This window comes from Myripristis murdjan, chromosome 3 (assembly GCF_902150065.1).
Source record: "Myripristis murdjan chromosome 3, fMyrMur1.1, whole genome shotgun sequence".
Lineage (NCBI taxonomy): Eukaryota > Metazoa > Chordata > Actinopteri > Holocentriformes > Holocentridae > Myripristis > Myripristis murdjan.
The window spans coordinates 19075729-19203190 of NC_043982.1; the positions used below are offsets into that span (position 1 = coordinate 19075729).

The 127462-nt window shown below is 40.7% G+C and overlaps 7 protein-coding genes across 11 annotated transcripts; 5 read left to right on the plus strand and 2 right to left on the minus strand.

Annotated features, from left to right (window-relative positions):
• The first annotated feature begins 298 nt into the window (after window positions 1-298).
• On the plus strand, window positions 299-7013 carry cplx3b (complexin 3b). The gene is given in 6 exon segments (XM_030080656.1): window positions 299-828; window positions 830-869; window positions 4097-4098; window positions 4993-5039; window positions 5042-5079; window positions 5297-7013. Coding segments are annotated over 6 exon segments (462 nt in total). The 5' UTR covers window positions 299-718; the 3' UTR covers window positions 5522-7013.
• Window positions 7014-10156: 3143 nt separating this feature from the next.
• On the plus strand, window positions 10157-14110 carry LOC115379763 (growth arrest-specific protein 1). Its single transcript, XM_030080641.1, has one exon. It carries the CDS (start codon window positions 10887-10889, stop codon window positions 11634-11636), a length of 750 nt encoding a protein of 249 aa, XP_029936501.1. The 5' UTR covers window positions 10157-10886; the 3' UTR covers window positions 11637-14110.
• A 4176-nt stretch (window positions 14111-18286) lies between these two features.
• On the minus strand, window positions 18287-37993 carry ulk3 (unc-51 like kinase 3). Of its 2 annotated transcripts, none has more exons than XM_030048328.1 (17): window positions 37857-37993; window positions 37309-37447; window positions 36827-36967; window positions 35192-35312; window positions 33816-33911; window positions 33255-33398; window positions 32779-32861; window positions 30568-30723; window positions 29175-29280; window positions 28994-29034; window positions 28706-28808; window positions 27239-27303; window positions 26765-26843; window positions 24169-24209; window positions 21989-22036; window positions 21409-21472; window positions 18287-19493 (listed from the first exon to the last, which is right to left on the minus strand). In XM_030048328.1, the coding sequence occupies exons 2-17, from the start codon at window positions 37405-37407 to the stop codon at window positions 19477-19479; spliced, it is 1404 nt and encodes a 467-aa protein (XP_029904188.1). In that variant the 5' UTR covers window positions 37408-37447; window positions 37857-37993; the 3' UTR covers window positions 18287-19476. The 2 variants fall into 2 exon arrangements, with proteins under 2 accessions (XP_029904188.1, XP_029904189.1); XM_030048329.1 differs by lacking the exon at window positions 37857-37993 and adding an exon at window positions 37774-37834.
• A 673-nt stretch (window positions 37994-38666) lies between these two features.
• Window positions 38667-55963, plus strand: tars3 (threonyl-tRNA synthetase 3). 2 transcript variants are annotated; one of them, XM_030048324.1, is made up of 19 exons: window positions 38667-39051; window positions 39364-39450; window positions 39717-39904; window positions 40960-41083; window positions 41402-41526; window positions 43068-43185; window positions 44008-44072; window positions 44263-44341; window positions 46135-46281; window positions 47865-47963; window positions 50172-50338; window positions 50804-50966; window positions 51311-51448; window positions 51946-52023; window positions 52111-52211; window positions 52647-52751; window positions 53779-53851; window positions 54189-54303; window positions 55330-55963. In XM_030048324.1, the coding sequence occupies exons 1-19, from the start codon at window positions 38710-38712 to the stop codon at window positions 55476-55478; spliced, it is 2463 nt and encodes an 820-aa protein (XP_029904184.1). In that variant the 5' UTR covers window positions 38667-38709; the 3' UTR covers window positions 55479-55963. The 2 variants fall into 2 exon arrangements, with proteins under 2 accessions (XP_029904184.1, XP_029904186.1); XM_030048326.1 differs by having other exon boundaries at window positions 38668-39030.
• A 945-nt stretch (window positions 55964-56908) lies between these two features.
• Window positions 56909-63326, plus strand: tm2d3 (TM2 domain containing 3). Of its 3 annotated transcripts, XR_003928064.1 has the most exons (7): window positions 56909-57396; window positions 59537-59650; window positions 60191-60351; window positions 60487-60661; window positions 61533-61608; window positions 61950-62437; window positions 62495-63326. XR_003928064.1 is itself a non-coding variant. In XM_030048331.1 (6 exons), exons 1-6 carry the CDS (start codon window positions 57291-57293, stop codon window positions 62113-62115), a joined length of 798 nt encoding a protein of 265 aa, XP_029904191.1. In that variant the 5' UTR covers window positions 56909-57290; the 3' UTR covers window positions 62116-63326. The 3 variants fall into 3 exon arrangements, 2 of the variants coding, with proteins under 2 accessions (XP_029904191.1, XP_029904192.1); XM_030048331.1 differs by having other exon boundaries at window positions 61950-63326; XM_030048332.1 differs by having other exon boundaries at window positions 56911-57396; window positions 59537-59638; window positions 61950-63326.
• A 2081-nt stretch (window positions 63327-65407) lies between these two features.
• Window positions 65408-71607, minus strand: larp6a (La ribonucleoprotein 6, translational regulator a). The gene is made up of 3 exons (XM_030048327.1): window positions 70697-71607; window positions 68348-68546; window positions 65408-67451 (listed from the first exon to the last, which is right to left on the minus strand). Exons 1-3 carry the CDS (start codon window positions 71476-71478, stop codon window positions 66345-66347), a joined length of 2088 nt encoding a protein of 695 aa, XP_029904187.1. The 5' UTR covers window positions 71479-71607; the 3' UTR covers window positions 65408-66344.
• A 6599-nt stretch (window positions 71608-78206) lies between these two features.
• On the plus strand, window positions 78207-124499 carry lrrc49 (leucine rich repeat containing 49). Its single transcript, XM_030048725.1, has 18 exons — window positions 78207-78476; window positions 78639-78704; window positions 78818-78896; window positions 79657-79899; window positions 80085-80175; window positions 80733-80936; window positions 81871-81937; window positions 87954-88097; window positions 94671-94732; window positions 97563-97710; window positions 103645-103728; window positions 106379-106554; window positions 108927-109022; window positions 115219-115453; window positions 116652-116837; window positions 117833-117942; window positions 121878-122031; window positions 123666-124499. The coding sequence occupies exons 1-18, from the start codon at window positions 78420-78422 to the stop codon at window positions 123879-123881; spliced, it is 2418 nt and encodes an 805-aa protein (XP_029904585.1). The 5' UTR covers window positions 78207-78419; the 3' UTR covers window positions 123882-124499.
• Window positions 124500-127462: the final 2963 nt, after the last annotated feature.

A 127462-nucleotide genomic window follows, 5' to 3' on the forward strand; every position in this document is an offset into this window, starting at 1 on the left:
ACAACGCCTAAAGGGCGAGAACAGCGACTGTGCTGTACACGGGCGCATAAAATAATTACCTATCATCGTTAAGTAATTTAGCCAATAAATCGAGTTTAGGGCTGTAGGCACTGATTGGGGCGTCATTTATGTGTTGACAAATTGTGTAGTTTGGCGCACAAATGACCTGAGATAGTCGGGGGCACCAAAACAGCCAGGGGACACAAAGGCTCGTCACGTGTGTTTTGTCCTCGCCGGAGCGCTGTCTGACTCAATAGTGAGTTATAATGAGACGGCGAATCACTGGATCCCATGGAGTACACGATGCAAGGCGCGCACCGTACAAGCGCGCCACTCCGTCCGCGGTGCCTGCATGGGATTGGGTGGAGGGGTGGTGGCAGCTGTGGACGGAACACAGGATTGGTAGAGTTCAGCCCAAACTTGTTGACTCATAATAACCGAGCAGCTCCTTTCCATCCACTACGGCGCGGAGCTGTCCAACGCCAGTGGTGCTGAAACTCCCAACCTCTGACTCCTCGTTGGACTAACACTTCATCTTTTTCTGCTTTTAATTCATTCACTGAACATTTGAAAGTTAGATGCGTTCGTGTAACACACCCAGACGTAGAGTTTGAACACCCTTTGGCGGACACGTATCCATCGCCAAAGCTCTATCCAAGAGCGCATCGAGCCTTCAACTTCTCATCTGGTCGACTAGAGAATTCGCCAAGGCTCAAACATGGCTTTCATGGTAAAACACATGGTGGGAGGACAGCTGAAGAACCTGACAGGCGGACTGACAGAGGAAAAATCCGAAGGAGAGAAATCAGAAGCCGCTGCGCAAGGGACCCAAGGAATTTGAACAGTACCAGCAACAGTTAGAGGAAAAAGTAGGAATGAATGACTCTTGTTAATCCGTAATGAATACGTGTGTGCAGTGGAACTGTGTTTAAACAGTGTCGTTGCGTGTAAATGTGTACTTGAGAGCTCCCAGTGCGCCGAGCGCTGTTTTACGCATCAGTGCCACGACACTGAGCGATCCAGACACAGCTGCTCCACTCGCCCAGGGAGCTCTCTGTCTCTTAGGTTTGCCAAATAATGTAGGGCAGTTTTTAATTTGGGGTTCCTGGAATAATTCTTCCGCCAAACTGTGTACAGAGTTCATGTCTGAGGCAAAAATGTTCTGCGCGCCTTCTGTAGTGAGCCTGAACCATGGTAGTTCTCAAATAAAAAACTCGGTAAACTACAGCTTCCAGATCTATGGTCCTAAACGACGATAGATTCTCTTTCAGAAAAGGATGATTTTTATTCGTTTCCTATGAGCGACCCGTCCAATCTTGAGTCACGTCGTTTCATTCCACTTGCCACGATGTACTGTATAACTATTTTACATCCTAAAGATTTAACCTGGCACGATGCGTGTAGATGGCATCCCTCCACTATTATCCTTGTAGTTCCCTTTTTGTATGGTACATATTTGCAGTTGTGACTCCAGCCTTGTTAAAACTGCTTAAATGAATCTGTTAATGTTAAGACAGCTCTTTACCTGCATGTGTGAAATTCCCTAAAGAACATCCCATATTGTCCACATCCTTGTGGTGATAGTCATTTGAACACAGTGGACAACAATTAAAGTGACAGGTTACACCATCAAGGTCATTTAGCCAACAGAGTTCACACACCAGACCAGTGCCTCACCATTGATTAGTGTGATGCCTCCCTCCAAGCGTAACTCCATAATCCATATCAGATGCTCACTCTCCTGGCCACAGACAAGTGGCCGTGTAATCTCAGCCCTGGTTGGTCATGTATGGATCAGATTCACTTGTATTCAGATTATGGCATTCTGATAAAATGTATGACTTATCAGTAACTGGAAAAATCTTCAGCCACATTAAATGGTCCATGCGTCCGTTGGGATGGTGTTCCTTAAACGGCAACAAAATGTTCCCATGGTTTCTGGCCTGAGCCTAACATTAAAATTTGCCATTTGATGAATGCTTTTAGTCAGAGCACCTCACAGTACCATGCATGTGCATTTTTAAAGCCTGGGTCACCTCAGGGGTGCCGCTAGGAAATTGGGCCCCATGAAAAAAAAAAAAAAGGCTATATATAGGCTATATATATTTACTCGATGATGGTTTAATAATTTTATATTAGTTTTACCTATTTTTTGGGGCCCCTGTCAGGCAAGGGCCCTTGGAATTGTCCTAACTTTTCCCCATACACGGCACCCCTGGGTCACCTTAGTGGAAAACTGAACTCCTGACTCTGCTCTAAAGGATCCATGGCAAGATGCTCTCATCACTGCTGTGACTATAATTCTGCATCTGTATTATTGTGTGACCTTCAGTGGAAGTGAGTTATTAGACGATGTAGTAAACCAGAGCATATAGATCAACAGAGAAGACCATACTGTTCAGATTAAAGGAGAGTAGGGTTGTGGGGGAGGGTTGTTCACACTGGCATGTCACTGAAGTCATTTTAATCACCCTCAACACCCGGGCCACAGTGACACTCTGGTCATCTGATGCCCTTGAGAGGAGAAGACACAAGGCTTGCCCTCTCCAGTGGCAAAGTCTGGCGCTCTGCCATTGTTGCAAGTGAGCGCCGCATGGGCTCATGTGCTGTTTGGTGTTTGACACAGTCATGCTAATGCGTACTGAACTCTGGCTTGCACAGACAGCACCATAAATATGGTATCTCCACATAAAATGACCTTCCTCTGACACATCGGGTACAAACACTTTCCAAACCAGGCTCGTGGTCCTCAGGAGTCCCTAAGCCTCTAGATTATGCTGCTGACTTGATCGTTCTAGTCGTACAATTGTCACCTCTGCCACTGTTGCTGTGTTTTGGAGAACGTTATCTGTCTTTGATATTTATTTAATTATAGACACTGATGGCTTCTGCTCTTTTCATGACATTCATTGGCTGTATAGTCACATATCATCTTTTATTAGAAGGATTGTGTTTGGTCACAGGCCATTCAAGCAAAGTCTTTAAGCATAATGGCATCTCGTTGACTCATAACTCACAGGCATTACAGGAAATTTCAAGAGACCTTTTTTTAGGTCAAGTGTGAACTACACTCCAGTCACAAACATTTCAGTGATGTTGACAAGGGAAAATAGTCAATTGCCTGCCCTCTGCTGGAGACATCACACATCACATTTTGCACTGTTTACAAGAATGAATTTGAAAAGTTTGGTGTCAAAAAGATATTCACCACTTCAAAAGAAAAAAATGACATGGACACTTAAAAATGACTCATATGCAAAATTTGAACTAATTAGGGTTATGATTTTTAAAACGATACTAGATAATAGATAGCAGATAGATAATGTAAGTCCCAAGTTGATGACATGTTAACATTTTCGCTCACTGATTCTCAACATTTTTTTTTTTTTTTTTACCTGGGCCTGAATGATGAACTTCATTTAATATTTTGTTTCCTGATGATAGATATGTTGAAAATATGTAGCTTTCATTTTCCATACATGCCTTACTTGCAGAATCATAGATTGGCAGAACATCCTTGCTAGGGAGAATTGGCCAAGTTGGACCCTGGTAAAATATGAATGATGTTTTTCTATGTGTATGTGTATGGTATAATACCTTCTTTTGATGTACACATCAAAGTGATGATGTACTTTAGAGAACCTTTTCTTTTTAGCACAGTGGCCTTAGACAGATTGTATGCATCTCCTCTTTTGCAAGTTTTTGTTGTCCATCTTTACAGAAGCTGATAAGATTTGAACTTTTGAAAGATTTGAAAGCCTGTAGTCACTACCGGCACTTAAGCTTTTATATGGCTCTTGTGTCTCATCCTTGTTTACACCAAACTATTTTCATTGGAAAATTTCATCTATGACACAGAAAGAGTACAACCAGAGTCACAGTGTAACTGCCAGTGCCATTTTTTAAGTGGATATCCAGTTGAAGCATGAGAGTGGCAGAGCTGCTGTCATTGGTCCTTACATCAATAATATCTGAGAGGGCATTGTCTAGTGTGATGATGTGTACAACACAGCAGTCACAATACAAACATGTGCTGTGTGAAAACTTGTCACATATATTCAGTGCAAAGGAACAGAGAACAGAAGAAAACAAAGAGAAGTCCCAAGGAGTTTCATATTTATTTTGAGAGCTGGCACAGGAAATAAAATTTATGATGATTATTTTATGAGAACAAAGCCTCTCCAACCAGCAAAACTGCTTACTCTAACCTTCCCCATTACTTCCCAACTACCCATGAAGTTTTTTTTTTTTTTTTTTTTTTTTTTTTTTGGTTTGTTGTGTTTTGTTTTTTGCCTTTTGTGTTTTGAGGACCAAAAAAGATGAATATGACCTTTCAAGGCAGGCAGATCAAGAGACTGTAGAGCCAAGTGGGGTGAAGCAAGGCTGCATACGGAATGGGTGTGGAAGTGCGAAAGCTGTACAAGTGGGTGTGCGCTAGTCTGTACAAGTGGGGTGTGCGCTAGTCAGCCTGCAGTTAGTAGGCAACTGCTAGTCAGTCCACGTCCCTTGAGGACTATATGCCCTCAAAGGAGCATTGGACTTGCAACATGCTGCATCTGGCGCTTCTAAACATGAGCGATAGCTTCCCTCCCCACAGCGGTCATTGTAGTCATCCATCTTCGCTGGCCCTAGACACTGGAAATGCTAATGCAAGACTCCCCATCCTCTTTAACAGCCTGATATCGCTCATCCTGATTAGCCCAATCCTCAGGGACCTGATATGACATGAATGTCCCTGAAGTTCAGATGTTTTATTTTCACATTCAATGTGATGCAGTTTTAACATACGGTTTTCATAAATGTTTGGAATTTGAAGGAAGATGAAGACAGTGCCTTTTCAACTTCTTTTTACAAGAGGAAATTGATTTTAGCAGGTTGAAGAGACATTTACGTAACCAGCTTTAAGTTGCAAGCTAAGATTATTCTAATTTGTTTGTCCAAAGGCATCTTGAATATTCCCAAAAATGTGATGTTTCTCCTTCTTTCCCCCAGGCAAGAGCGAGAAGCTAATTTTGCCCAGAAGAAAGCTGAGAGAGCTACAGTCGGAGCCACTTCCGGGAAAAATACAGACTACCAAAGGTGAAATGACAACTGATTCTGGTTTGTCTTTGAAAAGCCAAGGCATCCCCTTTTGGTCTTAACTGGTTCTGCCTCTTTTTTCCTGACCTTTTGTGTGTGTCTGCTGTCTCTAATTGTATCTTTGTCTGTTGTGTTTCGGTATGGGCATGCGTGTATGTATGTGCATGCTTTTATGTGTCTTTATCGGTGTGATAACCTTTATGTGTGTCCATCTCAGAACGAGCTGGATGAGACCCAGATCCAGCAGGCGGGTGACGATGTGCAGTTGCCAACAGAGCTGGCCAAGATGATTGCTGAGGACAACCAGGAGGAGGAACACAAGCAGTCTGTCCTGGGCCAGCTGACCAACATCCAGAACGTGGATATTGACCAGCTGAAAGACAAAGCCCAGGCCACCCTGGAAGACCTTAAAAAGCAGACGGAGAACTGCAGACTTATGTGATGTGATTAACTTTCAACCCCTAAAGATTGGAGTTTTAGTTGTGCAAATACTTTTGGAGCAAGAGCTTCTCTATCATTGGTTGAGTTAAACCTTAATGGGAGTAGCCACAGCATCACAGTTTTTCTGTTAAACTGAGAATGAGGCACTGTGTTCTTGCTGCTAACTGGAAAATGCAGTCTAGCCATACCATGTTATCTGAGTTATCCTCGCTGGCTTTCTAAGTCAAACCCTCCATCCTAGCATATAAGTCTGTAGATAAGCCAATAAGATTGACTGCTGACTTTCCAAGATCATGAATGCCATGGTCATGAATGACTGCAAAGAAGAAAAAAAGACATTGCCATATATATTTTTACCTGCATTTCCACCAGAATTCCGTGTGGTTCCTTGGTTGTAGAGGTTTAACTCAACACAAGAAAGACTTACCAAACCCAAATTTCTGTGAAGTCTAACTTCTAACTGGTGAAAGTAGGGTGGCTGGTCTTTGGTCGTAGATGATGTCCCCACATGTACTCATCACATCACATCATCACCTGGCACCAAAGACTCAGTACACTACTTTTCACCAACAGATGTTAGGCTGCACAGATACTTGGATTTGGTACAGCTCTGCATCTAAGAAATGTTTGTACAAATGCAACTGCAATCTCCCTCTCCTTCCCTAACCTCTTTCAGTCTGTGTACCTCACATGACTAATTATACTACAATGTGTGATCTACAGCATTTTACATCGCTGCCAAACACTACAGCAGCTGCTCTCACTGAAGAGCTCACCTTCAGACAGCGAGGATGAACTCAACAGTGGAACAAGCAGTTGTAGTATTTGACTGGGATGGAAACGTGCTCATGGCTCTTAGTGGCTGATGGTTGGAGACCACTGTTCTGCAGTGTGAAAATGTGGAACATGTATGTTATGGTAAATATGGGAAAATTGTGAATTTCTTTGGAGTAAAAGTAAATGAAGGAACGCTTCTTGGGGTTGTTTACAAAAGCGCATAATCTTAAGAATGGGAAATAGCCATGCAGAGCCACAAATAAGGAGTAGGTCTTTGAAATAAGTAGCTTATCTTGGTACCCTGGTGCCCTGATGAAAGCTCCATGTGAGCTGAAATGCAGTGGTAGCTTTTATCTTCACCTAGACATATCACGATGAAGGCTTTTTAGCTTTTTCCCTACTTCAGTGTGCCTCGGACGTCTTAATAAGGTTGTCTTCTCTACATTTCCAAGATCTGTATGGTACTTTCTACAAAGACAGTCCTCCTTGTTTGCTTGTTGCTCTGGTAATTTTTTTGTTTGTTTGTTTGTTTTTTGTTTGTTTGAGCTAGCTACTCTAATCTAAAGTGATGCAATTTGTAATTTGTGTCATCCTTAAGGACACGTCCGCAAGACACTTGCTGACATTTTGGCTATTGCAAGGATCAAAATTGTGACCTTTGCATTAAAAAAAAAAATACAGTCACTCTCCAACCACTGTGTGCAAAGGCTAATATGTATGGTAAGGGCACAATTTTCCAAGTTCCCAAATTTATCATAATGTGTACACACACACACTATATATATATATATATATATATATATATATGTGTGTGTGTGTGTCTGTATGTATATGTGTGTGTGTGTATATATATTTATATATATATATATACACACACGCATACATACATATACATACAGACACACACACATATACATATATATACATATACATATGTATGTTTAGCCATATGTATCACTTATATAATGAGTAAACCTGTGTGCACCCTGCATTCAGCAGCATTAAAGCTGCAGAGTACAGAAAATTGTGAATGCTTCAATTGTATGCCAAAGCCTCTGCTGAAAATATCCCAACCAATATAAAGGAAATGGCACAAGTATGTCAAACTGTGTAATCGCAGTATGTATAGTACAAACTCTGAGCCCACATACAAGTATTTATGTTGTATATGATGTAAATGTATCTGCTGTTTGCCTGTATCGTCAACAGCAGGCCTTTACTCAGTCTGTGTTCATTTACTCACTGGTTTTGGTTTGAAGTTGTGGTGCCAATCGTCACATGACCTTTGACCTTTGACCTGTGCTCTATCTCATTGACCCCTTTGTCTCAGTGGTGCAGTTTTGTGAGGTGGTTTTGTGTCGTGTAGCTGATGTGATATGTCAAGTGGTGTCCTTGAAAACGTCATCCTTGGCTGAGAGTGCTGGTCGTAGTGTTAGACAGCACACAGCCGTTATGAGCACACGGTGTACGTGGTAATCTGTCCAACTTGTTGTCCTCTAGCCAACTAAAGTGAAGCTGTAGAGGAATGAAGAAGAGGAGGTGTCATTGTGTTTGTATTAACATTCATATGCACTATGTTTTTCCAGTGTTTCCTCTGTTTTTATGTTGCAGTGGTACATGCAGTAATTTGAGGTTTGGTTCGTTATCAGTCCCTATTTTGCCCCCTTTTTATCGTGTTAGTGCTAAAAATGTTTTCTTTGGTGACTCTATCATGATAAAAAAAAAAAAAAAAGATTTTAAACATTATGACCACACTTATTTTGATTTACAGGAAAAGTCAGCTAAATGACATTTATTTAAATGAAACATTTTTTTCTCTAGAAGTAGTGGTAATTTACTTGTGGTGAAATGCTGCACCGCTGCTAAATGAAAACAGAGGCAACATGCTATTTCAGTACAGTTCTTGTCCTGTGTTAGATGCACAGTCCCTATGTACATTTCAGTGATACAAAAGGCAGGAAACATTGCAATAAGTATTACTTTTTTGTTAAAACCATAATTTGTCATAGGTATTCAAAGATACAATATTAATGGATGGAATTGCAGCCATAAGCAAACTATTTGCTGTGTATGAAAGCACAACTTTCAGTAATATCATTCCTGACAATGTAATTTTGTTGTCGTATTAGTAGAGTTATGTTTCAGGAAATGGCTGCCATGACATGTAGTTTCTTCTCAGCAGTTGTTTCTTTTCATATGATCCCTGTTGATTTTGAGTTGAAAATTCAATAAACTGATTTTTAGGATAATGCCTTTCCTCCTCTTTCTTCTTCTTCTTCTTCTTCTTCTTCTTCTTCTTCCTCCTCCTCCTCTTTCTTCTTCTTCTTCTTCTTCTTCTTCTTTCTTCTTTCTCTCTTCTTCTTCTTCTTCTCTCTTCTCCCCTCCCCCCTCCTCCCCTCCTCCTCCTCCTCCTCCTCTCTTCTCTTCTTCTTCTTCTTCTTCTCTCTCTCCTTCTTTCTTCCTCTTCTTCTTCTTCTTCTTCTTCTTCTTCTTCTTCTTTCTTTGCAGGACAGCTAGTTGGTCAGTAGTGTTAGTCTGCAGCCACCTGAACACCAGGTGGAGACAAACATACAGTACAGCGGCAGATTGGAGGAGGCATTCTTGAAAGACAGGTAGGTCAGCCAGATTAGAGCTGACTCATTATAGCAGATCTGTCATGTCATGGTGTGGATTATTGGTGGTTTAAAATGTAAATGACAAGGGAAACACCTTGATTCTAAGTGGCAGCAACGTATTCAAATGTTGAATCTGTCATTCTATCTATCTGTCTATATGGAGTGAAATATGCATTTGTGCATGAATGGACAGACAGACAGACAGACAGAGACAGACAGATAGATAGATAGATAGATAGATAGATAGATAGATAGATAGATAGATAGATAGATAGATAGACAGATAGATAGATAGATAGATAGATAGATAGATAGATAGATAGATAGATAGATAGGAATCCAAACATTAAATCATTAAATTTAAAGATTTGCCAGCAGCTATCTTACTTAAGGTTTTGAATAGATACCAGGTCAGGCATCCATCTGGTTCTGTGGAGCTGCTTGTGCAAAAACTGGCACAGTCTCATTGGGGCAGGCCTCAAACTGCTTTTCGAAAAAAAAAAAAAAAAAAAAAAAACAAGACAGCCTGGGTGCTTTTTTCCCCCCCAAATCAAGTTAGTTACCATTTCAATGCCAGGAAAGCCTGAGCTATTGGTAGTTTTCAAGTGTGGTGTGAAAGGGGAGAGCTGTAAAATATATTGATGCTGAAACCTCTCTCTATTGATAGGCCCCAGTGCGTGAACAATCTTCAGCCTGGAAAGACACTGGGCCACTGCATGGCCAATCTGACACAATTGGGGTGAAACGGGCCAGAAAATACTATTCTCTCCCATTCTCCTCTATCAATCAGAGCTTAACACTCGGCAGAATGAAGAGCAGGAGACGGAGAGGGGGAAAGAGCGACAATTAGGGAGAACTTTTAAGTGAAAACCCTTTACGCCAGTGCAGTTATCATAGAGGTTTCCCCTCCTCTGTTTATGGCTAAAAAGGAACAGATTTGTTTTTCTGCGCTGAAAATTGAAGCAGTGGGTTGCAGATGTGCGCTTCTTGCAAAGGAATGCGTCTTGCAAGCCCCTGCCTCCCCCCTTTTACTTGTGTTTTGCAACAGCAGAGGACCACACAGATCATGGGTTTCGTGCAGGAAAAAAATTATACACATTTTCATCAGTCTCATCATATACTGTGTGGGTTTGTGCGCAAAAACTATGTCGCTATAGGCCTAGAAATGGGTCCCACGGCTGACTCTTCAATGACGACCAATCGGTGGCCAGGATTGTGAATGAGAGAGAGGGGGGAAGGAAAACTTTCCTTTCTTTTTTCTGCAGAAGGAGGGGTGTTGTGGGGAAATGCTCGGCCGACCGTGAAGCGTAACAGCAAGAAGAGGGACAAAGACGCGCATAGCGGGACAAAATGCGACAGATAGAAACCTGTTTCAACTTCAAAAATATGGACTAGGCTACATGGATGGATGTTGATCTAGACAAACTAACAGCATGGAAAACAAGAGTCGAAACAGACACTGGCAAGAAAGATGACTTCGAGCGTATGAACCGAGTCGTGGACAATAACTTTGGGAAGAATGCGCGTCAACTTGGATACAGTACATTTCAATGTGGTGCTGTGCGCCCGGATCGCCACTGACGCAAATGGCGTGGAACGTTCACAACTGTTTTGGAGTGTAAATCCCCACTTTTGAACGGACATTATCCTCGGAATGAGTATTGCTGCGCTGTTTGTCTCCTTCGCAGCCACGCGTGGTCTTTCTCCAGAGTCGGAGTTTCACTGCTGCACAAAGAGGAGGCACCGACAAACTTCACTAATATACAAATTTGTAGATTATTACCCAAGATTATCTGAGTTTGTTGTCCCTCCATTCGTTGCTGACAGGCTCTGGGCTGTTGTTGCAAGCGCACATTAGATCTTAGACGATTGTCTTAGATTAAACGTGTCATTTGTTTCCAAATTAATTGTCCTAATGTGCCGACTTTTCTGGTGGAGAAGGTGCGCGTCACCGAACTAGAACTTCATTCAAGCATGAAATGTTGGTGCAGCGCCCTGGCCCTTCTCCCGTGGGTGCTGGTGGCCTTAGATGCCCAACTAATCTGCTGGCAGGCGCTGCTTCGGTGCCACGACGAGCCTGAATGCGAGCTTGCATACAGTCAGTATTTAGCAGCATGTGAAGGCAACATTAGGGGGACTAGGAGGCAATGCCCGAGCCACTGTATCAACGCACTGATAAGACTGAATCACACCCGCAGCGGGCCAGACCTGGAGACCTGCGACTGTGCCCAAGACCTGGAGTGCATTAACGCCAAGCGCGCCATAGAGCCGTGCCTCCCTCGCAGACACCCAAATGATGCCGGGGGGATCGGCTGCACCGAGGCCCGGCAACGCTGCGAGGAAGACAGCAGCTGCCACACCTCCCTGACGGCCTATTTGTCCTACTGCGGCCAGCTGTTCAACGGCAGGAAGTGCTCCTCCAAGTGTAAAGCCACCATTCAGCAGATGCTGTTCATCCCAAATGGCATGCTCCTGAACCGCTGTGTTTGTGATGGGGTGGAGAGGCCTTTCTGTGAAGTGGTCAAGGAGAACATGAGTAAACTTTGCTCCATTGGAGACCACAGTGTCATCTCAGACCAGCCAGATGTGGATGATATCTATGAGGATGAGGACTATGATCCCAAAAATGACAGAGAGGAGATATATCCCGACTATTCTGGCTCCCAGCAGCTGTCCAGCTACATGCCGCTCCTGTATCTTTCCCTAGCACGGATATTATATTGAGATGGGCACATGGTGCAGCAGCTGCTGGATTTAGGAGTAGTAATAATGATGTGATACTGTAATGCTATTCTCTTTTCACTTGGCCCCCTCTCCTGGGTGCTCAGAGGGCAGGATCTCCCCTGGAGGTGGTAGTGATTCATTCAAGTCAATGACTTGCCCAAGGACACCTCAGTGGGACTGGAACCCAGGTCTGCTGTTTTAAGGAAGGTCCCTTTAAGCACTCAGCCTCCCTACTGCCCTGATTTAGTTGCAGGATGATAGGGAGCACAGTAGTGTTTTGTGTAGGTCTTACATAACCATTTCATAACAATTCTTGAGCACACACACACACACACACACACGCACAGGAAAACTACTGTTTGATCTGTGATCTAAACCTTTGCATAGATGGCCTTACACTGAGTGAACAGCTCACTTTTTGCTAAGTTGAAAGAAAGTCTGTGGTCAAAGGTGGCAAAAACCCTCCAGGTGATCGTTTGAGTGGAAATGAACCAAACTTGACATCTTTTGGTGGCATTATTTGTTGCTGGGCATTACCATTTAGTGTGCCTTTTATCGGCTTCTGTTTGTTTTGTTTGGTTTCAATGGTCCTTGAAGTGTGGCTTTATTAAGACTTAAGACAAACATTGGACCCGTCCAGTCTCTGTTTGCTCTCCTCTCCATTTCAGGGGCCTCTGCATTGTTGCAGCAACCACACTTCAAATATTTGTGGGAACGGTCAGGGGACAGACAAGGGTTTGGGATCAAGTAGTTAAATTAACTGAAGCGCCTCTCCAGCAGTCTGTCTGGGACCCCTCCCCCATCAGAGATTGTTTTATTGAACTTTTCCCTGAGACCCCCCTTCTTCCTCTCTTCTGCCTCCCCTTTCACGCCTCTTAAAGACCCCCTGTCTTTTAGAGAGCCGCCTCCCCTTCCCTAGATAACGAAACCATAGGCTACTTGTCAATTCAAGCCAAGTTTATTTGTAGAGTGCTTTTAACAGACGATTGTCGCAAAGTGCTTTCTACAAAATAGATGGTATGAATGCAGACAAAGAAGATGGGATTAATTAAAATGAAGGCTAGGACAACTTCATCACTAACTCCTCTGAGTGATTCCACACAGTGAATGTACTTTTGAAGGGTTTTGTTCCAAAATGTTTTAAGAATCTCTAAGTTGAAATATGGCTCACTATCTAAAAAAATACAGTTAATACCACTCTGAAATATTTTTATGTCATAGGTCAAGGTCTTCAGGTAGCTAATAACCTTAATAGTCTTATAAATAATGATCCAGAAATCACTTTACCAGAGAAGGTGTCGTATTTTTCAAAGGGTTGATCTCTCAGTTTGGAACAAAACCATCATTTGTAATAGGTGTTAAGTCTCTGCAGGTATACATTATAATGCACAAGCAGGCCTACACCGCAGAAGGATTTTTTTTTATACTTGAGCTGAAAAGGAATTGATTACTCACCTATGAAATATTCACACACCAAAAAACTTGAGTAAGCTGCACATGCCGGATGAGATAATGTATGCCACAACTTGTGTTAAGTACCCAACTGGCTCAGATAGTATTTTCTCTCCCTCGGTTTGGTTTCTCCTCCTTGGAGTACCAGATGAAACATAAGTGTCAAGCGTGTTTTCATTCACAGGAAAGTGAACTAACCCAGCTTACACACCTTCCTGTGATTGTCTAAACATCTGTCACTCTTTGCACCGCGCTGTGTGGCAGTCCCCAACCTACGTGAGTCAAACACACCAGTACAACGTATCTGCAAATGCTATTTGGCCCAATTCTGGCTACAAATGCTGAGTTTCTACAAAGAATTGGTTTAATTGTTATTTATCCTGGGAAAGTTAACAATGCATGTAAGCTGTTTCCCGGCGCTGCCTTTGCTTCACATTCGTATAGTTAGACACATTTAGATCAAGGAGCTGCCCAGCTGAGGGCTAAAGGCTTTGCTCAAGGGCACCACAGTGGTAAACCAAGTTGTTGAGAGAGGGGGGTGTTTGTTATTTTCTAGCCTACCGCTGTCCCAGGTTAAGCTGTTTAGTGAAAAGGGAAAGTAATTTTTTTTTTTTTCTTCAGTTTCATCTCTCAAAAAGAAGCTGCGTGTTCGTCCATGTCTATGCCACTTGAAAATGTCTCTAAACTAATCTTTGTTTTGTTATGAATGTTCAGAATGTTTTTTTTTTCCTCTGACCTGATCATGTAGCTGTTGGCCTTAAGGAAAATGTTGATAAATGTTAAATTATGAAACTAGAATATGAAGAATGTATATATTTTACAGTTATATGCAGTAAGATGAGCCAGTGCCAGGCCACTGTTTCTTAAATGCAGTTAATACAGTGTAAACACACAGAAGTAACTCGTACTTTGTCCTGACATAACATTTAGAGTTTTCATCTCATTATGCTGGAATAACATTTTAAAGCAGTGAATTTCCATATAGGAGTGCAGTTTTTGTAATAAAATGTTAATGAATTGAACTGAGTGAAGTCACTGACATGCCTTTAAACCATTTAGTGGACTTTATTATAGTATTTTATGTGTTTGTCATTAGGCACAGATGCATGAATGATGGATGTTGCTACTGTACAACAGCTTTGGTTACTGTAATATTTTCATGGTCTGACAGGCAAGGCAAGTTTCATAACCCTTGCATCCATGAAACCTCAAAACTAAAAAAAATCATGGTAATGAATCTGAAAATAAGGTTGTTTTTCATGCTTCCTGACAAGGGTTTCATTTGTGAGCAGTGACATTTTCTTTATATTCGACTGCCGTAACACAATCTTAAAAAGTATGTTTCTTAAAAAGAATGCAGTGATGTATATATTATGTGACATGTGAACAACAAAAGGGCAGTTTATTGCTAGAAAATGTCATCCTCAAGTCAGCCAAGTGACTCCACAATAAGCACTGTGGCTATACAGCCCTCTAACTGGAGTGTGCCTTTCATAATGCTAGCATTGTATAATACTTAAGGGATTAGGCCAGTGTAACTGAAACCCAGGAAGGAATTTTAAGTGTCTAGTCACTGCACAATACAGCCTCAATGGAGCACACAGGCAGGTCGGGATTCTGGTTACATTTCAGGCTCAAGTTGTTTTGAAACCAGTGTCCTGTCGAGCAAGAAGCCAGGTAGCCAGTCAGTGAAAATGTTAAGTAAATGTCAATTAATTCAATTCATGAGCTGGAATCAAAAGGAGTTCTTCACCAGTGTTTGCCTTGAGTATTTTTTTTATAATCCCTGCTAATGACCTTGAATCTAATGGACTTAAGGCCTGAAAGCAAATAGCCAGTCGGGGTTTACTCCTTATTTACCAAAGTATTTACAAGTCATTAGCAAATTGTAAAAGAAGGTGCCTCTGGTCACGGAGTCATTTAACATTAACACCAGGTGCAAGGTTGACACCTGTTTTGAAAATGTAACACTGCGAACATGCAATGGTAAAAACAGTGGTAGTGCCAAAAAGCAGTGGAGTAGAAAAAAAATCAAATTCTGTGTTTCAATGGAAAATATGTATCTCGTCTCTATTTTTAAAACATTTAAATTTAACATTACTTTAAATGAGACACAGGGGATAGACTTCACTTAGGACAGTGATTGCAATATTTTCATACCCTCAGTTCAGTTTATTATTATGTTTTGTTTCAACATATTTCTGCTCCCTGTGTCTGAATAAAACCAGAGCTGTCTCTTTTTATTACATAAACCATTTAACAGTCAAATACTAATCAGGCCAGAGCTGCTGATCTCTATAAGAAGACCAATTTCTATGACCCGTATTTGTTCGGATGCCCCAGCCCATGTATGACAGGATAAATCCAGGACTTGTGACTGGAGCTGGATTCTGAAATGTGTTACTTGGACTATTACAGCTGACACCAGCAGCCAACCCTGTTAACTATCTTTGTGTTTATGAATTCACTGTCAAAACTTTTTGGACAGGTACCCTTTTCTCATAACTTCTCCAAGCGCAGAGAACACAATTTGCAATTCCCATGGCGTCTCCAGATTTTCCATAACCGCAGGAATCCTGTAAGGTTTCCAACTGTATTTTAACTCTATTGTGTCAGATAGAGACAGAAAAAGAAATAAAGTGGCCTACAGCTACAGCTTGACTCCCTCTAGTTTCCCCCTTAGAATGTCTTTGGTCCAATCTGCCTTAACCATTGCCATGCATCTTAAAGTCCTCCAAGTCCCCCCCCCACCCCCACCCCCCCCCACCCCCCCTTTGAATCCCACCCCCCCACCCAGCTTCTGGGAACAAAATCAAAACAAACATAAGTAGAGCAGCCTTGGGTAAGTGGGGGAGGGGGAGGGGGGTGTACAGAGGCGGCACTGTGCTGGAGCCCATTTTCTAAATTATCTTTATTCAACATTTCTCCGAAACAAACCCCCTGCCCCCTGCTCTGACTTTCCCCCTCGCAAGTGGGAGTGATACGGGGATTTAGGAGACGAGTGTTGTCTCTCGTCGGTACAATGTTTCATTCATGATAGCTGCCTAACCACAGTGAATGGTTGATCTGCATCTGTTTTCAGCACCGAGAGGCAAGGGCACTCAGTCCCTTAAGGTCTAGAGCATAGAGCCCCCTCTTTGTGAGTAGCGTTGGTGTCAACAGGACGCCACTGCTGCCCAATTAACATTACCAGCAGAGGCTGAGAAAGAGTGAGCCTGCAGGGGGAAAGGGCAACAAGTGGCCGCGATGAAGCAGCAGCAAAATGGAGGCCAATTAAAGCCACACTGTCGTAGGCTGTGGTTAGGGAGAGGGGATTGTGGGTGGGTGGTGGGTGGTTTTCTCTTTAAGAGTCTCCCTCCACCTCCTCTGGAGCTCTTGACAAGCCCTGTCCAACCAAGTGAGTGAAAGGGTTAAAAAAAAAAGGCATCCAATCTTTTCCTGGCAGCAAGATGCTCATGTGTGATTAAAGCAATGAAGCTGAGCCAACTCCGTGAGCACTGTTAGCCAATTAGCTCCCTCCCTCCGTCCCAACACATACATTTTAAAATCTTTATTTATCCAGGAAAAGTTGACTGTGGAGGCATGTTGTTTTTCAGAATCGCCCTGCTTCATATTCATGCAGTTTCACACATTCACACCTGGGAGCTGCCCGGTACAACCACAGTCTTTGTGGTGACTGTTGGCCACTGAGCCACATCACTGCAGCTGAGCTCGCTTTGCTCAAGACGAACTCCAGCAGGAGTTGCTGAGGGAAATGGATAGACCCAGCCATTTTGGGGATTACAACTTGTAGAAGAAAGGTTGTGTGTGTGCATCCAGGAACACACTTCTCAGGTGCAAGAGCAAAAAATAGAAGCATAAATTAGAAAACTAGAGTCTGTATACTGCTACCAATAAACACATATGTTTTAATCACTTTATATAGTTTTAACACAACTTAAAAACTCAGAAGAAAACACCCAGCAAATAATGAAATAAATCAAGTGCAAGCATTACACAATTAACATTTACAGTGTGTTACCTGTTACTGTTTGCCTGAAGAGGAAGATCTCCATGATCCAAATGTTGCCTATATTTAAAAAAAAAAAAAAAAAAAAATCATACTTTTTAGGCATCCTGCAGAATTCAGGTTTTCAGGTCAGTCTTCTGGTTTCTCCAACATGGTGGTTCTCAGTTCTGGTCCTGAGGGCTAGAGTTTTGCTGGTTTTCATTCTAACCATCCATGCAGGGAATGATTTTCTGCTGAAAAACCAGCAGAACACCACCAGCTCCTGAGCGCCAGGATTTAGAGTCACGGCTCCCACAGCAACTGCTACCCCCCGCTGGCTTAATGAGTTGACAAATCAGTTATTTTTGTGGGATTTCATTGTCTTAGGTCACAGTTTTAAGTCCAATTTATTTGCATTCAGATTCATTTCTATTCATTTTTTCCCCAGCTTTTTCCTGCTGTTTTGTCTTGCGACAGGGTCTCCACAAATTCTATACATCACAACTCAGACTTATGTCTGGATTCGAATATGTTGGTCAATAATCAATTTCCCGTATGCTGATAATATCAGTGCAAAATGAATTCACACTCTACCTTGCCAATAATAAAATACCCCAATGAAAAAAAAAGTGAAATAAAACTGGGGCTAAGATCTACAAAAGAAATGTGTAGTGGACCTGGAACATTTTATTTTTGCTCTCATATAGAGCAATATACAGTAAGAGCAACATAAGAATTATAAGGAACATAAGAATTATAAGGAATCATTAGGAAGGAGTAAAACAGCCAGAGCCATTGGTTCCCTTATAAGAGATGGAATTATTATATGAAAGAGTAAAATAGAATAAATGAGGGAAATAAGAGCTAAGTAAAAAGTCCATAAATTCAAACTTATATTCTTTGCGCAGTTCACATTTTTAGACCTGAGAATTTTCAAATTCACTTTCCACACTTTTCCAGACTTGAATAGAAGTTCATGAGCATAAAACATCCTTGGTTGCCCCTGCCTGTCTCACTTTCTCTTTTCCTTGTGGAGATGAGCCAGCTGTTTCTGCAGAGCAGCCTTCCAGATGATGATGATGGCAAGCGACCAGCAGCGGAGCTCCCACGACGACACATAAATCTTTCCATAAGTTCTGGAGTTGAGCGTTTGCTTTTCGTTGTTGACTAAGCGTCTACTGAAACTCAACAGATTACAGACTACAGCGACTTTGGAGATTTGCCTTTTATTTTCCATTGCATTTCTCATTTAATAAATAGATTATAAAACCACAGCTGTATAAAACATTCAACTGAAAATTAAAGAAACATGACAGCATTGTGATAACCTTATGCCAATACACATATCTATATTTTTCTCCTATGGTTCCCTTTTCAGGTAGATTCTACAGTTTATATTCCCAAAGTAATGCTTACTACTCCCCTGTAGTACATTTCTGCATTCTCTGTCTCAAATCGAACAAGTCCATGACGACCTACAACAGAGAGGGTTGTGGGCCTGCCACCAACTACTGCACTTTTACGTCTCATAGAGGCCTACTTATGAAGGCCTTGCTTGACCGCCACTACTGACTGTGTGCCTCAAATCCCGTCCAGTGCCAAACCTAAGAAAATGCAAGGCTAGTGTAAATAAGGCAGAAGCCGCACCTCTCCAGTTTTTCCCTCGTAGCGGTGGAGAGGGCTCCATCAGTGGAGAGAGCATGGTGAGCCTGTGGTTTGCCCACAGCAAAGGCAATGGGGAAGAGAGAGAAAGTGTGTGGGTGTGTGGGTGTGTGTGTGCATGTGTGGAGATGCTTCAAGATAATACCGTGCATAATACTACAGTACAAAATTGTCATGAGAACTCTAAAAATCTCTGTTCCCATTTAATTTCAAGTATACTTGCAACTTTCCACTCGCAGATAGTTTTTATCTATGTGTGAGGTGATTAAAACATCCGCCACTAGAACAAAACACATAGTCCCACTTTAACCAGTTTACCATGACAGTGCAATGTCACAGAAACTGTCCAGCATGTCCGTATCAGTGTTTTGTCAGGAGGAGGGTGACCGATTCAGTGTAAAGGGCAAGCAACTAAGCACAATAGAGAGCACAAGGGCTACTTTCATTATTTTACCGGCGAAACTGGTTTTGAGGACAGAATCAAGACAAGCTGTCTACTAGCCAAAGCCTCTGGTAGGGGAGACAAACCGTCCAGCCACAACCAAACTTTACCAGCATTTATGTGGCAACTGGCATTAATTTCCCACCCTGACAGTGCACTGTGTTGGTTAGGGCGAGGTGGGATGAAGGTCTGATAAGCAGACGAGCAGTTGATCCAGGCAGCAGCTGTCCTGCACCCCGACTTGAAGAGTCCCAGGCAGTCAGAAGCTCCATGGACGTCCACGGTGGCCGGCTGGCTCACTGCAAACAGCAGGCTGAGGAGACAGTAGTGGTTGCTGTGTGTTAGCATGTGTGTTTCATTTTCCATTTAGAAAATTCCCTGTTTTTAAAGCCAAGCAGAGCTGAGGCAACACTATGGGTACTATTACCTAATCAGTCATCCAAAAAGCTGACCTGTGTGTCACTGCCCTTATAATTACAAGGCATATGATTTTTTTTTTTTTTAAGAATTTGAGGGTGTTTTTGGACATAATATATTTCCCGTTCAAAGATTAAAGGAAAAATCCATCTTCATAAATTCGTACATTGTGAGATATCAAGACGTTACGATGGTTTGTATTTTAGAATTAGGCAGAATAATTTAGTTTTTTGTTGCACCTACTTTCCTTCCCTTCCTTCCCAGAGTGCCTTTCGACAAACCCCAGAGAAGAGGCGTGAACTTGCTGCTTTCAATCAAATGTGGGCTCATGGGCATATATAGCTAGCTAGCCAAACAGTTTGTGAACATTATGGTGAGTTCATAATTGTGGCGGTGCCCCTTGCTTATCACAAAATATCTTGTCGCTGCATTGCATTCTGGTGTCTGAGGGATTTCTTCCTGTATGACTGTCATTGCAAAATGGTGATTCTCCCAAGAAGCTATTGCTCTTTGATTTTGACTGACTGTCGCTTATCATTGATGTTTGGGAGAGCTGAACATGTCTCTGATGTCAAACACCACTGCTGAAAAAATATCACATCATCTATGTTTGGTGACATCTATAGGAATAAGAAAAATACACCACCAAACAATAAAATGGACCCAGGAATTCATTATGGGATCGTCCCTCTTGTCCATAGCCCATCCCCATATTTTAACCTGACTTCGTTCCCCACAACAGCCAATAGTTACATTTCCACCCAGCTGTCAAGGGAATTCTCTTATTTAATGAATCAAATCTTGCAAAATGACTTATCAGCACTGTGCCGTGTTAGTGTTTTCAAGCAGGAGACTTAATCTATCCCTGCTCACTCATTTGAACTGAACTGGATAAAAGCAGCTAACAGTCTAAAATGTGAAAAGGCTAAAGGCTAGTGCATAATGCCTCTCAGCTGGTCTGTGCAGCTCTGGTGTAGTTTAAGGTCAGCAGACAGGCTGGGGCGTCGCTGAGACCCTCCTGTGAAGCTCCTGTTGGATCAGAGCCAGCGTGGCATGGCTGAGTGTGGTGTGGCTGTGTAAAAAAAACAGCAGCCATGGTCTTCATGAAACTTGAGCGTCTTCCAGAGTCACTGAACACCCCCCACCCTTTCTTTTTTTTTATCCTTAATTCCCCAGGAATTTTTTTCTCAAAACAGGATATTGTCTAGGCTTTAGGTATTCACTACCCATCTGAAAGCTGAGTTTGGCAAATACTGGGAATTAGTATAATGTGGGTTGGAGACTGTGTTTGAAAATGTAACTTCATATATAGTTATATTATTATTCTACATATTAAGCGGTTAATATATGTTTTATATACAGATAAAAAAAATGTTTAAAATGTTTTAAATTGTGAGTCTGCATGTGAATATGTTAGTATGAATGTGTGTGTTTGTACTATTGTGGTTTTTGGTGTCTGCATGTTAGGAAGGTTACTCTTGGCTAGAACCAAGTCTCACTTTCACAAGGTAGATTTTACAAGAGGGCAGAGGACAGGGTGGCCCAGGGCTGCACTGAAATGAAATCAAAGAGCCAGACAGTCCCACGGGGTAACCAGCACAGTAAGAGATAGGCTCATATTTTACTAGTGGAAAAACCTTCACTGAAGGGAAATTTCATTATGACTTTAGGTGGCAATTTCTTTCTTACCCACCGCCCCTACAAACAGTCATTGATCAGTATGGCTACAAGGCTCTGAAAAAAACGAGTACTCTCAAGGACACAGGAACAGTTTATGATCACCACTAATGGAACACAGCAGGGAAACTCACAGCTCCTGACAGACTCTGACAGAGGCTCTCGATCCAGAGACACGTCCTTCTGAGTCTCCTGCATCTAAAAAAAAGAAAAAAAGAAAAAAAAAAGAAAACATATCAGAAATGAGCTAAAACAAAAAGGCAAACACAATTCATCTTGAGAAATAAACATCAGGTGCTAGTGTAGGACTTCATTTCCCAAATACTGTTCATCCATTTTTATAACTATGCTATTCTGAAGCTCATAGTCTCTACCATACAAAAGGCCTGGTCGGTAAAAGTGGTATTTTGTCAAACACTGACTTAAGATAACTAAAATCCAATTAAAAAGTACAAAGATTTGTTTTAATTTGCCACTATCCATCCCTCACTATGTAAGAACATAGGCCAGTTTCCCTGAGATAGTGCATATTTCATACTCAGAAAGAAAAAGAGGCATCTGACTGCTTCTTGGGTATGAAGAATCAAAGTTTCTGGATACTTCATTTTGGTAATCGACAAAATCTCCCATGTTTTACATAGCAGATCTAGTCAGGTGTTCTCCATGACTTTACCTAATCCCAAAGCTGAATAAGTGGAGGGAATGTATGCTTACCTTGATATTTTCTTTGAGGTATTCAGCTCTGGTCATGAGGCTTTTAATCTGGTAAGAGCAATAAGAATAATTTCTACAAATTAGCACAGTCTCTATTTACCTTCTCAGCATGTAACTATTTTTTTTTATTCTTCTGCATGTAAAGCAGCTTGGAGAAAAGATTTCAGAGATTATATGTTAGCAGTCCTTGATGGTGTTCTTGAATACATTGGTGCAATCAGTACACTGGTCAGGCTGACAGTACTCAGCTGCACTTCATACCTAGATGCATCGCTGCTTTGTGTCAAAGCAAAGAACTCCAGCTGAGGCATTACTGTTATAACGCCGGAGACGCAACCAAACCTGATGACTTCCCATAATGCCCCTTTAAAACATCAATCTGTTGTGGTAAAGTCTAACCACTTTTTTTTTTTTTTTAAAGCAACCAGTCCTGACTCCAACCTTACACAGCCTAAGGACTTCAGAATCCATTTAATCACCAAGTACAATAAATGTGCACAAGTCTGCATAGGAGAGGTTGGTACAGGACCATACTGACAACTTGCAGAGTTTAATGGTCCATACTGATACACATGCCACAAGGACAACAGAATTTCACATGCAAGTCCTGTAATACCATTAAATCAGTCTGCATACATTTAGCCATGATGAAACTGTATTAACCTACCGGCTAGATCAAAGCTAAGGCTGGTATATGATGTGCCAGGCTATTGAATGAGAATTACAGCTTTGTGTGGAGGAAGGCTAAAGTGTGCTATACAGTAGATATGAACGCACATGGAGGCCAGTCATGGCAGCATGTGTTGGCTCTTTTGGGCTCTTACACACACATGCTTTCGATCTGTAATCCCAGCCCCACCTCACCCCCATCCCCGAATGCAGCGTTAGATTATTACAGCCGCATCTGAATTTACTTAAGACAAGCACCCATAAAACTTCAAATAGGGAGGTCCATGAGGCCCACGCAGTCACCCCGACCCCCCTCCTCTTTTGAGGTTAGCTGGTGAAGTACTGTTGTCTGTTGTTGGCTCAGTGGCTGGCTAAACAATGCACAAAGCAAAAGGTCCTGAAGCACTGAGGGCAGACATGCATGAGGCTTTTGCATGTCTGTTTATGCAGTTTCATTTCTAGTATTTAGTGTCCAGATTCCTTAAAGTAATAGCAAGCAAATGTGTTTTACCATTAATCTGGGGCTTATTTTGTCAAAGAGATAAACTTCTGGATGGAAAATTTGTTGAGGAGTTGTTTTTTTTAAACTCAACTTTCAAAGTATACATGTATTTAGTAAGACCAATGTAAATGAGCAACTTTAAAATACATGCATGACTCATGTTTAGCTTTCATGTAATGTGAGTCTTTCTACCATGTAGAACAGCCAGGGATGTGGTTGCTGGCCCTTTGCCTACCACTTTTTAGATAGCACCACTAGGAGGCTCCTATAGGTGACCTGAAAAAAGTCACGTAGTCTAGCAACTGAGGACAATAAACTGAGAGTGAATGTTTGGATTCTAACACATACAGTCATATTTGCTGGTCTATGTGAGTGTACTACATCCACCAAGTTTGGTCCATTTAATTCTTCCCTGTTGTAAGTGTATTGCTCAAACATGAATGAAAACATGATTTTGAGCAGCAACTCAAACCTGGAAAATAGCTCCCATTCCCATGACAGGAAAAGGACTTAATGGACCAAACTTGTCGTATGTATTACACTCACACAGACCAGCAACGACTATATGGGTAAGAAGAACTATCACTTGAAGTGAAAAAATAAAAAATAAATAAAAATACTCTTACATACAAATGTAATTAAATACACAAGATATTTCAGAATAATAGTGTTTCAAGAAGAGGTGCCACATTAAAACCACAGAATTTAAAATCTCCTATGCAGGTTGTGTCTATTATGTCTGAGCATGCCTAATGGGAAGGGGATGATGGATCCCATTATAAAGTGGATGGTGATCTATGTGTATGAAATAGCACTCTAGATGACTGATGATGTTGTTAGGTCTTGCTCTGGAAAACATTCACGTGACTGTAGCAAAGGGGCTGCTGGATGTTACAAGGGAGCGACCACTCTGCTCTCAGAGCGAGGTGAGCGCCCAAGGGCTCAGCGAAGGTAAAACAAACGCTCCTCCGGTGAGCACTCAACCAGAAGCCTTGCCTTTCCCACTCACCTCGTTATGGAGCAGCTCTCTCCTGCGGCCCTGTGGCTCAGCTGGCTCACCAACACAGAGAAAAGACACAGAGAATAGTGAGAGGTTGAGAGAGAGAGAGAGAGACAGAGAGAGGGAGGGAGGGAGAGAGAGAGAGAGAGAGAGAGAGAGAGAGAGAAAAGGGGACAGATGGATCAGTCCACTACCTAATCGATCTAATCATCGTGTTTGCACAAGAGCACAAGAGGAGGTCATCTAGACAACTGGTTTGCCTTTCACTGGCTTACACGCTGCAGGCTCAAGGGTGGAAAAATGCTCAAATGTAGGCCAGTATTTTCTCAATTAGTCAGTCATGCCGGAGCGGAGAGCGAAGGGGGAGGGATGGGGGAGGTTCTCTATCAGCAAGGCATGTTGGGAAGCTGTGCAACAAAAGACCCCTGGCCAAACAAAAGACCAATGTTTTCTCCTACAGTCCCTCCGATGTTGTCCGCTGTGCCACAGAACCGGGCACTGTGACACCACTGATGAGAGGCGGGCATAGCCTGGGATGAGTTTTAGAGCAGTATATCAGTCTGCTGATGTGTCATGCCAATACTGATGGGCCTTTTACCCTAAACTGAATATTGACAAGTCAAAGTCATCCACCATCTTTGACATACATGCATAAAAAATCTTAGCCAAACATTATTTTCCTTAGTCATTTTAGATGTTCATGTAAAGCTGCAATTGAAATAGCAAAAATGAAATGTTTAGACTCAAACAACAAAACAACACAAAACAAAACAAAAAAACAAGACAAAAAAGTAATCTGGATGAGAACCATGTAGACTCAAAAACATGCTCATTCCACTTTTTTTGTCTAAATGGTCTTCACTTAAATTGACCCCCAGCAATTTTGCTTATTGCATCTTTAATTGTTCAATTATGTGTTTCTGTAATGAATTAACGTTCCCTTTAAAGCCTTACTAGGCAAGTTTTTATGTCAAAATGTCACGGTCTATCAGCCTAAATCATGAGGTTTGGCTCCAGTCATCCCACAATATTGATATCAGTGTATTCGGACAAAGATATTGTGACATTTGATTTCATGACTTCGGATTTTGTCCATGCCATCCAGCCATACTTTAAGAGCTGCTAAACCAGCTGAAAGAATTTTATTAGTCTAGGTTTCAATGGAGAATTTTATGTTCCATTGTGGTCTAAATGCTGTTTCAGGCTAAATGTTGTTTTTGAGGCTTTTCTTCCATGCCAAGATTAAGAGGAACTCTGGGTATTTGTAATTTTTTTGGTGAAAATGATCAAATTTCAAAATACTGAATGTGGGCATGAGTTCAGACTAAAAATATAGCTATCAGCAGTATTGGTCAAACACTGCATGGAATGGGCTGCGTTGATTGGAGCTTGGAAATGGGAGATAATAGTTTTTATTTGTTTCCAGTGTATAATAACACAGAGAAATGAAGTGTGTGGACTCAATGGGAACCAGATGGACGGGCTTCATACCACACACAGGGCGCTGGCACCGGGTCTCATCCCGGCTCAAAGCCACATCTGGATCACTCTATCCCACCTCTTCCATTAGGACGATCTCCCAGATGAGCTCACGACACAGCCCGGCCTAACGGACGCCAGGCCACAGACGGAGTTACAGGAGTCTCTCTCTCTCTCTCTCTCTCTCTATGTCTAAGTCTATTGCTCTCTCTCTTTCTCACTGTCTCTCTCTATCTCTGCCAGCTTTTTTCTCTCTGCAAAACGACCTCTGTTTAAATCTGTCTCCATGGTGCTTTCTATCTCTCACAGACTTTTCCTACATTTGTCTCTCTCTGCTCATCACCAAAATCTATGTTCATCTCTCATCTCTCTCCAAGTCTCTTTGTGTCCCTTCCAAAGTCTCTCTGTCGGCTTTTCTTACTCAGTGTTTTCCTTTTCCCCCTGTATCTGTTGCTCAGTGTCTCTCATTCGCAACATCCCTGTCTGTATTAGAGTGCGGATGGGGCCACGTATTTTTGTCTGAACCCAACCCCAGCCTGAGGGCACAGTAACTGAGCCCCACCCGAACCCGACAGGCATTCTTGTCTTTGTGTCCGAACCTGACCCGAGCCCAAGATTTTGCTTGTCCACTGATTTAACCTTGGTTAAATTTTCCGCCTGAAATAGCCTACATGTTGCCTTCAGTGTCATCACGTAAACTCCAGCAATATACAGGAAGTTGCCCAGAACAGACAGTAGGTCCATCATTTTTCACTGAAATAACACCAACGTGACCAAAGCTAATCCAAACCCGAACATAATTTCTAAATATTTGTCCGAACCCGGCCCGACCCATCGGGACCTAAGAAGCAACAAAGCGTTGATTATATGGTGGCAGTAGCCCAAAGGTTAGAGCTGCAGGCGTCCACTGGTTTAAATCTCCTGCTCCCTAAATAAACACTGCTGAGTTGCCCTTTAGCAAGGTAGAAGACCGTTTAGCAAGGTAGAAGACGGTGGCTGTACTGGGTAGCTTTGAATGAAAGGAAATAATTGAATATGAAGTGTGGTCTTTGCTGCAAAATAAAACCAGATGAAGAAAAAAAATGAAAGAAAGGCTATATTGTATAAAATAAAAGAAGTTGTCTACCTGCCAGCGCCAGCAGAAGTTCTCCCAAGCACTTCTGATACAAATCCAGTGCATCATTATCATCTAATCCACTCTCCTCCTGGAATGGAAAGAGGACAACATTATTTCACACCTTACCATACATGCTACTAATAGATCCAGTCATGCTGTCCAAGCACTTTCAGGATTCATCTAACTCTTCAGCAAGGCTACAAGACTGCTAACAGCATGAATTTGATCAACACTTACCAATATAAACTCAGTAAACAGCCGACCGAGCTAAATATGTAACAGTCTACACGACAAACGCCATGGCAGACGAGCAAAAATGCAAAATAGATGTTTTAGATTTGGTTCACCAGTGATCTGAAAATATGTGGTCTGGCCGGGAGTCTAGGAGTGGGGGACGAGTGTGTGCCCTGCTGCTGTGCTTTTTTTCTGTTTTTCCAGCTTCGCCCTGCCTTTCTCTGTGCATCAGCACTAACCCCGTCTAACCTTAGCTATGGCAGTAGAGGCCAGCTCCAGGGCAGCCAGCAGCCGTGGCTGGTCTCGAGACATTTCTGCAAGTAGGAGGAAAACAACAAGGGTTACTTTTGGAAACCTTTACCAGACTAAACTAATCTCTACCAGACATGTGTATGAAACAGCACTAGTCTAGATGACTGATTACATTGTTAGGTCTTTCTCTACTATGCATGTTTACTTTGCTGCTGGAAAATATGTAATAATTGTGAAATCAGTATTGAGGTTGATTGTTAAATAATTCATAATATTTATTTGAGGGTGGCACAGTGGTCTGGCAGCTCAAGAGAACACCCTTTAACCAGGTTCAAGAACCCACCCTACTCAAATGTCCTTGGACATTGGGGATCAACAAATAATCATATTATTTCTTCTTCTTCACATGCAAGAATTTAGAAAGACTAACATTTTTTCATGACTAATTCATACTGACTACTGGATATCTCCTTCTTTCACCAGTACTAAGGAAGGCGTGCACAGCTTTGCATGCCTTGTGTGCACACTTTGTGCTTCGGTTTTTGATGTATTATTATGTATTTACAGCATCATTTTTACTAGCGATCTATTGACTTCTAGTTACCATCATTTTACAGACAGATCTCTAGATTAGTGCAGTGAAAAGTGACGCCCACTGACAATATTTGGTCACTATTTGGTATCATGTAAACAAAAAAGACTTTGATTATGAGGAACTTAAACGATGATTACTATCCAGCGGGATTATTTTTGGTCTGTAGCCCACTTTGAATTTAGGCTCTTAGCCCTCTATGGATGTCACTAGATACTAACTACTGGGGCCTGATCTGGGTGATGCATTTGATCTGACATGCACTGTGGACATAACATCTCCCTTGTTCTTTTCAGAAAGATTTATTACAAGACCTAGGCTGAGATAGAGCAAGAAACTTTTTAAGTAACCAACCAGTCAACAGGAATTGAAGTGTGACACAGGGCATAATATATAATACAAATGATCAGAGTCAGTTGCCTTGTGTATTTCTGCTCTGTCCGTCTCTACCTAGACCAGATCTTTACAGGATGATGCACATAATACAATTTTCATCACACAATTTAAAAAAGCCCTTGTGACATAAAAACTCATATGTCCCCACAGGAGGAAGAGTAACAAAGAAAAAAAAAATCTATTGTTTACCAACCAACTGCTACTTCTCTGTCAATTTTAAATTTGGCTAAAACAGACTTACAGCCCGTGTTTGATGCAAATTCTCAATATTTTTTTCATAATTAGAAACAATACACCTCCACAGTAATTTAAGGAAGTAATTCTGTAATAATATCATCCAATGCAGATCATTCATCATATCGTTAACATGCAATAGAAAGAATTACACTACGCGGGCTGTCCTGTAATACTACTCCCATCCAAACAGAGCTAATGCCTACATATGGTGGCTTTTTGCACTGAGTTGTGTTTGTTACCTCGCAGGACGTCCCTGGCGGTCCGAGCCTCCTCAAAGCTCAGTCTGTTGTCTGAGGCCACCAGGGCTTTTAGCTCCTCGGCTCTGGACACATACTGACTGACCTGCGGGAAGTTCTTTCACATTGACTCAACTTAATCACATCAACCATGCCATATGCTCTCCATCCACACCATATGGTTTTCATAGAGGAGAATTCATTCCAAGTGAAAGCCACTGGAGTGTAAAAAAGACCAATTGAAAAAAAAAGTAATCCAAATGTGAATGGCGGGAGTGTTTTTAGGCCTACCTTTTGCCTGAGGGCGTCTTTGCGTAGACGGTCTGTCTCGTCTGGGAGGGGCACAGAGAGGAGATATTTTGGTTTTATGTTCAGTGAGTTTACTTTGTCAGTTTATTGTGGTGGAACAAAGGAAGTGCATTGTTAAAGGGCTTAGCCAATGAGAGAAAATGAGCGTGGTTGTTGCTCTTACAGTGAATGGCGGGGACAAAGTGCTCCAGGGCACTGCAGTAAAGGGACAGTGCGGCGTGCCTCTGCCCCTCCTGGTCCTTCTGAACAGCCTGAAGGACCAGCTCCTTCTGCAGAGAGGAAACAGGAACTGGCATCACTGAATACCAACTACTGTGACTCCCTATCACTTATGCATGCATGCAGTGCACTCATGCGTGAATGCACTTGTGGGCGAGGCATGAACACAAACCTGCAAGCACGTCGTGCAAATGCTCCATCACACACACACAGACATATACACAGAGTAGGCACAAACATTTTTAAAGTAACACTCCCACCTTTTTGGCAAAACACCCCTTTTCTGACTTACCCAGACTGAGACAAAATGTTCGATATCATTTTCATTAACTTCATTAACTTCTCCTAAAAGAACACGTTTTTAAAAAAAATCCAGGAAATGTATTTCAAATACACATGATACAATGTGTATATAAAACAGCGTGGGAGTTGCTCTAAGGTCATTTCTTTCTCTTTGACAGAACAAGGCTTACGACTCCCATAGACTTCAGGTCTTTATGCTAAGCTAACGTAAAATGCTACTCATAGGAAATGAACCACTGGATGTACAGAGGTGAAAATGGTATCGAACATCTTGTCTCAGTCAGGGTAAGCTGGAAAAAGGGTGTTTAGCCCAAAACATTGAGAGTATTCCTTTGAAGCTGTTTTGTCATTTAATTAAAAATAAAACAAAAAATAATAATAATATAATTTCATTTATGATTTCATGAGCTTTAATGAAGGCTACTGCACCAGACTGCAGCTTTCATGTGGCAAGAAAAAAACCTCCAGATTCATGTTGCCTTATGCAGAATTCCCTCTGAAAAAAATAAATGCTTTGACCACTGAAATCTTTTGCTTTCTGTGATGTCACATTTTAAAATACAGTCACTGGAAAGGGCCAGCAAAATCTCATCCATTCATCCAGGTGGGCTTTCTTAAAGTATTTTCTAGAGCGGCATGTTGGTAGGTAGCTGTAATTTATTAGTCTTGTCTCGTCACTTTACGGCTCCTTTGAACATATTAGTTAGTTTGCTGCATCGCGCCTTCCTTTCTTAATCAATTTCTGCTCCCCAATTCCTTTTCTTTTTTTTTTTTTTTTTTGTTTACATGTGACTCTAAAATGTGCCTTTAAGTCATTAGTTGACTGTGTGTGGCTGTTGGCAGCAGTGTGTGCAGACTGTGAGTCAATCTGCCTGACACTCAGGGAGCAGACAGTGGGGTCGGTCGAATCTTTTGTTTAGGTTGGTACCTAATTGGACCACTAAAACATGAAAATTTGATGCTGGGCTCGGTGTGTGTAGTTTTCATACAGAAATCCTTGCCACACTGCTGTGAAACAGCTTTTCATCACTTACCGCTTTCCCCAGGCTCTCTGCACTCGGCATGTGCTCCAGATCAACAAAGGGGTGGGAAAAGAACTGTGTGAAGGTGAGCCGGGCATCTGGATTTCTCTCCAGCAGCCGCATCAGAAGGTCCCTGCAGTCCCTGGATACCCTGGCCCCTGGAGGGAGCTGATACACAAAACATGACCTTATAATACTGCGCTAAATCCATTGGGAAGTGGATGACAGGCTGTTTCCAAGGACCTTGGACTTTGACATTAGTACTTTTTGTCAAAACATGACCTCATAACTCGCACGCAAATCCCTAGGTAATGGACAGTCTGTCGCTAAGTTTCAAGTGCAACATGCAAATGCCAACAACAGCTCTCCCTCCGTCAAAAGCAAAAAGGACATCAAAGCCGGTAATGAAGTGATTCCTTTGCATTGTGTGATGAGGCAGGACAGCTAAATGACAATACAAGAAGCTCATTTCTTTACCATAAATGGCTCCTCACCACCCCATTCAAAATTTCAAGTTTTTCTCTAAATGTTCCATTTTTTAAAGTGATGTACAATTATCTTCACCATACATGAACCACCAGAATGCACACGCTCATGTCCCTTATGAAAAAGTCACATGTGAAAAGCTGCATGTGATGTCAAAATGCACGTGCTTTTTATAAACAGCATATAGAATTTCATGCTGCATTCCAAAATAACATTTTATTTCAGAGTTTTTACTTCAGAGGGGAAAATTTCATGTTTTTAGATGTTTTTTCCACATATGAATATTTTCAACACAAACTTTTTACCGCCATAACCTATGGCAATGTGTGTTTCACAGGTGGGAATGTAACTTCACCTACAAATAGACAGTTCACAGGAGTGAAAATTTTACATGCTAATATATGAGTCCAAAACACCCATGTGCTTTGATCATATGACTATTTTGGAAGAGGTATGCAGCAAGGTAATCAGAGTGCAGATGCACAGCTATGTGTGTGCATTATGCTTTTCTCCCTGACATCGCATTCGTTTACATGTTTGAATAATCCCTCTCTACATTTTGTCCCACTCCAACATCCTGTTATAGCAGGGGACAGATAAAGCCAAAGGTGTAAGATGCCACTTCATGGGGTCTTTTAACAATCTTTTCATGGTGGGGAGGTCACTGGACGGGGGTTTGTTTTCAGCTGAGCACTTCAGTTGCACATTCCCTCATATAAGTAGAAATTAGTCGACTACAGTTATACTGTGAAAGTTTGCCACCTAGTGGTTTTATGATAACACATCTAATCACAGTGAGAAAATGCTGTAATTGGTCTGAAAGATTTTTCTCTTGGTTTTATTGGTGCTCAACTCATGTAGCAGATCTGATGTATTTTGTTCTATTTTATTTGACGTGTTTTGGTCTACTTTTGTTCAGTTTGAGGATAAAGACAACTTGCTTGTTATAAGGCAAAAAAAAAAAAATGTTTATGTCTATTTCTGAACAAATACAAAAGGGTGAGGAGGAGGGCATGCATGTTTGGAGCGAATGAAACCACACAAACTTCCAAACTATCTGTTAACACCAAAGTGTTGGCACTGTCACAGTGTTGTTTAAACTGACACAGTCACTGAAAAAAATACTTAAATCGTGCATTGACCTAGTCACTACAGTTTGCAAATCTCAAAGCTACTTCCTGGAATATCAATATCCTGCAAACTAACATTGAGCAGGCTAGTTCTTCACTGAATTTTAATGTACTGCTTGGCATACAACTGCACGGGTCTGTGAGGAATCTGTGAAGCTTGAATTGTGCGAACTGTAATTCCCCTAAACACAGTGCAGGGTTACTGTGAAAAACTGACATCTAGCACTTCCCAAAAAGAATATTTGTCATTTGGTGGATGTTTCCAACTAAAGTACCTGACAATGGCATGAGTTCAGACATTTTTAGCAAAGGTTCCCACACTGACAGTGTTAAAATTTTGCTCTACAGGACCTAAACAATAAAATAAAGCATTGTTTTAGAGCAGAGATGTCAGCGATATGGCCCCCGGGCCAAATCTGACCTGTGAGTACATCTCATCTAGCCCCCAAGATATTTTGGAGGAAAAGGGGAAAAAACAAACATTTTTTAAAATCAAAATACTATTTTTAGAGCATCAATGAGTCATTCACATGTTTCAGCGGGACAGCCGACTGTCTCAGTCCAGCATGTCCGCTGAGAAAGGAAACAGCTATTTGGCAAATCTCACCTCAATGGGTTTGTTGCTGCGGATCTTCTCCTCCAGTTCAGCGTACGATCTTGAGGCAAATGGTGCTCGCCCAAACAGAGCTTCTACAACGCATACAAACAGTGTTGGGTAGTTTACTCTTACAGGATAATCTGCACTGTTTAGAGATTACCCGTCAATCAGTTACAAGACCTTTACAAGACTTTCTATTTAAGGGCTGTATATAGTTCATGCCAAATGCGTATGTTTTAAAATGTTTTTAGTGGTTAAAGAGTCAAGGAAGCTAAAAGAAACAAGTACATTAGTACAGACTTTATGAGAGAAAATGTTTTTGTAGTCTGAAAATATAATTCAAGTTTAATACATAAATAATTTTACCCAGTTGAGTGCCAACTTGATGAGTTTTCACTGTAAGGAATCATAAACTGTGGTAAAATACTCATTTTAATTGTCAACAGAAAGGACAAAAAAGCATCCCCCACAAAAAAAGGACTCACCATAGAGAATGACTCCCACAGACCAAAGGTCTACCCTGGAATCATACTGCCGTCGACAGACCATCTCAGGGGCCATGTAGAGAGGAGAGCCTCTCAGGACGCTCTGCTCGTCCCATGGCGACATATACTGGGCAAAGCCAAAGTCTGAGAACAAATCAGAGTGTAAATATCACTTATAATACTGTGAAAGGTCACAGCAGGAATAGAATTATAGGAATGAACTGACTCTACCAACTGAGCTGTACAAGACCTGTTTATACTGAATAAAGCAGAGCACACATGAGCAAAACATTAAACAGAATTTCACGTGCTCTGATTGAAAAGTGCAAAATGAAGAGTTGTTTGAAGCCAGATGTATCAGAGCAGTTTGAAAACCCTTTTTATACTGTGAATACAGGACATTAACCCAAAACGGCAGACAAAACAGTTTTGTCCTGCACATGTACGAGCACATTAGTGTGGCAGTGATTCAATTGTTCTGGTATCTGGCACATTGCTTAGATGATCTCAACTATATGCTAATGTGCGTGTGTGTTTGTGTGTTAGTCGGCATGAGTTCACCTGCTAGTTTGAGGACAGAGCCACTGAGCAGAATATTCTGCGGTTTCAGGTCCAGGTGTGAAATGTTTCGCTCATGAAGGAACTGGAGGGCACAGGCTGTTTGCACACGCACAAATACACAAACACAATGACACAAACAGAAAAATGGCAATCAGCAATCACCTCAGCTGAGGTAACAATAATGGTGACAAGAAATAACAAGAGTCAGCCAGCCACATGCAGTCTTACAGTATGGACAGAGCACAAACCTGTGTTGAATCACCAAAAATGATCTAATGTATTTTCCACACATTTCCCAGAGCTGTGGTGGACTCTGACAATAATCTCCTCTCAAGGGGAGTGAATTCTCTTTCAGGTTTCAAACCGTGAGTCCTGTGAGCAGCCTGATGATAGACAGCCCAGCTACCAACCACAAGTAAAGCAAATGGGACAGAGGATAATAATTCTAATGAGCTCAACTGCTTTCTCCAGCTGATTTACAGGTGCACATGAAAGAAATGAGCGCAAAACCCCCTTAGCACATAAGAAAAACCTCACACACAGTAAGCAAAGAAGTCATTGACCTATAGCCCACGCTGATGTAGTGTTTTCTGTGAATCAGCTGCAGGTGTTGGAAGTGCACATCCTGTGTGCATTGGCTATTTTTTAATACCAGCTGCATGCGAGCACCAGTCTCTCTGTTAGTCGTGACCCCCTCCGTTGACTTATAGTTTTTTTGTGGTCACTTTTCCACCAGAAGGCACTTTGGCACTCAGCACATGCCCTAAGCCTGCGGTCAACTATAATCCCTCAGTGCATTGCTGCAATGTGACTGCAAAAGTTAGGTTTTGTTTTAACTGATCCATCATGTGAAAAAAATACTACTCAAGTGGCAAATGTCTGGGGTGTACATTATAATAATGTGGTGTGTTGCAGCAATAATTCTCAATAGGGTATTCTTAATGTAAATGTGATTGCACCCTGTACCTAATGCATCACTGAAGTCATAAATGCAGTTATAAAGGAACATGCTCTTGGATGTTATGACTGTACAAAACAGTGACCAATGCATGACCTAAATGTGTTCTACAAAGTACTATCAAAATGTATTAAGAAAAATCCAAACAAACAGGAGTAAACAGGATCAACTGCCCTCCTGGTCAGCAGCTACTAATGCACAGTTTCTCTTTATGGGAATTATCAGCGCTCTGCTTGGCTGAAACTCTGTGTTGTTGTACACGCAGCTTCAGCCATGCTGAATTATGATCAGACCTGGCTAAAACAATATTTGCAAATAATTTTACGTATTTATTTACACTTGGGATAACAGATGGGTCAAAACAAACTAGAACATTTATTTGCAAATAGGCTTTAATCAAGGTCTGGGTTTGCCTCACCGATCTGCTGCAGAAAGCGTCTGGCCACCCTCTCAGGTAAGATCCTGCGACTGCGGATGAAACGGGAGAGATCACCACCAGAGCACCACTCCAGGATCAGATAGATGTTCTCAGCATCCCACTGGTTAAAGAGAGAAAAGGAGAAGACTTCAGAGAATCACAGAAAGATTTGATATGAAGGATAAAAAGCATACTTCAGTGGTTTCATTTTTGTTTGGGCACACCACTCCTGTTCATCTCTCATGGGGTTTTATTGTTTTACTGAGGCTTCCAGACATGTGGCCCTGCGGCACACCTACTCTGATCCACCCTCTGCCAATAATAGCCAAGCTAATTTTCAAAGTAGGAAATGACCCCAGTGTGTACGAGAAGGCATTGTTATATCACTGATTCTTGGGAATTTGGATAAAACAGGTTTTAATTTTGAAAAAAAAAAGTGCGTTAAATTACAAAATCTGAAGGTATATCATTATAGGCCAAGGTCTTGGCTGTTCAGCAATGTACCGGTGCAACCTCCTCATTTTGCATTTTTTTTCATAAAATAGGTTTTTCCAGTTATTAGGCTACTTTGTTTTTGTCAATACTGTCACCGTAATGTTTTTTTTTTTTATTTGAAAAACATATTTTTGTATTAAAGAGACTATTACTTTAATAACTCAACAGCACCAAAGAAACATATTGTAAGCATATTCATTTAAAACAAATATAACTGCCTCTGACTGTGGTGACACTAATCTGACGGTGGTGACAGTGGCCTCATTACAACATACATTTCCAAAATTTATACCACTCAAGTCAATGGCTTCTTGCTTAACAACTTTATTTAACTATTTGGTACAAAAAATAAGGATCCTGAACCCTAACCCTAACCCTAACCTCTTCTTAAAAAGTATACATTTATTCCATAATCTAATTTAATATTTTTTATACAGAAGTGACGGTGTTGACAATTTATGGTTGTGACAGTAGCAGTGTCCAAAAATATGAAGAGATTTAAGAGAAAATAGCAAACTTCCAGGAGCCTGAGCAGTCTTGAAGCATGCAGTAGAGCTGAAGGTTTGAAAAGGGGTCCTCAGGAATGTAATTGACCTTGTAGGTTTTTTATTATTATTTTTTAAATAAATATCTGACGGTGGTGACGAATATCTGGAACACATTTTGAGCAACCACAAAATAATAGTAAATATTGTTTGAAACCCATCGTTTGTAGTTTTTAATATATATTATGATGTACTCTTTCATGTGGTAAAGATATTATTCAATGAAATTATTACTTTTTGTTGTTTTAATCAAGTTGAAATGATTATCTCCTATCCGAGGACAACTGGTTTTGTAGGGCATGGGCAAACATATAATCATTAAATTAATACAAATTAAAAATAAACCTATAAAAGAACCTTACAAATGTGCAAAGGACCCCCTGATTATGCCCTTGATTCTTTTTATTGATTAAAATGTTGTAAATTTCCAGCAAAAATAGCATTTTTCTTAGTGGGACGTGATTTATCCAAATTCTCAAGAATCAGTGATATCAGAGCCTGTGCACTGGAGAAATGTATTTGTGTGTGAGTGTGAGTTTTTAATCACATCCATGATATAAGACACGTCAAGTCAAAAAGCAACATATGTGCTTACCTGGAAGTCCTTTAGCTGGACGATGTGAGGGTGACGCACAGCCTTGAGGATTTCGATCTCTGTGAGCAAGTTCTCCATAGACGCCTTGTTCAGACTCTTCTTCCCAACCACCTTCACTGCCACCACCTCTCGGCTGTCCCCCTGCAGGGACACAGGCACGGGCCACACTTCAACTTTTGCTTTCACTTCTTGCAACAAAAACCTGGATGTGTTCATAAAATTAGTGGCTGCTGTTTATACATGTGCACTGCCCACAGAGATAGCCAGTTCAGAATGGTTTATTATGATAGATAATAAACAAGGCTCCTATATTTACAAAAAAAAAAAAAAAAAAAAAGCACTATGGGGTTACCTCTACTCAGTAAGATTAAGGCCACTACAAACTCACCACAGAAAACCCTCACAACAGGAATGTTATGCCTTATGGGCATATCAAAGTAACTTTACATGAGGGTCGTGATGTTAAGACAGACAACACTTGCCTTGCTGTAGGCTTTGTAGACTGTAGCATAAGTGCCACTGCCCAGGCGCTCTGTGAGGATGTAGTCAGCCAGTTTCGGGGGGGCGAAGCTGGAAGCCATGCTGACACCATCAAATCTCCCTTTAGCAGGACGGCCCGGGCTGTAAGGTGTGCATGAGTCACAGTTTATAAGCCGTAAATAAATGCAATGTGTTATTAAACAAATATAAAGCAAGGAGTGGCTCCTAAACCGTCTTCTAACGTTACAATATCTACGCCTCTGTGGACAAGCAAAACAACCATTTCACTGAACGGACTTTGGCGTTAAGTCTCCTCCACACAGTAAATGACGCCCTTATCGGAGGGTTACGGAGGCTAACTTCGATTTATGTGTTGGTAAAGGAGTGCTTAAAGTTGTTGGCACTGTTAGCAATATGTGTGGGCAGGACTCAGTGTTTAAGTTAAGGTTTCTGTAGATGAGACCGACCGTCAGCGATAAAGCGGATTGTAGATTGATCCGCACGTCCTAAAGGTGATTCGGTATTAATGTGCAAGCGGCTCAACACTCACCTGTTGTTTATTATCACCAGAACACAGCAATAAAGTGATTGTTTACATCGCTACCACACACCGAGGAAGCTCCATGCTGCCATCGATCAACTGACGTTAAAGCTGCGGCAAAATATTATACTGCCTCCCAGCGTTGCTCACCGGTATTGCAAATTTGGGGGTCGTCATTTGGGTGCACCAGAGAGAGACACAAGAATATCGATTCCATGTCCACCAGATGAATGTCTGTATGTTCACGGTGTCCAAAAAAGCAAGGTATCTATATCTTGTGTTTCACTATCATGCTGGAGAGTGAAACATCACCAAAATCCACTTGGAAATACACACAAAGAAGCAAGTATCGGAGCAAGTATTTTCTTCCTAATATGATTGCTTGATGACCTTGCTGGTCTGATGCTTCTTACCATATTGACCAAATGATAATAATAATACCTTTTCAGGAATACATGACAGTCTTCATTTCTACTTTGTGCTTTGGTAGTACTCACATTTGCGACTCGTGTTCTTTACTTGGGCTGTTATTTTGAAAACAGGAAGTGTTATTTCTATATGCTATGAATTTGTCAGCAGCGGTCGATACCCCACAGTGACAGTGCCTATAATTGAGTTAATGCTTATGGACTTATGTTTAAATTTCTTAGCACATATTTTACTTTCAATTGGTTGAACTTTATAAAGAGTTTAATTTTAAAAAATCGATGCGAAATGCAATTTTTATTGCGGATTTGTCAATAAAGTGTTTTATAAGAAAAAAAAATAAAAAATCACTGACCGGAAGTGCTATTAGTAAATGCCGGTTAGCTCCTTTATTATAGATATCTATGGTTAGCTTAACACTCGTGGTCATTTAAAGATGGCGGAGTGCTTGGCTGCACGTTTGGCGGCCCAGGAGGAACAGATTCAGCACCTGACCAGGGAAATCTCCAGCCTCCGTGACGGACTTAACGGGGGTCCGATCCCCAGCTGCGCGCTGTCCATCTCCCCGGAGCTGGAGAGTCTGCGCACCGAGAATGAGAAGCTCAGGTACCGGCTGCTGCACCTCCGCCGGGGTCTGCAGGCGGAGCTGGAGCTGGAGAGGGCTCGGGGCAAGTCACAGCCAGCGGCTAAGCCTGACAAAGCCCCGGCCAACAACACCAGCGACCAGCGTCGACCAAACAACCGAGCAGACAACAAGGTGGGAGTGAGAACTGGAGAGGTAAAGGTTGCCCTAGTTCTGGCTAGTGTTGGTGTCATGATGGAAAGTAGTAGCAGTAATAGTGCACCGTCAGTAGTACTGGGCCTTTGCCCACTTGTGCCAAATGACAGACAATACTCCCATTTCCAGAAATAGCTGACCACTCAGTGTCATTGCATGTGCATGGTTTGAATACCGGTCTGTAGCATTGACTGTAAGGAGAATATTAATAGATTGTTGATAAGGTGAGCACAGTGGGAATTATGATAATGCTAATTACTGAGATGACATCAGATATCAGACTGTATGGTTGGTCCTCTGTGATCACTACAGGAGGCAGCCTCCGATGCCAAGCCAGTTGACAAGAACAGGAAGGAGAAGAAGCAGGATAAGGCACCAGGAGATGGAGCTGTCAAACAGGTGACTGAATGAGAAGCATTTCAAAGTCCCTCTCCTTCCCTGTTCACCACTGTTTATTTTCAGGATATCAATTTATTACATTTAAATTCCATTCATTTTTAATTCCAAATTAATGTTTTCCAGCTCTTTTTCAAATCTGCTACTGTCAACTAGTGACAGTAGTAGATTTATTTTCAGTTTTTTGAGTATTAAAATTTCCAAAAGATTTTCCCAAATGCCATTAGTGTTGTGTAGCTGATTTCTTCACTGCCTTTTTTTCTCCTCAGTTGAAGACCTCGCCTGCATACATCGCAGGGCGCCTTAGCCTCTATGAGCAGCTAAAGAAGGAGAGTGATGCCCTGCAGGCCAGGAGAGCTGCAGAGAACAAACCCATCACTGTGGAGCTTCCAGATGGGTGTAAGGTGGAGGGGACAGCCTGGGTCACCACCCCATACCAGCTGGCCTGTGGCATCAGGTGAGTCGCCTGCACAGGAAACACACGTTAATTGGTTATATTGTGGGAGCTTTGCAGAGCAAGTAATCACCATTTAAGGAAAAATTCACCCTAAAACTCAAGAATACTGTTACACAAGAAGCAGTTGCTGATGTAACTTGCATTCCTGGGACTATTTTATTATTTGGTGGTTCACTTAGTCACATAGATAAATGGCCAAACGTAGATGTCACTCCACATTGAGATATTGCCAGCAGTCACAATGGGGTGCGATAGCTTTAAAGTTTTCAGCTATCTAAAACAAAGGTGGGTTTGACCCTAGTCTCTCAGAAACAAAGAGCAAGACTTTCTTCCTAAATTTTCTAAACTTGCATTGACATTCAATAATCATACAGCAAGAAATCCTTCATAGAAAAGGCAGAGAAATTAATTTCGCCGCTGACTGTAGCCTCAAAAGATGCGAATGCAATGCAGCCACAAGATGAGCTGTTGCACACTGTTCTCTTGAGGTTGTCAGAAAGCATTCTGGGAAACATAGGAAACTAGGCGAGATAGGCTGAGGGAAAATGGGTACATTAGAAAATCAGAAAATAACATGAAATGGCATGACAGGAATATCACAAATTGGCATCTCCAGTACAGTAGAGTCAACTAAAGTTCTTTATTAGATCATTTCTTTTCATTTATCTTTTACTCAGCTGGTCACAATTTCAAATCAGTTCAGATGATATTGCTTTAAAGGGGTGGCATGGTGCACAATTTGGGCATTAAAAACACTTCAGCAACAGGAAACCAAGTTAGAAAAATAAAGATCAACAAGCGTGTTATTTCTAATGTAGATGACATGTGGTGCTAGAGGGAAAGTCATAGGTTTATCAGAATTGGCAGATTTCATGCTCCAGGAAACATGAATATTGTCACCAAATTTCATGGTGATCCAGCAAATCAATTTTGAGATATTCCACTGCAATATTTATATTTTGGACCTCTGGTGGCAATAGAGATAATGTCACCAAGTCACCAAAATAGAGAATTATTGTTTTGGTTCATGAAGTGGTGTGTACTTGATACTCCAGCCAGGGTCTGGCGGACAATGCTGTGATTTCTCGGGTGAGTGGGGAGCTCTGGGACCTGGACAGACCCCTGGAGCAGGACTGCTCTCTGGAAATCCTACGCTTTGACAATGACGATGCTCAGGCTGTGAGTATGAGGAAGCTTCGATCAATAGTCCAAAAAAAAAAAAAAAAAAACAGACTTTATTAAATACTGCATTATCCAAATCGATAGTGGCTATTTACCAGAGGGAAATGCATGTCAGACAGCCTCATTAGCAATGCTTTGGGTTACCATCTAAAATCTGTGGACTGACCTTCAGTGCACACTATTATCCAAGGAACAATATTAAAGAATATGAGGGTTCAATCCACATTATCCAAACAGTAGATATAACGCACTATTTGTATCATTTGACCAAACTACTCCTCTATGATATCTTAAAATATTTTCATCTTGTTTCAGGTATACTGGCATTCAAGTGCCCACATCCTGGGGGAGGCGATGGAGAGCTATTATGGAGGCTGTCTGTGTTACGGACCACCCATAGAGAACGGTTTCTACTACGACATGTACCTGGATGGACAGAAGTGAGCAAGTGCAATCACTACAGTTGTCTTTTCTGCTTAGCTCTGTACATGGAGTCCTAGGAATATAGTATAAATCACTGATTCTTGGGAATTTGGATAAAACAGGTTTTAATTTTGGGGAAAAAAAGTGTGTTAAATTACAAAATCTGAAGGTATATCATTATAGGCCAAGGTCTTGGCTGTTCAGAAATGTACCGGTGCAACCTCCTCATTTTGCATTTTTTTCATAAAATAGGTTTTTCCAGTCCACCATAATGTTTTTTTTTATTTGAAAAACATATTTTTGTATTAAAGAGACTATTACTTTAATAACTCAACAGCACCAAAGAAACATATTGTAAGCATATTCATTTAAAACAAATATAACTGCCTCTGACGGTGGTGACACTAATCTGACGGTGGTGACAGTGGCCTCATTAAAACATACATTTCCAAAATTTATGCCACTCAAGTCAATGGCTTCTTGCTTAACAACTTTATTTAACTATTTGGTACAAAAAATAAGGATCCTGAGCACTGTTATAAGCATTTTTCAGACTTCAGTCATCACCGTCAGACAGAAAACCTGACGGTGGTGACGTCTGACGGTGGTGACAAAAACCTACTCTTTCACATGATAAGCATGAGTTGTTCATATTAGCCAGCTTGTTTTCGCCCTGTTGCTACCTGCATCAGACCTCTTCTTAAAAAGTATACATTTATTCCATAATCTAATTTAATATTTTTTATACAGAAGTGACGGTGTTGACAATTTATGGTTGTGACAGTAGCAGTGACCAAAAATATGAAGAGATTTAAGAGAAAATAGAAAACTTCCAGGAGCCTGAGCGGTCTTGAAGCATGCAGTAGAGCTGAAGGTCTGAAAAGGGGTCCTCAGGAATGTAATTGACCTTGTAGTTTTTTTAATATTATTTTTTAAATAAATATCTGACGGTGGTGACAAATATCTGGGACACATTTTGAGCAACCACAAAATAATAGTAAATATTGTTTGAAACCCATCGTTTGTAGTTTTTAATATATATTATGATGTACTCTTTCATGTGGTAAAGATATTATTCAATGAAATTATTACTTTTTGTTGTTTTAATCAAGTTGAAATGATTATCTCCTATCCGAGGACAACTGGTTTTGTAGGGCATGGGCCAACATATAATCATTAAATTAATACAAATTAAAAATAAACCTATGAAAAAACCTTACAAATGTGCAAAGGACCCCCTGATTATGCCCTTGATTCTTTTTATTCATTAAAATGTTGTAAATTTCCAGCAGAAATAGCATTTTTCTTAGTGGGACATGATTTATCCAAATTCTCAAGAATCAGTCAAATATCATTGCATTTGTTGATGCACATCCATTGTATCAAAGCCCCAGGTGCTGTAGTGGCCATGACAGGTGTTAAATTAAACTTAAACTGCTCTGTTAATTGGTAAATGGCAGGGCCCCTGTAGTGTTGTTTGGTGGAGGAAAAGGTTTGGAATAACAGGAGCACTGACTATAAATTTGAACTGAGGTGAGTGTATTTGATGTGATTCCAGGGGTGTGTCCAGCACTGAGTTTGGGGAACTGGAGACGCTGTGTAAAACTGTGATAAAGGACAAACAGCCTTTTGAGAGGCTGGAGGTCCGCAAGGACACACTGCTGGAGATGTTTACGGTGAGAGAAAGGGTTCCTGCACTTGTCTGGAGAACAATGCCAGGTTTTGAAATGTTTGACGTCTGAGGCAAAAATTATGGTGAGGGACTACGGTTATATCTTATAACTACTCTTTTTATGTAGTTCAATCAATCCACCATTGTTTCACATATTATGGTTTTCACAATGGTGGCGAATATTCTTCATTCATTCATTCATTGAGACTGTCTAGTTGACAGTGTGGAAGTGAAACTTTTTCACTTCATCAGTGGACGACAGTTTTGAACCCTCTAAGAAATAAAAAAAAAAAAAGAAAATGAATTATGAGGCAAGAAACCAACTGTGTTTTTAACTATGAAACGACACATTGTTGATATACATAGAAAAGGCTTTTAATTTAAGTCAATGCACTGTAGGTGTCATATCTATATCTATATATATCTATATAGATATAGATATCTATATATCTATATCTATAGATAGATAGATAGATAGATAGATAGATAGATATGTAGAAATACGGATCTATCTATCTAGATAGACAGATAGACACACACACAGTGAATAGTGTATCTTGACAATTTACCATCTCATCAGTGACAAACGGTTTCACTTCTAAAATCTAACTGCCAAGCCAGTATTATGTGGCATGTGTGAAATTTGGCACAAAACACACCAAAATCTTGAAATCCAGGCAACAAATTAAAGTCTCTTTGAGGGGAAAAAAACAAGGCTTTTTTTAAAAAAAGAAATTGTGTCATAACAGCAGTGCACAATGTGGAGAATTTTCTTTCCAACCAGAAAATGATTGAATCTGAATTGCACATTGCTTGTATCTTCCAGTACAACAAATTTAAGTGCCGCATTCTGAATGAGAAAGTCTCCACCCCCACTACCACAGTCTACAGGTAAGTTAGTAATGCATCATTTAATTCCAAGCAGGTGTTTTTTTTTTTTTTTTTTACCTTCTTCCCTGGATTTACCGGTAATTGTTTTTTTACCAAACACAGTAACTGTTTTTGTGCAATTTTTTTTGGTCTTTTTGCACATAGCTTTTAAAACTACTTGATGTAATTTTGTAATTCTTTACTATTTTAGATGTGGGCCCTTGATTGACCTGTGCAGAGGTCCCCATGTCAGGCATACCGGCAAGATCAAGGCCATGAAGATTTATAAGGTATGTGAAAAAGACATAACTACTTAATATCTTTGACAGATAAAGCAGTAGGGGAGAGTGGGGTAAGTGCCTTTAAAGTGAGGGGATTACATTAATGCCTCCAACTAAAATACGCACATATAGTTTAGGATTGTTGTGCATCCCTGGGAACAATCACTTTGGATCTTATATAAACTGTTTGAGAAATATAGCTTTCGAAAAAAAAAAAGTGGTTCTGTGGCACAACTTGCCCCCGGTGCGGGGTAAATTGTGCCATTAGAGAGAATACACTGGGGTAAATTGTGCCATTGATAATTGAAGTAAAACAGATCATTTTAATCTCACAAATGATAATGCTATATAAAAGCAAAACAAATTCAATGCAAAATTATTTATTTAACATTTATTTATTATTTTAACAAGATCACAGGCCACTTTTCTATAACAAGGCCTAGCGCCACATGAACACATACCCAGAACAAAATAAAAATTCCAAAATGAGCACCTGCAAATCATCTTCATCTGAATCTGAATCGTTTTAGTGATCAAAGGTAAGAAGACAATGTACAATAACAATAAAATACAATAAAGTAATATATAGTATATAATCACAAGTTGTGCCACTGGCACAATTTACCCCAGGCCCTTTGGCACAAATTACCCCAAGCCCACCATTTTGAAAAAAATGCATCCCCCAGCTGTTTTGAGCTAACATCATGCTAACTGTATAGACTCATGGTGTAGCTTACTAAAGTACTAAAACCTGTGTGAACTGCTTTCAAAGTTTTCTATAATTGTTCAAACACAGCAATCAAAAAAACTTGATCATAGAAATTTTACTTTGGAGGGCAAAAAAATGTTTTTTGAACTGAAATGTGCTTACCTCTCAAGCCATTTGTCTCCCTTCTTTGCAGGATGAGTGAAATGGATGCCTCTTCAAAAATATGTGGTCACATGACCAACTTCTTCTATGGTTTTCTAGATAACAGGGGTGGCACTACTTGCCCCTTGGCACAAATTACCCCACTCTCCCCTACTACCCTCAGGGGGCAACCGGATCTTTTTTTTCTATACTTACTACTTCAGTATGTCAGTTGTTTTTAATACTGAATGAGAGATTTCAGCATAAGGACATTCTGAAACTGATGGTCTTTTTCGTATGTGAATCATTTCACTGGCTAAATGATAGCAAAATACGGCACTATAAATCAGGAGGATCACTTTTATTGTGTTGATGGTGATCTCTGCTGTGAATCAGAAATTACTCTTTTCCAAAATGGATATGTAATGGAACTCCTGATGTATACATGAGCACGCTGAGAACAAGGAGACCTGTCACTCAGAAATACAGACATGGACCAGCAGCTAGAGAGACTGGTATTAGGACTGGGTCACAGGTTTACCCGGTGTGTGTGTGTCCAGTTTGTCAAAGTGAATCAAACTGAATCCCTAATCTAAATTAAAATGATTGTCTTGCCCAGACGTTTCTACTATAACGGGTACTTCATCTGTTGATGATTAAAGACCCAGCCCCAAACTTCGGCTTCATAAGCACATTATTTGCTGTGTCCAGGCCAAAAGCTTACAGTCTTACATTTTTAGGGTGCAACTTATGAACACCACAAAATATGAATAGTGTTATCAAAATTAACCATAATATGAAGTAGGCTAATTTTAGTTGACTTCAGTTTCAATGAAATACCGCTAATGAGCTACCATGATTTTTGATTTGAATAATTTTCTACTTACACCAACCTGAAGGAAAGGTAAGTTTAAGTCAAATATTTCACTCTTCTGTCCACTTGTGCCATCAGAACTCTTCCACCTACTGGGAGGGGCGCTCCGACATGGAGACACTGCAGAGGATCTACGGGATTTCCTTCCCAGACTCCAAAATGCTGAAAGAGTGGGAACGTTTCCAAGAGGAGGCCAAGAACAGAGACCATCGCAAGATTGGCAAGGTGAGTTGCTGCTGCTCATTGTGTTTTGTTCAAGCCCCCCAAGCTGGCACGGCTATGAAACTGGAAACTGAAACCCAAGATGAAATTAGAAATATGTTTTTTATGTTATTTAACTAGGTAATCCCATGATAGTTAATGTTTGAAAGCAGTTCATTGAATCTGAATCCAGTATAACATCTGCTCATTGAATATAAACTCTTGAATCCCATATTTATCCTTTTGCATCCAAGCTGGTTTCTTACTGAAAGAGACGGCAGCAGCAGCAGATTGAGCCTTGATTACAACACAGCTCCATCTTAAACCTGATTGTGAAGATGTTGCTGTTAAATCTAGTGGGAGGGAGGTGATGAGAAGACCATGTTGTTTAGAGGAAAAAAGGCCAAAGAATATTTCATCAGAAGAGCACTCAGCTTTCATGTGATACTATGTTGCTAGAGGCTTAATCATTACTTACTTCCTCTTTAGTTGACAGGACTATACAACACATATCATATTTCAGTATATTGTCACATTCTCATTTAGTTTTGATGTTGACAAATGGGAATACAATTAAAACTGGGGATACAAATGTATGATATCAGTCGCAGGCTGAGGGAATCAAGTGTAGGATTTGTTGGGGATTAAATCCAGGTATTTTACTAACTTGGAACCAGTTCCTCAACAGTACTGAATAACAGGACTCAACCCTAAGTGCCATAGACAGACTATGTAGTGCAAAGCCAAAATGCAGTCGTAGTTGCTTTGTTAGAGCAAAGTCATATTTTCTTTCACCAGTACTCCAACAGGAAGTTCAATAATAAACAGGCTGTGAGGCCAAACCTATTTATCTTGACTCAACAAAGCCTAAAGCACAAGCAACAGGATCCCTCATTGTCACTTTAAAATCACCAAGAGAAACTGGCTCACATTTTGCTCGGATTTCCATTAGGAGGGAGCAGAGTGGGTGACATATTGACTTTTATGACCCATTTGAACAACTTTTGACATGGAAATATGGTTGTTTGTACTGAGCAGTGTATGTTGCTGGTTTGAACCAGTTGAGGGCACTGTGTTTTCTTTTTTTTTGTAATTGCTACATTTGAGACATCAGTGAGTCATTTTTGCACCCCAGCTGGTTTCCTACTAAGAGAGGCGGCAGCACCACATTTAGCCCTGATTACAACACAACTCCATCTTAAACCTGATTGCCAAGATTTTGCTGTAAAATCCTGTGGGAGGAAGGTGACAAAAGGGCCATGTTGTTTTAAAGATGGTGCTGTGTGGCATGATCCCAGTGGACCTTTCCATTTGTAAATAGATGAGATAGATGGATGAATAGATATTTATAGATATATACAGTAGTTTTATGTAAAGATGATAGGTTTGTATTGTACAAATAGATTTTGCTGCTCAAGAATAGTGAAGTCAAATCATGGAGTCCATTCAGCCTTCTTTGGCTTTCACTCACTGACAGATTGCATGGTGTTTGATGACTGAATATCGTCCTGCTAGGTATGGAGCGTTATCTTACTGGTCGTACCTGCTGTTAAGTATCTGTGAAGTGATTAAAAAGTCTCTCTCTGCTGGTCTGCTGTGCTCCACAGGATCAGGAACTGTTCTTCTTCCATGATCTCAGCCCTGGCAGCTGCTTCTTCCTGCCAAGCGGAGCTTATATCTACAACACCCTCACAGAGTTCATCAGAGTAAGAGTTGAGGCTCAGTGCCAAATGCCTTTTTACAACACCCCTGCCAAATTTCAGCTTATTTAATAAGGAAAAATAGACTCAGTAGTTACAAATAGATGCAAATACAAACAGCAGAAGCTCTTGTATGCAGCACACTTTTTAGGCCCTTCTTCAAAGGAAGGCCTGCTTCTTCATTATCCTAAAAAAAAGAAAAGATTACCACCACCCATTAGCATTACAATTTGCACAGGGACTGAAAATCCATATTTTTGCATCTAGTAGCATCATTATTTACATGTGCAAGTGCAGCTCAAGTGATGTGAAAGATGGTTTGAAACACCTTGGTGAATGTTGCCTGTTGCTCATCATTTTATTGTCTAAAAGCCCTATCAGAGCTGCCGTAGTTCACCACAATTAGAAATGTTCCAGCTCCAGACTAGCCTGCTTAGTGCTTCAACTGTCTAATAGTTTGGTGGTAGGGTGTATCCTGTATGATTCAGAGTGTAGTCATAAGAAGTTTGTTTTTGGCCATTTGACATACCGCATGTTCAGCAGTTTAGTTTCCAAACAGCTGTGTAACACTATAATTCATCAACGTCAAACAACATTCTTTCATGTACTTTGAGTCGCATCACTAAGTTACAGTGGTGACATCTTGCTCCCTAAGTCACTGTTTTTGGCCAGGGCGTGTAAGTGTAATTACTGGTTTGAAATTGGCTGGATAAGCTCATATTCCAGTTAAGTAGTAAGAGCACATACTTGTGCCAATACCTTGCAATTGTCAAGATACGCCAGTTCCACGTGTTGAATATTCTCCACAAGTTTATCACACCTATCGCCGTGCCCTAGTTTGGCCAATCTGTGTTAAACGTGAATCAGTTTGTCCTTGCCCGGTGATCAACCTCTCCACAAAGTTTAATGCAAATCTGTGCATAACATTTTGGGATATCCCGCAAACAACAAATAGACAAATGGAATAGGGCAAAAACACAACCCCCATCTAACTCTGTTGGTGGATGTAATTATGAAAAAGCCAGCTGAGATGCCTGGCTTACTGTCAAATGGGTTACTGTGGCATGGAAACATCTTTTTTTACACCACAGTAACTTGTTTTTGCCATCTGTGCTAACTGCTGTCAGTGCACTGTTATCTGTACATTTTGGTGTCAACTCAGTGAGCATTCCTACTATGCTTTGAATCATCATTTGTAGCCTACAGTTGCTGAGGCAGAGTGTGTAGGTGGCGACTTTTCATAATCTTTTGCTGACAGACTGGTGACAGGATAGAATATGCAGACAGGAATAACAAGGACACCTGAATGTCCCAAAAGGTATTAAAAGTTCATGTCAACAACTGAGCCCAAGAAAGACTTTAACCTGAACATTGCCAGTAGCTGCATTACAGTGGGCATGTAAACTCAATGGTCACCCAGTATTAAGCTCTAATTTTGGGCTCAGCATAGGACTTTGTCACTTAACAGCCAGTATTTGAGAAGCACTTAGGTTTCCACATTTGGTGATTAACTTACAGATCAAATTCTGAAGTGGCTGAGGTGGACACAAGTTTGAGTTCAGAGCGGACTGAAGTTGAGTCTTGAGCAAACATCAGCTATCAGAATAACTTGAATCAACAAGTTCAGTGACTGCACAGGGACGTGTCTCTGACATAGCTGCAGAGACGCACAGACAAGTGCGAGAGTTTCACAGTACATGCTGACATGATGCCACGCATGGTACCAGTCCAGGAGGAGCTCACATACTGCGCAGAGATGGGTGTAAGATCATTATCACTTCACTGCAGTATTTTACCAAACACCACATGTATAAAAAAAAAAAAAAAAAAAATCTAACTGTACTCACACAAATTTGGACATATTTAAATGACGATATACATAAGGATATATACCTATGTACAAGACATAAAATAGTTCAGCATAATAATAATACTGTATTAATACCTCACGCATTCCAGTAAAGAACAGCCAGTATAGCCATCTCTAAACATAATGTTATTTCGTAAGCATAATACATATTAAAAGCCTTTTTTTCTGTGGGGGCACTTCAAGGATGAGAGCACTTCACACTCTCTTTGTCCACTCAAATTTACCCAACTGGTCCAGGGACATGGGCCTGCTTACTTCACCGAGTTCAGTTACAGCTCAATACAACTTTGCTGTCTTAACAGGTAAGTAACGTCAGTAACGTTGTCTGTCCTCTTGTTCTTTAGGAGGAGTATTGGAGAAGAGGCTTTCAGGAAGTAGCCTCCCCCAACATCTACAACAGCAAGCTGTGGGAGACGTCAGGCCACTGGCAACACTACAGCGAGAACATGTTCTCCTTCCCTGTGGAAGATGACATCTTTGCACTTAAGCCCATGAACTGCCCTGGGCACTGGTAAATTCATTCTCACTCACTTTCTAACTCCAGCTGAAGACTGCAAGACAAAGTTATTTATAAGTGGCCTTAATTAAACTTGACACGGAGTGCTTTACATAACAACAAATAAGACATAGCAATAAAAGCAAGTTACAGCTCCAAAATGAGAGATTGTTTCCCTGAAAAATGTGATACCAAAAAGGTTACTGACAACAAACTAAAACTGAATTAGCTGCACATTCATTGGAAATTATTTTATGGAATTATTACTTTATGAACTAGTGTGCAGAGGAAACAGTGAGATTATGGGGTGGCACTACCTTTACCTTTACATTTTCAGGAAAACCGGTTTAATTCCCTGCAGGTAAAACATGCACTCATGCACTTACCGCACTACAAGGCCCTTGAGATGAAAGCATGCAACTAATGGAATATGTTATTGGTCATGATCAGATGATTCAGAAGTCTGTGTTTGCCCTTCAGCCTGATGTTCAGCCACAGGCCTCGGTCATGGAGGGAGCTTCCTCTGAGGCTAGCAGATTTCGGGGTACTCCACCGGAACGAGCTGTCAGGAACACTAACTGGCCTGACCAGAGTCCGCCGTTTCCAACAAGATGACGCTCACATTTTCTGCACAATGGAACAGGTGATTGCATCAGATATTTTTTTCAGCAACATTTTCCAGCGTTGCTGTGCATCTGTGAAAATGAAAGAAAATCATCTTGACAATTTTGAGGTGAACAACTACAGAAAATTATGAGACACACAGGGGATAAGGCCTAAGTACACACTTAGAATCAGCCATATTTGAAGCTTACAGTGTTCTGTAATGTCTAGAGGTTTAACATTGAGATACAAATAAATAGTGTAGCTGTGCTTTAGTTCCTGCTGCTGTAACTTTGCCATTTTTCCATGTGTTATTCAACCCCATCTCATTGACATTTTAGTGTCTTTCACACACTCAATATATCGTCTGTCTGGTTTCTACAGATAGAGTCAGAGATGAAGGGCTGTCTGGACTTCCTGCGCTGCGTCTATGATGTGTTCGGCTTCTCCTTCCAGCTTCACCTCTCCACTCGTCCAGAGAAGTACCTGGGCGACATCTCTGTGTGGAACCAGGCCGAAAAGGTAAACCACATTGTTCTTAATAGAAAATAAACCTCGGCCACCAGCCAAATAAAGACAAATATTCTGCTGTCGCTCTGACCTTGTCTGCTGTACAAGTTATTAAGTAGGTAACATTGTTCTGATGGCAGTCAATATTAAATGCAGGGACTGTGAAACACCTTTTGGTTTAGTGAACTGATATCCATGTTGGCACTGACTTATCACTGCGAATGACAGAGTGTCTTTCCTGCCATGATTGTAGTATTAGTGGTGTGAATCATTGTTATGTCTGTTTCTCTGGGTGGCACACTGTCAATAAAAGCATTCATCTGTTTGGAGGATGCTGTCATACAGTGTAGCTTCAAACTCTTAACATGTAAATGTAGAAATTCTTTCAGATGCTCCATATTGTTTTATCCTTGTGTCCTGTACCTGCACTTCAGATTTCTGTTCCACATCACAGTAATTGGATTTTGCTTTTTAAACTTGTATGTGAACTTATTCCTCCTGTGTGACAGCAACTGGAGAACAGCCTGAATGAGTTTGGGGAGCCATGGAAACTCAACCCTGGAGATGGTGCTTTTTATGGACCCAAGGTCTGTAGCATTCTGATATTTCCTGTTAAGTGCACAATCCATTTAACATGGTGAGGTCTGGAAAGAAAAAAAAATCTCCCATTTCAGATTGACATTAAAATCAAAGATGCAATTGGACGCTACCATCAATGTGCAACCATTCAGCTGGACTTCCAGCTGCCTATCCGCTTCAACCTGACCTTTGTGGGGTGAGTCACCTAATCAAAACATTGACACACTGCTGAGCATGTGTACCTCACTGAACCAAGGATTACATATTAATCCCTCCGTGTAGGAAATTACACTGTTGCACTAACTGTATGATGTGATACTATTTAGGTTAGAGTAGAGAACATACACAGTTGACAACACACAACCCATTTGAAAGTGTGTAATGTTCACAGTTTATGCATCAGTCTACGTTTAGATGAATTGTTAAATAGATACATAAATGATAGAATGCATAGGTAAAGGTGTTTCAGTAGGATTAAGAAACACCATAGTAAAGATAAATGTGAAATTGTACATTTTAAAAAAATATAAAGAGGCAGCAATAAGTCTGCAGCACGAGGAAACTGATTCACATATCGGCATGTTTTACAGCAAGATCTAAAAAAACAAGTTGTTGACCCTGTGTCCTGCAGGAAGGATGGGGATGACAAAGGACGGCCAGTAATCATCCATCGTGCCATCTTGGGTTCAGTGGAGAGGATGATCGCCATTCTCACAGAGAACTATGCAGGGAAATGGTGAGGTGCTATGCACTAGGTCTTGCATTTGTGGGCTTCGTGTAGAAAAGGTTCTTGCATACAAAAATTTGTGTTTGCAATCATATCAGGTTTGTGATTTCTGAAAAGTTAACCACAATTCACAAAATTAACATTGATTTTTTTTTCCTGCTACATTTACTAATATTTCAACAAATAAATATAAGTTCTATCATTATTTTAGGTATTAATATTATTATGCACATAAATTTTTTACATGGCTAGGAGTGACAGGCCACCATGTTGGATAAGTGACAAAAGCAAATACTTTAAATTTAGCCCCTCTTTCACTACAATGTTTTAAACAAACTCTTAAAAGCACTGGAGAAAAAAACAAACTTCTACCACTATTGCAATATTATCAGAAAATTCAACTTATTGAGCTTTGAAATTCTTTTTTGTTTATGACCAGTGTGTGTTTACTTTATAAGATTCTATCCCTCACCGCGCAAACAATTTGCTCTAGCAGCTCATGGTGACATAAAGCAAACACGATCATCAATGAGGGGAGACAGTTATATAAAACACTGCTCAACAAAATTTGCTCAAACAGCTTTTTCAGTTTCAGCAGCAAGACAATGGAATGCTATCTCTACAAATGTTAGAGTATTAGTTTTGTATTAGTTTTCAGTTTAAAAGTGATGTTAAAAGTTGGTTGAAAAATAGACAGGCATGTTATCATTAAGGTCTGATAATGCCTCTCACACCTGTCCTACAGGTGTATTTATTAATGTCATGTGGAATTGTCATTTTTAATTGCTGTATTTGAATTGCATACATGCCGCAGGAACAACAGATGGAGATCAGCAAGGTGCTATATCTGGTGCAATTCATTTATCGTACACTGTTTTAAATAAACCAGCAAATGAAATGAAATAATTTGAGCCCCCCTGCAGAATGAAATCAGTAACTTTGTGTTGTCAGGGAGGAGGAGGTGACAGTTTTATTTTTCTGTTGGCAAACTACTGTGAAGATGATTGTGTTTTCTGCTGTTCTCTCCTTCATCCAGGCCTCTATGGCTGTCTCCTCGCCAGGTGATGTTTGTGCCTGTCAACCCCTCCTGTGAGGAATATGCCAAGAAGGTAATCGTTATATTTCCTCAAGCTTGACAACATTCATGTACAATCACATGAATGCATGAAATGACTCACTGTGGCACATAGATTTGTAGAACATGTCGCCTTCTTGCACTGTAACATCTTATGTGTCAGGATGTAATGTGTGATGTTACAAGCTGTTGACATCTCTGGGCCCGGGCTCGAAAAATAAACTCATTTATGTTTACTGTACTTGGTAAATGTACTCTGATTCACGATTCAGGTGATGCACAGACATGTTTTCTGTCAGTGTTATTTTTGTTTTAGTCTCCCCTTGCTGATCTTGATGAACCATGAATGAGTGCTGTTGCTTCCTGTGTAGGTTTGTAAGCAGTTTGTGGAGGCTGGTTTCATGGCAGATGCCGACTTGGACTCTGGCTGTCTTCTAAACAAGAAGATCCGCAATGCTCAGTTGGCACAGTATAACTTCATTCTTGGTAAGGAAATGACTGTATTACATAAGTGCTGACCCATCCATTAATTCAAGTGGATTTTCATCTTGTTTTTGTTCTGACCAAGATTGGCAGCAATTCAGTGGCAATTCAATCAATAGAAAATATGAGGCGCAATTGCTTTTTATTTGCTAAAGCTAAAACATTCATGCCTTTTTATTTATTCATTTATTTATTTAGTTTGTTACTTTTTGTTATTTTCCATACTCAATTATTTAAGATTTATAAAAACAAAACAAAACAGATTTTTCACCCAAGGGGACAATTAACCCCAAATGTGTGTGTTTTTATATCTATCTATCTATCTATCTATCTATCTATCTATCTATCTATCTATCTATCTATCTATCTATCTATCGAGAGAGACAGAGAGAGACAAAATTTTCTGTCTCCTGTCATCCCAATACAATGGTGCTGAATAGGTATTATTTTGTGGATCTCAATCTGTCAAAAAAACAATCAAAGTCCGCAGCTCTTTCACTGACATGGATACCCAGCATAGTCCACAGCCTTTGGGGGTAAAGAAATATTTGGGAAATATTTCCTGCAGTAGAGCACCAGTGGCAGGAAATAGTTCCCAGTGATGATCTTAGCAGACGGAAACATTGCTATGTTACACAGACACTATCAGCATGGATAGATTGCACCAGGGGTAAATGGGATGATATTTTTTGCATTTTGGGTAAACTTTTCCTTTAAAATCGAGATTGGACAGTCCACTCACCTCATTTTATTTTATTTAGACAAAAGCAAGGGAGACAAAGTAGGTGAGACATGGGGGGCATATATGTTGTTCCAGAGGCAGGGAACCGAGCCTTAAACAAAATAAACGTCATGAATAACTTGGATTTAAAGCAAATCGACCTCCATGCCAGATTTTCAGCCACAGTTACTGAATTCATTCGCTGAACGTATGACAGACAGCACACAAAGCCAAGAATGTGTTAGGGTAGCTGTGCGATGTGTGACTTGGCCCTCGTCAAACTGTTGTGTCTCCTCATGTCTTGGCAGTGGTTGGTGAGAAGGAGAAGATGACTGACAGCGTCAACGTTCGCACGAGGGACAACAAAGTCCACGGAGAGCTGCCTGTGGCTGAGGTGCTCGCTCGCCTGACCCTGCTCAAACAGGCCCGCTGCCGAAACGCAGAGGAGGAGTTTTAACCCACATAAGGAGCGCATCACGAGGCTCTCTTATTTAAATACCTCAGGCTCAGTCTTCTGCTTCTGTTTCCAAGAGTAGAGCGATAAATGATTGCACACGTAATGGTGGTACAGGGAAAGTGTAGATAAAACATAAATAAGAAAAGGACACTGATGAATTGGCATTGTGTAGATAAAGCGAATGGGTGAGGCTGAAAACCCACATGAAGCTGACTACAGAGTATGACTTACTTGCAAGATCACTTGATGTACTGCTGAAATACATTTGGTGAATCACAAGGAATGATTTTTGGTATGTGGTACTGGCATCAAGGACTTTATCTGTAAGGGATTTGATAAGATGTTAAGAAAAGTGAAGAAACGGATGTAATCATTGTGACAAGTGAAGGCACTGTTCGTGAATGTGGCACTGACTTAATCTGGCAAAGGTCTGTCTATATGGTGAATGGCATAATCCAAAAATAAAACAAAAGTACCCAAATCAAGTCTTTTGTTCTTGCACTTGCATACTATACAAGTAGTTTTACTGCACATTGTTCTCAAAAGAATTAGACGTTTAAATTAACAGTTGGCGGGATTATTTTTAACTGCATGCATGCAGGCTTCCAGGAGTTTGTCCAGGCTGACTGTTTTTTTTTTTTTTTTTTTTCAAAAGTTGTAATTATACTGCTCAGTTCCTACGCAACATAACACTGTGTTACAGTTACAGTGCTGAAAATACATGCGTTTTCAACATGGTTGTATGCACTGGGAATCAAATCCTTAATTTTGGCAGTATTGTTGCCATGCAACCTGGAAATAAATCAGCTATTACATATGCCATATATGTGGAGAGCCCTGTAATAGATGGGAGACCTGCATAGGGTGTTTCCCTGCCTTCTGCCAAATGGATGCTGGCCTAGGCTCCAGCCCCCGCTGCAACACTGATTAGACATTAAGTGGGTATGGAAAAGTGATGGGTGGATGTATATGGTGTGAGTCATTTCTGCCTCTTTTGTCTTTTCAGCATGACTGTCCCACCTCTTATGCCAGAGGATAAAGTCCCTTGTCACCAAAAAACAAAACTATTCATGCCTACTCTTGCCATGAAGGGACATTTTTAAGTAACGCTACATTGTACTGCTTTGTCTACACTAAAATCACATTGTGTAAATGCAGTAAAAGCAGTGTGGGGTGTAAATGAACACTGTGGTGAAGAGGGGTAGATTGCCTAAGTAAAATCTTATTATTCTTATTATTATTATTCTTATTATTATTATTCTGTTAAATGATGAAGAGCCTTGCATTAGGATGTCACTCTGGGGCCTGACCATAAAGCTCGTGACAGAGATGCGGTGTGGGACGCGGTGGGCGTGGCTAAAATGGCGACCAGGAAGTTGTGTTGCGTGCTATGATGCGTTCTCATCTCATGGGAAAATACAAAACATATCAATTTCCTTCTAATGTCGTGAACAAGTAAAAGTCAGGTGTAGCAGGATTTTTTTCCCCATTATGTAGACACGTTGCAAATACATCTCATGGCAGGGCACGATAACCTGCTTGTTTGTGTTTGATGCTGTAGTGTTTGGCTTGCTGTAAGCCCCATTGCCTGCTCTCAAACACAGCATTCACCGCATAAGTGAGGAAAACGGACGGATCATGAGCAACCGAAGTCTACAGAAAACGTAATCCGCGGTGTCTTGATGGCCTCCAACTCCAAGCGGTTTTAAACCATGGCGAAATCATTGCTTTAGAAGACCAAGCGATCATTATCCCGTTTCCCCGTTGCACATGAATGCCGCATTAGCATAAAGTGCGGTCGTGGTAGCAACAATGGCCACGGCCTGTCAGCTATGGAGATCGGACCGAGGACGATACGTGAAAACCCACGGCATCCTTGTGGTTTTGTTAACAGATTTGTTTTTACAACATGTTAACGGTATGTCTACACGATCACTTGCATTTGCAGTCTCATCTTGGCCAGCGTATTCATGTTGTCATTGCCTGGTACTTGTTAGCTAACGTTAGCCAGCTGTATATTTATGTGCTTGCCTTGAAAAGGCAACACATCTTAAAATCCTGCATACTTTTTATTTTTATTATAGTTTATTATTCCACTCTTTTTTCGGCGCGCTACTCCTCCTACAGCTTTGGTTTTAGGCCCCCACAATGAATTGGGAAAATGTGCGGCCCCATTGGGAGAAGTGTGCTATTACTTTTATAAGGAATCCGACCCACGGAATTCTCAAAATTCCAATTTTCCTGAAAATTCTGGCCATCCGAAATGAATGGCCAAAACTTCAGAAGGCTCCAGGGCCCAGAGCTTTTGACCTGCATCCACGCATCAAATACGAAAAATGTGCATCTTGTGGAGATGAAGAGGTGTGTCAATTTTCAAACCGATCAGACTTTGCAATTTTTCATAATTCACGATTTAAATCACGATTTTGCCCTCATAGAAAAAGAATGGGAAATCGGCAGACACTCATGCATTTTCAAAGCCTCACAGCTCCCTCATTCTTTGGCCCAACAGACTCCATTCAAAGCTTAAATGACTCAGCAGATGTTCAACTTTATGTGTGTCATCTTCAATTTTTCAGGTCTGCTTTAGTTTGCCATAAAACACAGTTTAAGTTTGGAGTTATTTTTGAGCCGCCTCTGACTTTTGAATGAGTGTGTATTGCGTGAGCTAGAGTGGCATTCCTGAGGGCTAGAGTGGAGCAGCCCTTAAAATTCGCCTAAAACTTTTGTCTTTAACTTGCTCTCCTGGCCACAATTTTCACTCCACATGCATAATTTTTTGGAAAGTAGTAGGAAAACTAGTTGTGCTTTGAAAAATGCAAATACAAAAGCAAAGTACCTTCAACTTTTTAAACTGTGACCCTTAACGAGGCAGGAGTGCCAGCTCTCTCCCCCATAGACTCCCATTATATCTGGAATGCAAAGTCTCAGGAGAGAAGCAGAAGGACACACTTTTCCAACTCGCTCTAAGGTGGGCATTTTTGGGAGTTGGAAAATAATTTTGACACAGTTTGAAAGCCCAAAGCCTTGCCTTTCTCATGATACCTTTTATTTTCTGCTCGGACTTACTGTCATTGATAAAAAAGCAGTAGTTTGACCACTACTTTTAGGTGATTTTTCACAGAAGCAGCACTGTCACTCATGCTGTGTGCTTCATAGAGCCTCATTTCTGGCTCCACCCACACAAGCCCCAGTGGCTCAGTGGATAGTGTCTCTGCCTGCCATGCAGGAGACCAGGGTTCAACTCCCCGCCTGGGCAAGAACGACAACACCACACAATCCACAAACAGCATAGGGCTGGCGCTTTACACATGTCTAGGCGCTCGCAAGGCAAGCACATCAAAGTTTCTTCAGAAACTTTATAAAGTCTAGTTGTCATTATCGTTGCAGTTTGTTTATATTGATTTAGCTTGGTAACGTTAACTACAGCCAACAGTGGTCTTAAAGACTTACCTTGTCTAGCAGGCTACAGTATCTGAGGGGGTCTCTTCAGCATCCCCCCTGTGTCCCAAACAGCTGTTTCCTACCTTTCTCTTTTGTGTGGACACGAGCAACGCCAAAGTCCCGTCAAATATCTTGGGATTGTTATGTGGCTTATTTTCAAATCTGCCTAAGTTGTTGTTTATAGTAAAGAACGGTAATTCAGTCGTTAGAGGACACTGGGCATTTCGGCATACAAATGTTTCCCCTAGCAGTCAATTTTGTCATGAAGCGGACGGTGGTGAGAACTGAGCAGCGGTGTCAATAAATTGGAACGCTTGATAATTTATCTGTGAAAATAAATTGCTGTTTTATGCATCGCCTTCTTTAACTTTGCTGAAGGCACCATAACATGAAACCAATTTGGAATAGACATTAATTTATGTTTTGCTATCAATGAGGCCAGATTAAATTTCCAGATTTTTTAATGGGCTTTGGCGTGATGGCTCTCTGACTATGACTTACATGAGAGAATAGGGCTACTTTCTCCATTTGCTCAGCACAGTATGTGACCTGTCAGGCTAAGACTGAGGTGAGCTAAAGTTGTATATTCTGTTCATTGTTTGGTTGTTTATTAGGATACTTGAGCTCTCCTCATGTTGGCCAGGAGCCTCCCTACACCAGAGATGCCCAGCACAGCCCTGTCATCACTAGTCCTGTGGTCCCTGAAGCAGCCCCCGGTAAACTCTCCAGTCAGTAATCGACATTTAACTGAGTAAAAGAGGCATTTTATGCCATAATGAAATATACACCAAACTTGTGAGGATAAGCGGTTTGGAAAATGAATGAATGACTGAAATATACACCAAACTGACATCTGCTCTAATAAAATGAATCATAACACTCAAGTAGAAAGACAGTATGTGTTTTGAAAAATGGTTGGTAACCTAAGGCACTCCCTGATATCTCCCAGATTGTATCATCTTGATTTCAGATTTATAGGCTAATAGTGTCTTTTTTCAGGGACGCCTTGGTCTTTTTTTAAGTGAGTGCAAGTCACTCAGATTCAGTGATTCTTTCCAGATATTTCCAATAGTGCAAGGAACTGAAAATGGCAAACCTTCTGGCTGCTGCCGGCCCCATTTTTGACTTCAGAACAAACTAATGAAACTCAGCCTTATGAACGCAGTGAAGTTGTGTTAAATTGATTTGAATCATGGTCTTTGGCACTGAGTGTTTACTTGCTGAAATGGCTAGCCAACCTTGTGCTGATGTGTTTGCTGTCTTTGTAGTGTCTCCTGCAGATGAAGAGAGCTACACCTCTAAATGTCCCAGCGGGGGTCTGTGCAGTCGACTGCCAGCTGACTGCATTAACTGCAACTATCACCACAATTGCACTTATGGGAAGCCAGCCACCTTCACCTGTAAACCCAAAAGAGGGGTCCACTGTATAGTGAGTTAGTTTATAGCAATTTATTGTACTTAGTGATTAAAGTGATTATGATTCAGCTGAATCAGTTGTGGTCTTTTTTTTAAAAAAAATAAGGAAGAGTTGGGCAGTGCTGATATGATTTTGCTCTGTTTGCAGGGGGAGTCAGGACAGCAGCAAACCAATTTCTCTCTTTCCATCACCTGTCAGTTCTGCTGGCAGCTGGACCCGTCCCAGTACCGGTGCTCCAACTCCACCAGCTGTATGACCGTGTCCTGCCCACGAAAACGCTACAACGCCACTTGTAATGTGCTAGACCATGTACATTGCTTAGGTACAGTAAATGTTTGGCTGTCATAAAACCTGTTGCATTGTTTTATAGATTGAGTGCCCTGGTCAAATCAAAAGCCTCTTAGGTGTAGTTTCTAAGTTTCAGCAATAGAAAGTTTTGCCCATTCATTTTACCCGTCTGTATTTCCTCAGCCAGTGTGAGTATTCAAACCAGTGATATTATGGTTTCAGGCCCATTTCTCTATTGCCTAGATTATTTTATACTTTGTCAGAAAAACTGAAATTTATCTTGTGTTTCAAGACACACTGCACAAAAGACTAACATAGATTAACAACAAATCACCAGATAGACAGTTAAACAAAAATAAATAGTTCTACAAAATGAGAATTGTTTGACAGTTGTGCTGGTCAACAGGGTTCCAGGCCCCAGGAGTCTGCCAAAGACTGGTACAATTTCTAGTTTTTCGAAAGTTGGAGAAATGTATAAGCAGTTTGGAAAAGTATGGAAGAAAACAGTTGTTCACTATTGATACATACAAGTACATGTTTAGTGCAGCTGTTGAACCACTGACATTTCACATATTGTGGAGACTGTAAAGTGATATGGCCTAGACAGTGGTTTTAATCTTTGTCCTTGAAACCAAGAATACTGCGGGTTTTCTGTCCTTCCAGGTAGTTGTAACGTTCACCTGATGTTTCAGGTGTCAGTGAACAGATGACTAGAATGAAAGCCCAAAGTGCTCTGGATACCAAGGACCAGGACTGAAAACCACCAGCGCAGATAATATTTACTGTCCACTTAATATCAGTATGCATCATGTAGAGTATTAAGATCTGCGGGAAAAAACGTTTGTAATTCTTAAAGGATGATGTTCAGAAACCCTGTATCCACTTAATATTTTCTCCTCTGACAGGAAAAAGAGAGTTTCAGAAGCGCTTATTCTGCAACTGGACTGGAGGATACAAATGGTCAACAGCACTAGTACTCAGGTAACCCTGCTGCCCAACCTGAGTCACAACGTGCTTACATACTGTATGCTACTCTTAAAATGCCAAAGAACGAGAACTCAGTGACTGTTGAAATTGAAAAAGATGACTTAAAATATTATCCCATCTTGACAAAAACATTTCTACAACAGTGGAGACTTTATGTCATTTAATAGTATTTATGGATATTGTTTTTGTTGATAATACAGTCTAAACCTTATTCATGACCTTTGACATTTGAAACACAAAGATTACTTACAATATCATTCTAGTTTATATGTATTCTTTCCAAGAGTGTTTCCAAAGTTGTATATAATCATTGTTTTTGTCCATCTCATCTACAGCATCACGCTTGGTGGCTTTGGGGCGGACCGGTTCTATCTGGGCCAGTGGAGGGAGGGTCTTGGCAAACTGTTCAGCTTTGGAGGCCTGGGCATCTGGACTTTAATAGATGTGCTCCTGATAGGAGTTGGTTACGTTGGGCCTGCGGACGGTTCTCTCTACATCTGAGCCACGAGGCTCTGGAGGCACGGTTGGATGTTTTTTTGCGTTCTTCACTTCATACTGCTTGACTGTCAAAAACTCAAGATCCAAGACACCATCTTATTAGCACATCTCCCTGTTCAGTTTTCCTCTGCAACACACCCCCAGCCATCTGCTAGCTGGCAGGAAGTTTTCTCTTCATCACACCCAGGTTGACTCTACCCGCCATTATCAAATCAACTCCATTCATTCTCCATTCATTCCCTGCTACGATTTAGGCGCTGAAGCGTGCTTGGAAGATGTGGAGCCGTTAATAACTTTTATTGTTGTGTCCTGCAGAAGTGAGTGAGTTGGTGAAAGCTAACTGATGGATATATATATATATGGTCACGTTGATAAACTATAGATAGGTTTGGCTTCCTGTGGAGTGGTGCTTGCAAAGATATCCTGTCACTTTGGAGACCAGTGTACTCCTTCTTCACTGCAGGGGGTGGGTCAATCAGTAACCATGGTTACGGAACATTTATGGAAACACTCGACACAGTAGGTAGGCTGAAAGGTAATGTTTCCATCCTGTGAGAAAGCATGGACAAACATATGGAGATATGTTGAGAGATATGTTGCTCCACAAATAACAGTTTGTACCAACCTGCGAATGGGCTCAACGGTTATTGTGCATGTGCTATGAATAAACAGAACAGCAAGTATTGTAATGGTTATTGTGGCTGAGAAATGGTGTTCTGTCAACATTGATCCGCAGTGCCAGCCAGAAAAATTATACCTGTGGCTAGAAATCATAACGTCGCCTTGGTAAAAGCCTAAATCAGATGTTGGGAGATATCTAATGTTGTTTTAAGGGAACACTGGGCACATTGTACAAATTTAGGCACTTAAGTGTTGTGCTAGTATTACCACCCAGGGCTGTATGTCTGAATTTCTGTTACCTTCTTATATGCTGTTCCCAGAGATGCATATATTCAGATACAAAAAATATATATTGCATTTAAATGGTATTTTCCCCAATATTCATAACAATCTTCATGTTTGTTAGTTTTCCATATTGCCCACTCCAAATACCAGAAGTAAAAGATGCTTTTGCTTGTGAATGTGGAGCACAAATTTGTTCTCTCACTTGCTGTAAATGTGTCATGTCTGGTTATTATTATTTTTTTCTGTTGGAACACTGTAAATGACATTTTTTAGGGATGCAAATAAAACTGTGAAATGTTGTCAAACCATTTGTGTTTGTTTTTGTGTTTGTTCTTCCCAGCGCTAACAGATTGTGAATGAAGTCATAAACCCATTTGAAGGCAACTGTGGCTACTTGTTGACATTTACTCCTTGGCTGAAAGATGCAGGCCTTGTCCCTGCTTTAGTATCTCCGTAGAATATAGAATCTGGCCAGCTTTAACAGTAAAACATCCAATAGGCCATTGACTAGGGAATATTATCTGTATTTTCTTGTGCAACCTGGTAAATCTAACACTACTTCATACAGGATGGGGTTCTTCATAGTGGGACATGGAAGGAGGGAACACTGAGTTATTTAAAAATCAATAATTGTACTGTGATTTGGCCATTCTTGCATTTCTCAAACAGATACTATATTCATGACTGAATGAGGCAGTCAGATCTTTTACCCCTGATACTCTATTGATCCCTGACGGAGAGAGACAGCCTCCACTCCCCTGCAGTAAACAGATGAGCCACAGCGCCAGAGCTGGTAGGGACTCTGTTTTGCTTAAGGGCACTTTAGCAGGGTGAATGCTTTCTTTCATGGGGACATGAGCCTAGGCCTTTCTGATGATGGATTTTACACATTAAGCACTAAACTTGACCTCCAGTGTGACCTGTGTTATGCCCACCAGGAAAAGATTGATCAGGTCCTTCAGATGGTATAATTTACTTCCACAGTGTATGGGGAGAAACTCTTCCTTCACCAAAACATCTCCCTATTCATGTTACATAATGTGAAGGGCGGCAAAAACAGCAAAATCCTTTCCTTCCTGTTTGATATTTGGTTTTTGTGTCGACTTTTCCAATTGGCTGCCTTGCAGAGTGTTGTAAATTTACTCCACCCTATTTCTGGTTCCTCGCTTTAGACAACACCCACTCAGAGTGGTGCAACTCACTCCCACAGACTGATGTAAGCATTTGGTTAATATTCTGAGTGGTGAAGGAGAGAAATACAGTTTCACTGCTTGAAGTGTTCAGTTTTCACAACTGCTCATATTCTAAAATAGGGAAATATTCAAAGGGGGTATTCTGCAAGAGATGTCTCCTCCTCACACTCTACTTACTTTTCATGGGAGAAAGTAAAGTTGGATTAAATTATTAAACTAATAGAGTAAATAGCTCTATTCATATAATTATGAACTCTAGCCAATTACAAATAGGGACCATAATGATTATTCCTAACATCTTCCTTTTTATCTCTGCTAGCCTATTGCTGTAAAAACCATCAGTAATGGTAATTATATCTTTCACTGTGAGAACTCATTCTTACAGGAATAATGGTTTAATTTGATGGTACATTTCCAAAAAAACATGGTTATTATTCTTACTTTTAGAATGAACAGCCATCATGAGTCTGCCAAGATAGATAGGTTCATCACCATCAGCACTAAGGTGAGCTACCCTTGCCAAAGCTGAACAGCCAATCACAGGTAAAGAGAGCAAAATATTTAGTTCCTCTTATGCAAAGCCACTTAGTCTCATCATAATGCTCAGTGTTGGAGCAAAGGTTCTGGTCCTTTGGACTGAACAGTGTAATAGGTTGTATGCTCCCTTTTATGGTCACCCCTGCAGTAGAGCACACTTCACACATACACAAATAAATTGGACAAACAGAAACCTACATGATTTCAAATGTCTGATGCTGAAAAGCACCTCACAATACTTTGCCTCAAATGTTGATGGTCACTGAATAATATTTAAAAGCACCTCACGACAAGGACACAAATTATCCAACACGTTGAGATGTTGCAGACCTGAACAAACCCTGTTTGCATCTTATCAGATGGGTCTCAGCATTTTGTCAAAATTAGAGCTGCCTTCAACATGTAAAGTCGAAGGAGTTTACATGCACCCCACCGGTCTCATCCTCCCATCTGTGCATTTCGAATGTGGTGGCACACTGATGTGGAATATAGCCAGTTTTGCTCACTGAGTCTGGAACTGCTTCAGTACATGCTTTGGCACAGCTACCATAGCTCTCTAAATCTTGCATGCATATTCAAATAAAGAACAGGATTTCAGTCATGACTGTTTCATACAATCATGTCCAACTAGGCTTGAGATCTCACAAAAAGAGGCGAACTGCAATTTTAGTGATTTATTCGTACAATGGGAAATTCACTGTACAATACCCCAGCTCAGATGTAAAGGCAATAACATACTGTAAGAGCTTCTATTCACGCTGACCTGAACATCCGCCAAACCTCGCTACCAGCTTATCAGACTGATAGAATAAATTTAAGCCCCCTCCCCACCCTCCCACAAAAATAGCTATCTGCTAAGCAGAACAACAGAGCTACATGAGACCCTTCCCAAATCTTGACGCTTCAGTTAATTGACTGCCAAGGCATACTGAATACAGAATGAAAGGCAAAGTAAAAAAAATAATAAAAGAAAAGAAAATTAAAAACCTTGTCCATGAAAGTTAGCTGTTCAAACTTTATGGCAGGGGGAGATTATGGCCTCAGTTTAAATAGCATGTAACAATGACACTCACAGTAGACAAATACAGAAAAGGCATATGGCGATATCTTGATATCAAGTCCATGTGCCCATGCCACTTTTCACACACTGTTTTAACTTTTACACACCATCCACAGACAACGTTGTGAGCTTTTATAGACATACTTCACGAAAGAGGACAATTTCCAATTAAAAAAGTGGAAATTCTTCTCCACGCCACCCCATATAGAACAAGTTTAGACAGCAATGGGAGTGACAAGGCCCATTGCTATGGTATCTGAGAATTTTTTTTTTTCAAATTTTCTTTAAGTTCTCCCTTTAAATAATATTTCACATTCAAACAAATTCTCATTAGTAAATCAATAAGATGTCACCATGTTAACGGAAATGTTGTATAAAAAAATAACCAAGAGCAAAAATTAATACACTCAAAACATATCTACACAGTCTCTCAAACGTGAGGTGGGGGCTGAGTGATATGGCCAAGGATCAGGTCAAATTTCCAAAGTACCATTTTATTTCTGGGGCATAAGGGAGGCATGAGGATGCTCCACCTGTCAAGTCTGCGTACCAGCAGTCTTTCCTCTCTCACCAACTGTGACACAGTGAAAGCCACGGGTTCCATCAGGGCCTCGAGGCAGCCTCATTACTCCTGGTGGCAGGCCATCAGCATTCTGGATCTTTCTACCCAGCATGGGGCTGCCGACTGGACTGCTTTCCTGAGAGGCCACCTGCCTGCGCCTCTGAACCCATGGGCTTCCTGAAGGGGTCAGGCTGCTGTCTGAGGAGTAGTCCGCCCAGCGGCGCCCAGCCTCAGGGCTGAGTCTGCCCTCACTAGCCAAGGGAGACTTTTGAGAATGAGGCAATTTGCGCTGAGGACAGGGGCTGGCACGGGGACTAGACCAGGGACTGTTACGTGGGGACACACCCGGGCTGAGGTGATTGTTCTGGAAGCTCATGCTTGCAGTGGTGGGGCTGAGCTTGTTGCAGGAACGTGACTTGCGGGCCAATCTGGGTGACGTGGGGTTGCTCTCGGTCTCTGAGGAGCTGCAGGCGGAGTCTTCCCCATGGTACTGAAGCTCTCGTATTCTGCTGTTGAGTGAGCGACTTTTGCGCATCCCTACTTCTTCCCGTGGACGGTCTTTGGGGACCTTCTTCTTGGGTGGCTTGGTGCCAATAAGGACCACCTTTAAACCGAGAGAACCTGTCCCTCCATCCTCGGTCCCCACTGCTTCATTAGCTTTGACTGCTGCTTCCACCTCCTCGAACTCCACAATGGCACACTCCTCCAAGCTCAGCTGGGTGTAGCGGCCACTCAGCCTCTTCAAGTCAGGTGGCAGGTCCTTTCCAGGCTTCAGGACTCGGACTGAGGCGATGGCACCGTATGTTCCAAATGCCTTCAGCAAAAGCTTCATCAGTTGCTCCTGCTGGATGGCTCCTCCCTCGCTGCCTCCATTACAACCAGTGCCTCCTTCCAAGGCAGCTAGCTCTGGCCAGCTCTGCAGGTCACTGAGCAGCAGCATGCGGCTAGGCAAAGACTCACTAGCAAAGACGGGCACTGTGGACCTGCGCCGTACCTTACGACCCTCATCGTTCAGCTCAAGTATTGTTGAGTGCCTCAGAGCATAAGCGGTTGTTCTCCAGTCGCGAGTCAAGTGCTTCACCTACAAAGAGATAATGTGTTACGTGGGCAAGATGCCAAGTGCTTAAGGAAACCCATCATGAAACTGACGTCACAAATGTGATGCACACAACAGCCATTTATTGTGAGCTCTGAGTAAAAGCATTAGCTAAGCAGCTAAAATGTATATTTAAGAACTGCAGCTGGGTTTATCAGTACATAAAAATCAGCATGGTTGACAACATCCTGTACACTACCTTCTTTTTGCCATAATTCCTGAATCAATAACTGTAGTGATGACATTAGAACTGTGATTCATGAGTGCTGATCAACATCCCGGCTTCATTGCATTACTCAGAATTTCACTGCATAATTCACTCATGCTTTAGCTGTGTCACTTCACTGTTGGCCAAGCTTACATTTGCAATACAGAGTTTAAATAGTGTTTGTGTTTAAAAAAAAAAAAAAAAAAAGGAAGCGACACTGGAGTGGGAAAAAAACAAAAAAGGAACCGACCGATGCGTATGCATGAGCCTAAAGTAGCACCAGCTGTTGTGAATTAATGTGTGAATTTCACTGCATCCCCCTATCCCATTCATACTGACACTAGAAACAGCCACTCACTGGCATTCAGCTCTCACGAGCCCCTACAACATTTGGAGCACACTGCTTTTGCAGTTTTCCTATGTGATATATGCCAACTGTGGCTGGGCATTATGACTGTCAGTTTGGCTAAATCACTATAACAACATAAAATGACAAAATATGAGCCAGTGGGACTGCACTTACTGTGTGGTTATGTATACAGGCGCTCTAAAATTTTCCATACTTGTCCAGGGTTGGTGTGCATTTTTTAAACCATGTCAAGATAGACAACTAAATTTAATTTCTCATGAGTTTTTCAGACTTGCCTCTATAGTGTTGTGCAATAATGCTTACCTTTTTGAATGAAGTGAGTAACTTGACACTGACAAACCCGAGTTTGTTGCGTCTGACATGTTTGAGCAGGAAGGCATCATGCTCCAGGTTCTCATCTGACAGGTAGTACTCAATCTGAGCAACAAGCTTTTGGATAAGTTCTGGGTCTGGAGGCTGCCAGCTCTCCTCCTCCAACTCCCCTCCACTTGTCCCAGCACCACTGTATGTGAGGAAAAGAAAACATGTGCATTACAGTTAGCCTGAGCTCTTGTCCACAACACTTTACCATCACTGAAACAGTAGAGTAAGAGTAAATTCCTCAAATCACCAGCATTACAAGCCAATTTCATGGCTGGGAGGGATGTTCTGGCAGAAGTACAGAGGCATTTTTGCCCAGCTATTACCCATCGCAACATGTTGGAGTAAAGAGCTGGTTATAAAATTACTCTCCCCTCCTTTCAGATTTTTGTGGCGACAGTGACAAGCTGTGACTCCAGCCGTAGTCATCATGCCTCAGTGCCCAGAACCTCAACACCACAGAGTGTCCCATCAACCCCGAAAATGCCAAGACATCTCCATCTGAGGGGTGCAGAGTCACAGATCTCCACAGGCTTTCCCTCCCACACAGAACATGGCTGCTCACCAAATCAGCTGTACACAATTTACAAAACTGGTACAAACACTGACTAACTGAGGCTGAGACACAGCTTGATCGCACCCGGACGCCAGGCTGAAGCTGTGAAATAAGGACACAGCATATTCAGGTAGGCCTGCAGATCAGAGTGAGGGTCTGAATGAAATTCTGTGGATGACTCATCACCTCCTGCAGCCCCCTCCCTCCCACACCCTCAGTCAATAGCTTTCCAGCCACTGACCACACAGCTGACACAAGCCCACTGTTTCAAGACTTCAAATAATGCCAACCACAGGAATGAAATACCAATCCATGCAGGGCAGAGATTCTGCAATAAATTTTAGACACGTTTTAGACAAAATAATATTCCGGCAAAACGACAGAAAAACGAGTAGGAATGCTGGAGATGTTGTAGGAAGTATGAAAATACTGTTTACTAGACTGACCACTTCGCTTACAAATGAGTATCAGACAGAGCAAGGTCATTTACGGGAATATTACTAATAAGGTGATTCATTAGGAGCACGCCACTTGAATAAACAATCGCTGGCGGCCGGCTGCAACAGTTTCAACAGGCGTCCTAGCCAGGTTATCCGAGCTCAAAATGCATGATGTCTGGAAAAATGTGTTGCAAATCGCAGGCTTGCACATGTGTTGCAGAAGCTCTTTGACGCTTCGGCCACTAGTCATGACCTACAAGCAAATTAAAAGCGCATATGGTTCAGATCATTGTAGATCACCTTGCAAATGCTTGCTCAGTATGGGGAGCAGGTACTGTTGGCACAAAATATTCGCAAACAAGATAGACAATTACTAGCGCAAATGGCCTTCTCATCACCGAGTCACGCTTTGTGCATGTAGTCCGAGTTGAGAACTTATAGGCCAGGGGATAAAAATAGCACGGGATGACGCAGGAGAATTAGATTAGAGTAATGTGAAGGTGCCATCCTTTATCTCTCAAGTGGCTGGTTTTACAGCCTTAATACAGTCTACAGGTGGCTACAGACTTCCAGTCCATACAACAAATATCACTGGTATTTCTGAGGAATTCCAGCAGGGACCTTGCATAGCCTGTAGTAGGCTGTATCTGTGGATAGGGACTTTGTAGTGACCTTAACTTACTGTAGTTTTAATCTGCCATGGTCTTCTTATAATATTCATGTAGGCGCTTATCGACCTGTTTTTGTAAAATTATAGGATACAGATATTTCAGTGAAAGAAGGTGGGAAAAAACAAACAAACAAACAAACAAACAAACAAACCTGAGCCCAAGCTGGCCCTAGCCATGTGTTGGCTGTTCCCCAAATGCTATACGAGCCACTAGTGTTAAAATCCAACGCAGAGATAGATTGGAAAGCTTCCAATACCCTTGACAGCGATACGAAAACGTTTAATTTATTGGGCCTGAATGCAGTGGAGAGTAGGCTTAATACAACTAAGTTTAGTCTGCCCAATGCCCACCTTTTTAATTAGGCTACAGAATTTACCCACCTACATAGGTTGACATGCAGCCTGTATCTACATTTACACCATAAACATGCCAAGTAGTAGCTTATCAAACTGAAAGAGGTTTGAGTAAAAATGTCCTTTTAAGGTGAATGGCAGAGATGAAACATCCCTATTCTTTTCTTCTTGACACTGCTCTTTGTTTATCTCGTGATAACGAACTGCAGATCAGATTACCCAGCTTTTAGTTTACTCGCCTACTACGTGGCTGTCAGAAGAAAAAACCCAACCTTGATTTGTCGTGTCTTCCGATTTCGTCTTCACTACAGCTGCCTCCGAGGAAATCAATGTTATTGGATGACACTTCTTCTGGTTCCTCATCTTCGGCCGCCTGAATGGCCACTGTTATTGTCACCGTCCCCATCTCCTGCATGTGTTGATCCACCGTTATCACCTCGTCCATCCCCGGTTCCACTGACGCATCCGATGCGCACTCCGCTGAGTTTGAAATGGGGATCCCCGCAGACGCGCTCATATTGTTACCCGAATAACTCAAGGTGTTTCTGTCCGCTCGGCTCCCCTCCTCGGTTATAGCAGCAGCAGCAGCAGCAGCAGCGCCTCCCTGGAAGCTTCTAATACTGTTCGACTCGAAAGCACCAACAGGACACGGGGTGCGTAAACCTGCTCGACGCTTCTTAGGGCACCAGTGGCGGCGGAGAAGGACCCAGGGAGTTCCGATGACGCGCTCCACGGCTCGCCAGAGACCCCAGATCCAGATCCGACCCTGTGCGGGGCCCTGAGGAGTAACGGGGCTAGCAGCAGCCAGCGAGACGCAGCCTGGACCTGGCGAAACCGAGGGGCTAGAGCCTCCTTGCGCTTCTACTGCCGCCGCCGCTGCTGCTACTTCCTCATTTGTAAGAGGCTTTCTGCTTTTGAAACGAGCTCTGGGATTGGGCCGTGGCGTCGTCTCTTCACACTCACTCCCAGCCCACAAGCAAAGGCTGACACAAAGCCAAGAGGGAGGCAGGAGAAGAGCAAGGCAGCGCATAAACGCGTTCACTAAAGCATGCATGCTTTTCTTTTTTATAATATAGTATGCACCGAGTATTTTCTTATTTTGTCTTTAAGACACGGCTGCCCCGTTCAAATGTGTCTAAATAGGAGGAGAACACCTGCAAATTCACGTGTTCCTCCCTAATTGGGAAATTGCTGTGCCAAGGCTGACCCCGCTCTTAACCCCGCTAATTGGATAATGGGCTTTCAACTTGCAGTTGCATGCAGGTGTACAGTCCATGCAGTTACTCAGAAGGAAAGATGGAATAAATGAATAAGTGCTGGGGTTTATATTATGAAATGACTGATAACTCAGACAGGGGTTTTTAAACAGTTTAGCACTAAAATGGATCTCAAAATGCCAACACTTAAACTTAACCAAATTTGATCAGATTTAATCTGAGGCATGCCTATCTTTTAAGATTTTTGTTGTCTTATATGTTTTAGTAGATACTGGAGAAATATACTGAGAAACTCATGGTATACATTCCCATATCATCCTCCCACTGCTATGACTTGAAATTAAAGCGATTTCCCATTTTGCTTGGGGTCCTTGTATGGATGCAGTTTTTGAGGGATCTTTTTTGATCCTGCTCAGTAGGCCTACTACTAGACAATCAGTACTGGGTAGGTCCTGAGTCATCTTTGAAACAACAGCATATTCTGTAGGCAAACAGTTGTGAGTATCAGCAGACATTCACTCATATAGTTTTATGTATATCTCCAATTCCATCTTAGCTTGTTGGTTTGTATCCTAATGATGCAAATGGACCTGTAAATCACTCTCAGCAGTTTGTAGGTGACTGCGAACTCTGCATACAATTGCTTTACTCCTCCTCACTGGCAAACCAGACGCACAGCTAGTGGACTGTCTGAGTCATACTCTGCACCACATGCCATACAGCACCCTTGTTGATGTACAGAGCAACATGAGGGCAGAGAGAGAGTACATGAGGGACAGAGGTACAGAGAGAATTATGAATAGAGTGATCGGGGATGGTTGTAGCCCTGGATGTCAGGGCACTAACCCCATTTATCTACTACAAATAATGGTTCAATCATAGATCATGTCAGCTGATGTGAAGGACAAAGAGTCTGCAGAAATACACCCCACACTGTGTAGAATTTTTAATGAGGAATGTATCAATTAACACGTTCAACATAACAAATGATAGCGATAGAGATTTTGTCCTCACACAAAGCTGAAAATGCCTTTCTTGTAACATCTGTTTTGCAAACAGAAGTGTCTGTTTTGTTCATTGTCACACATATTTAAAAAAAAACTCATTTAACTCATTTTAACAGTCAAATCTTGTGTTGTGCAGTCATAAAACCTCCTCTGTGAGCTCTGTGTGACCTCAGTTCTGAAACTGACACTAGCAATTAGTTATTGCCTGCACTTGCATTGTACATTCACATCCCTACCTTCCACACAAGCCATGCACTGTACAGTATATTGATTTATTTAATTATTGTATGAGGTGATGATGACGACTTGTCTATGCATTATTATAGCAGTGACTTGATGTGTCCATTGTTTAATGTTTTAATGTCGTCATATGTCACTCAGTGTCTTAATGTTGCTCCTTGTGTGCAAGAAAAATTCCCTTCACAGCAATTAAGATTTCATTATCGATTCATTTACCATAGCTAATTCCTGACAGGTCGAAATGCAAATATTACAACTAACACCATGTTACAGCTATCCCCAGCCTCCCCTGTTTGAATTGAACAAAATCTACTCTCACTTCTCTCTCTCTCAAAAAAAGTGTATGCCCACACACAAGTACACACACACACACACACACACACACACACACACATGCACGCACACTAGAAACCCAGTGATAAGAGGTTATTTTGAAGCATGTTACAGAAAGAAGCAGATGTACAGTGTGTTTCTCAACCATTTCCACAAATCCTTTCCTGTAATTTCTCATCTGATAAGCTTTTTGCAAACATCATTGTTTGTACATGTACATGTCCTCAGCCAGTCATGGCGATTGCTGGCAGAGTGCCACAGCCAACAATATTAGCACTTCTGGTACAATTATATCAGGCTTAATTTTTATTTTATTTATTTATTTATTTATTTATTTATTTTCATGCCCATTCTCAGTGGGCATGCTCTTCACTTCAAACTGAGTCAGTGCTGACTGTCGGGTCCACTATTGTAATAACAATAAACCTTTATTTGCAGTTTTTAACCACCCACAGTTGAAAATAATACATTCCAACAGAATAAAATAAAAATAAGTATAAGAGTGATGGTTAAAAAAAAATAAATAAATAAAACAAGTAAAAATACAAGAAGAAAGCCAGATTAAAGACAATAACAATAAATATGAATTAAAATTGCTGCATGTTTTTTTCTGGTGAAAGGGATCCTTGATACTCATGAATCTAGCGTTGATGCAAAAAGGATTTCTGTTTGTGCTCTATGCTACATTCATAATTTGGCTTTCATGTGTTCATGTGAGGCAAAATTCTGTGTCAGAATAATGTGATATAGGTGAAGATAAAAGGTGACAAATATACAAACATCAGCTTTTAATGGCTTTGGAGAGGTCTTTTTTCTGACAAGTGACTGTTTCCCAGGGAAGTCATGTAGATTATACTGCTGTGCATGTAGTGATGATCTATACATAGCTGGATTTTAAATCACGCTGTTTCATTATGAGCCTGTCAAACAGGCAGTTGATGATTCCCTCCCATAATAAGTGTCAGCCTGGCCTGTATGAATAGACTGCGACAGGCACTGTGTGGGCTGTCCCTTTGATGAATCTGGACTTGTGTTCTTTTAGCAAACACTTAACATAGCAGTGTGAGTGGAAACGAGGCTGTAAAATACTACTCAACTGGTTTTAGCACCTTCAGCTCTTTCATAATCTTAAGTACTGCAGTTTCAGATTAAATGGTTGGTCACCTTGTTTTTATTGTCATCCCAGCAAAGTAATGGCTCTCACACCATATTGATTTAACCAGAAACACCCCCTCATAGATTTATGCCCCCACCACCCAGTCAAGATACAGTTTACATCCATGTCTGTCCAGACTCATATAATATTTCTTGTGAAGAATTTGAAGGTGGAAGTGATCATTATATTGACAGCGAAACCAATGTGCTTGTGAGGGATTACCAGAGGAACAGAGGGCCCTGTGCTGGTTGACATCCAGGGAGAGGCAGTGATGTGAAAATGCTGAGTTATGGCATAGAATAATGGCCAGAAAAGTTTTTTTGCAGACCATTAAGATACCTCCAAGTGATGCACATATATATCTTTTGCTGTTTTATTTTCTGTGCTTACAACATCTGTTGCACGTCTGTTCGTCCTGGGGAGGGATCATTCCTCTGTTGCTCTCCTGAGGTTTCTTCCTATTTTTCTCCCTGTTAAAGGGGTTTTTTAGGGAGTTGTTCCTCATCACAGAATGCTGTTTGTTGACTTCAGCTCAGCTTTCAACACAATCTCCCCCATGAAGCTGATTGGAAAACTGAACACTCTGGGCATCAGTACCACTCTCTGCAACTGGATACTGGACTTCCTCACAAACAGACCCCAGTCAGTTCGGATTGGCAGTCTCTCCTCCTCCACTCTAGTGCTCAACACCGGAGCGCCCCAGGGCTGTGTGCTCAGCCCCCTCCTGTTCACGCTGTACACCCACGACTGCAACCCCCGACATGGAGAGAACTCTATTGTGAAGTTCGCGGATGACACCACCATCATCGGCCGGATTTCCAACAATGATGAGTTTTCATATCGGGAGGAAATCAACCATCTTGCAGAATGGTGCACAGAAAACAACCTACTGCTCAACGTCAGCAAAACCAAAGAGCTGATAGTTGATTTTCGAAAAAAAGAGGCAAAGACACACAACCCTGTCTACATCAGTGGAGCTGAGGTGGAGCAAGTGAGCAGTTTTAAGTTCCTGGGAATCAACATAACAGAGAACCTAACATGGACTTCACATATCTCTGCCCTGGTTAAAAAAGCCCAGAAACGGCTGTATTTCTTAAGGAAACTCAAGAAAGCAAAATTCCCACGGCAAGTTCTTGTCAGCCTCTACAAAGGAGCAATTGAAAGCATCCTGACTGGAAACATCACAAACTGGCATGGGATGTGCACGGCCCAGGACAGGAAGACTCTGCAACGAGTGATTAAAACTGCCCAAAACATCACTGGCACCCATCTACCAAGCATCAGTGATATTGGGGAGGTGAGGTGCCTGCGCAGAGCCAAAAGGATCCTAAAAGACAACACCCACCCCAGCCACAGCCTGTTCACCCTGCTGCCGTCAGGCAAAAGATACAGAAGTATTCGCTGCCGTACAACCAGACTACAGAGCAGCTTCTTCCCTCAGGCTGTGAGACTACTAAATGCACCATCTGTACTCCTCCATGTTTAAATAATTTTATTTTCTATACAATCAATTAATCAATCAAGAGGGAACCACACTTTAATTTCATTATTCAACCTGTTGTATAATGACAAATAAACTTCCTTGTATCCTTGTATCCTTGTATCCTTGTATCCGATGCGAGGGTCCAAGGACAGAAGATGTTGTATTTCATGTAAAGCCCTTTGAGACAAATTTGTAATCTGTGATTCTGGGCTATATAAATAAATAAAATTGAAAATTGAATTGAATATCACGGTGTAGTCAACTTTTGACCTTTTGGATATAAAATGTCATGGCTTCATCAATCTATCCTATTAGATAAAATTCTTGTGTGAAACTTTGTCATAATTAGTGTATGAATTCTTTAGTTATGGCCAAAAAGGTGTTTTCTGAGGCCATAGTGACCTTTACCTTTGACTTGTGACCACCAAATTTTAATCATTTCATCCCTGAGTCCAAGTGGATGTTTGTGCCAGATGTAATGAAATTCCCTCCAGACATTCTTGACATATCAGACAACAGACAACCCTAAAACATAACATTTCCAGCCATGGCTGTCACCTTTGCGGAGGGTAAAGCATTTTACCTCAGTTACATGACACAGTTAGTGAATACATTTCAAAGTAATGTAGTCTATATTAACCTATATTCACCTATATTAATAGTCTATATTAACCTCTTAGCCACAGGACAATTGTGTCAAACCACAGATAGTGGGTGGTAGTGTATTATTAAGTATCATGCAAAATGTTGCCCCTTTGTTTTGTAATCTAATGTATATACAGGAGATCATTATATTAGTCTACTTAAAAGCAACAACCTTTCATAAAAGTGCTCAGCGTACATTTCTGGATACACTGAAGCAAATAATAGAGCTGAATCAGCATAAAATAATTTCTAGATACATGAAGAAGGGAACACAATGCCAAAAAACCCTCTGAAGTTTTGACTGTTACCACAACACTTGGCTGACATGTGACAGTGCAGTACAGTGTGCGTGTGTGTGTGTGTGTGTGTGTGTGTGTGTGTGTGTGTGTGTGTTGTGTTAACTGTCCTGTTATCTTCAGTGTCATTGCAGTGAAAGTCATCATCATTGGCATCTTTTTGTTTTGCATTATAGCAAATTCAGAAATGCAAATGCAAAAAGAGATGCAAAAAGTAATTGCATTTTCTCATATGTGTGAAAGTATGCTGGGAAAATTCCTCAGAAATACATGCCATACTGAACTGTCATCTGTAGTTCATACCTCTACAAACATTTCAACATGTAATCATGTGGTCACAGTGTGTCTGTGGTACAATGGTGACATGAATTACTGTTTTGTTTTTTTGTTTTTGTTTTTCACTACTCTGACTATATGATTGTCTGTATGATGTAGTTTAACACTATTTTACCATCATATAAACAAGATCTTGTCTGTTATCTTTGAAAATGATTTTTAAATCATTTTAATGTACATCTACATGTCCAAATTCAGGGAAAAAGGTACCATGCTACTGTTTACCTATCTTCCTCATGTAGTGGACAATAAATCACTTCGCTAGCCTACATATACTGAGGAAGAATTTATGTTGTATTATGATGAAAACATAAATTGATTCTGGAACTGTTGTGGTCTTTGGTCTAATGTTTATAATTAATAATACAATACTGTATATATTCATTACTGTATTATATAAAAATATTCTCCTGTTACTTCTGTTTAAAAATGAAGCAGTGTAAAAGATCAGTGGTTTTCAAATGGGGACACGCGTACACCTAGCGGTATGTTGGAGTACTGCAGGGGGCAGATGAGATTTTTTTTATGCTAATTAAAAAAATCTGTTATGCATAATTCCTAAAATAATTAGCCTATGCTATAATAAGTTGGTAAGTAAAATATGTGCATTTAAATATGGTGCCGAGCTATGTTCACTATGACCAGGAAAACAAGACAGAATATCAGGAAAATGGATCTGTTGTTGAAACATAATAGGAAAAAGCTGAAAACAAGATGAAAGAAGAGAAAAAGAAAGCAAAAACAAAGCCAACAAAATATTGTCAGTATCAGGTTGTTATTTCAGACACGGATGGAGCTGGACTGTACCTGTTTACTTTTTTTCTACCTTTTTTCTTTGTACTAGTCACGGGGCACTCAGCTGAAAAAAAAATCCAAAGAGGGTACATTATTAAAAAAAAAAAAAAAAAAAAAACACTTTGGAAAACTCTTTATATCATAGTTTTTGTTCCTGCGGAGTATTTTTAGTGTCACCGGAAGTGTGCGTAACCATGCAGCCGCCGTTGTTACCATGGCAGCGATGTTGGTTTCCAAGGAAGTTTGTAGTGTCTGAATCAAAGATAAGCATCGTGTTTGCAGGAAGCAGCTACCTCCAAACAAACAGTCTTGTTTAAAAAATAACAGTTCTCGTCCTTCTGTAGAAAGTGAGATGGAGACATTAGCAGTTTGTACCAAAACATAAGTAACTGTTAGAACACGGTTTCATCGATACAAGTAGCTCTTAATTGTTGACGTTAATTAATTGCTAGCTAGCTAATTCCGCAGTCGGCGAGGACGGTGAAAGATGCGATCCCAGAAAAACAGTAGAGTCAACAATGGATGGCTGTTTCTCACCCCCACGGTACAGACAACTGCTCTTATCACAGCTGTACAGTCTAAGAAGTTGAGCCTCAGGCTGAGCAGACTTTATCACCAGTTTGAAGTCAGGTCAATATGTTGTAGTCTAGCTGGTGTTTTAACGCAATGCCATAATCCAGTTAAATGAAAGCACTCCTGTCTGCAGGTCAGCAGTTACAGGTCGCATCTCACAGCTGTCAGATCTCTGGTACCAGAGACACTTCAGAGACCGGTGAGTCTGAGGCGTCCACTGAAGAACAAACTAGCTGTGTTTTAACCTGGAACTTGTTGTTCTGTGTTTGCAAGGTATGTCTCTCTGTAAATCATGTGTTTACTATTTGACAGACTGACCTCAGGGTCTCTCAAGAGCTCGCAAAAGACTCGAATATGAACATGACCCTGACACCGAATCCTCCAAAATCAGGTACTGTTTGACCCACCCATCTATTCATCCATCCATCTATTTATCCATCCATCCATTAATCAATCAATCAATTAGGAACTTGCTATATTTTCAGGAAAAAAAAAAAAAATAGTCATTCAGAACTTTGAATGAACTGATTTTTTTTTTTTTCACTAGTTAAGACCCATCTTATCCAGCATTTGATATTTTTATCCTACTTCCTTCCAATAAAAAACGAAGAAACATTATGACCAGAATTTCCAGATTGTTAGCTCTTCAAAAATAGCACTTTAACTTAGTGGTACAATACTTTGTTTTTATGTTTGCATTTTATCTCTCTTTTATTCCCTCATGTTTGTTTTTTTTTAATCGTGTGTTTCATTTTTAAATTGTGCTTTTATGCTTTAGCATATGTATTATATGCCTATAAACAAGTGGTTTTATTTATTGTCTTGTACTTTGTGTCATGTCTGTGAGCTCACTAAAACAAATATGACGATAAAGAATTGACTCTTGAATCTGTCATTCTGTTAAAGAGATAGTTCACAGATAGTTGTTAGATTAAATTTACAAACCTGGACTGAGCCCTTTTTATGTATCTGAGTGCAGTTATGTTGAACAGAAAAATATGAGATATGGCTATTTTAGCTTGATTGGATTTCTGTGGGATCAAATAGCTGCTACATGATCTATGATCCACAGACATCCAGGAACTGAGCTAAGTGAAGAGGGGCATCTTTTTCTTTCTTGAAACCCCTGCACTATACTATCTCCTCTCCAGACACCAGACCCTATGCATACAGCAGGCGAAGGCTTGTACAGACACCCCCAGTACCGGCATTTGCTACTGACTCAATAGATTTTTCTGCACATAATCTTGCACCACTTGTGGCCAGTGCTCCAGTTGCGCTGGCTCCTGTCTCAGATGTTGCGCAACAAGAGCATCGAAGCAAACCTGGGAGACCGACTCGCAGTGCAGGGGCCATCTTGTATCACAACACCCTAAACATTCCCAAGTCAACAGGTAAATGTGGTAGCATCGCCTGCCAAATGTTATAGAAGTGGAAGGCTTATTTTACTATTGCCCTCTGAATTTTCAATTTGTGCTCTGCAAGTATTCAGCAAAATTGTTCCGTTTATACTTTACTTTGATATTTTGTCAGTGATCCTGAGTTTAGTGTGTAACCTCCATGCCACGTGATTCTTCAGGACTCTTTGACAGCTCGGTCCCTGGGTCTCCCACTACCATGTTCTCTTATGACAGTTGTGCATCCAGTTGCGAAAGAGTGGACTTAGACAGGTACCTCTGGCTTATTATTGACATTCTCAGCCAGGATTTTTGTTGATAAAGTTTTATCTTTAGTACAGAACATGTGTGATTTAGCTGGAAGTGGCTAGCATTATGGACAAATGATCAGCTGCTTGAACAATATGGAGCTGTAAACAAGCTTTTCTTGTGTGTGATTGTGTGCTGTTGTTTTTATGTACTCAGGGTGACAACAATTTACCATCAGGAATAATACAGTTTATAATATAGTTTACATGACTGACCACAACTTAAATACAAATGCTGCTTCACTGTCAAGTGTTGCAGATTGCCACCAGGGAGCAGCAGAGCCCCTTAAAAATATCCATCTCTGGTCTCCAAAGATTAGTGTGTGTTGACAAAGAACTACTTTCCCATTGATAGGGCAATAGTAAATCAGTTAAATTACCTTAATTTAAATACCAATTAATTTGGAATAATGAATTGGGTGGCCAGTGCTTTTATTGCTGAAGGCAATTGCATGTGTCATTAAAAACTGTAATCAACATTCATATTTGTCTTAAGTTGTTAAAATGTTTTTAATTTTTCAGGCAGTGTCTGGAAGAATGCCCCCAGCTGGGCATTATGAATAAACTGCAGGTTCTCAACCTCAGGCACAATCTAATTACAAGGATCCAGCATCTTTCTCACCTGCAGCAGCTGGTCTTCCTGGACCTGTATGACAATCACATCTCTGAAATGACTGGCATCGAGGCTCTTAGCTCTCTCAGAGTCCTTATGTTGGGGAAGAACAGGTTAATTGTCCTCATTGGCAGCACAAACAAAAGAATAGGCTACATTTGGCTTATTTCTCAGTTTTCATGTTACTTTTAGGATATTCTGCACAGTCCACTTTTCTGAATTTAGCATTTGATATGCCGACTGCAGATATATGGTAGGCTACATAGATAAAAGTGTTTTTCTGCAGGTGCCCAGTTTCAGTATGAAATCATATCTCTTTAATGTCATTTCAGTTTTGAAAGGTTGGCGGAAGGAGATTAAAGTCACAAATCACTGTGAATGCCATCAGGATCTTGCAGCAGAGATCTGGTTTTGTTTCAGACCTAGTAAAACGTGGCATTTGTCTTCTTTAACCCACTTTTAGGGCTATGCCTGGTTCCTTTAAAGTAAAGTATACCACAGATTTTGGTTCCTGTTGGCATTTTCAAGAGACTGTAATCTTACATCCTCTGCAATTTGATAGAAGCCCATATGGAGTGCTGAACAAAATGTCAGTGTAAGCCATAGTCAGCCTCACCAGGAAAAAAAAACCTTGGCTGGTCCTCTGTCTGGCAATAGTTCAAGTGGCAGACAATACCAGCTCACTGCTAATGTAACACTTAACATAATAAAACATAACATGAACATGATTCTTGAGAGTAAACTGGGTTATGGGGTAATCAAAGAATGGACTACAAAGAGTTAAAAGTTTGCATGGGATATCTGAATTATGAACTGAAAATAAAGCAAAGATTGAGCATCTCTGTGACACTAAATGCTTCTTCTGTGATGGCCAAAATTTCCATTATGATGGATACTGAAACATGGACACATTTACAGGTGTTTGATGTTGGGCTCTTTCACTGTTCTTATATTTTGTGACAGAATCATAATTGTATTACTGATATGCAGTTTCTATTCATTATATTAAGATTGCTAATTGTGTTATTTTTCAACTGTACTCTTCAGAATCCCTAACATATGCTGTTTGGAAAGCCTGTCCAAACTGGATGTCCTGGATTTGCATGGCAATCAGGTACTCGTATGAGAATGAGTTGATTTGATTTTCTATGCTCCACTGTCCACCCACCTACACCATGTGTGCATTTTTATCTTGCTAATATAGTTGGCCTTAATGTTACTGGAGGGAGACTGTGATACAGTATGTATCTGTGAAGTTGAATAGATGTAGAACAGCTCTTACACCTCCTCCAAACTGCTGATAACTAGTGGTTTTCTATAGTTGCAGTGCTAAATGCTGGGGTCAAACAGACTTGACAGCAGGAGACCAAGTACAAGAATTCATGTTGTCAGGCTTGTTCCATTTCATCCCACTGGCCTTTGCCATCATGCCTATTCAGGGCAGTCGTTACAGCCAAATTGTCTACTTGTCACTCCCTGACGTCTTTTAAATAGAAGAGCTTCATTCTGTAAATTGAATGCCCAAATCTATTCAGCATGAAGTCAAATTGTATAGGAATCCTTCTACTTGTTGTATTACAATATCTTTTTGAGCCACATTCTGATGGATATCATGATCATCCTTTTACTCTTGTGGTTCCCACCATTGTTAAAGAACAAGATAATGAAAGGCATCAGAGGCCATAAGCTCATGTCTGAGGTCTACTCCCACATCTCTTGCCTCATTGAGACTACCTTAATTTATTCAACAGGCGCACTGTTTCTGTGCTTAAAAGGCTTGGGAAATAGTTTGGGGCTGTTGCAGATTATGTTGTTCTTAATTAATCTGAGTCTAAATCTATTAATGGGAGCTGTTGCCCCAGCTTCCATGATAGAACCTGGTCCACAGCCCAAGATATTAAAAGCCTGAGAAGTCAAAGAATATCAGTAATGCAGGTGTCAGATGAGGATTTTACCAGCTCCTGGAAAAGGAGGATAGAATAGAAATTCTTCCCTTAGTCATATTAATGTTTTGCCAGCATCCCGCCCACACTACTCTTCTGAGAACTACTCCAGAGCTCCAGTGAGACTTCCTCTCTTTCTGATGTTGGCTGCTCTTTACATGTGCCGGAATCCCAATTACTCTTCAATGACTACACAATGTTATGTTATTCCACCCGACAGAGGTTGCTTTCCAGTCACAACTGGCCTGAAAACACTGTCCTCTTGTCCTCTTCTCTTACTGCATGCGTAGTTCTCCTAGTATAGAGCAGTTACTTGATACATTTCTGATGACATGTGAGATATAAATAATTGACTTGAGAGTGACTAAATGAATATGGACTAATCTTTGTTACTGGCTCTGTTGGTGCATGCCATTTGTGGCAGGCAGCTACTTAGGTGCAAATGATAATGCTATATTGTTCCAGACATGACAGGATGATTTTCACTCACTGACTTGAAATTGTGGTCTGCTAGTGCATGATTATCCATTGTTTACTCTTTAATGTATGGCTGAAAACAATGTTATGTTATTCAACCTTCTGGCCACAATATACAAGCAGTTTGTCCTGCATGCTTTTCCTCAACACACTATTGTGAAAAGTGCCCAACTACAGGCTGTAGATCATGTACCTTCTTTCATCTTCCCATCATCTGACAGAGGCTCACATCACTCCTGGCCTATTCTTTTTACCCAGAAGGGCCATTTGTTTCAGTAGCAGGATGTTGTTATATATTTCCAGTTTCTTGGAGCTATTCTAAAGGGGATATTCTCTCTGGGAGCATAGGATATCCGACCCACACTTGGCCTCAGCGTTGGCTTCACTTTATTGAATAACCAACCTATAGTCAGACAGTGATGCCTCCCACTTGGGCAATTTGACTTCAGCGCTCATGGGAGAGAGCTGATGCTGTCCAGGGTCTACAAAACAAAAAGTATAGCACTGTTGAAGAAGTCACTTAAACTCAGTTCCAAGGTGGAAACAGGATCATTCAAGACCATGGATTTGATTAGGCGTGACTGGTAGTGTGGGAACCTGTCATGTGGGGTCAGGTTGAAGCTGAGGAGGGGACTTACCCCGAAAGGAAGCTATAGTTTTTGCTACCATAAATCAGATCTGTAATACAAAGTAATGCTTTTTGTGTCCGCTTCTTTAACAATAGGGATATCTGGGGGATGATTATCAGTGGTTCCAAGATACATAACATAATACTAACCATTATAGTAGGAGTGACAAGACAGGGGAGTATTACACTATCACCTAGTCCACCTTGTTTTTCCCCCCTTAAATTGCTACCACAGTGAAAATAGACATTTTCTTTTTTTCAGGAAGGAAGAGGTGATAATGTTACAATTTGTGTTTTTGTTGGTGTGTCCCTTGTAACCGCTGGTATCCACTCCACAAGCATTCTGTAACAGGCCTCTATTGTTCCTTTAAACCAGCAATGCCTTATTAACATCTTAAAGAGTTCGTTTGTAAGGTTTAAGAATTTACATACATACATACATACACTACAGAAATCAGTTATAATCTCAAACACTACACCTGTCGCCCTCACATGCCAAATCCATTAAGTGAAACTGATTTTCATTAGTGTAGTCTAGAAGGTTAACAAATTTCTCACAACCAGCAGGGGTTATTCATGCGGGAAAATCACCTCAACATATTTCAGATGCCTGACCTGCACCAATGGAAAGCACCTGAATTGTGGTCTGTAACACTAGATCCTTAAATATTTTCAAATTAGATGATTTAATCTGCCTCGTTGAGAGACAAGTGCAGATAGTGAAGATGATGTTTCTGTGTGGTGACGGAGGTTTGATATTGATGCCTGTCTTGCTTAAGTTTGGGAAGCCCAAGCCTGGCCTGAGATAATGTTAACCCTGTGGTACTTCTGTCAGAAATCTTTTTATAAGCCTTAATTTACACAGGAAAGGTTTGGTTTCATCCATTCCTTCACTTCGCTTTATGTATTTACACATCTTCTTACTGGCTCTCATTCTCACTTTCCCCAACCATCTATTGGGATTTGAACCAAAAACCCTTGAGTCACAAGCCTGTGTCTCCATGGTTTCACTAACACTGTCCTGTTAGTGTGTAGGGAAGTGTGTTGACTGAGGGTATTCACTGGAGCTGGGAGACCACAACTTAGCTTGTATGAAGCCATCTGAATGCAGCCTGATGACCTCACTCTGTTGTACTCATCAGCTGCCAAAACAGAAGGTGTTTCAAGAGACCATTTGGAGTGAGCTTAATGCACAGGGATTATTGTCATCCTGTTGTAATTATGCTGCCACCTGTGCACACATTGTCATTATGGTTGGACAGGGAAACTACATACTACTATGACATAGCTTGACTTGAAATGTTTCAGCCCAGTCACTGAAAAAGATTGATGAACAGTATTTCTCAACATCTGCTTTGAAGTCTTTGAATCTAGAGAGAATCAGGAGAGAATGTTGTCTTTGTCTGCCTCAAGAAGGAAATGAAGCCATCTACTCTCATATGTTATTGTAGGAATCTCATATCTGAGGATCTATACAGACTCTCTGCCCTCTTAAATTGTAGTGATCTGCTGCCTAGAGGGCCATATCAATTCTGAATCTAACCCTCAAGGCCTTAAAGAGTGTAGTTCACAGACAGATGAACTGTATGGTTATCTCAATGAACATAATCTTTTTTGTGACCCTGACTCTGCTTTTAGAAAGATATGGTCCACAGACTCTTGTCTTTTATATCTGTGAGGAAGGCAGTTGGTGAAATTTGAGTGGAATGGGCCTTTCAGATGTACAAAAAGCCTTTGACACTGCTAGCCATTTTTACCAAGCCGAAAGCTCCAAGGATGAATACTGCTTTAGTTGAGTGACTCAACTGATTAGTGGGGTTCAGGGGGTAGACGATGAGACCAAACCCATTACCTTAAATGCTCGAGGTCCACTTCTCTTTTATTATACATAAATGGCAGATCTGCCCACTCAAGCAAAATATTCTTACATGCAGATTACTCAGCCAGAGTGGTATCACAGAAAGACAAAAATAGACTCCAGAAGATTCTGAGTGAGGAGCTCTCCAAAATCAGGACTTGGTTAAAAAACAAAAAATCTTGTGCTTCACCTAGGGGAGACTGAATTTATTTTATCTGGCTCAAAACTCAGCCTGAGCACAGTCTCTGAGTTAGTGATAAATCTTGGAGTCAAGTCTACAGTAAACTACCTGGGATTTGCTAGATGGAAACCGAGAAGGAGAGAGCATGGTTTTACAGGTTTTAGGTAATTTTAACACTACAACCAGATTCTTAACAGTGAATTCTAAGCTACTGGACAGGGACTGTCCTGGTGAGTTGGGCTATGGTGTAGTTCAGGGTCATTGTTGTGCCTATGCAAATTCCTATTGGTTAGAGAATTTGTGACACAAATAAAGCAAAAGCTCCAAATTTCATTAAATACACTGCAGTGATGGAGTGGAGTAAGTTTTTTTTTTTTTTTTATTAAAATATCCAAAACCAATTAAGTTTAAAGATGAAAATTAAGAAATTTGGCTCATGGAATGTCTTGCTGGGTAGGAAGAACCACATTGTTGGTTTTCAATACATCAGTATGATTTTTTTTCTTTTCTTTATTTAAATGTTATGTTCTGTAATATACCTGGTGAAATTTTATGATGTGGAGGCTGGAAAGAGCTATGATTATTTGGAATGGTTTGGGTTACTGAAGTGTTTATTGCTTTGTGTATCAATTCATCAATTTGTCTTGCATTAGTACTTCATAGTAGTGAGTATCATTGCAACACTTAGGCTGTGTCCGAAATCACTCACTCACTCACTACTCCCTACTCACTCTATAGGGAATTCAGTGTAGTGGACTATATAGTGAACTCAATAGCGGACCGTTTCGGACACTACTTCGCCCGTTTTTCGGCGCCGTTCCGCAATGCATGACGGGATATATTGCCTGGTTAGTGACCATCGGATGTTCACTACATTTCGCGGTGGATTGTGGGATACATCCAGTGGACTATATAGTGAACATTAATAATCACTAAACATTCCGACACCCCTACAAAATGGCGTAGTCACTATATAGTGCACTATATAGTGATTAGGGAGTGATTTCGGACCCAGCCTTACTTGATGACTGACACCATCTTACACTGATCGTTTTTAACATGGAGGGCCACAATGGAATTTAGTCCTTTATAATTTTTGGTTTTAAAAATGTCCAACAAAACTAAAACTAAACTAAAAAGTAACACAAATATGTATCATCTCAAAAAGAGTCAGCTGCTGAGAAGGATGTGGTCTTTTTCAAAGAATGTACTTATCTGCTACTCGATAGAATTTTCGCTAATGTATCCCCTCTGTTTGCCTCCATGTTTGTCTTTCATTGCATCAAACTCACTGTAGGAATCTTTCTGATGAGCCTATTTAACCTTTGAAATGTGGCAAGCCTAGGGTATTGTATTTGAAGGGAATTCTCCAACCCCCTGGTGCTCCTTTGACCCTTTCCTTACACATACAGTGTGCGCTGTGGAGGGGCAAACACCTCAGTGTTACAGCCTCTGGGGATTCTGCTCAACTATTCAAAGTTTCATTGTGACTGGGGCCCCAAAGTATCCGTCTCTCAGAGGGAGAAAGAGACATGGGGGAGTGGATAAGATTTCACTACTGACTGACCCTCTTTTGTTGTTCTTATTCTATTCATTCTATTCAATTAATGTTAACTCTTTGTTTGTTCCTGTTTTGACGCTGAAATTATAATTTCGTAGGTCAAAATTGATCATTGGACATCTTCAAACTATTTAGCTATGATGTTTTATTGTCTTTAACAAATCGTAATCATATCATAGATACACACAAACTGTCTGAGCATTTACAAGGGGACAGATGACCAGTTAGTGGCACTTGTCGCTCTTTATGCAGTTTAGCATTAGGAGAGTCATTAATTCTTAACAGTTTACAGGTAGCTAAATATAACAGGGTAAAAAAACATTAGATGTTTAGATTTGACTCACTGTTGATCTTAAAATGCTGTTTAGATGGGAATCTGTAAATGTTAGCCTCACCTCTGAATTTGCTGTTTATTAATTAGCTAATTATTTTACCTAATTTTATGTCACACACTGTGCTTGTCTTGCTCTTCTTTCATCCAGATCGCTAGGATAGAGAACCTGTCTCACTTAAGCGAGCTACGGATACTAAACTTGGCAGGAAACAGCATCTCTAGAGTGGAAAACCTGCAGGGCCTGGACTCTCTGACTGAACTCAACCTTCAGCGCAACTTCATTTCTGTTGTGGTAAGGGGCCTCTTCCCTTATTCTTGACTTCTGAAGGCTGGGATTTACATATGTAGCCATTTTAGAGGTCCAACATTTTATTTATTGTCAGCGTGCTACACTGCTCACTGTACAGAGGGAGAAGGCAGCAAACATGCTGTTGTACACCCGAATGCCTTTGTATGTGTATGTTACTTTTCTATACTGTTTGTGATCCATAGTCCTCATGCTAATGTGCCATACTGATGTATGAACTCATGGTTGTAATAATTCAAGCCTGGCCCCAGATTGTAAACACAGCTGCCCTGCCATTCGTAAAAGCTGAGAATGGTACTCAGCTCAGGTGTGTAATATCTCCTTTGCTGGGGAAGTCTGCACTTTGTTTTCCCATGGCTGTCAATGATAACACATAATTGATTCCAGCTGCATTTTGATGGGCATACACACACACAAGCACACTCACTCACTCAACCTGGCACACTTTCCCAAGGCTTATGTTCCCTCTAGGCATATCAGAAAGATGTGTAAATGATAACATGTGCTGGTTGCTTCCACTGTCTTTCATTCTTTTGCCATCCTGTTGGAGTGGGTCTTTTGCATATTTAATGTATGTCTCCTGTGCTATGGGATCACATGCATCCATTTTCTGCCATCACAAAACAACGAACACAAGAATTGCATAAAAAGGGGCCTAGAAATAAGCTCTCTGGTGAAATTTATTTTGTCTGTGTTACCAAGGGAGACGTAGCTCATTACCCACAAACTCCCGCCGACTTTGTGGCTCAGCGGAAGGGAAACTGGATATTCTAAAAACAGAAACTCACTCCCCCTGGTTTCTATAGTTTTAATCTGATAAACAGAACAGTGCATGCCTAAACAGGCCCCTTCATTTGTATGCAAATCCCCCAAGCCCTCGCCTGCTTCGTGGGGTGGAAAATAAGAACCGAATCCAACATTGTGCCTTATCAACTGAAACCCCTCAATGCCTCTTACCCTGTCCACTGCCTCAAAGTATCATCAAAGTTTTGATCCAGAAATACTTCCACTTCAAATTATCGGATGTAATGTTTTATTGGATTGCACAGGCGGGGAAAAATCCGTCCTCTCAGCAGATTCTCCAGTCTCTGTCATTAGAGGTTTTGCAGCCAAGTGCTTACAGCAGGCACGAAAGTAAATAACCATCTTTCTTCCAGGTGTGCAGGTTTTCCTTTTCATTCAAGGCACATTTAAAGTGGAATTTTGGACAGGAAAAGACACTGTAAGTGAGTTTCAAAGTAAGCTTAAGATGTATTTATATACTGGGATGAGTCATTCTGCATCCTGCATAAAAGTGTATATATTGAATATATTTGAAAGTTGTGTAATTTTTACAAGGCATCTGCTGCCCTTAGATAATTTCTGTACATTCTGTACAAATTATTGTATTTATATGCAGAATTTTGCACTATACATATGTGTGTGTGTGTGTGTGTGTGTGTGTGTGTATGCATATAGGGCATGAAATTTTCTTTGTCTAATTTAATGAATCAATTTATTATAGTTTTACATCCAGCTTACTTGTTATGAACTGCGCATAAAGGGGAATATTTTTAGTCCCATGAAATTCTGGAGAACATTTCATGACAATGTTTTACGATCACATACGTAGCCAATCAGTAGAGAATGCATGAAATTCAGAAGTTGTGCTGTAGCCAGCTCAGTAGTTTGTCCCCGTCTGTACAGTTAGTTTGAGGGTCTAACATCTTGATTGCACCATTGAATTTAATGAGTGTCAGTGCAACCAGTCAAACACACATCATGTTGAACACACATCAACATTAAATTGATGATAGTTTTTTTACATATTGGTTAGTAATTAATTGTTAATTTGTCGGCTGTTGAATAGTAATCACAATGTTACAGTAGTCTATATCATGACATCACATAGACAGTGAATCATACTTGTGAGTAATCATCACTGCACTGAGTGCTTAGTACCAAAATCACGAAAAAGGAGGAACTGACTAATTCACGGGAATTACTATTGTAATATGTGCTGTATTTCTTAATGGTAAGGGCTGTATTTATTGAGTCCTACTGTTATTTCTTATCTAATCTTATCTATCTATCTATCTATCTATCTATCTATCTATCTATCATCATTCTCAAGTTTCAAACAGATTAAAATAAAAACATCATCGGGCCAGATGCCTCATATGCATTTTCTTTAGACATAGTCTTCTGTGTTAGGGATAATATTCTGATTATGACGATTATAAGCCTATGCATATAATAGCTGAAGGACCACCACAAAACCCAGTAAGCACCTTGAAATGTGGATGATAGGGCCGAATGGTGTGTCGCTTTAAATGTTGCTGCCACAAGGAATTGTGGGAGGGCATTATCCTCTTTCGTTTCGTGAAGGATAGGCCAGTGTACCCTATGCTAAAGGAGACAGGAAAGGAAGCACCGAGGCACCTTTCCTTAACATTTAGAGAATTCGATCAGTTGCTATCATGGCTGCCACTTAGATACTTCCAGGTCATTCACTCAGTCAGGAGACTAGACTAGAAAAAAGACTATTCGACTGCAGCCTTTTTTTCACAGCACCCATTTAGACATGGATAGCGCTGGTTTTACTGATGACATTAATTAAGGTTCTGTTCCATTTAGGTCTAACAGAGCCAGGGCCCTGCTGTTGCTCTTTGGAGAGACTCTGGTGTACAGCTGTGTTAAAACTGCTATTTCATATTAATATGGCTGCTGTGAAAAAGCTATATTGTAACCACTGGTGCACACTGTTGAAAGCTGTGGAGCTGAAAACATTTTGTGCTGCCAAAATGTCAACAAGCAAAAGAGACTTGATGAGTGTAACCCTTTATGATATTTGTTATTTTAGAGGAGAATATACTAAGTAGTTTAAGCACTGTGGTATCCCTAAATAATATGTGCTTTACATGTGTGACATTTTTGGTTAGGTATAATGCTCTGTTCTTAATATTATGAAATTGAAAATTGGCAGTGCAGTTTGTGGTTAATACCATGTATGTATGGCAAAAAATTGCCAGGGTGTGTCGTGTGACAACTAAGTCCACCCTATTGAAAAAGCAGCCATAAAACCCAGCAATTCACACAAACATGTACCTGTATGTTTGGTTTAGTGCCTTCCTGGTCTTTTTGACCGAGGTAATGCTATGTTTATAGAGTCATACCTCTGCCAGAGCTTAGCATGAGTGTGAAAAATGCACACACGCAAGCTGTCAGTGAGGACAGGGTGGAGCTGAGATGAGAAGGTGAAGGCACGGACACACACACACACATGCACACACAGATACACACCCACAAGCATACAGACACACATACAGAACAGTACAAGTACACACACACAAACGCACACACTTACACAGTACTCTGTTGGTTGATTGGCCCTGATCAATTGGGTTTTTGGAAGAAGAGACCACATTGGTGGACTTTTGTTATGTAGCACATCAGCTCAGTGATGACATCATTCTGTCTGAGACAGAGTTTCTATATTTAGTATCAGATGGAGCGCTGTGTCTGCTGCTTCACCAATAGCCAGACAGAGATGGGAAAAGACAGTCTCTGAGACACAGGGATAGGGTGCATGTGGGTGGCATGGCTTGCAGTTTTTGAGAGCAAGAAAGAGAACACACCCCTGGGTTGCTGTTATGCTGGCTAGTATTTATTAGCCAAAATAACAAAAAGTCTCCCCATGCTTGTAGCATCAATGCAACTAACATTTTTTGTTCAGTGTGTGAAGCAATTCTTCTAATGCTCAAGTAAGCACTATGAGAGTGTTAAGACACTTTTCCATTGGTTGTAGTTAAACCATATTGAATTGTAGAAGGTGTGGCTCTAGACGCTACAGACAACAAAGTAAGGCTCAGGGTCCAAATTTTCTATGAGTATGTATGTATGTATCCATCCACCCATCCATCCATCCCTCCATGTATATATGTATGTAGGAATGAATGAATCAAACAGAGTCCTTTTCCCTTCGGCATTTCATTCAGACACTGGGGAAGCTGGATGGGGTGGGATTTCGTCCGAGGCCAGCAGTGTTCTGAAGTGTGGACCATGTCTGGCCATCCCATGTGATTAAAGCAACAATACCGCAGCAACTCCTTGGCGAATGCTGCTGTGTATTATTGTTTCTCAAAAGGTTTCCCTGTGTATCAGTGGCTTTAGATTCCTCTTCTACCCCATTTACCCTCACCACAGTCACTCACTGCCTTTTTTTGCTGTGATATTTAAAAATATTGCTGGCTGATGCTGAGAGGTGAGGAGGAAGGGCAGTAAACTAAGTCTACTTTTCAAAAACATGTCTCAACAAAATGGATCTCTTATAAAAGTGCAGGAGGAAGCCATATGGGGTCACATGTTCATTAGGATGCAGTCCATGTGTTCTGTGCCTGAAGGGACAAGTGTACTGTACTGCTGCCCTACCTACCTGTCCATGTTTACCTCTTCAGTTTCATCCTCATTAGCGCTTGAGCAGCCCTCTCAGGCTTCATGATGGAAGATGATGGAAGATGGAAAATCCATTTTGGTAATGATTCAGAGCTGCACTACTGGAATATCTCCTCGTCTAAGATAAAAGAATCAAGCTTTAAACTTCAGCAATTTACGACATTGCCTTTTGGCAATTAGATAGAATTTTTGCTAATACTCTCTTGAAGGGTGGAATGTCACTAAGAAAGCCTGTCATTGGTTGGTGATTTGCTTAACTTCCTTTAATGTAGGCCCCTTTATTGTCTCTTCAGATGCTCACAACATGTGGTACTCATTGATCTACAAATACTTACTATAGCCAGATTGGATAGCAGAGCCTATGACCCCATATGGCGCAAACGGGCACTACTCCTTTGCTAAACAAATTTTAAACCAACTGCCATGAGACTGTTAATTAACCTGCTATTTGATGATGTATAATAGCCTGTTTAACCAAGACATAGTTGAGTTTTACTTGCAAATGAACTCACTTAACCACTACTTAGAATCTTTTTTAGAAAAGGTGATGTATGTGTGAAATATGGTGATCATCTCAGAGATTTATGTGTTGTATTTCTGTTTTCCACGATAAACAGGGACCTTCTCTCATGCTTTTCTACTCTTTATGGAGGAAAAGCCTGGAAACAAGGTTATGTCTGCATTAGAAAGGTGAAACAATAAGAAATCCCAGAACATGCAACAGCTGCATTGCAATAGAATTGATCTGCAATGCAATAATGCAGGCAGTTACAGATTCTCTCCTTTGAAATGAAGTAACTTCTATGAGAGAGTAACATGTTCAGCACGTGTCATCACGTGCAATATGTTAATACCAGCGATACAACTCAATGGCTGAACTATCACAGACTTTAGAGTTGAGGCAGCAATTAATTACTGTGATCAAAAATACTCACTGCTGGTCAGGGACTTACCAGATCATTCATTGTCACAAACTCAAGTAAATGGCTTTTTCTAGCACTGCCGTTTTGTTTTCATTTATTTACTTAACGTGGGCATGTGGGCTACTGGAATATGGGAGTGAAAAATGAATAAGTGTGTGAATGTGCGTGCGTGGGTGTGACCATGGGGGCTACGGCGCTTTGTGTGTTATACTGTATACTGTATTCTGTAGGAAAAAAAATGCTAGGCTAATATCTCATTTGAAGTGAGACAGGCAACAGTGGTAAAGAAGGCAGAAAGGCGGCGGCTGCAATATGGGCTGACGCTGACGCAGCTCGTTCAGACTGCTGCTGGGAGTGTCCTCTCCCTGCTGCTACCCACCATGCCCAGCCTTGACCAAACACACATACACACACACTCACCACACAACACAACACAACACAACACAACATGGACCTTGCTACTGCTAAACATGCTCACCCCCACACTGTCATCCTGCTAACTGGAGTCATTGTGGTTGTGACATTGCCTGTGTCTCTGAATGTCCTCTTCAGCTCAGTAGCCAGCTGCTACTCTTCACGCCCTCTCCCACCCCTCCAGAAAACCCTCCATTGATTTTGATGCTGATTCTGTCTGAGGAAAAACCAGATGCCTCCTCTGGTTGCAAAAAACCCTCAGTCAATTTCCAGTGAATTTACAATGAAGATCTACTTCTTTCGTGCCGCATCTATTGTTCTTGCGTGATGAGCTTGCTGGCTAGCTCTGTGTGTGCGTGTGTGAGACTGAATGTGTGGGTATGTGTGTGTCTGTTTCCAATAAGCAGTGCAAGCTAGCCTCCTGCAGCAGGGGATCTCTGCATTAGCGCAGCACACACTCCACTCTCCCTCCCCTCCCCCCTTCCCTCTTCACACTCTCTCTCTCTCTCTACCGCCCCTCCTCTCCATGTGCAGACAAGGCAGTGTGCTGTATATGTGTGTGTGCGCGCGTCTGTGTTTGTGTGTCTGTGTGTGTGCATGCGCAGGGCGGTTGGGGCTGCTGAATGCTGGAACAGAGAGCTGCAAGGTGACTGAGGGAATGGAGAGGGATGGGAAGCTCTGAGCCACGCACAGTGACGATGCAGTGCCCTCTTCCCAAGCACCTTCTACTCTCCTCATCCCTCCATCTCTCTCTCTTTCCTTTCCCTCTTTCTGTTTCTCTTTCCAGACTGAGGTGGACCGTCTGCCCTGCTTGCAGCGCCTCTTTCTCAGCTGCAACAACATCACCAGGTAAGAGCGGCTACTGCTTAACTCCCTCCTCCCCACAGGGCAGGGACAGGGACAGTGGCTGCCCAGCGCCATGTCCCCTCCCTTGGCTTTGGGCTGGGCTGGGCCTGGCCAGCATGCTGCACGCAGAACACACACACTCTCTCTCACACACACTCACACACACACACACGCACACACACGCACACACACACACACAAAGGACAAGATTGCTGTGGTGGGCAGTCTCTCTAACCAATAGACTGACAACCTGGATGGGTTCTTTATCTTAGTAGTTAGCATGCCATTACCTAAATAGTGGGATGTGACAGTGTTTTAAGTTATTCAGTGAACAGCGGATTCTGGCCAGAGAGCTTAGCTGTCTAGCACAGAGAATGAATGACCAGTTTGGAAGTTGTGGGATTCTAAAAGCAGCGTTGCTAGGTGAGGGTGCATTGCTTGAATGGGAGTCTAGTTTGGTCCTTAGCCTGAACATCAGTCTCCCATACATACTTTCTCAGTCTCTGTACTGTGTTTTTTTTTTTTTTTTTTTTAACTTCTGCCTCTCTGAGCCAAGTATAAACAGTCAAGGTACGAGAGAGTTTACTTGTTAAGGCAACACAGATTTCCCACTGACTGAGGCTGCTGTAGAATTGTGTTTGCCTGGAAGAGAGGCCTGTATGTGGAAATCAGAGTAGAACAGTGTCACCATCAGCAGACTGGACCACAGTCACCTTGTGCTGTCACAGATTTGACCTGACGTTTCAAGCCAGCCCTCTGCTCCAGTGTCTCTGTGACTCAGAGCTGGCACACCCTAACAGCGTGCATCAGTCCATTGTTTTATTATAGCTAATTACATGACAAATAATCTCAATTTACATCCTTGGTTTCTTAGGGGATGACATTTTCTTCAGGACACAATATCACTACATATTAGGTTCAATTACATAATATTTTTTTACTAGGTCTTGGTGAAGGTTTCGTTATCAAATACATTTCATAAATGAATGAAACCCATAAATATAGAATGTACAGTAAAAAATATATGATGAAAAATTTATAATGAATAACTGTATGATCAGTTCAATATATTTCAAAAATATGGGGCTACAGGAAAACATTTCCTGAGCATGATTTCTGGGAATGCCCATCCCTACTTAGAATCTCAAGTTGCACATGAGCTCCCATGAATGAAAGCACACTAAAATGGTGGTAATGTAGAAACCTGCTCTGTCAACCTCGGAACTAAAATGATGATAGGGTAGCACTCTGTTGCTAGGGAGAGGTGTGAGAACAGACATGTCTTTTTGGTGAGGTCAGTCAAAGACCAGTGGACAAAAAAATCTTTTAAGAAAATAAATATTACATTGACATTTCAATTTGACATTAGATATTCCATATTTTATACATGCACTTTTTGGAACACATGTTGATTTAAATTATCCAGCTATTGCGGCATGAGGAAGGCAAAAGCAATATGTAAGTGGAGAGGTACTGGGGAACTGCTGAAACTGAAGTTGAAAGATACAGACTTTGGAAAGGTCAAGGTTTTCACCTAGTTCTGTTATTTATTTTACTGGAAATTTGTCAGGTGAGAAAAAATATTGTGTAGTAAGAACTCAACAAAACATCCTACCATTTAAAGAAATATTCACTTAAGACTGATGGCCACCCAAATAAATGGACAAAGACAAACACTAATGACATTTTTTTCTCAGAACTGTGTTTATTTTGTTGGTTTTATGAACACATAATAGAGTACCAGTTAGTTATCTTTTTTGTAAAGCCACATTTTTACTTTTATTTCCTTGAACAAAAATGTTTGTTCAGACCTAGTTTTCATTATTTTGTTACTTTTTGTTAATATGTAATAGTGTTGGTGTGGTAACCAATTATCACTCTACTTTCCACAGGCTACCTGTGATTTATAGGAATTATTAGAGCATTTGGATCGTATATTATTATCGTTATTGTTGTTGTTAGTATCAAGTATTTGGAATAATCTCCACTGCCTCTAGTGGTGTTTTTTTTTTTTTGTCTACCTCAAATAATATGCGAATATTGACATTTTTCCTTTTGGATTCAACTAAACTCCCAATTCTAAATCCAGTGCTTTCTCTTTGTATAGTGCCACCTAATGGGCTCAACAAGCCTAATATTTGTTTCTTAATTTTTGCATGTTTTCAGAGTCAGTCAGTGTGATTGTTTTAAGCCTTTCTAAAAACCATGAAAACCTCTGGGTACGGTCAGACCAAGTGCACTGAAGTAGTTCCCGGCAAACTGCTCATCAAGGTCATTATCACAAATTAGTAATGATAAAATCTCCACTTTGCTGCCTCACACAGCACCACTGTGCTTTCCCATGTCTCTTTTAGCCCCTGGCATTCTTGTAACTATGTAGCGAATTTTTCTCTCTTTATTGCCCCTTGTGTGCTGTCAAGCTGCCAGTGTGCCCACTAAATTAACAGGTTTTCATGTCTTGTTTTAGCTGAGCTCCATTCTGATAATATAAGCCTGGATTAAAGGTTAAAGAATTAAAGCAATTATTTTATTTATGTCACCCGGTGGATGACTCAGGTTTCATGGTACTTAGCTCATCATGCCTGTGGATTTTTTTTAATACAAATAAATGTTTATGTTTGTATGTTTGTATGTGTGTGTAGCTTTGATCCCTGCAGTCCTGGCTATTAGCAGCCATTTAGTAATTAAAGCACATTCTGCTGCACCTCACCTCTACCAGGTGAGGCGCAGCAGAACCCGAAATGCCAAAATAATAATCTTTAAAGCTTATTCTGCATCAGCTCATCAAACTGTAATGTAAATGTGAGTGTATATATTCTTTCTTTGTATCTAGTTTTGATGAGCTAGCCTGCCTTGGAGAGTTGTGCTCCCTTTCTGAGCTAACCCTGGATGGGAATCCTGTAGCCCTGGAGACATGGTACAAGCAGGCCGTCCTGCGCTGTGTGCTTCATCTGAGACAGCTGGACATGAAGCGCATCACAGTAAGCCTGAATATTCGCTTCAGTTTTTTGTCTCTTTGTTTCAGGGTTGAAGATAAATACCAGCTACCAGTTAAATGCTGGTGGGCTGTGACTATTTTTTTTTTTTTTTTTTTTTTTTCCAGTTTACTAGCTGCTGTCATAGGAAGCCAACCATTAAGTTGAGGTGCATGTGAGTATTGTAAAATAATGAAAGTGTGTGGTGAATTTTGTGAAGCAGCTACTGTGGTCGTCCTCCTATATTGTTTATTTTACAAAATATAATGTGTAAACGGCAACAGTGATGTTGAGTTATGACACACTTTCAGCTATGAGACACTCATAACTCACGGCTGTAGTGTACTTAGTAGTGTACTATGTAGTGTAGTGTACTGTATTTACATGTGTATGTGCCATATTTTTAACAGTCATTTAAAGTATATTATTTGGCTAATGACCCTAGTTTCAATGTCTCTCAATTATAGTGTGCTGCTGAATGCACATGTTGATTCTTGATGGAAACTCTGTTCAACCCCTTGACAAATGCATACTCCTCACTTTATTATTGTTTTCTAGATCAGAAAAAAGCTTTGCATGAGCCCATCTCTCATTCACTGTCAGTGGAGCATCTCCTGGCTCTTGTACCTATAGACACATGCAGGAAAGTTTATCATATTCTTGTTGTGCTAGTGGCAAAGGCATGTTGAATGAAGTGGGAGAATTAACAAAACATTTGAACATTTAGATCCATAATAATAAAATAACAAAATAGAAATATACCATGAATTCCCAGGTATATTAGCCTTGCAAGTATGATGTCATTATATTAATACTGTACTGTATGCCAGCAAGCGTATCAGAATGCTTTCAGAGGCTGTCATGCAGGCAGCACCCAGGTCTGAGCTTGTACTTCTGAGATAATATGTAAGAACCACACACCTTGCCCTCAGAACATACTGCTGCTGTGGTGGAAAAAAAAACCCTCGTAACTCCAATTTCAACAATTTTCATGTTTTTACTTGAATTTAAACTTGGTGTGTCTTTTGTAGGTTGAGCAAGTTTCATATCCCCAGGGCCCATTAAACTCATCCAAAACAAGATGGGAGAGTTCCAAAAATTTGTGGCTGTCAGTCCGGAAAGAGGGCTGTGTTTTTTGTTTTGTTTTAAATTTCTGAAAAGTGTACCATTACCAGAGACAAGAGGGCAAAATGAGCAATGCTATAAAATGTATGAGCAGCACTGCAGCAGCACTATGCTCTGTATGGGAACTATGTTAAATTGCATTGTCCTTATCCAATAAAATTCAAATAAAACAGAAACACAAAGTTTTGATACTATAGCGGTGATATAGGCCTACTAACAGCCTCCATATTTTCAAACTGTGTCATAATATTGCTGCAGGGAAACTTCCCTGCAGCCACTGAAGATCTAGATTTCCCCATCCATCTGATTTGTAAAACTTGCCCCCAGTGCACTATGCTGTCAGTAGTGGTAAAATAAGATTATTTCAGATAAAATCTATGCCTGACTGCTGGCAGGATGGCTGTTATTTATGAATGAAATAAGAGTTAATAGTGCAAATGAGGAGGTGCTGCTGTTCTGCTTTGAGGCACAATCCATAAGTACCAAGAAACTGCTCCTCTGTCTCCTTTTGGAAAATACTGTATGTATCAGTGCATTCTGGATAATGTCAAAAGCTACTACTACAATTTGTTGATGGCAGAGGATTTTACCGCTGTCTCTTAGTCAACTAATGTTTATAGTATTTTATCAACTATTGTAATTAGAGCTGAAACGATTACTCGAAGTAATCGAGTACTTCGATTCTTTTTTTGCCTCGGGTAATTTTTCCTGTCTCGAAGAATCGCTTAATAAATAAATAAATAAAAATATAAATTTGCGGTGTTTCGCACTATACACTATTTTTAATGTGGCACAACCGCGCGTTAGTTTTTCTCCTCCTGCGCTGCTGTGTGCTCATGCCGAGGTGTGTGTGTGTGAGTGTGACTGAGGAGCACACACCCACCGGCGCTGTCTGAAGCGTAGCGCGGTGAGAACAAAGTTAAAACAGCAGCGCACTAACATAGATTGTGTAACAAAGTGAAGAGTTGCCACTCCGCTGTATTTTCACTGACTAACAGCAGCACACTGGCTTAGCTTGTCTATTCAGAGAAGAGGTATCACTTCGGCTTATTTTTCAATCTATGTTATCACATGCATGCTACTGCTCATTCATTGGTAGCTGAATTGTTAGGTCTGTTTGATAAGCAATTTACATTTTTAAAATAATAATAATTTAACATATTGTTAAATAATAAAAAAAAAAAAAGCCAACATGATGCAGGTCAAAGACTAAAAAACGACTATTGACTAAAACTAGACTAAAATACTTTGTAATTTAGTGGACTAAAACTAGACTAAAATACTTTGGATTTTCTTCAACTAAAACTAGACTAAAATGCCAAGACTTTTCGTTGACTGAAATGTGATTAAACAAAAAAGAATACAAGTTGACTAAATATGACTAAAATTAATGAGGGCATTTGACACAAGACTAAGACTAAAACTAAATTGAAAAATAGCTAACACAGAAATGTGTTAGAATATTAAAATGAACTATTTCATTCCAAAAACCGCGTTGCATGCAACACATGGAGATAGAGTTGTCGCATTGCCACAGACATCCGATTACGGCCACTGCTGTTATATTTCCAATGCGATGTTGTGCTCTTCATTTTAAAGTTATTGGTTTAGTTATAGTTGTATGTATAGCGAGTGAGTTTGCGACTCACACTGCGCCTCCAAACAGCAGAGGTGGCAAAAGTACTGACATTCTGTACTTAAGTAGAAGTAAAGATACTTGTGTGAGAAAAGACTCTGGTAAAAGTAGAAGTACCACTTCAACTTCTTTACTCAAGTAAAAGTAAGAAAGTACAGGCTCTGAAATGTACTTAAGTACGAAAGTAAAAAGTAAAATGATTTTTTTACCATTAATGATACATATACCTTTTCAATAACTTTTTGACGAAAAAAGTTCAGGGCACACAAAACAGGAACTTTTCCTCTTTTATTAACAACCTGCAAAGTGCTGGTACAGTTTTGCTGCAAGCCCACTTTCACACAATAATCAAGACTGAACTGCCCAGAGGTCTTGAATGAGTACCTTGATAATAGCTTTGGTACTCTCAACACTATACCTAACATATATGACTTTTAAGAGATTTTTTCTTCCTTCTCCGACTCTGTTTTTTTGTCGGCTAACGTTATCTTCCCTGGCAACTGTCTTCCTCCATGTCTCCAGATTTCTCTTTATGGTTTTCTTTTTCTTAACTGCTCTCATGCCCCGCGCCCTCTCTCCCTTTCCCTCTCTGTGCAGGGTTTCCTCCAGGATTTTTTGAAACTGTGGGGGAGGGCTTCAGCATTAATGTTAATAATTTTTACCACGGATCTTTTGTAGCACAGAGGAGATATGCTGCTCAAACACTCAGTATGTAGTGTTAGTGTATGTTTATGAGTTGTAGAACATAATAAATTATCTTGAAGGAGTAGATGTTTACCAGTAAGCTTGACTCCAATAATTTAACAATATGTTAAATTATTATTTGTTTTAAAATGTAAATTACTTATCAAACAGACCTAACAATTCAACTACCAGTGAATTAGCAGTAGTATGCATGTGATAACATAGAATGAAAAATAAGCCGAAGTGATACCTCTTCTATGAATAGACAAGCTAAGCCAGTGTGCTGCAGTTAGCCAGTGAAAATATTTCGGAGTGGCGACTCTTCACTTTGTTACACAATCTATGTCAGTGCGCTGCTGTAGCCTGGAAAGTTTCTCTGCCTTTTGTTCTCGTACGGTGCCGGTGCAGCTGTTGTTTTTCTTGGTGGTAAGGAGCCCGCCCGCCCCCACCAAAAAGAGAGAGAGAGGGAGAGAGAAGTAACGAGCCTGTTTTGACAATGTAAGGAGTAAAAAGTACAGATATTTGTGTTCAAATGTAGTGAGTAAAAGTAAAAAGTCGGCAGAAAATTAAATACTCAAGTAAAGTACAGATACCTGAAAAATCTACTTAAGTACGGTAACGAAGTATTTGTACTTCGTTACTTCCCACCTCTGCCAAACAGCCATGCCAAGACGTGTCCGTGACACACACACACACACGTACACACACACACACACGTGCGCACACACACAATGGACACACTTGCATTTAGTTTATAAATGCACAGCCACGAACCTACTATATTATGTCCTTTAATGTAATACATTTGTAATGTTATAATACCATATATATATATATATATATATATATATATATATATATATATATATATGTATGTATATATGTATATATATCTATATATCTATATAAATATATCTATCTATATCTATATATAGATATAGATAGATATATATATGTACATATATACATACATATCTATCTATATCTATATCTATCTATCTATCTATCTATCTATCTATCTATCTATCTATATATATATATATATATATATATATATATTCATAATTGCTCTTTATCTTGGCAAAAGTGGATTTTATCCGATTACTCGATTACTCGACAGAATTTTTAGTCAAATACCGTATTTCACCAATTAATCGCCCGGGCGTTTAATATGCGAAATCGACTTGGACCCCGGGCGTTTAAAAGAACCAGGCGGCTATTCGCTGCAGGCCTTTATTTATTTTTGCACCAGGTCATTATCGTGATGACAGCTACTGTCCAACATATTTTCAGTCGGTCGATTTAATATTACGGTACACCCTTTTGTTCTAACGTTAGCTAGCGCTCTTATTTTGACAGAAAACGGAGGTGCCGCACTGTTATTGTGCGGCTAACTGTTTACTTCTGCAAAAATAAGGTGAATAGCCTTACTTTGGGTTACCTACATATAATGCAAATAATCGCCCCGGCGGTTATTCGGGTGGGCGTTTAATACGCAAAATGCGTGCAGACCCCAGGCGTTTATAAGAACCAGGCGGCTATTTGCGGCCGGGCGATTAATTGGTGAAATACGGTACTCGATTACTAAAATATTTTTTTGAGCAAGTTTACACACTGTTGACAGGAAAGCCAACAGAACACAGAGCAGGCACACAGAAAAAACACTAAAATGTGTCAGAGTGGGGAGTTAAAATAGGTTACGTAGCCTGATGGTTCAACTGTAAAAAATGACGGATGAAACAGTTTCATATGTCCGTGGACAATCTGCCATATTTGTGAGTATTACTGCTAATATTGAAAGTGTTGTGGGAACAACTGTTTGATCAGTTTAAAAAATCTTTACTTGTCAACTGAAAATAATTTATGTGACGAAAACCTTAATGAACAAATACTGAACACAATTTACTATTTGGAGACCACCCAGTCTAACAGTGTTCCTGCTCAAAAATAGCGCATACTGTAATCAATAAGCTATTGATCAGGTGTCAGAATAGCATATTATTGGGACCGTTTTTTTTTTCCCATTCTATTTTCATCACACAAATTGGTCCAAAACAGCAAATAGACCTAATATCAGTTTGTTTCTCCATCAGCAGAAAATGCTAGTAGTAATGCATGTACTTAGTTCTAAAGTCAACATATTGCCCCTATTGATCAGACACAGGCATCTTTGCTGCTCACTTGTCACAGAGAGCCGGCTATCCCCCAGCTCCCAGCCACCAACCTCGGATTGTGTTGGCAGTGTTGCATTCTGGGAGTTTTGGTTCTCCCGAACAGCTGGGCTCAGTTGATTTGAGACTGAAAATCAGACAGATAATCCTGTGATGCAGCCAGCTGGTGTGAGAATCTCCCCCAGCCTCCACGGCACTCAAATTGCCAGTCCTGATGCAGAGGACTGTCTGACTGACGATGTTATCTGTGGTTCCCCTCTCTGTTCAATAATTCAGAGGCCATGAATGGAGCGACACCCTGATTGTACCGGCTGTCTTTTTCAGGACGAGGAGCGGCGCATGGCTGGCGTACAGGCTCGAAAAGAGGAGGAGAAGAAGCGGGAGAGTCACAAGCAGACCATTCATAAGGTACCACTCAGAAGCTCTGATTTGCTCTTGTTGTCTATGTCTCTCAGCATGCATTCACATTCTAACGATGCCGTACATATACAATTCTAGCCTCTATTTTGCCAAGGTGATTAACCAGTCTCCTCTATGCCCAGTGGCGCCCTTTTTTTTTTTTTTTTTTTTTTATACATTTGACGTAGTGTGATTAGTTACTGCTGATAATAAGAGGATTATTAGTTGCTAGATTCAAAGCGCTTGATGAAACTCAGATAACATTGTGTATAACTGTATAAGAGTCATAGATTAATGATAAGAAGTACTGAGCAAACTGTATCAGTCTATTCAATCTATTGAATTATATATATTGTTCAGTTTCAATGTACAGTGTTAGCTAGTATTATGCCATTAATTGTAATTAATTATGTTAGGCTACACAGATTGAAGTTAGGATAATTGTCCACTTAATGTGACCTCCTGCTTTTTTTTTCCTGTTTGCGCGGCTTGTATGCTAAAATAGTTCAGATTAGTAAGCCATGAAAGCCATTTCTTTAAGCCATTAAGTCTATGTATTAAGTCTATATATATATATATATATATATATATATATGCTTCCTCTCCCCTATCTATCTATCTATCTATCTATCTATCTACATATTTATATATATTTGATTAACTAGACTGCCCCACATTTTACCTCTGCTGACAGTGGAGGTGTACCATTACAGCATGTAATGTGTCTTGGGATTAAGACTGTGTTTCAGAAGGCCACTAAGTGCATTTTTGTGATGCAAGCCTACCGTATCAGTTTTTCACCTGTATCAACACAGGTGATAATGCCCTTTAGACATATTGAATATTTTTAATGCATGGGGGTGGGTCATTGTTCCCATAGTGTCTGTGAAAGGGTCCTGAGTGCTGGTCCCAAGTGACCTGTGTAGACCTACTGTATTACTTTAAATGCTCTGCGGTATTCAGTGTTGTACAGGCCATTCATCTGTTCCGCATTAAATGTTAAACTGGGGCTCATCAGCAGGACAGTTTTTGTTAAGCTTCATGGTAAAGAAACCCCAAAGACGAAGAAAACAAAGACACCGCCTTCCTCTCCCCAGAAGGATGAGGAGTGATGCTCTACTCTGTGGTTTGGCTCCATCTGCATTTTTTTGAAGACACAAAGATACAAATGCTCCACTTTCTCTGGCAGTTATGTTTCATGGTGATTTGAAGCATTTGTGAACTTCTCAAAGAGCTTGAATCCAGGAAGTTTTCAATTGCAGAGTCAGAGCAGCTACTGAGTTACTGCAGAGTACATAGCTTGCATAGCATACATGTAACTGTATGTATGTGTGCGTTTATGTATGTGTGTGTATGCATGTGCTCCTGCTGTCTCTGTGCTGCAATACTGGCTCTTGCTGAGAGATGGGTCGAGCCTCTGCATGGACCTGATTGTTTCACTGTAATCTAACTCCTGTTAATCCCTGTTGTTGAGAAAATGATATATTGAACGCTGCAACTGCGGGTTCATAACACTTTAGGATTCACTATGGATTGATACTGGCCCACCCCTGCATGGAGGAGTGGCACATTCCATACCTGAGTGTATCGAAACTTAACAGGGGCTGGGGAAAAAGGTAATGAAAAGAAAGTGGCATTCTTCCTCTGCTGCAGGGTGGAGATGGCATTGCTGCAGCAGTCAGGCACTGTTGAGAAACCTGATCAAAACGCTGCAGTAGCACAGGGGCGGATGTGTTGAATGAGGAGCAGGAAGTGAGCAGAGCAATTTTGCTTGCTGACAGCTTGGCCACATTTCACTTAAAAACAAACCTTGTAATAGTGCTGTGACTATCATTTTAACACTAATAAAAAAAATAACCACATAAGTGTTGTGATATTAATATAATTACTGTAAACAAACAAAGCCATTACCAAGAAGACTGGCAGCGTCTACCAACTTCTTCACTACACTTAAATCGTGTGCCTCTGGCTCAGTTTGCTTTACAGATCTTCTGAACTGTTTTCCTCACAAAAGGAAATTGCTTCAGTGCACAAAACAAAAAGCATTTTATTTTGCAAGTAATACACAACTTCATAACAGATCAACTCTTTTAACTGCATAGTCTGTGATTGGCTCTTACAAGACTGTTATTTGCTTCCATTCTTCTTTTTACTCTTCAAAATATATGCATTTGGCATGACACAAGGAAGGGGGAGGGGCACTAGTAGCAATATCCTCTTTGTGACACTGAGCAATGGGGTTTATGGAAAATATGGTCTGAATTTTGTGAAACAAAATGTAACATATAGCACCTTTAACACTGCCAAACAGGTAAGCCATGTTTGCAAAAAACACGATCTAATATACTTAGTTTGGGGATATGTGCTAAGTTATGGCATTTGTCTTAAGCTGTGTAAAAAATGTATAAAATAGTTGGCCAAATAAAACACATAGCTATTTGCATATACTATCTCATCTGCAGCGCTGCAGTTAACTGTTAAGACAGAGTCGTTTTCGCAATGTCCTGATTCGCAGTCTCAGATACAAGAAGCAAGGAGGCATAAATCTGCCTGTGGCCAAGTAGAGACAGAGTGGTTTCATAAGCTTGGTGCATGCTCTCTGTGCGCCCCACTCAGGAGATTTGTTACTTGAAACCTTTGTGTGTATGTGTCCATCCAGGAGAAGCGCCGTTTGGCCATCCGTAATGCAGCACAGCAGTGGGAAGGTGTCAGGGCCTGCCTGGAGCTGCCACCATCGAATGGCGCAAAGGAAGAAGTTAGTCCAGAAAACAGCCCCGCCCACAGCCCTGCCCAGACCAATGGCCTCACACAGGAGTCTTCTCCAGATGAGCCCAGGTATATGACACATCTAGGTTGAGTCGAAAATGGAAGAAATGGGTCGTTGCTTGGCATCGCACCAGCTTTATGTGGGACGAGTGTTCATGTTTGGTCCAAAAAGAATCACAATATCACAATGGTTGGTTTTCTTTTGACCTATGAAATTTATAAACCCTGGGTCAAGTACATACACACTGCCTATTCACGCACTTGAAGGGTACAGCTAACGTAGTGTTACTGTTGCTTGAGTGCTCCTGTTGTCTCACTGATTCTTGAGAATTTGGATAAATCATGTCCCACTAAGAAAAATGCTATTTCTGCTGGAAACAACATTTTACAACATTTTAATAAATAAAAAGAATCAAGGGCATAATCAGGGGGTCCTTTGCACATTTGTAAGGTTCTTTTATAGGTTTATTTTTAATTTGCATTAATTTAATGATTATATGTTGGCCCATGGCCTACAAAACCAGTTGTCCTCGGATAGGAGATAATCATTTCAACTTGATTAAAACAACAAAAAGTAATAATTTTATTGAATAATATCTTTACCACATGAAAGAGTGCATCATAATATGTATTAAAAACTACAAACGATGGGTTTTGAACAATATTTACTATTATTTTGTGGTTGCTCAAAATGTGTCCCAGATATTCGTCACCACCGTCAGATATTTATTTAAAAAATAATAATAAAAAAACTACAAGGTCAATTACATTCCCGAGGACCTCTTTTCAGACCTTCAGCTCTACTGCATGCTTCAAGACCGCTCAGGCTCCTGGAAGTTTTCTATTTTCTCTTAAATCTCTTCATATTTTTGGACACTGCTACTGTCACAACCATAAATTGTCAACACCGTCACTTCTGTATAAAAAATATTAAATTAGATTATGAAATAAATGTATACTTTTTAAGAGGAGGTCTGATGCAGGTAGCAACAGGGCGAAAACAAGCTGGCTAATGTGAACAACTCATGCTTATCATGTGAAAGAGTAGTTTTTTGTCATCACCGTCAGACGTCACCACCGTCAGGTTTTCTGTCTGACGGTGATGACTGAAGTCTGAAAAATGCTTATAATAGTGCTCAGGATTGTTATTTTTTGTACCAAATAGTTAAATAAAGTTGTTAAGCAAGAAGCCATTGACTTGAGTGGTATAAATTTTGGAAATGTATGTTTTAATGAGGCGACCACCGTCAGATTAGTGTCACCACCGTCAGATGCAGTTATATTGGTTTTAAATGAATATGCTTACAATATGTTTTTTTGGTGCTGTTGAGTTATTAAAGTAATAGTCTCTTTAATACAAAAATATGTTTTTCAAATTAAAAAAAAAAAAAACATTACGGTGACAGTGTTGACAAAAACAAAGTAGCCTAATAACTGGAAAAACCTATTTTATGCAAAAAATGCAAAATGAGGAGGTTGCACCGGTACATTGCTGAACAGCCAAGACCTTGGCCTATAATGATATATCTTCAGATTTTGTAATTTAAAGCACTTTTTTTCCCAAAATTAAAACCTGTTTTATCCAAATTCCCAAGAATCAGTGGTCTGTTAGCCTTTGTATGAAATATTGGTTATCAACCACTTATAGTGCTTACTGACAAACTCATGGAGATTCCTTGCTGATTGCAGCTACACGAAAAGACCGTGTAAAATATGAAATTTCATTTTTGTTGCACATTTTATTTGTTCTTTTTTTTTTTTTTTTTTTTTTTGGGAAATCAGTTCTTTATTTAAAGTCTTTAATATATCCTAGACTTTACTGAATTACGGAGTGGCTCACCATACCTAAAGAGTTCCTAACCCTAAAAGAATTTCAGCCAGTATGGTTTTCAGTGGATGGGTTTTACTGTCCAATGATTTACTAAATACCATTTCAGATACTTCATCTTCTTTTAATGTTCCTACCAGGAACTCAAGTAGTATCACTGCAGATATGAACAGGGGTGTCAAACTGGTACCATGGAGGGCCAAGATGTTGCAGGTTTTCATTCCAACCAAAAACTCCACCAGGTGATTTCACCGATTGTTTCCTCCTCTCTTCTTGAAGGTGAAGTTATCAGTGAAATTACCTGGTGGAGTTTTCGTTTAGAATGAAAACCTACAGCCTCTTGACCCTACATGGCATCAATCTGACACGTGTATTAGCATTTGACTTCAAAAATCCACATTGCTATATAGTTTTCTCTTAATGCCTATGATTAGTGAGAAAATATGTCGCTCAGATGGTAATTGGCAAACATGAGCAGATTATGTATGTGACTTGGCAGGCTTGATTTTCCTACTCCCTACTTTTTACTAGATGCCCTGTATCTTAAAGGATTGTGGAATGAGTAGCTTGTGTTGTTTGTGCTGAGTTTTGTTGTTGTTGTTGTTCTTATCAGGCGGGTAAGTCCAGGGTCAGGGCCAGAGCGACCAACCGGGGGAAGTGAGAACAGACTCCGCAGCAACAGTCGTCCCAACAGTCCACGAGATCCAAAGTAAGATACGAAATGTGCATGTGCCTGCACACACACACACACACACACACACACACACCATAATGCCACCCACCAAGCACCAAATGCTGGTAACATTTGTCTTCAGTGGATAAATCAAGACGGGTCACCACATGGGCTGGCAATTTTATGAATAAGAAATGAATTTCAATCTTGATCCACCATATTAGTGAGTAAGTTTCATATTCACACAGAGTACCTCATTTGATACAGGACATAACACTGAAATGGCTAAAGAGAACATATTTTGGCATTAACAAACCAACCAGGGCAGGGAGCTAAGTTTTTACCGACCAGGAAAAGTGGCTTAGTAGCATAGACTAATAGACTAACCACAACCAAAATATGTCAGCACTTTTCTAGTGGCTTGTGTTGTAGTGATTTCCTGCCCTTGCATACTGTAGATATACAGGCACACACACATGCAGAAACACAGATATCCCACAGAGACACAAAGGAACTGCACATAAACGTTCAAATGCAGACCATCCAAAGTACAAAAATGTATTGCTACGAAAAAGAATTTAAGTTTTTCATTTACACAGGCCACCGGGCCCTCTATAATTTTGAGACCTTTTTCAAGTGACTTTTAGTTTCAGTTAAGCCTGTATACAGATCTCTTTTGAGCACAGAGAAGATTCTCTTTTGTCATACCAAGCATCATCCATATCTGTCTGATAGAGGACAGCAACTTCTCCATACACTATGTAGAATTCTAACAAAAGATTGTGTACACATGTTGAACTAGTGGATTACACTGTTGTCCCCAAGGACTTGGGATGCATTACTTAGCATCCAGAAGAAACCCACACAAAAACACATGGAGAAACCCAGGACCTTCCTGCTGTGTGGCAACACTGCTGTCATTTTCCACCTGATCTTGTTTAAATCACAAACAGGATAATGCACCAGACCGTGCATTATCCTGTTTATTATCAGTGCATTGTTGTGGTCCCTGTGTTTCCAAACCATGACATACAGGGCTGGACACCTACCTGCTCCATGGATGTTAATTCAGCATAAGGTTTGGCCACTCTGGCCCTGCTAACCCTTTTGAATTATTCACATACAAAAATCTCAATATCAAAGTTTCTGGCAGCTGCTCTGCCCCCCTTTTTCTTTATTAATAGAATGCTAGAGTGGCCTAGATAGAGCAGGATGAGAGATCATTTAGTAGTCAGGTTACAGATTTGTTCCTTGCAACAGCTGGTGCATCAAACCCACATTGAAGTGTCCTGGTCCAAGAGACAACCCCCAGCCTGCTCCAGTGGCAGGCAGGGGTGCATGTGTGTCTGAGAGATATGTAGGTGAAGACACAGATTTCTGATGACACTGTGTGCAATATGGTGATCAGTGCTCTCAAGCTGCTCTATGTGCTTAGCCAAATGTGAATGCAGGGCTCTGATACACTCTTCAAGAGAGAATGTGGTCCAAGCCTGTGTGAGTTATGAGGCGGAGGGGTGAGATGAAAGTGAAGGCTTTGTCACGGACTATTATTACATGTTTCAAATGCTGCCTTTCCTTCCTGCACCAGGATACAAAAATGTCCCCGAAGCACAATCCCTCAATGGCGATGGCTTTCTTTTGCAGGGTCTGTTATAGCTTGTTGTATTAGGCTCTGTTATAGCTGTTGTGTCACTATACAGATTATTGTCAGGAGCAGCACTCGTGCAATTCAAAGTACCTCACTCTTATCATTTGGGTGGTATGTGTTACTGGTGTTGTTATGTATGACAAAATGACAAAACACTTTAGGAACTTTGGAGCTGCTAGTAATTTGAAAGTAAGAGAAGTGAGGGTTTCCCAGACTGCCTGGAAATATTTGGGTGGGGGAGTTAAAGGAGTCATTGCCTTCTCCCTCAACATTGCTATCAAAGTTCCCTTGAGAAAGACACTAAAGCCTCTGTTGCTCCAATGGAACAGTGCAGTAGCCAACAGTACACTGTAAAACCAGGGAGACCCCAGGCATGTGTTTGTGTGATTGTGTGTACAACTACAGCACTCTACTTCCCCAGGCTGTTGCAGTAAATTAATGTGTTCTTAGTCAACTTATGGGTTATGCAGAAATGGTAAAATGCTGCTAAAGTGTAGCTAGGGGTGCCTCCAATCACTGACTACTTCTGTAGACTTACTGAGTAAGATGACACCATGCTCCCCCACGGAAAGTAAGAAGGGGCAGATGATGCATGAGCTTGTCTGTGCTTTTTGTAGCTTGAGAATCAACAATACTGACCCTCTGTCCCATGACATCAGGGATCAGGTCTTGACTGCTGTAAAGGGCCCATGAAATTTCACAATAATGGAGTTATGGGCTTTATTCTTTTGCACCCTGAGGAGATAGTCCATGGTTTGTAAAGTTCATTTATAATCCTGCTTTTCAAAGACAGAATCTTGGTTTCCCACATGCTGGTTAAACCAGAGACTTGACCCATCCCTTCCACACATCTGGATCTGTTCTGCAGGAGCCAATGGAGAAGGATGCCCTCCTGATGTGTTTATGCATGTGTATGTATATGAAAGTGAGTGGGGCAGCGTTTTAGTTCTGAAGTTGATGAATTAGTGTTCCATGCAGAGTGATATTTATCTCCAGTCATGGCATAATTGACAGTCCCAGTGCCCAGGCGCCATGTACATAAACTCAGACTAAAATCGGGGTATGCCAATACCATATGTTCCTTGACAGTGATGTCATACAATGCAACTCTGTAAGACTTTTTACTAATAAATTTATATATTTGTTTTGTATTTCTATGTTTCAAATTGAAGTACCATCAATTATTAATTTTACAATGCTAGCATATTGGGAATATTAAAATAAAATGCCTGCTGTGATGAAAAATAGCTGGTTATAAAAATAGCTGGAGATATATGTGTGAACAGAGAGAAAAATGCAAAAACAGCGAAACAGTGAAACAACTTTCCTTAGTCCCTCAGAATGTTAAAATTGTGAACCAAATCACAATAAAAAACAAATAGCAGAAACAAACATACTTCTGGCTCAGACTGTAGACGGTGAATTGCATTAAGAGACTAAACATTGACACAAGTAAAGGAAAACACATGATGTCATTCCTGGTAGGCATTAGCAGCTCCGGTTTATAACTATGGGGTGAATGTTGCCAGCACATTTAATATAGTATTGGCAAGGTGAAAGTGCTACCGAGAAATCCAATGGGACAGTGCCATGTTTGATCAGTAGATTCTGTGTTTGTCTTGGTCTTTGTGTGTGTAAGTGTGTGTGTCCTAGTTAGTATGTGTAACAGTGTTTATGTCAATGTCCATATATGTGTGTAGACATGTGCTGTATGCATGTTTGTGTGTGTCATGTGAATGAAATACAAACCCCATTTTTTAACCCCATTTTTTTTTTTTTTAAGATTATAGTGCCCTGATTTGAGTTATTCATTCATTTAATACAGAGTTGTGCTGAGATCCTATGCAGGTGGACTAGCCAACACATGTGTAAAGCAATGAATTACTTTCATCAGGGAGGAATAGGAGGTTAACAGGCTTGTAGAGTGAAAGACAAAATCCAAAGCTGCCACAGAGAATCACACTGGTAATCCACAGGACTCAACAGCCAATAAGCCCAGCATCTGTGTTGTTACAAAAACTGTTGTTTGAACCATTTGTTTTTGCTTTCCTTGGCTATTTTAAAATGACAGCCCAATTACTATCATTCTATTTAGAGAACGGGAGGCATGTGTATGCCACGAGCCATGCCTTCTGGGGGGATTACGTTGTTGAGATGACAGACGTCTTTTTTTTTCTTTTTCTTTTTTTTTTTTTTTTTTTGTTTATTGTTAAATTAAATTGAATTTGTCACAGGTGATTAGGCTAGACAAGGATCCATTAAATGCCAAGGACTTCTTATTCTGTCTTTCCTTCCTTCTTTAGCCCCTCTCTCAGGTTTTGTTGCTGAATTCATGACAGGAGAGGATTCAGGGCCATGTGGTAGTCTTTCAAGTGTGATTATGAGGGAACAATACATGACACAGCACAGATTGTGTTGATGGCACATGGGCACATAAACGTTACCATTACCCTTTAAGTGACTTATTTGCATATTACATTCAATCTTCTGTGCCACTGTCCAATTCCTACTGATTTACTATCTTTGGCAGGGCCATCTCGTGGAGGCACAGCATGTCCTAACGATTAAACTGCCTTTCAGTGACTGGTGCCCACCCGTCTGGTGCTGGCCAGTGCCTGTGGTCCAGCTCTGAGTTTCCCAGATGTGTGTGCTTGCAATGGGATGCATTCGACTTTGACAAATATAGATATTCTTCAGTACCAATACTTATTTTGATACTTCAAATTAGCTCCCAGTCAGTATTTTTTCTGATAACATTCTTTAACCCCTTTCACACTTGGACTCCTTAGCACTAGGCTAACCTAAACCCTAAACTATAGTAAATTCAAGCATTAGATTCATGCTTCTACTGACTAACACAGGCCTTATAATGAACTCAGAGTGAAGGATTCACATTTGAAAATCAAAGCCCAGGATTAAAGTCTTCAGAACACTTATAGCACAGTTTCGATTGGACAACAAATATTCTATTACTTTTGTTCTAACTTTGACTCACACTGCAAACTTAAACCCTGATAGATGTGGGATAACCCTACCCTACAGCTGGGTTTCATAAGCCCTGGGCTATCCCACATTTGAAGCTGCAGTGGCCAAGACTCCTGGGTTAACAAGGGTCTTGGCCATATCAAAATGAATAAATTGCCTTGATTTTGTCCAACTCTCTTGTTTTGATTTGATTTTGTTTTCTTAAACATATTTCTCACTACTCAAGGTTTAATGTTTGAAATTGTACATGCTTTTTTTTCTTTAGACACACTTGATCAAATGGGTCTACAACTTTGTTGGTGTGGCAAGATTTTTTCAGCTAAGCATATCATCAAGTATGTTTAACCCTCTGTTCACAAAGTATAAAGTTTTAGAGGATGTAATCATCTGTGTTTTCAAGTATTGATTTGTGAAAGACAGGTAACCATTTTGCAATGAATCCTAAAACATATTTATAAATGAAGCCAACCTGCAAAGCTACCCAGGTTTAGACTGAATAGTGGACATCTTTCTCCATCACTCTTTCCTCTTTGTTATCTCTCTATTATATTTTCCTTGCCTGCACATCTTCATTTATCTGGCCAGAGCTCAGTTGAGTTTCGCTCATTTGGAAGATGTCCTGTAATTCTCCAGAAAGTCTTTGATTCCCTTGTTGCTGTTCAGATAGGAGAGAAAACTGTTCATGTTCTCAGGTACTGAGGAGTCACCTCTGGGGGATCAGGCTTACTGTGTTTGCCACAAAGGTAGCCTTTTCAAACAGGCTTCAGTTACAGTACAGCCTCTCGATGTCTCTGTTTCTCTCTCTCTGTATCTCCCTCTCTCGGTGTCTTACTTCCTTTCTTTCTGTCTTTCTCTGTTCTCTCTGTCCCTGACGTTCTCCATTTCTCTCTCTTTCACCTCACATACACACACACTCTTTCTGAAAATTGGTCTCAACAAGACTCTTGGATTACCGCTCCATAATCAAAGGATTAGCCTTCCACCCGCTGTGTTTTTTCTCTTGCTGCGAGATTGGGAGGGTGTGAAATATGAATAGGGATGATTAGTTTGTTGGCGGGCTGAAGCCTAATGACCAGTATTGAGAAGGAGGCAGCCCAGTAGCCATCTGATCCCTTGGTATGCTGAACAGTCTCCTGAGCATCAGCAGACTCAGAAGGCTGAGCGCACAGTCTCCGGCAGGGAGATTGTGTCTCCCTGAGACTTGCCCAGATTCCCCACTCTCACGACTCCGTTATCAGGGAAGGGCACTTCCACTGTTGTAACGGAGAATGGAAAGCAATTAGGCAGCGATGGAAGAGAAATAGGACATTGACTAGACCCACTGATTGTTCAGTAGCGCGTTGCTGTTTTCTCCCCTTGGCTCAATGCCTGCTTTCTCAAACACACATAAGTGAAGCAGTTTTGGCTAAAGGATATCCTTGTAAACCAGGTGATAGTGCCATCTTGAAGGAGAGACGTTAGTATCTCAGATGTCTCCAGGTAATCTAGTGATACTAACAGGTGTGTGTGTGTGTGTGTGTGTGTGTGTGTGTGTGTGTGTGTGTGCGCATGTGTATATGTGTGTATGTGTGTGTGTTCGTCTGTGTGTTTGTTTTCCAGGCTTGTGGAGGCAGGGGGTGGCAGTGTACAGAGCCTGTCCCTGTCTGACAGTCACCTGGCAGAGCTGGATGGGGACACCCTGCGTCTGTTTGGCCTTGGGGCCCTTGAGGCCCTGGAGAGGGGCTGGGGGGTCCAGACCGCTGGTGCCGTGACCGTTATAACCTTCCGCTATATCAACTTTGATGCCATTGTACCAACACTGCCACGCATAAGAGTCAAGTTCCCCAATCTATCGGTGAGATTGCTAGAAAAAGACCACAATGGCTGGGACGGTGTTTTTAAACAATAGTCTTACATTAGATTCAATGTTTGGATCACTTTATTTCTAAAGTACAAAAAATGTAAAAGGATTTGTTGTTGTTGCATTGTAGAAGAACAATAGGAACTCAAACACACTTATACGGATAGAAGTAAATTCCATAGTCACTAAGCACATTGTAGAATACAGCACACACTGTTAAATTGTGTCATACAGACTAAAAGACTAGTAAATAATTAATAAGTGTACTGGAGACGTCAGTGTTGATTTGTTGATTACTGCTCAATGACTTACTACTTATAGATATGAGAAAGATGCAGGGCTAAGTACGAAAAGTATGAATAGAGCAGTGGTAAGGACAGAGTATGAATTAGCCAGATGCATCTATCCATGTGCTGGTAAATATATCAGTGTCATCTGCATAGCTGTGAAAACTAATGCTGCATTTACAGATCATGTCTGCATGCAGAGGCAAATAATTGGAGAATAGCATCAGAATAGCAAGAACAAACGGGTACACTTGGCTTGGGAATAGAGGCAGAAAAAACACAAAAATAATGGCCAAATGGACAGATACACAGACATTAGATAAAACCCACATCACTAGTAGAAAGATCAACCGAGAAAACTAAACCAAGTGTATGGCCGTTAGAGTGAGCAGCATCAGACTAAATCAAATTAAAGACCCAATACTGATGACAACAGTGGCAGTGAGAAAGTGGGGGACAGCTGGGGCACATATAAATAGTAAAATCAGTATGATTAGATGGTAAAAAGCTCTGATGAATGATGACTGCTAGACTGTTTCCTTGCCTAGATAATCTATAAGGAAAAGAGGCTTCTTTGAGTGGTTCAGCTTCACCCTCACTTTAATGTTGCCTTGTTAGCTTGTCAATGAATCAAACCTAAACATCACATGTACCATTTCATGGATGCTTTTTAACAAATTATCTTATAGCGCTATGGGTGCATACAGTTTTTGAAAGGTGGTCCCAAAGGGAATTAAACCGCTACCCCTGATAGAGTTAGTGCCATCCATGCTCAGCTTGCTGGAAGAAACTGAACAGAAACTGATAACACTGCTAGCAAGCTAGCTGTACTCTCCAAGTACCCATGCCTATGTGGATGCACCCAGTGACAGTTTTGTGAAACTGACCTGCCACTTTCCTGGCAGCATCTGATCTTCTTGGAGACCAACATCAGCCGTCTGCCCCAACTGGCGGCCTTGGCTCAGGTGAGGCGTCTGGACCAGCTGACCATCCACCCAGAGGGCAACCCAGTGGTCAGTCTGGCCTTGTGGCGCTCCTTTGTTATCTACCGCCTCCACCATTTCAACCTGCAGAGGATCAATGGCCAAGAGGTGAGGACAAGCACAGTGTCACTTATCTTACATTGTGAGGTCCTTGGGTAGGTTCGTATTCACTCTTTCAAATCTAGAAGCTTTTGCCATATGCTGTTGTCCAAAGCACAGGTTACAGATGTACTGTAAGATTTACACATGCAGGTTGCAGCTTGACTATTCAAACCGGAAGCATATCTCCATTGTCAAGCAGCTTCCCCGACTATGCACTTATATGCACTTATTGGTACTTACATTCTGCTCCAGCATCTGAGGCAGTAGCTTTATATCTAACTTTATATCATCGATCCATATATATATGCAGCATAAAATATCTCTATGGTTCAATCTCTCTATAAACCCCAGCTTCATACAGTATGTCCATCCCGTCCGTGAATCACAATAGCACGTCCTTTGTCCATAGGGTGGAGAATCAGAGACGTGTCATTCCCTACCTAATAGCCTAGGTCAGTGCTTCCTCCTCTGATGTAAATGTTGAAATTGTTTACAGTTACTGTCCAAGGAGCATTACAGTGCACAGGTTTTATTCTTTTCATTTGTCATTGGTGGACATCTAAAATACCTGACATATGACTACCATGTCAGGTGCCAAATGAAAGCGTGCTACGTTATGCAGCTGATACATGTTCTGTAGAATTCCTGGAGTTTGGAAAGACCTACTGCATATGAATAGGTTAGTCCAACTGAGCTTAATCATCATCAAATTTTTAATTCTTAACTTTTTCATTGCTTAAGGTATTATCAGAAACAGGCTCTATTAGCTGTAGATATGCAGAAGGTGGCTGACCAGAACAAAAACTAAAACACGTGCAGAGGGAACACACTTTTCTTAATGAGACAGTAAGAAGGAAACCTACAGGAACCATTACAAGAAAGTCAGATGTATCCTGCGAATGCCTGAATGGCCTGTGTAAATCTGTAGCTGTAATCATATATCAGACATGATTGTTGATTTCCTGTACATATTCCTGTCTATGTATGTATGTGTGCTCTAGGTAACCATGAATGATGTGATAGCTGCAGAGCGTGTGTTTGGGACACTGGGTCATATAGCAGCCACTGAAACCCCACGCTGTCGTCTTCTTCTGGTGCTCGAGGAGTCCAGGTAAGAACTTTAAGATAGACACACAGCTAAGTTAACCACAACATAGCATTAACTACAGTTTAATTACAGGTGTGTGGTGTGTCACGGAGTGAGTATGAGTGTATCCATAGGCAAGAATGTGCATTCCTAAATGTGTATGTGTGAGTTAGGACTTGTGAGTGTGTGTAGGCTACCTGTATGTGCTTGCCTGTGCTTAACTGTTTGTGTGCATACATTTGTGTATGCGTGTGTGTTATGAGACAGCAAGACAAAGCCTGGCACCCAGGAGCCAGGAGACTTCGTGTCTCAGGGTAAGAGTGGATACTTGGCACCTTGACACACATTCCTTTCCCCAGCCAAAAGCTCTTGAGGTCTGTCACTCCAGGTCAGTGAAACACAGCCACATGAAACAAAATTCATCCACATATAGCATTACTATTTCTTAACGAAACTTTGTCTGAAGTTTGGAGAAGTAGGTTTCTAATTACTTAAGTAGAACTGTTCAGTGACCAGCAGTAAAGACTGCGATAGATGTTGTGGCTATGTATAACTTTACAAATGTGAAGATGGGTAGTGCTGAGAGTGAGCATGCCTGTCTAGTAAAACATTAAATATAGGTCCAGAAATTCAGTAAAAAATACTTATACCAATACCTTACTGTGAAACAGCAGCGCCGTGTGTGGGCCTACTGGTGAACACCCTTAGGACGCCTCAGTGCCCTTGAGTACCCAATCTGAATGCTGTTAAAAATTTACTGGCAAACAAAAGGACAACAGCCTCTTGGCTGCACCTCAACCTGACTTACATTTCCTATTCTGGATAGAATATACACCACAGCCTGGGGCTGATCATTATTTTCACATCAATACTGAAGTCTTAATTGTTGTGACCTGTATGTGGAATGCTTACACCTTCTTAAGTACTATTAAATCTTTTTTTCTCAGCCCATTCTTGCTGTGTATTTCATATGAAGTAGCTATTCTTATTTTTATTTCATTTGCAGTAGGGATGGGAACAAATATAAAAGTAATTGAGTATGCGTTATGTAACCACCTATTTGACTAGTACAATGCTACCTTAAATTTGCAAAATAATTTGCTTGTTTGAGACAGAATAGAAAAAAATGATTTCCCTGCTTCCCACTATATCCCTTACTTGAATCTTGCAGTTACAACTGATTCCACAGGGTGGCACTGTAGTTTTCCTGAGTAAGATGAGCGTTTCTCTTCGTTGGTGGGATGTAATGTGGCAACAGGTGCCTGCTACCTCTGGTCTGGCAGAGCGCGTTTTCTCTACAGTGGTGATACTTCTTTTATTTTTTGTTTATGCAGGCTATTGTTTAATTGTTAAACTGACAAGTATTGTTTCTATTCACACAGCTGTCATTGGTTCTATGAATAAAGCAAAGTCTAAATTTCACGCATGTATCAGTTTTTTCATCCAGTCAATTTTTATAACTGCCACTGGCTCAAGTACTTGGTTTTTTAGAGTAATCGACTATTAAACTACTTGAAATTCCCGTCCCCAAAATTTGCACTAATGATTAAACCACTGCAAAAAATTGAGTAGAAAAACCAAGTACAACTAAAGTATGCAGAGAAGACAAAAAATGGACCAACATGATGATGTTTGAATTTTCTCTCGCCCCTTGCACATTCTCAGAGTGTGTGGACATAGTTCTCTAGCTGCTGAGCCACCGGGGGATCCAGGTCTAATTTTATTTAGACAACCTGATTCTTATGGCCTGGACCTGAAAGGGGGCTATGTTTCAAGCAGCCCATTTGGTGCAGCATCTAACTGAGTCAGGATTTACAATCAAATGAAAAAGGAGTGCACTTCAGTTGGGCCAGCAGGCTCTGTACTTTAGTTTTCAGCTCAACTCTGCACATCTGTCTAAGCTCAGATGGACAGACATAAGACAGTATAGGGTGAGGCTGAGTAAGACAGTTACAGTGCCCACTGTATTGTGCCTCATCAGCTTCATGTCATAGGGACACCCCATAGCTTCTAGCAATGGCATTCTTCACCAAGTTCATTCACTCCCTATATTAGGACTGCTGGTATCATGGCCACTTTCCATAATGAAAAAAGCTAGGGAGAGTTAATTAACGTGGGGAGCGATTATTGAAAAATTACATTTTTTCGTATGTGTTGGACCAATATATAGAACAGCCTAGAAACAGAGATGCCACCAGCTGATTTGGCTATTAAACTTGAGTTAAGGCATTGTAGACATTGTGAATTTGCCAAAATTATTAAATATTGCACATAACAGTAAAAAAAAAGGCTTGGCTTGTTCAGTATAGGCGTTACGCCAATGTTAATTGCTGGAAAATAATCAGACAATAGTTTTGAAGCTGTCTTGGTTTTAAAAACAGGTCATGGTGTACAGTGGATTACACTGTTGACAGAGACTATGTTCAAGTAAGCTTCCTTACTTGAACTTGAACAGCCCCACTCACACATCCCTGTATCACAATAGCCTTACAAAGAAAAAAAAACGTGAATGGGGAGTATCCGTAGAGCATACAAAATAGATTGTGGTAACAAAATGACGTGTTAATTGTAAGATGCACATATATACACTACTCACAAAAAGTTAGGGATATTTGGCTTTTGGGTGAAATTTATGGAAAATGTAAAAAGTTCACACTACAGTGATATTATATCATGAAAGTAGGGCATTTAAGTAGAAGCATACACTCGTGATTTCCTCATCTCAAACAATTTCTTGAAACAAAAGCCAACAACAGTGGTGGATATACCACAACAAAAAATGTCAGTGTCAATAACTTGTCATGTGCCCTTGAGCATCAATTACAGCTTGACAACGACGTCTCATGCTGTTCACAAGTCGACTTATTGTCTGCTGAGGCATGGCATCCCACTCTTCTTGAAGGGCGGCCCTCAGGACATTGAGGTTCTGGGGTACAGAGCTCTGAGTCTCTACACGGCGACTCAGCTGATCCCATAGGTTTTCTATGGGATTCAGGTCTGAGAAAGTGCAGGCCACTCCATTTGAGGTACCCCAGTCTCCAGCAGCCGTTCCCTAATGATACGACTTCGATGAGCTGGAGCATCAAACACCTGATGTGAATTTTGCCGTTAAACTCCTTGTTAGAGAACAGCAACTTGTGCAAAAAGTACTGAAACATTGAACAGTTGGACATGTGCATTCAAAAGTTTACAGAAGGTCACATTAAGTTCACCTGTAAAGGTTATAATGCATTTTAGGTTCATCCTGAAATTTCACCCAAAAGCCGAATATCCCTAACTTTTTGTGAGTAGTGTATATTCTATGTACCACACATACACACAAACATGTACAGTGCAGTTAAACGCACACACACACACACACACACACACACACACACACACACACACACATACACACTTACAACTATCTTATCCAATATGGAATTTTTGCCTCCAGCCTCCTCTATGAGGACTGTTTCACCATTCTGGCACTGATGTGTGGAACATGTTGGTGCAAAACTGTATCCATAAGATTTAATACTGATAGACAGCAGTATTTGATGTAGCTTACATCCTTTTTTAAATGTCTTCAGCTCTTTTTACATCTGTACACATCCTGCCTCTGAATATGTTGAGAGATGAGAGAAAAAACATTGGGAAAAGCGGCCGTTTATTAAGATTATTAAGTTTTAAGTCGATGGCAGTTGGATTTCTGTCATCTAATGACTGATGATGTATTTTCCCAAGGAATTTTAATGCTGATGCATCCTCTTTAAGTGCTGTATCCAGTATTAGTACTGATGGATTTTTTTAATATTGAAAAGGGAGTGAGCGTTATTATTGTTGTTCCTTATTTCCGGAAGAACTGTTGATGCCAAAAAGAACACATCTTATTATTTCCTTGTTACTTACTTCTCTCTCTACTCTCTTTGTCCTGATGTCTGCCTTTTTCTCTCTCCTTTCTTCCTCTCCCCTTGTAGGAAGCGTCAGCTGCAGTTCCTGTTAGAGGGGCGTGGCCGGCGGGCAGGGCTGAGTCCAGAGGAGCTGCGGGACAATGGGAAGCTGCTTGGAGAAGGCCTCAGCAGAGCACTGTTCAACTACCCCAGTCGAGACTGTAGCGCAGAGAGCCCTGAGGTCAGTGCTTTTTGGCACAATAACCTAATGGTTAACAACATTGTTCTGTAACTGAAAACTCACTAGAGAGTGTGTCAAAGTGTCCTTGAGCAAGACACTGAACCACTAACTTTTTTTTCCTCTTACACATGGTTGAAACAAAATCATGCGGTCAGTCATCCATTTGGCCAAAATTATTTAAAAAATCAAAGCAGAAGTTATGTTGATTGTCAAATGTGTGTATGGAACAATTGGTCATTATTCAACGTACTGACCGGGTATGTTGAATAAAAAGTGCAGAGCATCACAAACAAAACACTCATATTGTGTTTCCAGCATGGATAAGAGCATCAGTTATATGCCTAAAATGTAACCGAATATCACTGCTGCTATGCAGGTAACTCCAAGTCATCTTATGGGGGGGTTACACACGGCAACAGTTTGAATGATGGTGTTGCACAACATAAAGTATGGGTAACATTACATTACTTTGCAGTGATTCACTGGAGTTTTTTGTCACCAGACAACATTTAAAATGTTTCTTGGCCCTGTGTCTCATTTCATTTTGTGTGGCCAACAGTTCCCATCAATTTCTACATGAAAATATTGCCAAGTACATCACAGCCCTTTGTCTTCAGGGCTGGACACCCCATGGACTGTATATTGCATCTTGTATGTCTTAAGTAGTTCACAGTAAGTTTGTGGTGGACATTAACACAGAAGTCAGTTCATATGTTAAGCACCAGTCTATGCCGTTGTATATTGGACCATCCGGCCATCATATACTTACAGGACCATCAGATAGCTAGCGCCCCTCACTAAGCACTCACTCTAAATGTTGGTTGAGTGCATGAGTGCCGGTATGTCACTGGGCTGTCATGCAGGCATTTCCTCTCACAGATGTTTTGTTTAATTAGACCCAGAACACCTCCAGAAGGCTCAGCAGTGGTTCTTAAACCACACTTAGACTCATCTCAGTTTCCCAGCATTACTCAGTCATTTTTGAATTCATACTGATTTAAACAAAAATAATCTATTGGAACAGCTGAATCTGCTGGCTTGAGATGACCCACTGAGCATGTCAGAAACAGAAATTTATCAAAAAACAATTGGAGCTGAAAATCATGTAATTCAGTAGCTATTTATAGTGCCCTTGACTCCTGTCAAGATAGGTATTCATATATCTCCATATTTCATATGTATTACTCTTAAGAATCTAGCTGATATCATCTGTTCAGCCTGAGTAATCATGGTACTAACAAATAACAATACCCCAATGCTAACAAGCCAACATATTAATATTCTAAAGAATCAATATGCAAACAACCAAATGTATTTAATTTAGTCATATTACATATATGCACTTTGACGGCTTAATTTTCATTGCCATGCATGTAATCAGTTCACTTTTTTACAGCTTTATGTGAATGTCCTGCTTGATATTAACTTAATCTGATGCTGAATTGACATGCTTTTGATACGGTTCAAATAAAATGCTCAAGATCCACGTTGGTTGAAAACACTGACAGTCAAAAGCTCATGAATAGAGCTTTAAATTGAATGCTTTACTCTTTCTGACTGTGAATCATCTACCACAGCAACTTACCTTGATGTACCAAATCAAACACACGCATATTCCTTTCCTTTCCTGGCAGGAGGGCGCTGTAGAGTCTTCGGAGCGGGCCGCCATGACAGAGCAGTACCTCCAAGAGCTGGTGCAGAGGGCGTCTGACACCAACCTGAAGGGCGAGGCCCTGCACAAGCTGTGGCCTTCCATGTTTGTGGAGATGGTGAGGGACTGTGTATTGGAGATGAGGGACCGAGCAGCCTTCCGCCAGGCCAGCCTTGCCAGATTTTCCCAGACCAAGTGAAGAGGACCAAAGGTTCACTCTTTCAACATACACACACATACACAGGTGTACTGGGCACCTCCAAAGCTCGCTCTCAAACTTCATCTATACCAAACACATCATCACTCACTGACTTTATCATCATCATTGAAATATTCCATTATTTCCGTTATATCTGGGAAACTCTTCTTTAAGATGGATGTAGTAGACAGTTTGAAAGATGTCCAAAGCAGTTGTGATGACAGACATCTTGACTGAATGTACGTTTCCACTGAAAACACACTGTCTGGATGCTGTAGTGTTTGGAGCTGCACTGTACTGGAGGAGATCAAAGGGATTCATGGTGCATTGTGGTCCCTACAGAGCGTATTCTGCACCCTAAAGCCTTCTGAGTGATCCCTCTTCACCATTAACATCATCAGCTAGAGATGATCATTGTCTCTTTTTCGAGACTAAAGTGATTTGTCTGTCTTAACTCGTGTTTCATGTGTCTCTCTCTCACTTTTAGCTGCCTGATGTGATAAGAAGGGCACAAAAGACACATTCTTTCTGGGTTTTTTTTTTTTTTTTTTTTTTTTTTGATGACCACTGATTTTCTGTATTGTACTTAGTATTAAAAGATTGCGTATTAACACTGCACATGGTTGCAATGGTTGTTTTACGCCTAAATGTCTCTACAGGAAGCAAGACTGTCTATCAGGCAATCAGCCTTTACACGCTTTGACTGGACCTTCAAATACAGGTTTCAAAAATTTGAAGATGTAATCAAATCACTATTTTTTTTCCCTTGGGTCAAGCATTTTTCCAGCAGCTATTTCCACAGGATTAGCATCACTATATGATGGGCCATCCTTAACTTGATGTTAACTCTAAACTTCAGTTCCAGTCTTTTAAGCAAAGCACACTTGACAGTCACTTTGAAGGACAGTGTTATTAACACCTCATAGACCATTAGCCTCAGCAGTGGTTATCCCATGAGGCAGAGGCTCCGTGTGTGCATGCTGTACCGTGTTCTGTGCTGGGACCGTGAAGGGTCTTTTGGGTAGTGTGAACCCGGGCTGGAATGTCCCTGAGGGCACAGAGGCTACACCAACTCTACACCACCTGCTCCTGCTCCCCTCAGTCGTAAGCATACAACAGAGAAATTTTAACCCTTATTTTATCAGGCAAGTTGACTACAAATAGAGTCTTGGTTTTGTTTGGTTTCTTTATTTACACATAAAACAAACTTTATAAAAGATACAAAATAAATTAGCAGGGAAACATGATGGAAATTCGCCTGAAAAGCCTCAAGGGGCTTGAGAGGTGGCATTCTCTAGGCAGTATATTATAGGAAATAATTATGGCAAAGAGTGTACACAATTTTTATGCATCTTCCAATATTTTTTAAATTAAAAAAAAAAGAAAAATGAAGACATAGCATAGCAACTAGACAACCCATAAACTTCCATCTATTACATAAGTATACTGAATTTGTGATGGTCATAAGACACCACAAATACACATACGCACACTCAAAATACATGCAGGTACACACAAACCCTATCATTAACAGAGTATATACTCATGTGATATGGCTTAGAGTATCTGTAAAATTAGAAAGACAGGAGAAAATAAACACAAACAAAAAGAAAAAAGACACAGACAAAAAGAAAAAATGGGTAGTGTTCCTAATAAACCTTTGGAATTGTGTGACGAAGGAAAATATTGATTGGTGAAGAGAAGTGATTTCCGGGCTCATTTAAACTGCTGTGGAGACAAATTCAAAAATAAATAATTAGTTTTATTCATATGGATTATGGAGTCAGGTTACACAATACCAAATGACAGCATTACCATGATTAAGGATGCTCTCTAAACTGCTACTGAAATTTTTTACAGAATAGTACAAATATGGGCTGGGTAGCTTAACACTGATAGCTAGTTAGCATACTTGCACCCTCAAGATGTTTTTATCAAATTTCACTTCAAGTTCTTAACAAGTTACAGTCATACCTCATCCAAAGATGCCATTAAAACTATTTGCTGGTGAACTGACGGCACCCAAGCCACACTGGCTGCTGCTCCTCTGCTGCAGCCCAAACAGAATTTCAAATACTTTTTGGTGCCATAAAGGGGACACTCAGTGGGGAAGATGGTTAAATCACAGCTTTCACTTTAAAACACTTTCCCAACATACCTGGAAGCTGACAGGTATGACAGCATACTGTTAGCCACTCTACTGAAAGTCAGTGCCTTGCTCAAGGGCACTTTAATTGTATTTAAGGGACGACAGAATACTAGTTTGTGTGTCCACTGGGAATCTCCTCACAGCGCTGGGTTCTTCTTTCATGGGACAGCACTCACAATATGGTTTCTGTGCTGTGCGCTAGAGGTTGAACAGGCTTTAGGCTTTTTTTTTAAAAAAAAAAAAACAACAACAACTTTGCAATGCTTAGCAAATGTTTTCTATAGTTGCATAGCAACAAGAAGAGCTACAGTTTGCATTTTCCCCTATTGTCTGTTTAATGTTACTTACTATAAAAAGAGGTACCCACTGGAACCAAGGGATTAGTCATTCACTTCCCTGCTGCTCTAGCTTGATCTTCTTATACAGCAGAGTGTCATAGATACCACAGTCAGAGTCAGTTAATGTTCTGTTCAGCCAGTTCAACATTGCTAATTGAAAGTGCAATTTGGGTAATTTTTACAGATCATTTTCTCTCAGTAATTTCTCTAGAGCGAAAATGAATACCCTTTTATGGCAGATTTCTGCCCTTTAAATTTTCTTAGAAAATCCACTTAGTGAAGTAAAACTGAATTTATAGCAACTTTCGCAGACACAGCAGAATCAGAAAAAAAGGATTGGAAACTAAAAATTATTTTTAAGGTGTTAACTGATTACAAATTAACTATTAACAAGGTGTTACTTCCACATTTAAGTGCATATGTGGAACTAATGATTCTGTATGTTATTTAAGGTGCTCCTGCTGACCCCTCCCTGTTCGGTAGTTGTCATGTTGTAGAGAGGAAAAAAAGCAATTACACACAGGGAACTGTGCAGTTATACTGCATTGTCAGTGGTTCACAGTCAAAGGTCGCCAAAGTCAACAGCACACACCTGTGGCATTTATATGGAGTGGTGAAAAGGAGAATTGGAGTTGAGCTGAAGAGTGAGACATCAGAATTGAAGTCAACGAAATGTTTTTTTGTGGAATGTTCAAGCAACTGAATAAATAGAAGCACTAAGAATACGTGCATGCAAGCATTTTGGAGGGGGCACTAATTTACACAGTAATGCCAACACTGCAAGTACACAGAGAACATATACATATATATTAATATAGTTACTGCTTCTGTCAGGAGACCTGCAAGGTGTTGGAGTGGGTAAATGTTGCAGTGGTTGCCAGACCCAGCACATGCTTATTCCAGCCAAATACAGGAAAAAGTGCAAAGTGGTGCATTAATTACTGTACCTCATTTGTAATTAAATAAAGGCTACAATGTAGCAGTTTCATCCTACATATACATTTATATTTCATTGTCTCAATTAAATATGTCAAGTAAGGCTTGATAATAGTGTTACATTGTTATTTGTTTACTGGGGCAGCCTCCCCAGGCTC

Excerpts from the sequence above, each read along its gene's own strand:
- tm2d3 (XM_030048331.1), top strand. The coding sequence starts at position 57,291 with ATGGCCACGGCCTGTCAGCTATGGAGATCGGACCGAGGACGATACGTG. Across the intron at positions 60,352-60,486 it reads AAAGAGGGGTCCACTGTATA|GGGGAGTCAGGACAGCAGCA; the intron begins GTGAGTTAGTTT and ends CTCTGTTTGCAG. Across the intron at positions 60,662-61,532 it reads AGACCATGTACATTGCTTAG|GAAAAAGAGAGTTTCAGAAG; the intron begins GTACAGTAAATG and ends CTCCTCTGACAG.
- LOC115379763 (XM_030080641.1), top strand. The coding sequence starts at position 10,887 with ATGAAATGTTGGTGCAGCGCCCTGGCCCTTCTCCCGTGGGTGCTGGTG.
- ulk3 (XM_030048328.1), bottom strand. The coding sequence starts at position 37,407 with ATGGCTTCCAGCTTCGCCCCCCCGAAACTGGCTGACTACATCCTCACA. Across the intron at positions 29,035-29,174 it reads CTTTGTCCCCGCCATTCACT|ACGAGACAGACCGTCTACGC; the intron begins GTAAGAGCAACA and ends TGCCCCTCCCAG. Across the intron at positions 26,844-27,238 it reads CCTCTACTGCCATAGCTAAG|GAGGAGAGTGGATTAGATGA; the intron begins GTTAGACGGGGT and ends TTTCCATTCCAG.
- tars3 (XM_030048324.1), top strand. The coding sequence starts at position 38,710 with ATGGCGGAGTGCTTGGCTGCACGTTTGGCGGCCCAGGAGGAACAGATT. Across the intron at positions 41,527-43,067 it reads ATGTACCTGGATGGACAGAA|GGGTGTGTCCAGCACTGAGT; the intron begins GTGAGCAAGTGC and ends ATGTGATTCCAG. Across the intron at positions 51,449-51,945 it reads TGTGGAACCAGGCCGAAAAG|CAACTGGAGAACAGCCTGAA; the intron begins GTAAACCACATT and ends CCTGTGTGACAG.
- lrrc49 (XM_030048725.1), top strand. The coding sequence starts at position 78,420 with ATGCGATCCCAGAAAAACAGTAGAGTCAACAATGGATGGCTGTTTCTC. Across the intron at positions 106,555-108,926 it reads TCTTCTCCAGATGAGCCCAG|GCGGGTAAGTCCAGGGTCAG; the intron begins GTATATGACACA and ends TGTTCTTATCAG. Across the intron at positions 117,943-121,877 it reads CTGGTGCTCGAGGAGTCCAG|GAAGCGTCAGCTGCAGTTCC; the intron begins GTAAGAACTTTA and ends CTCCCCTTGTAG.
- larp6a (XM_030048327.1), bottom strand. The coding sequence starts at position 71,478 with ATGCATGCTTTAGTGAACGCGTTTATGCGCTGCCTTGCTCTTCTCCTG. Across the intron at positions 68,547-70,696 it reads GGAAGACACGACAAATCAAG|TGGTGCTGGGACAAGTGGAG; the intron begins GTTGGGTTTTTT and ends CCTCACATACAG. Across the intron at positions 67,452-68,347 it reads TACTCACTTCATTCAAAAAG|GTGAAGCACTTGACTCGCGA; the intron begins GTAAGCATTATT and ends ATCTCTTTGTAG.